This window comes from Microcaecilia unicolor, chromosome 11, assembly GCF_901765095.1.
Source record: "Microcaecilia unicolor chromosome 11, aMicUni1.1, whole genome shotgun sequence".
Taxonomy (NCBI): Eukaryota; Metazoa; Chordata; class Amphibia; order Gymnophiona; family Siphonopidae; genus Microcaecilia; species Microcaecilia unicolor.
The window spans coordinates 161,301,942-161,446,120 of NC_044041.1; the positions used below are offsets into that span (position 1 = coordinate 161,301,942).

The 144,179-nt window shown below is 45.8% G+C and overlaps 1 protein-coding gene across 2 annotated transcripts; it reads right to left on the minus strand.

The window, feature by feature from the left end:
- Positions 1 to 5,202: 5,202 nt before the first annotated feature.
- Positions 5,203 to 104,101, minus strand: PRKD2 (protein kinase D2). Of its 2 annotated transcripts, none has more exons than XM_030217373.1 (18): positions 103,671 to 104,101; positions 76,038 to 76,176; positions 73,785 to 73,916; positions 73,473 to 73,627; positions 69,707 to 69,911; positions 69,042 to 69,119; positions 68,122 to 68,272; positions 67,365 to 67,482; positions 67,048 to 67,125; positions 66,592 to 66,859; positions 59,350 to 59,402; positions 58,679 to 58,751; positions 58,445 to 58,551; positions 57,767 to 57,928; positions 46,938 to 47,036; positions 25,230 to 25,497; positions 9,508 to 9,593; positions 5,203 to 7,724 (listed from the first exon to the last, which is right to left on the minus strand). In XM_030217373.1, the coding sequence occupies exons 1-18, from the start codon at positions 103,845 to 103,847 to the stop codon at positions 7,506 to 7,508; spliced, it is 2,568 nt and encodes an 855-aa protein (XP_030073233.1). In that variant the 5' UTR covers positions 103,848 to 104,101; the 3' UTR covers positions 5,203 to 7,505. The 2 variants fall into 2 exon arrangements, with proteins under 2 accessions (XP_030073233.1, XP_030073235.1); XM_030217375.1 differs by lacking the exon at positions 103,671 to 104,101 and adding an exon at positions 76,946 to 78,755.
- Between the last annotated feature and the right edge of the window lie 40,078 nt (positions 104,102 to 144,179).

The window sequence follows — 144,179 nt, forward strand, 5'->3', positions numbered from 1 at the left end:
ACCTCTACTAGCACCCACTCTGACCACAGCAGATTAAGGAAGGTGGAAGCATTGCCTTAACTGGAGAAGCCTTCCCTTTAGGGACTTAAAGTACTCCAGTGGCATTAGCAAGGGTGTGGTGGTGGGTGCAGGCAGTAAGGGGGTCCATCAAGCAGTCATGGAGGCACAGTCTATACACAAATGACTGCTGGTTCCCTAACCATGTCAACTTCCTGTTCTGAGGCAGGGGATTAGTGTAACAGTTGCACACATGTAGACTGTAGCTCTGCAACTTCTCAATGCACCCCCTTTTTGCTTTGGGAGAGATGCACCTGGAGGAGGGGGAGGCTCTGCCCTGGGTAGCAACCAAGCTAGGTATGCTACTGGAGCACTTCACCAGGTGGACAAGCTTGTGCTCACAGTCTGTGCTCCCAGTGCTTTTTCCAATTTGCAACTCTGCTCCTGTTAACACGTTCAGAATACTGTACCTCTCGTGTCATGTTCCAGCTGCTGCCTGACACCCGGACTATTGGTGGCTCCGCCCCCAGGTGACATCACTCAAAGGTGCGAGCTAAAGGGCAGGCTAGCGCCGGAGGCGTGATGCACCAGAGAACAACTGCCTCCTTGTTATGCTGACAAAGAAGCGCAATTAAGGAGCTCCTTTTCCTTAGAACGGACAGAGTGGGGTACTATTCTGAGCGTCTGGTTTTAACTCGGTTTTGTTTTATAAGATTTGAAAATGTGTTTTAGCAGAATTCCTGTTGTGATTGAACATGGCTGTTGTGGTGATCTTCCTCTGAAAAAACACCATTTTGATTTTAGTTATGTGAAAGAAATACCGCTGTCAATTAATAAGACCAATTTAAAGTGTTCAATATGACTGACTAATGTTAGATCTGTAAAGAAAATTGATTTATGATCTATTGGTTAATGTTTCACCAGATATATTATGTATTACTGAAACTTGGTTAACATGGGAAGATTCAGTTATTCTAAATGGAGAAAAAAACCAAACGCCTGGTACTATCTAGCTCGCACAATCCCACTACTTATCAAAACCTCAAAATAGACCAGCAAATATATCCAACTGAAACACAACTAAAAATACTGGGAATTATCATCAATAAACACCTGTTTCTTGAAAACCAGATTTCTGCAGTCATATCAAAAAACTTCAAAACACTATGGAAACTGAAGAATTAGAGACTATTTCCCCAGACAATCATTCCGTTTTATAGTGCAGACGCTGATATTTTCCCAACTGGACTATTGCAATGCAGCATACTAAGGGTGCAAAGAACACACACTAGAATTGCTGCAGACCATCCAAAACACAGCAGCAAGATTGATATTCAAAAAGTCAAAATATGATAGAGCAACCCCATTACTTATAATGCTACACTGGCTCCAAATCAAGGCGAGATTCTTCTTCAAATCTTGCAAAATTATTTCAAAATACTGTTTGGCATGTCTCCAGATTACATGCTAGATCTGACTGCACTATCACCAAGAAATACAAACCCAGGAACCAGGGGATACTTACTACTTTCAACAACCCAACTGCAAAAACAGTCTACAAAATCCATCTACAAGGCAGAATTTAGCTACCTGGGTTCCAAATGGTGGAACTCAATTCCAATGTAACCAACTAGTAATAGGAGAAATCAACCTTCACTTAGAAGACCCAAACTCAACCAATGCACGAGACTGTAAGGAATTCCTCCAATTATGGGATCTCAAATGGCCACAAATTCAAGCAACCCACATCAAAAGGCACACACTTGATCTCATCTTACACAAACTTTCAACAGACCACAACCTAATAACAGATATTAAATGGACAGAAACACCCTGGACAGATCACTACAAACTAAACTTATCCCTACACTGGCAGAAGGGACTACACCAAATACAAGAACACAACCTACAGAACAAGAGGTCAAGAAGACTCAAAAACATTCTGGCAACAGATATATAACAATGAATGGACAGCACAGACTCCATATACTACCTCATGGAATGGGATAAAAGATGCAAATGCATACTAGATGAAATAGCACCCCTAAGAACAAGATCATCACGTAAGCATAACTCGATACCGTGGTTCAATGATGAACTGAAAAGGCTAAAAACACAATCCAGAAAACTCGAACGAGCATGGAAAAAAAAACAAAAAATGAACACACACTCAACACATGGAAACAATCACTAAAGAAAGTACAAATACGCTATAAGACAGACCAAAAGATCATACTATAAAACTAAAATAGGGACAGATTTCAAAGACATGAAGAAATTATACCAACTTGTGAACAAATTCCTAGACACCAACCTGGTCACTACATCAAATACCCAACCATGGGAGAATACCTGGCTGACCGTACGTGGTTAAATTTTGCCCTCCTCACCGTCGATACAGTTGCATGGGCAATCAGCAGGTTCTCCAACACTCACTGTAGACTAGATACCTGCCCCAACTACTTAATGAAATCCGCCCCTGACCGCTTCATAGTAGACCTCACATCCCACCTAAATTACATGCTACAGCAAGGTCTCTTCCCTAAGGAAAATGGCAATATACTACTCACCCCGATACCAAAAGACACCAAGCAAAAAACCAAATGAAATCACTAACTACAGTCCAGTAGCATCCATCCCGTTGTCAGTCAAACAGATGGAAACCACATTCGACCACCTAAACTTCCGGAAAAAACTAAAAACTAACCTGTTTAAAAAGGCATACCCTACCAATCCATCATAAATGCCTGATCTCTGCAACACAACAAACCTAAAGTACGAAATGGACATAACACAACTCTTCCGTTGAACAATTCCAGAATGTGGCTGTGCCACATGAACTTTATCTTACCACATCATCACTTTGTATTTGTTTACACTGGAGTATGCAAATGCCTCTCCGGTACTACGTATGACACATTGAGCCTGCAAATAGGTGGGAAAATGTGGGATACATTCAAGAAATGGGGACTCTGGAATCTGCTTTGGTTAAAGACAATAATTTTCTGCATAAACGTTTAGAATACCTAGAAAATCAGGCTCGTAGACTTAACCTTTGATTCCTTAATTTCCCCAAGTCTCCTTTAATTTCCCCTATGGAGATGGTGAGAAAATATATGATTGATATTCTAGGAATGGATAAAGACTCATTGCCTCCTATAACTCGGGCCTATTACATCTGGAATATTAGGGGGACAGTAGGAGAACCCCCTATACGAGGAACAGATGCAGAAATGAATCTTACTTCCTTCCTAGAAAGCTCTCTGGAAGTAATTACCCACAGGACGACTATGCTGGTCACTTTCGTGCTGGAACCAGACCAGAATGCAGTACTAAGGCTTTCCCTGAGACATTTAGATAGCATGTTTATGGGTTCCAAGGTTAGGATTTTTCCTGATTTATCTAGGCCAACGCAAATGAGACGCAGGGCCTTATTGGAACTGCGACCTAGAGTCGAGGCCATTAAAGCAAATTTTGTATTACGTTTTCCTTGTATTTGTAATGTGATGTTTGAAGGTAAACAATATCAATTTGTGGACCCTAAACAGCTTAAAGATTTCCTAGATGCTAGAAGTGAAGTAAATGTTATATGCCCTCCTACACAACAGGCTGGAGTCTGAACATAGAGGTAGCAACTGTGTATTAATTTGATATCCTTGTTAAATTTTTCCTATCTTGGAACCAAGTTTTTATTTTCTTTGTGTGGACAGAAAAAATGTTCTCATTGTTTCCTTATATGTTGATTGAAATGTTTTTCTGTTAATGGAACTAAATGTGAATTGCATGGTCACATAATATTGTGCATCACTGAAAACATTAAAATAAAAAAAAAATGTGGGATACAAATGCAACAAATAAATAATAAATAAAAAAAGCAGCAGCATCTGAAACTACCTCCAGTTCATTAAAGATATAAAATCCTACCTCTTCTAGAGAATTTACGGCTAACCTATGCGAATAATAATTTGACAATCATTCTGAAATACCACACTGCTCCACACAGCTTTGTAACTGTTTGGCTAAAAATGTATCATCTTCTCCTTTTTTCTCTTAATAATATATAGTTTGTACCCATGGACAGACCATGCTGTAATTTATTTCCAATTACAGTTAAATCGGCTTCAGTCACAGAGAATTAAATATAAATACTTTGTATAAATACTTTCAACATTGTAAGTCTTAATTAGCAGATCTGAAAACTGTACTTGTAAAGAAATTATTAACTGCAATTAATTCCGAATTAAATTGTGTTCCACTACTGGATAGATGGAATGCTAGTTTGAAGGAGGTGTTAGATGAGATTGCTCCTCTGCAAACCATTAACAGTACTAGATCTAATTTTGTTCCACGGTTTACTGAAGAATTAAAGCTTTTAAAGTGGAAGCTTAGGCAAGCTGAAAGAGCATGGCACTCCTGTCCTTGCAGACCTACTCTGGAATCATATAATTTACAATTACAATTTTATAACACTGCTAGGGTCAGTGCCCAAAAAACTTTAAAAAAATAAAACTAGTAACGAAGGCCCGTTTCAAATCGCCATGAAACGAGCGCTAGCAAGACCCCCCTCCGTCCCTTTGTGTCTCCATGTGTCGCCGGCCCCCCTGCAGCCTCCGTGCGAGAGCTACAGTGCAGTACAACGTTGGAGCTGAGAATGTGCTCCGCCCTCAACGTCATAACGTTTGACGCGAGGGCGGGGCCCACAGACTGTGATTTTGTGTGGCTTCAGAGCTTCGAACTTACGAACCTGGCTTCAGTGACGTCAGTGCAAATAGAACGTTGAGGGTGAGTTTTATATATATAGATAATAGAGGAAGCTTCTTCTTCTTAAAAGAATTGTTTACGATAGTTTCAAACTATACCAGCTGTTGTAATTCTGATTTTCTGGGTAATACTCTTTCATTACAGGACTTTGCAAATGGTTTTTGTTTATAAGTGCAGAAATTGGTGTCTCAGTTTAACAGTGCCCTTTTCCAAAGGATGTTTTTAAATCTCTTTGTGGAACAGACCCCTTGGTCAGAGTTTTCTATGATGACTGCAGATCAATTAGAAATTGTTTTGGGAAAAATTAATAACTTTTTGTCAGCTGGATATAATCCATCTGTCAGTTAAGGCTTTGCAGAGTTCTTTTCTTGAATTATACACACAGTTAACAAATCGCTTAGCCTTTAAGACTGCGGCTGTTGATTGAAAACCCTAAATTGTATCCTTCTACTGCAGAAAATTGTCAACCTATTTCTTCTCCACCTTTCTTCGCTAAATAACTGAATGAGTTGTTTCAGCTCAATTAGAAGATCACCTGCAGAAATATGACATTTTGGATCAGCATCAATTTGGTTTCTGTGAACATCATAATACCGGGACGTTATTAATCTCACTTCTTGATAGTGTTAAAGGCTGACAAAGGCAAAACCTCTTAGTCACTTTGGATATAAGCAGCCTTTGGCAACATCAACCATACATCTTACTTAATCGTTTACAGACAGCTAGGTTGGATAGCACTGTATCGCGTTGGTTTCATTCTCTATCAGAAAGAAGTTTCTATGTGTGTGACAGTATAAGGCGATCTGAAATTAAGCCGTGTTTTACTGGTGTTCCTCAAGGCTCTTCCCTTCCATGGTGCCATTTAATCTTTTCTCCTCCCTCTGTCTTTTGCTACACTGTCTAGGTTTGTAATTCAAAATCTATGCAGATGATATATAGTTTTTAGTTCCTGTTCAGTCCTCTTTTGAAAAAAGGTTTTGATATGCAATATCAAACAATGGATGAAAGGTAATCGTCTATGTTTGAATATTTCTAAAACCCAAATTCTAGTCCCTTTCTAGTGTAGTTTGTGATGATGTTCCTATGTCATTTAAACTGGATACTGTTGAAATCCCAATCTTCAGGGAGATTAGGAATTGAGGAACGCAACTGGATTCAACTCTTTCAACGAAACACAAGTTCTTAATATAATCCGGAAAGATTTTTTTTTTAAATAAATTGATTCTGTAAGTGCACTCTAAATTAGTAGCGTCATTACCGGCACCTCTCAATTTAGTCATTTTTCCCATTTTAAAATCTCTTCATTGGTTACCTATCCAAAATAGAAATCAAATTTAAGATTTTATTGCTTGTTTTCAAAGCCTCCCACTCTGTGTCACACTAAGATTCTACCAGCCAGTATGTTCGATGAGATCTTCCCAGAAACTGCTGCTCGACATGCCATTGTATCATATGGTGTGACTGAAGGATACTATTATTGGTCCCAAACCGTGGAATTTGTTGCTGTTTGAACTTCGGACAGTGCAAAACATGGCACAGTTTAAGGAGTTAAAAACCCATTTTTTTCATCAAGTTTATGAGATGCAAGTATGATTAAAATTACATCTTTTTTATTTTTCTTTTGTGCTTCAGATATGACATTTTTGTGATATATTGTGTTTATTTTATAAGATTGTTTATAGGATTATTGTTTTTTGTCTATTATATATGTAAACTGTTCTCCGCTTAGAATTTGAAGATACACAGACTATAAATACATTTTATCATCATCATCCCTCCATTTTATTTGAAGAAATGTGGGAGTTACCTGTGTTCTCTATTGATGGAGCATTTCCAATCAAAGCAAGTCAACTTTCATGCTTCAACTAAAAAAAAAGGAATAAGTTATGTGCATTGGGGGGGGGGGGGGGGGATAAATAACCTGCAGAGACTAGCAGTTACAACTCGCCTCACTGGGAAGACTACATGGGCCATGCTGGTCTTTATATGCCATCATTCACCATGTTATCAAGAAATATGGGAAAGAAGGACAGACTTTTTCAAACACTGGATTCTGTTTATTTTGGGAATTATTTTTCAATATGTTTACTATTTTACAACTGCTCTCCAGAGGAGCTGGATGGTCCCGGCCACAGCTTTCCCTCAGATTGTGTCATCTGCATTAAAGCTTGTGGTATATGGCTGAAGGGTCCCTTTGTTATACTGTCCTTGCAGCACAAGGGAGGAGGAGGAGGTGGTTTTTCAGTCCAGCTTTATACACTGCATGGAAGGCACAGAGCTGGGGATGGGCACTGTGTTCTCAGATAAGCTCCTCCTTAGGAGATCTCCAAGTTGAACAGTTACTGCTAAAAGAGGAAGCAACTGTTGATCTGCTTGGCCAAAATCCATCTCAATCACTTGGGCTGAGGCCATTAACCAAATCACATACCTTTACCACCCCACACACTGCAAATGAAACTAAACTGAGGGTATTATCTACACATGTACAAATTTTTGATGGTTTACAGTCCGATTGAGTTCCTCACATGAAGAGATGAGAGGGAGGATCAGCCCAATATAGAGCCCTCCCCCTAAATCCAAGGATCCATTTCTGCACGGAGATACCATCAGTGTGCAGAGGATGCAGCACAACAGGACTGTACATGGCTCTGAAAGGAATGTTCCCCCATGCAGGCTGTTTGAGTAGAGCCACCAGAGGAAGTGCACTCCTGTACAGATAAATGCCCTCTCCCCAAAGTGTTCTCATCTCACAGGATACTAACACGTTCTGTCAACCCCTGCATCTCATTATCCTCCAGATCCTGATCCTCAGACCCCCGTGGTGGCAGGGCCCTCAGATGGGGTGGGTATAGTAGGCCATGATCCTCAGCAAACCTTGCCCAGCGCGCATCATCACTCTCATGGGTGATATAACGCTGCCCAAACTTCCCCTCCAACTCCCGCAAATCCAGCCAGGTCTGATAATCCTAGAAAGTGGGAGAGAGAAAGAAAGACCTGTGTACACATGCATGACAACAGGGAGAAATTCAAAAGAGCATTGAATGTGTGCATCAGAGTACATTAGAGTATGACACAGAAATCCAGGACTGTGCATGAGATACCAGAGGTTTAAAAGCCAGGAGCATTCAAGGGTAGGACAGCAAAGGTCATAAATTATCCCCATCAACTTCTAAGCAGCTTGTAGATGCAAGGAAAAATTACACAGTGTCTGTATACAAATGCAAGAAGCCTAAAACATAAGATAGGAGAGTTAAGAGTATATAGCACTAAATGAAAAGGTAGATACAATAGGTATCTGAGACCTGGTAGAAGGAAGACAATCAATGGAACACTGTTACCAGGGTATAAATTATATTGTAATGATAGGATGGATCAAATGGGAGGGGCGGTTGCAATGTATGTTAGAGAGATAATTGAGTCAAGCAAAATAAAAATTCTGCATGAAACAGACAGCAAAGTGGAATCCTTATGAATAGAAATGCCATGTATGAAGGGAAACAATATACGTGTAGGGCTATACTACTGTCCAACAGGGCAGAATGATCAAAGATATGTTAACAGAAATTAGAAAAGCTAGCAAATTTGGCAACAGTATAAATAATGGGTGATTTCAATTATCAGAAAATCAAACAAAACGTTTCTTGTCATAAGGCCAGCCAGCCAAAAAGAAATTATTAAAAAATTAAGTGGAGAAAAAAAAGAAGAGCTCAGAGTGCTGACCACCAGTTTCATTCAACACAGCTTAACAGTTAGCCATAACAAAAAACGCCACCAATCCGCTACGTGGAACCATGTAGACTGTAAGATTAACACAGATTTAGGAGCAAGATCGATGGAGTTGCATTTTGAGAGAGAAGAATGAATGGCAATGTTTTAAAAAGATTTTATCTACTGTGAAGAAAAATTGTTTGCTGAATTACTCATCAACAGATGTTCAACACACTGGAAAATTTATTTGGCTGTATTATTTGATTGGTCACATAATCTAGAAGTCAAACCATTGAATACTAAATTTGTGGTGAACAATAACAAGAGGACTTTTGGGCTAAGAGATTTTTTTGAGGTCTTGAGTAAATATGGTTTTACATGCTTCATATTGAGAGTTTAGTTGAATATATGTTATAAATTTACACACTAGTATGTAAGAGTAGGTATTTGGATAAAAGGTTTTTTGCATATTTTATGATTTAGATGAACAGAGTTTTTAAAGTTTAATTTTATTAATATAATGTAAAATGGTATTTTTTTGTTGGTGAATTTCAAAAAGTACAAAGACACAAGGAGTTACATGGTACTATTTTTAAAACAAAGAGGAGAATATATTTTTTCACTCAATGAATAGTTAAGCTGTGGAACTCGTTGTCAGAGGATGTGGTATAACAGTTAGTGTATCCGGGTTAAAAAAAAAAAGGTTTTCCACCAGGAACTTAAGTAGTCTATTTAGATAGACATGGGGAAAGCCACAGCTTTTACTTGGAGGCAATAGCATGAATCTTGCTGCTATCTGGGATCCTGTCAGGTACTTGTGACCTGAATTGGCCACTGTTGGAAGCAGGATACTGGGCTAGATGGACCACTGGTCTGACTCAGTATGGCTATTCTTATGCTCTTCTATGTGTGTGTGTGGTAGCATTATAAGAGGCCAGGGGGTACATCCACAATATGGTGAACAAAGTGTGAGTAAGAGAGAAAGGAACCCATGTAGAAGTACATCACCCAGGTATCCCTCCTATATGCTGTGGTCCATACCTGCAACCAGGTGTGACTGAGAGACTTGTCCACACTGTAACGCTTCCTCATCTTAACTTGGAGTAGGTTGTTTATCAGATCAATGGCTGTGGAGCAGGACAAGCAACCATGTCAGTCACACGACACAAATCCTGGATATCTCTCTTGCTCTATTAGAGCTTAAAGCCCACCTCTTCAATGCTGCGTTCGGCACCTAGCTCTTTCAGGAAATCCAGACTGCCCCAATTTGACCGCCCCTATCAGACTTACTGTTCACGTGTCCTTTAGATTGTAAGCTCTTTGAGCAGGGACTGTCCTTCTATGTTAAATTGTACAGCGCTGCGTAACCCTAGTAGCGCTTTAGAAATGTTAAGTAGTAGTAGTAGTAGTTTACTAGTCCCCACCTCCACCACATAACCCGCTGCATAGCTTCCTCATTTATATCCAGCTCTTATCTGTGAACCATTACACATGACCTCTTCCTCCTTTCTTCATCCAAGTAGTATCTAAAAAGGGAACTTAACAGTCTCTCCTGTTACTCCTTGCTAGGGGATCATCAGGCACTACTTTTCATCTTACCATCTGATTCTCATAAGCAAGCCAGTAAAGCGAAAGCTACATACCTGTAGAAGGTATTCTCCGAGGACAGCAGGCTGATTGTTCTCACGAATGGGTGACGTCCACGGCAGCCCCTCCAATCGGAGATCTTCACTAGCAACAGCGTTTGCTAGCCCTCGCGTGCGCATGCGCGCCCATCTTCCCACCCGAACGCGCTCGTATTCGTCAGACCAGTACATAGCAAAGACATAGACAAGGGAAGACACAACTCCAAAGGGGAGGCGGGCGGGTTGGTAAGAACAATCGGCCTGCTGTCCTCAGAGAATACCTTCTACAGGTATGTAGCTTTCGTTTTCTCCGAGGACAAGCAGGCTGCTTGTTCTCACGAATGGGGTATCCCTAGCCCCCAGGTTCACTCAAAACAACAAACATTGGTCAATTGGGCTTCGCAACGGCGAGGACATAACTGAGATTGGCCTAAACTTATTCAACTGAGAGTACAGCCTGGAACAGAATAAAAATGGGCCTACGGGGGTGGAGTTGGATTCTAAACCCTGAACAGATTCTGCAGCCCCGACTGCCCAAACCGACTGTCGCGTTGGGTATCTTGCTGTAGGCAGTAATTCGATGTGAATGTGTGGACAGATGACCACGTCGCAGCTTTGCAGATCTCTTCAATAGTGGCTGACTTCAAGTGGGCTACCGACGCTGCCATGGCTCTAACATTATGAGCCGTGACATGACCCTCAAGAGCCTGCCCAGCCTGGGCGTAAGTGAAGGAAATGCAATCTGCTAGCCAATTGGATATGGTGCGTTTCCCCCCAGCGACTGAAATGACAGGGAACTGGGGAAAGGAAGAAGCGATATGGATTACCTTAAAAAGAGAGGATAGACCCTTTTTGAAAGTATGTGCTTGATGGAGGGTATAAGAGTGAAAGAGAGATGAGGGATGAGGGAGGGAGGGATAGGGGGTAAGAGGGAGGTTTCACTTGGGTTAGGGGGATAGATATTCAATAAGAAAATTAAAAATTTTTTGAAGTGTCAATATAATTCAACTATAATGGCTACAGGACCTTATTTTTTGTGTAAAAAGTGAAAAATTTGATATTTGTTTGAATGTGTGTTGAGTTGACTTGCATAATATTCTTGCTTAAGTGTTCTGTAACACCATTATTCAATAAAAACTTCTATAAATCAAAAAAAAAAAGAGAGGATAGAACCTCTGTCCACATGGGTGTTGTCTACAGACCCCCGACACAATTGGAGGAACTAGATAAAGATCTGATCGTTGATATTCAAAAGTTGGGGAAGAAAAGAGAGGTGCTGTTGTTGGGAGATTTTAATCTGCCGGATGTAGATTGGAAGGTTCCGTCTGCCAAATTGGAAAGAAGTAGAGAGATTGTGGATGCTTTCCAAAGTGCTCTGCTCAGACAAATTGTGACAGAACCCACGAGGGAGGGAGCGACGTTGGATCTGGTGCTCACAAATGGGAATAGTGTGTCAAATGTCAGAGTGGGTGCACACCTGGAAAGCAGTGACCATCAAACGGTTTGGTTTGATATGATAGCTGAAATGGAGGGCGGCCACTCTAAACTCAAAGTCCTGGATTTCAAGCGCGCTGGCTTTAGTAAAATGGGGGAATACCTGAGGAAGGAGCTGATGGGCTGGGAGGACATACAAGAAGTGGAAGGACAGTGGTCCAGGCTGAAAGAAGTAATAAATAGGGCCACAGACCTTTATGTAAGGAGAGTAAATAAAAGCAAGAGAAAAAGAAAACCGATATGGTTCTCCAAGCAAGTGGCTGAGAAAATAAAGGCTAAAGAGTTGGCATTCCAGAAATATAGAAAATCTCAAGAGGAGGAACACGGGGAGGAATACCGGATGAAACTGAAAGAAGCCAAGAGAGGTACGTCTGGCGAAGGCGCAAGCGGAAGAACAAATGGCTAGAAATGTAAGAAGGGGAGACAAAAACTTCTTCAGGTATATTAGTGAAAGGAGAAAGACTAAAAACGGAATTGAGAGACTAAAAGATACAGCAAAACGCTATGTAGAAAATGATGAAGAAAAAGCCAATTTGCTTAATAGATACTTTTGTTCTGTTTTCACTGAAGAAAATCCTGGAGAAGGACCGCGAGGGAATGGCAAAAGTACACCTGAGAATGGAGTGGATAGAGCACCATTCACGGAAGAGAGTGTGTATCAGCAACTTGGAAAGCTAAAGGTGGACAAAGCCGTGGGACCGGACGGGATCCACCCTAGGATATTGAGGGAGCTCAGAGAGGTTCTGGCGGGTCCTCTTAAAGATTTGTTTAATAAGTCCTTGGAGACGGGAGAGGTTCCGAGGGACTGGAGAACGGCGGAGGTGGTCCCTCTTCACAAAAGTGGTGATAGGGAAGAAGCTGGAAACTACAGGCCGGTAAGCCTCACTTCGGTTATTGGAAAAGTAATGGAAGCGATGCTGAAGGAAAGGATAGTGAATTTCCTGGAAGCAAATAAGTTGCAAGATCCGAGACAACATGGTTTCACCAAAGGGAAATCGTGCCAAACGAATCTCATTGAATTCTTTCACTGGGTGACAGGAGAATTAAATCAAGGACGTGCTATGGACGTAATCTATTTAGACTTCAGCAAAGCTTCTGACACGGTTCCCCACAGGAGGCTCTTGAATAAACTGGATGGGCTGAAGATAGGACCCGAAGTGGTGAACTGGATTAGGAACTGGTTGACGGGCAGACGCCAGAGGGTGGTGGTGAATGGAGTTCGCTCGGAGGAGGGAAAGGTGAGTAGTGGAGTGCCTCAGGGATCGGTGCTGGGGCCGATTCTGTTCAATATATTTGTGAGTGACATTGCCAAAGGGTTACAAGGTAAAGTTTGCCTTTTTGCGGATGACACCAAGATTTGCAACAGAGTGGACACCCCGGAGGGAGTGGAAAACATGAAAAAAGATCTGAAGAAGCTAGAAGAATGGTCTAATGTTTGGCAATTAAAATTCAATGCGAAGAAATGCAAAGTGATGCACTTAGGGAGTAGAAATCCAAGGGAGACGTATGTGTTAGGTGGGGAGAGTCTGATTGGCACGGACGGGGAGAGGGATCTTGGGGTGATAGTATCTGAGGATCTGAAGGCGACGAAACAGTGCAACAAGGCGGTGGCCGTAGCTATAAGATTGCTAGGCTGTATAGGGAGAGGTGTGACCAGCAGAAGAAAGGAGGTTTTAATGCCCCTGTATAAGACGTTGGTGAGGCTCCACCTGGAGTATTGTGTTCAGTTTTGGAGGCCGTACCTTGCGAAGGATGTCAAAAAAATGGAAGCGGTGCAAAGAAAAGCTACAAGGATGGTATGGGATTTGCGTTCCAAGACGTATGAAGAGAGACTTGCTGACCTGAACATGTATACCCTGGAGGAAAGAAGGAACAGGGGTGATATGATACAGACATTTAAATATTTGAAAGGTATTAATCCGCAAACGAATCTTTTCCGGAGATGGGAAGGTGGTAGAATGAGAGGACATGAAATGAGATTGAAGGGGGGCAGACTCAGGAAAGATGTCAGGAAGTACTTTTTCACGGAGAGGGTGGTGGATGCTTGGAATGCCCTCCTGCGGGAGGTGGTGGAGATGGAAACGGTAACGGAATTCAAACATGCGTGGGATATGCATAAAGGAATCCTGTGCAGAAGGAATGGATCCTCAGAAGCTTAGCTAAAATTGGGTGACGGAGCAGGTGGGGGGGAAGAGGGGTTGGTGGTTCGGAGGCGAGAATAGGGGAGGGCAGACTTATATGGTCTGTGCCAGAGCCGGTGATGGGAGGCAGGACAGGTGGTTGGGAGGCGGGAAAAACTGCTGGGCAGACTTATACGGTCTGTGCCCTGAGAAAGACAGGTACAAATCAAGGTAAGGTATACACTTGAGTTTATCTTGGGCAGACTGGATGGACCATGCAGGTCTTTTTCTGCCGTCATCTACTATGTTACGTGCACGCCCAGTCTACGTAGAGATGCCGCCACTACCGCCAGGCATTTTGTGAACACCCTGGGTGCGGAGGCGAGACCAAAGGGTAGCACACAATACTGAAAGTGCCGTGTTCCCAGACGGAATCGAAGATACTGTCTGTGAGCTGGCAGTATTGGGACATGAGTGTAAGCATCCTTTAAGTCCAGAGAGCATAGCCAATCGTTTTTCTGAATCATGGGAAGAAGGGTGCCCAGGGAAAGCATCCTGAACTTTTCTTGGACCAGATATTTGTTCATGGCCCTTAGGTCTAGGATGGGACGCATCCCCCCTGTTTTCTTTTCCACAAGGAAGTACCTGGAATAGAATCCCAGCCCTTCTTGCCCCGGTGGCACGGGCTCGACCACACTGGCGCTGAGAAGGGCAGAGAGTTCCTCTGCAAGTACCTGCTTGTGCTGAAAGCTGAAGGACTGAGCTCTCGGTGGGCAATTTGGAGGCTTTGTGAACAAATTGAGGGAGTATCCTAGCTGGACTATTTGAAGAACCCACTGGTCGGAGGTTATGAGAGGCCACCTTTGGTGAAAAAATTTTAACCTCCCCCCGACCGGTAGATCGTCCGGCACGGACACTTTGATTGCGGCTATGCTCTGCTGGAGCCAGTCAAAAGCCCGTCCCTTGCTTTTGCTGGGGAGCTGCAGGGGCTTGTGGAGGCGCACGCTGTTGACGAGAACGAGTGCGCTGGGATTTGGCCTGGGCAGCAGGCTGGCGAGAAGGATTGTACCTACGCTTATTAGAAGAATAGGTAAGAGTCTGCCTTCCCCCATAAAAACGTCTACCAGTTGAGGTAGATGCTGAAGGCGTCCGGCGGGAGAATTTGTCAAAAGCGGTGTCCCGCTGGTGGAGCTGTTCTACCACCTGTTCGACCTTTTCGCCAAAAATATTATCCCCCCGGCAAGGAGAGTCCGCTATCCGCTGCTGGAGCCTATTCTCCAGGTCTGAGGCGCGCAGCCATGAGAGTCTGTGCATCACCACACCTTGAGCAGCAGCCCTGGACGCGACATCAAAAGTATCGTAAACACCCATGGCCAGGAATTTACGACACACCTTCAGCTGCCTGACCACCTGCTGAAAAGGCTTGGCTTGGTCAGAGGGGAGCTTGTTCACCAAGACCGCCAACTGCCGCACATTATTCCGCATATGAATGCTCGTGTAGAGCTGGTAGGACTGAATTTTGGAAATGAGCATAGCAGAATGGTAGGCCTTCCTCCCAAAAGAATCCAAGGTTCTAGAGTCTTTGCCTGGGGGCTCCGAAGCATACTCTCTAGAACTCTTGACCTTCTTAAGGGCTAGATCCACCACACCAGAGTCGTGAGGCAGCTGAGTCCACTTCAACTCCAGGTCCCCATGGATCCAATACTGGGATTCGATCTTCTTGGGAATGTGGGGATTAGTTAGCGGCTTCGCCCAGTTCGCCAGCAATGTCTTCTTGAGGACATGATGCATGGGTACTGTGGACGATTCCTTAGGTGGCGAAGGATAGTCCAAAAGCTCAAACATTTCAGCCCTTGGCTCATCCTCCGCAACCACAGGAAAGGGAATGGCTGTAGACATTCCTGGACAAAGGCCGCGAAAGATAGACTCTCAGGAGGAGAAAGCTGTCTTTCAGGTGAGGGAGTGGGATCAGAAGGAAGACTGTCAGACTCCTCATCTGAGAAATATCTGATGTCTTCCTTTGCTTCCCACGAGGCCTCACCATCGGTGTCTGACACCAGTTCATGAACTTCTGTCCGAAGCTGTGCCCGCCTAGACTCCGTAGGAACATGGCCACGGTGGCAGCGTCGAGAAGAAAACTCTCGCACCGGCGGCGATGGAGCTCCCTCCATCGATGTCGTCGGGGAGTCCGCCTGAGAGGCAGCCGAGATCTCACCACGGACGAGGGCCCAGCCGTCGCCTCAGTCGTCGGTACCGGCGGCGCAAGCACCCCCCCGGTACCGGAGGAGAAGGGCACAACAGCTCTTCCAGGATCCCTGGAAGGATGGCCCTGAGGCTCTCGTTCAAAGCAGCTGTCGAGAGAGGCAAGGAGTCCGGTACCAGCGACGAGCTGCGAATCTGCCACGACGCGGAGGCGGTACCGAGCTGTCCACAGGGAAGTGCATCGACACCTCCTGAATGGAGGGTGAGCGGTCCTCCCGATGTTGACGCTTGGGTGCCGGTGGCACCGGCGACCCAGAGCTCTTGGTACCATGTCAGGAAGGTGACTGATGACGACGCTTCCTTGCCTTCGCACGAAGCACATCACCGGTACCTCCCGGTACTGAAGAGGAGGACGTTGAATCCAAACGTCTCCTGTGGGCTGGGTTCGAAAGAGGTCGATCCCGGGGGATCTGTACCGCAGGAGCCCTCGAGGCAGGCGGAGACCTACTTGAGGGCTCACCGCCACCAGCAAGGGAATGGACAGCCCTCACCTGCGCTCCGGAAGACGAAGCACCCTCCGACAACGATACCACCGATAACCTCGGTATCGAAGACGCTGGACCACCGGCAGAAGAGCTGGGTACCGCAGACGTCGACGCACCAGACGATGGCCTCGGTACCGAAGACGTCGAAGCACCGGACGAGGCCCTGAACAACAGATTCCACTGGGCCAATCTCGGTGCCTGAGTCCGCTTCTTCAAAAGAAGGCAGAGTGCAGGCCTGGGGGCGATGCCCGGCCCCCAGACACTGAAGGCACGAAACGTGCTTGTCAGTGAGGGAGATAGTTCAGTTGCACTGGGTGCACTTTTTGAAGCCGCTGGCAGGCTTCGAGGACATGGGCGGAAAAATCACGCCGGCGAAGTCAAAATTCATGATGGCTAATGGCACCAAAAAATTTAGAAAAAACCCGTACGGGCGGCGAAAAAGGCCGCGCCCAACAACGAAAGGAAACTTACGGGAAAAAACTCGACGTAAGGGAAGTTTTTTTTTTTTTTTTTTAAACTAAGAGAGACACGATGGTTCCGAACTGAAGAACGTGGCGAAAAGACATGAGGGGTCTCCTTGGGGCACAGACCGACCGAAAAACAGCTGTCCTGAGCCGTGGAAAAAAGAAGACCGAGCATGTGCACGCGAGGGCTAGCAAACGCTGTTGCTCGTGAAGATCTCCAATCGGAGGGGCTGCCGTGGACGTCACCCATTTGTGATAACAAGCAGCCTGCTTGTCCTCGGAGAAACAAAGTAATATCACCACAGAATAAATGTACATCTTCACAAAAGAATTTACATAAAAAGGGGTTATTTATTTATTGCATTTGTATCTCACATTTTCCCACCTATTTGCAAGCTCAATGTGGCTTACAGCAACCACAATATGGTTGTACTTATCTATTGCTAATTCCCAAAATTTGTGTAGAGGATTATATTTGAGTTCATCACTAATATTGCACCCAGATCTGGAATGGAGGAGAATGGTTTCAAAGCATAGGAAGAAAAGTCCTGCCATGACAAGTACTGAGGGAAAGCATGGAACGGAACAAAACCTTTAGTAATAGCCAAGAAGAGGTGGAACTTTAAAAGGGTTACTTTAAGAAACATCTCTCCCTTGAAAAAGATCTTGAGTGGGATGAAATCTTGTTTGGCCATGGTTGGGAGTACACATAAATGTGGAATACTGGTGAACTCAAATATAATCCTCTACACAAATTTTGGGAATTTACAATAGATAAATGCAACCATATTGTGATCGCTTGTAGTAAACCTTTTTATGTAAATTTGTAAGTGAGTATAATGAAGAATGTAGCCCTTTACCGTGATTAAGCCTGCAGGATGTATATGCAGTAAGGTGTTTTTTGAGGACTCTTTTAAATGAGCACCCACCACAAAATTCTATTAAGGGCTTTTTTGGATGTCTATTGAATTGTGCAGTATTATTTTGTGAATATGTACATTTCTTCTGTGGTGATATTTGTTTTACTAGCTTTTTCACAGATATTTCTCTTATTTTTAGCAATAGATATCAGCAAGTTGTCGTTTTATTTAAAAAGTATGTAGCCTGTGCTATCTATAATTCTAGGTGGGGTACAAAATACACACAATAAATAAAATGCAATGCATAATACAAATAAAAAGAAAAATTCAAAAACAGGAAAATATACTGCCTTCATTAAACAATACATATCAACTTCCAGACTCAAGAATGCAATAGAGGACCAAAGACTTGCGGAAACAAGTACATTTTTAAACATTTTTTAAAAAAAAGACTCTTAATGCTTCTCATAGATAGTGACAAAGAATTCTACAGTTTAGGGCCTGCAATTTAACACACCGAAGATCTTAATCCCCCTCCTCTCACTGTGTGAAAGAAAGGAAGGAATATCAAGAAGATCTCTAGCTGCAGATCTGCAAAGGCAAAAGGGCTGGCACATATTAAGCTTGCTGCCAGAGCTACTGGAGCATTGAAGTTGAGTATTTACTATAAAGTTTTGCTGTTGATTTTTTTTAAATAATCATATCATAGACACCCTTCCATCCTGCTCTCATTAGGAACAGAGGCGGCACAAGGCAAGATGTCACCTCCCCACCGGGCCAAGTTCTGGCATCTCCCCTCTTTCTTCCTCCACCCTCTTCCCCGAGCTTAGCTTTTTTCTATTTTACAAAAAACGGTGGTGGCAGCGATTCCCACACACTGCCCTGCCGCCGGCACCGGCTTCTTCTCTACTGTGGTTGCTTCTGAGGAAAAGCGAATGCTACATACCTGTAGAAGGTATTCTCCGAGGACAGCAGGCTGATTGTTCTCACTGATGGGTTGACGTCCTCGGCAGCCCCCTCCATCGGAAAGTTTACTAGCAAAGGCCTTTGCTAGTCCTCGCGCGCCCATGCGCACCGCGCATGCGCGGCCGTCTTCCCGCCCGAAACCGGCTCGAGCCGGCCAGTCTAGTATGTAGCAAGACAATACACTTCAAGGGAAGACTCAACTCCAAAGGGGAGGCGGGCGGGTTTGTGAGAACAATCAGCCTGCTGTCCTCGGAGAATACCTTCTACAGGTATGTAGCATTCGCTTTCTCCGACGACAAGCAGGCTGCTTGTTCTCACTGATGGGGTATCCCTAGCCCCCAGGCTCACTCAAAACAACAACCATGGTCAATTGGACCTCGCAACGGCGAGGACATAACTGAGATTGACCTAAAAAATTTACCAACTAACTGAGAGTGCAGCCTGGAACAGAACAAACAGGGCCCTCGGGGGGTGGAGTTGGATCCTAAAGCCCAAACAGGTTCTGAAGAACTGACTGCCCAAACCGACTGTCGCGTCGGGTATCCTGCTGCAGGCAGTAATGAGATGTGAATGTGTGGACAGATGACCACGTCGCAGCTTTGCAAATTTCTTCAATAGAGGCTGACTTCAAGTGGGCTACCGACGCAGCCATGGCTCTAACATTATGAGCCGTGACATGACCCTCAAGAGCCAGCCCCGCCTGGGCGTAAGTAAAGGAAATGCAATCTGCTAGCCAATTGGATATGGTGCGTTTCCCTACAGCCACTCCCCTCCTATTGGGATCAAAAGAAACAAACAATTGGGCGGACTGTCTGTGGGGCTGTGTCCGCTCCAGGTAGAAGGCCAATGCTCTCTTGCAGTCCAATGTGTGCAGCTGACGTTCAGCAGGGCAGGAATGAGGACGGGGAAAGAATGTTGGCAAGACAATTGACTGGTTCAGATGGAACTCCGACACAACCTTTGGCAGGAACTTAGGGTGAGTGCGGAGGACTACTCTGTTGTGATGAAATTTGGTGTAAGGGGCCTGGGCTACCAGGGCCTGAAGCTCACTGACTCTACGAGCTGAAGTAACTGCCACCAAGAAAATGACCTTCCAGGTCAAGTACTTCAGATGGCAGGAATTCAGTGGCTCAAAAGGAGGTTTCATCAGCTGGGTGAGAACGACATTGAGATCCCATGACACTGTAGGAGGCTTGACAGGGGGCTTTGACAAAAGCAAACCTCTCATGAAGCGAACAACTAAAGGCTGTCCTGAGATCGGCTTACCTTCCACACGGTAATGGTATGCACTGATTGCACTAAGGTGAACCCTTACAGAGTTGGTCTTGAGACCAGACTCAGACAAGTGCAGAAGGTATTCAAGCAGGGTCTGTGTAGGACAAGAGCGAGGATCTAGGGCCTTGCTGTCACACCAGACGGCAAACCTCCTCCAATGGAAGAAGTAACTTCTCTTAGTGGAGTCTTTCCTGGAAGCAAGCAAGATGCGGGAGACACCCTCTGACAGACCCAAAGAGGCAAAGTCTACGCCCTCAACATCCAGGCCGTGAGAGCCAGAGACTGGAGGTTGGGATGCAGAAGCGCCCCCTCGTCCTGTGTGATGAGGGTCGGAAAACACTCCAATCTCCACGGTTCTTCGGAGAATAACTCCAGAAGAAGGGGGAACCAGATCTGACGCGGCCAAAAAGGAGCAATCAGAATCATGGTGCCTCGGTCTTGCTTGAGTTTCAACAAAGTCTTCCCCACCAGAGGGATGGGAGGATAAGCATACAGCAGGCCCTCCCCCCAATCCAGGAGGAAGGCATCCGATGCTAGTCTGCCGGAGGTCTGAAGCCTGGAACAGAACTGAGGGACTTTGTGGTTGGCTCGAGATGCGAAGAGATCTACCAAGGGGGTGCCCCACACCTGGAAGATCTGCCGCACTACACGGGAATTGAGCGACCACTCGTGAGGTTGCATAATCCTGCTCAGCCTGTCGGCCAGACTGTTGTTTACGCCTGCCAGATATGTGGCTTGGAGCACCATGCCTTGACGGCGAGCCCAGAGCCACATGCTGACGGCTTCCTGACACAGGGGGCGAGATCCGGTGCCCCCCTGCTTGTTGACATAGTACATGGCAACCTGGTTGTCTGTCTGAATTTGGATAATTTGGTGGGACAGCCGATCTCTGAAAGCCTTCAGAGCGTTCCAGATCGCTCGCAACTCCAGAAGATTGATCTGTAGATCGCGTTCTTGGAGGGACCAACTTCCTTGGGTGTGAAGCCCATCGACATGAGCTCCCCATCCCAGGACAGACGCATCCGTGGTCAGCACTTTTTGTGGCTGAGGAATTTGGAAGGGACGTCCCAGAGTCAAATTGGAGCAAATCGTCCACCAATACAGGGATTTGAGAAAACTCGTGGACAGGTGGATCACGTCCTCTAGACCCCCAGCGGCCTGATACCACTGGGAGGCTAGGGTCCATTGAGCAGATCTCATGTGAAGGCGGGCCATGAGAGTCACATGAACTGTGGAGGCCATGTGGCCCAGCAATCTCAACATCTGCCGAGCTGTGATCTGCTGGGACGCACGCACCCGCGAGACGAGGGACAACAAGTTGTTGGCTCTCGCCTCTGGAAGATAGGCGCGAGCCGTCCGAGAATCCAGCAGGGCTCCTATGAATTCGAGTTTCTGCACTGGCAGAAGATGGGACTTTGGGTAATTTATCACAAACCCCAGTAGCTCCAGGAGGCGAATAGTCATCTGCATGGACTGCAGGGCTCCTGCCTCGGATGTGTTCTTCACCAGCCAATCGTCGAGATATGGGAACACGTGCACCCCCAGCCTGCGAAGTGCCGCTGCTACCACAGCTAGGCACTTTGTGAACACCCTGGGCGCAGAGGCGAGCCCAAAGGGTAGCACACAGTACTGGAAGTGGCGTGTGCCCAACTGAAATCGCAGATACTGTCTGTGAGCTGGCAGTATCGGGATGTGTGTGTAGGCATCCTTCAAGTCCAGAGAGCATAGCCAATCGTTTTGCTGAATCATGGGGAGAAGGGTGCCCAGGGAAAGCATCCTGAACTTTTCTTTTACGAGAAACTTGTTCAGGGCCCTTAGGTCTAGGATGGGACGCATCCCCCCTGTTTTCTTTTCCACAAGGAAGTACCTGGAATAGAATCCCAGCCCTTCTTGCCCGGATGGCACGGGCTCGACCGCATTGGCGCTGAGAAGGGCGGAGAGTTCCTCTACAAGTACCTGCTTGTGTTGGAAGCTGTAAGACTGAGCCCCCGGTGGACAATTTGGAGGTTTTGATGCCAAATTGAGGGTGTATCCCTGCCGGACTATTTGGAGAACCCACTGATCGGAGGTTATGAGAGGCCACCTTTGGTGAAAAGCTTTCAACCTCCCCCCGACCGGCAGGTCGCCCGGCACTGACACTTGGATGTCGGCTATGCTCTGCTGGAGCCAGTCAAAAGCTCGCCCCTTGCTTTTGCTGGGGAGCTGCGGGGCCTTGCTGAGGCGCACGCTGCTGACGAGAGCGCGCGCGCTGGGGCTTAGCCTGGGCCGCAGGCTGTCGGGAAGGAGGATTGTACCTACGCTTACCAGAAGCATAGGGGCCAGTCTTCCTTCCCCCGAAAAATCTTCTACCTGTAGAGGTAGAGGCTGCAGGCTGCCGGCGGGAGAACTTGTCGAATGCGGTGTCCCGCTGGTGGAGAGACTCTACCACCTGCTCGACTTTTTCTCCAAAAATGTTGTCCGCACGGCAAGGCGAGTCCGCAATCCGCTGCTGGAGTCTATTCTCCAGGTCGGCGGCACGCAGCCATGAGAGCCTGCGCATCACCACACCTTGAGCAGCGGCCCTGGACGCAACATCAAAAGTGTCATAAACTCCTCTGGCCAGGAATTTTCTGCACGCCTTCAGCTGCCTGACCACCTCCTGAAGCTTGGCTTGCTCAGGGGGAAGAGCATCAACCAAGCCCGCCAACTGCCGCACATTGTTCCGCATGTGTATGCTCGTGTAGAGCTGGTAAGACTGGATCTTGGCCACGAGCATAGAAGAATGGTAGGCCTTCCTCCCAAAGGAGTCTAAGGTTCTAGGGTCTTTGCCCGGGGGCGCCGAAGCATGCTCCCTAGAACTCTTAGCCTTCTTTAGGGCCAGATCCACAACTCCAGAGTCATGAGGCAACTGAGTGCGCATCAGCTCTGGGTCCCCATGGATCCGGTACTGGGACTCAATCTTCTTGGGAATGTGGGGATTACTTAGTGGCTTGGTCCAGTTCGCAAGCAATGTCTTTTTCAGGACATGGTGCAAGGGAACAGTGGACGCTTCCTTAGGTGGAGAAGGATAGTCCAGGAGCTCAAACATTTCAGCCCTGGGCTCGTCCTCCACAACCACCGGGAAGGGGATGGCCGTAGACATCTCCCGGACAAAGGAAGCAAAAGACAGACTCTCGGGAGGAGAAAGCTGTCTCTCAGGAGAGGGAGTGGGATCAGAAGGAAGACCCTCAGACTCCTCGTCAGAGAAATATCTGGGGTCCTCCTCTTCCTCCCACGAGGCCTCACCCTCGGTGTCAGACACAAGTTCCCGAACCTGTGTCTGCAACCTCGCCCTGCTCGACTCGGTGGAACCCCGTCCACGGTGGGGGCGTCGAGAGGTAGACTCCCTCGCCCGCATCGGCGAAGCTCCCTCCGCCGACGTAGTCGGGGAGCCTTCCTGGGAGGTGGCCGCGGTCGGCACTGCACATGGTACCGACGTCGGGGACCTCAACCTGGGCGATGGGCCAGCCGGCGCCACGCTCGACGGTACCGGAGGCGCAAGCACCGCCGGTACCGGAGGGGTAGAGCGCAACAGCTCTCCCAGAATCTCTGGGAGAACGGCCCGGAGGCTCTCGTTTAGAGCGGCTGCAGAGAAAGGCTGAGAGGCCGATGCAGGCGTCGACGTCAGAACCTGTTCCGGGCGAGGAGGCTGTTCCGGGCTGTCCAGAGTGGAGCGCATCGACACCTCCTGAACAGAGGGTGAGCGGTCCTCTCGGTGCCGATGCCTGCTGGGTGCCGAATCCCTCGGCGACCCAGAGCTCTCGGTGCCGACATGGGGAGGAGACCGGTGTCGATGCTTCTTCGACTTCTTCCGAAGCATGTCACCGGAGCTCCCCGGCACCGACGAGGAGGACGTAGAATCCATCCGTCGCTTCCTCGGGGCCGAGACCGAAGAGGGTCGATCCCGGGGGGGCTGTACCGCAGGAGCCCTCAGGGTAGGAGGAGACCCACCCGAAGGCTCGCCGCCACCAGCAGGGGAATGGACAGCCCTCACCTGCACTCCTGACGATGCACCTCCGTCCGACGACATCAGCAGACGAAGTCTCGGTACCACCGACGTCGATACAGTCGCCCGATGCCTCGGCGCCGATGCAGAGGTCCGATGCCTCGATGCAGTCGATGGAGCGGCAGCCAAGGAAGATGGTCCGGACGCTGACGACGTCGATGCACTCGATGCCTCCGGTGCTGATGCCGACGAAGAGCCCGAGAACAAAACGTTCCACTGGGCTAATCTCGCTACCTGAGTCCGCCTTTGTAACAGGGAACACAGACTGCAGTTCTGAGGGCGGTGCTGGGCCCCTAGACACTGAAGACACGCAGAGTGCCTATCAGTGAGCGAGATTACCCGGGCGCACTGGGTGCACTTCTTGAAGCCGCTGGAAGGCTTCGATGTCATGGGCGGAAAAATCACGCCGGCGAAATCAAAAGCCGAAATGGCGAAAATTGAAGCACCAAAATTTAGAGGGAGAAAAATCTCGACCGAGGCCAAAAGAGGCCTACCCCGACAACGAAAGAAAACTTACGGGGCAAAAACTAAGAAATACGGGAAGGGCAGAAAACCCGAAAGGGTCTTCCGGAACACTACCGGAGCGCTTCCCGAACTTTTTCCAAGGAAAAAAGGACAAAAACACGTCGAAAAGGACGCGCGAGGTCGACTCTCTGGGGCACGAATGGCGTAACATGACCGTACCGAGTGCGGACGAAAGAAGACTGGCCGGCTCGAGCCGGTTTCGGGCGGGAAGACGGCCGCGCATGCGCGGTGCGCATGGGCGCGCGAGGACTAGCAAAGGCCTTTGCTAGTAAACTTTCCGATGGAGGGGGCTGCCGAGGACGTCAACCCATCAGTGAGAACAAGCAGCCTGCTTGTCCTCGGAGAACAGAAGTTACCTCATTGAGGCGGGCTGCAGTAAAGAAAAGAGGCGGGTGCCAGCAGCAGGGCAGCGTATGGAAATTGCTGCCATCGCCACCTTTTAAAAAATGTGAAAAGAAGGTAAACTCAGGGAACAGGGTGAAGAAAAGGGGAGATGCCGCTCCCAAAGAATGCCGCCCGAGGCCTCTGCATCAGGTGGCATAATGATCAGGCCACCCCTGATTAGGAACCTATCTCAGACACTCTCTTTACTCCTTTCCACCTACACATCTTGGTGCTTCCTTCTGTGATCCCAACCCCCCACATGCACCCTTATGGTCTCACCTCCAGCAGAGATCTGCTTCCAGGGGTTGGCAGGGTACATGAAGGCTGCATTCTGGATCTGCTCATTAACATCTTCATCCTCGTTGAAGGGAAAGGTCCCGCTTAGGCTGACATACATGATCACACCCACAGACCACATGTCCAATGAGCGATTGTATCCCTGGTTCAGCAGCACCTCAGGAGCAAGATATGCAGGGGTCCCCACCACTGACCGTCGGAATGATTTCTCACCAATGATTCGAGCAAAGCCAAAATCACAAAGCTTCACCTGGATAGAGAAAGGGTGAGTTGAAAGAGAACAGAGTTACAGAAGGAGAAATAACACAGAGCTTCATATTCAGGAAAAACTATTAGCATGACAATTTGTACATGTGATGCAGGCTTTATAGTTTCTCCTGCTCATTGTTATATGGAAAAGGTTTTATTTTCCCTGTTAATTCTGGGAAATAAATTGTGTCTTTCTTGGTACTTTGCATAATGTAGGAGGAGATGCATTTCTGTTTCAACTATCCCCTGTGTAGTACTAGATGCAGAATCTGGCATCTTTGTGCTTCTAGTTCAACTGTGTCTACATTTTTCTATTCCATTCACTTATTCTGTGTTTGGTGAGGATCTGTATCTCTTCTGCATGTGTAGCTGAGGTAATGTTTCTGCTAGCGTGTAGTATCAATCTATGCAAGACTCTGAAGAAGTTCATCTAGTTTCCAACATTCACCTCCAAGTAGGTGGTGTATTGGTGTTCTAGGGTCTGGCGTAATATTTGCACTGTTGCATTTTAGAAGAATTGTTGCTGTTTTGGTATGGCATGTTTGCTAGCATTTTGTACTGCATCACACTGTGCCCAGTACTGGAGCGTGTGTGTTACTTTTACTGAGCTTTACCTGAACAGAAGAGACATAAGAACCACAGACAGTTTTAAAAAAAAGAACCTAAATCTGTTAGAGACTTGGACTGTGTGTACCTTGGCCTGACACTCAGTGCATCAGGGAGCTTTAAAACTGGCTTTAACAGCAGGACAAGAAAATAAAGAAGTCCCAGGTCAGTTTCAATCCTCCAGAAAAGTATTATTGTATAGCACCACTAAACCAAATTTCTTATTACAGCATGTCATCAGAAGGCTATCATTATACCAAAACCACAATGGATCATTCAATATAATGTATATGCAACATTAGGCGATATAATAAAGGGGACAAAACCTTTTTCACATCACCATATGTTTGAGTTCACAAAACCTGGAGTGTTGTTCAGTGAGCCTTGATTAAAGTTGAATCTTCTCCCTAAAGATATTTTCACCTATGCAAGGAACATCTGTGATTCATTCACGTGTGGCTTCCTTCAGAGAAGAGGTCTGAGCAAAGCAGTACAGCATGCTGCTATGGCTACAGCTGCTGCCCTTGAGAAGATGTCAAAAGCATTATAGGTGGATCTGATCAGCTGTTTGACGCATTCCTCAATCTTTCACCAATAGGGCTGAGGTGGCTGTTGCAACTTGCCCTTACTTTTCTGCGACCACTTAATAAGAATAAAGATATTTATTTTATTTGTTACATTTGTACCCCGCGCTTTCCCACTCATGGCAGGCTCAATGCGGCTTACATGGGGCAATGGAGGGTTAAGTGACTTGCCCAGAGTCACAAGGAGCTGCCTATGCCTGAAGTGGGAATCGAACTCAGTTCCTCAGTTCCCCAGGACCAAAGTCCACCACTCTAACCACTAGGCCACTCCTCCTTGCACCCACAGTGACTTGAATACCTTTCTCCTGAACTGGTCCAGAGTGTAGCTATCATTTTTTGATGGCTATGACTGACTAGTACAGTAGATGAGGTTCATCGAATCCAAGGACTAAGAACACCCTATACTTGAGCATCAGGCACCTGCAGGTAGGAGTTATGGAAAGCAACATCTGCCAATTCTTGGCCTGTGTTTCAAATAGGATTTTGTGTACCAGTGTGGCCGGCATCTACTTCAGCTGATCAAGATATGATAAAAAAACATCCAACTCTTCTACCTGATTGAATGGTGATGCAATCAATGTCAAAATGTGTTAACTAATTTCTTGAGGAATTTGGGGTAAGACGAGTGCTCTGGAGAGCCATGCAGTTGCAGAAGTGAGGATACAGGGATCCAGACCCTGTACTGTCATGTTCAATGTAGAGGGGAATGCTCAGATATCTATGAACTCTATTGGAAACCTGAACCTGCAAGCAAAGGCCTTGGTGAGAACATGGGTTACTGGGACCTCAACTATGGCATCCCAAGTGGGGACAGCATCTGAAGAGATGTTGACGGTTGTGAGATGGCTGCTGAGCAGTTGTTTATAGCCTTGTATAAATTTATAACAGACGTCTAACATTGCCAAAGGAGTCTGCCCTTTCTGTCATGGGCATGTCTGAGATATTATGTGGAAACAGTTTGGTAGACGAGAGATGTCCACTTGCATTTGAGCTCCAGGGGGGGAGAATGAAGTCTAAGAGGAGTATTACTTATATTTGTGGATTTATGGTATTTCCTGTAGAGGTTGTTGACATTATTCAATGTGGATCCAGTAAGTCTCTGTGCACCAGAAGATATGGAGCAGCAATTGATGCAGTTGTTCCCTGCATGATCTGCACAGAGAGTGGCATTACTAGGCAGTGGCATAGCCACAGGTGGGTCTGGGCCCACCAAAAATTGCAGTACCTTTTTAAAGACTGATTGGGGATCCCCAAGCCCAGCCAGCTGAAGAGGGCCTCTTCTGGCAGCTGGAACAATCCTGTATTCTGAACTCAGTGGCCAGTACACTTCCATACTATATTCTATGTGCCACTGTAGCGTTGGCCCCCTCCTTCTGTGCATGCTCAGTTTTTGCTACACTTAGAAAGTTTCTCACCATTTTTTCCAACATTAAACATACCCATATTAATGAACATTACACATTTTTGCCACAACAATGGTCCAAATTCACCCAGAAACCCCTAACTTCTTTCTAAAAAAAAATAGAACACACAGTCCCCGCTATGTCCACCACTGATCGGAGCCACAAATGACTGCCTGGAAGCCCAATTTTCAGCCAAACCCCTAAATGCAGAATTTAATAAAATACATTTTTTTTAGGGACCTAGGCCACTATGACCCGCAACCTAAGGACCCTTGAAGGCCCACACCACCAAAAATATATTATTTTTAAAATAAGTTCACAGGACCCCAACTCCTATGAACCAGGAACATTTTAAAATAAAAATAAATAAACCAGAGGTTCACAGGACTTCTTATCTAGCTCTCCAGATGATTTGCAGGCTTCCCCTGTCCTTGAATCTGGTTCGGGAGGACCTCCCTCACTGCCATGGTCTAGCCACTACTTGCAACAGCAGAACATTGGATACAAACTAATTTAGGTCCTGGCTTCAGAAGCCTAGTCGGAGCTCCAGACGCCATAGCACATATGCAGAATACTAGTCCACACGGCGAAGCTCTGACATACAGGCCTCAAGTAGGCCATTTTCCTGCCTGCCTCCACCCACCGGCCTTCATTTTAGGTGCATTCTGCATTGCCCCAACAACCCCTGGAAATGCGCCCAGATCAAGGGAAGGACTCCCCACTGCAGCTGCTTTGGAGGCTCCCGGACCCAGAAAAAGGTTCCTCCACTGGCCACCAATGGCCTGGAAACAAGCTCTAAGATCCCGGAGCTCCCCAGGTCAAATTTTAAAATATTTAACCCTGGGTTACAGTTGCCCAGGCTAAAAATAAATGTCACCCTTGACATTTAGGGGAAGAGGTGAGAAAAGAACTACCCTTCCCTCAGATCAAAACACTCATGATTAACTTACTCTATTCTATTCAGGGGTACAGATGTAGGTAGAGCCAAATGGAAGGAAACCCAATGCCTTTCCACAAGATACCTACAGTTGATAACAGTCCTTCATCCAGCACATCCTGAAGGCACAAAAGTTGGTACCCTAACTTCCTAGCTATCAGTCCAGTCCGAGCACTACTTTTATAACTTGGTGTGCTCCCCAGGCTCACAGGCTTAGGAGTATTCCATCATCATTCTTTACAGCCAACTTTGAAGCCAAATTAAACAAATGCAGCATCCCTAAATTACTTCCCAGGACATCTTTCTTTTCCCAAATTGAAAATGTCCAAAAATGAACAAACCATCATTATTTACTAACCTATCAACATTCTCCTCATTTGAAATTCAAGTGCTTAACCATCATTTAAACAACTATAAATCATCTGCCCTAAACACCAGTTCAGTTCCCTCCGAAGGGAGGTATAAAAGTAGTCAACTCTGGGATATTTAACAGAAAATTTGATAAACACCATTTTTTCCATAAATGAATTCATTTTAAGATGAAATTTTCCAGAAGGAAAAATGGGCTTGCGGTCCGTTACTGGTGTGGGAAACAAGGATACATAAGTTAGTACTGTGACACCAATCTAAGCGCGGGAAAAGAATCGGTCAGAAGGGCTTAGAGTGCGCTATCAAGCTGAATCTAGACTCCCATCCTGAGGGCTGAATAACTCCTGTTCAGTGTATGATGGTGCAGCAAATTAGACTGTGGACAGAGGAAGGGGGTCAAGGTGACTGGAGTTTGATATGCACGAAGCACTTGGAGAAGGAATGTGAAGAATCTGTAAAAGTCATAGGGAAAAGTAAAAACTGGGTTCCGAACTCTCCAAAAAGAGAGAAGAGAATGATAATGTCCAGGAACTGGAGGTGCAGTCTGGTAGTTTAAAGTTGGAGGGGTCTCAAGGAAAAAATAATGTTTTTGAGCCAAGTAATCTGGCTGAGATGATATACCTAAGTGGGAAAAGACTGACTGGGACACCCTTACTGAGCTGGATTCCAATGGCCCGGAGCTGGTAGAAGATCAAGTTGGCAGTCACAGGTGACCAAATTTGTCCAATGGAGCGAGTATATGACAGAAGTGGAAGGTCCGATGCCAGCCGAGAAGTGAGCACTAGAGAATAACCTGTCTGTGCTGGGTTTAAAAGGGAAGGTCTCTGGTGTAGAAAAAAAAAAAAAAAGAGTGGTGTTTGAGAAGGATGAGACTGGAGATGAAAAAAAAGGAGAGTTTAATGAAAGGTACATCCCAAAAGAAGGAAAATTGCTTTATGACAGCAGAAATAGTGGGAAAGGAGGCAAACTGATAGCATTGTTCAGACTGAATAACTGAAGGAAAAAGAAAATGTACACCATGAGGTGGTGGTTATAATTGATACTGATTCCCCAAGAACTGAAGAAAATTGGTCTCCTGAAGTAGACAGGACAGAAATCAGACTGGTTGCAGCCAAAAGGAAGGTGTGGGCTAAAGAAGCGGAAGAGAAAGCAGTTATACCACAAGAGATGAATCTTAGAGGAAGAATTTCATTTTGGAGAATAATGTGTTTAAGAGGTCAAGAAAGGAAGTGAAAATGAGAAAATAAAAGTTGGAAAAGTTTGAGAAGGTGCAGAGAGCAAGAGAGAATTCTTTGGTCTGAAAGGAAGAAACAAAATGTTAATGACAATGGACCGGAAGTGAGCAGTGAAAAGAAGAGAAGTGGGAACATAAAGGTTGTGTGAATACTCAAATAGCTTTTGTGAATACTCAAATGGGCAGTTTTTTTTATTTTGTTTTTTTTTAAATTGATGAAGTTGCTTTGAAGAAAGTTGTTATGCCACTGTTTTAGTTTTAAGAAGAGAAAAGAGGAGATAACAGATTAAATAGCAGCCAGTTGGGCAACATAAATTTTTGTAGTGAGGAGAGAAGGGGGGCAGTGCACAGACAGCAGCAGTACAGAGAGTAGTATAGGCCATGAGCTGCAGAGTACAGGATTGCTCCAGAAGCAGGATGAGGCCCTCTTCGCTGGCAGGGCATGGGGATACCTGCCAGCTCAGGTATTTGAGTTGGGGGGTGCGGTTTCATTGGTTACCCATAGAAGCAAGAATTATTTTTAAACATCGCTGTTTTGTTTTTAAAATTGCTCAGGGCCTTGCTCCATTTTACATGTTCCCTCATCTCAATTCTGGATTCAGGTCATGGCACAAAACACTTTTTCAAATTATCTTTTCCATCTTATAAGGAAGGGGCGGACTGACCATTCAGGCAACTGGGCAGTACCCGAGGGCCCAGAGACTCTGCCTGGATGCCCACCGAACACTACAGCCCTCCCCGGTCCTACCTTTAAAGGTGTACTGCTGGTGATCTAGTGGCCTATGTGGGGGGGGGGGGGGGGGGGCACACACACGACATGTTCATTGCTGCCTGTTGTGCTGCTGCTATTCCCCCCTGCCCGGCACCGCTGTAATTTAAAAATGACGACCAAGAATCCCTGTGGAAGTCTTGCAAGACTGTCAAGACCTGTGAGAAGTCTCAGCCACCATTTTGAAAACACGGTGGTGCCGGCAGACAGGGGAATAATGGCATTGCAGCAGGCAGAAAAGAAAATGTTCCACCCCACAGAGACCACCAGGGGCCTTCAGTTAGGACCAGGGCAGCGAGGGCACGGCTGCAGCAGTAGGATCCAGCAGCGGTAGGATCCAGCAGCAGCACGCAGAGGGGAGCATCCCTGTGCCCGTCTTTTGCTTGCTGCTGCTACAGCCACGGTGAAGAGAGAAGCAGGGGATCGGTGCACGAGCTCCAGACCATCTATAATTTCCTGTTTCTGGGTCCAGCAGAGCCAGCATCAGCACACAGAGGGGAACATCCCTGCACCTTTTTGCTTGCTGCCGCTACAGCCACAGTGAGAAAGAAGCAGAGGATCGGCGCACGAGCTCCAGACTATCTAAAATGAGTAAATCAGTGGGAGGGGGCAGGGAGCCAAGACGGGGCAAAGCTGGATTTGGGGGATGGGGAGACAGAGGAATGCGTTCTGTGTTAAAATTTTTAACACTAGTTAAGCATTTAGCACATTAACCACAATATTAACGCGTTAAATGTACAGCCCTAGTTTACATATTATGTTGACCATGTATTATAGTTTAGATTACTATGTTAGTTTTTCTCTACTTTGTATATTATCCCAGTTTATTATTACTGGCTTCTTATACTGTAATCTGCTTCAAGCCTTTTTAGGTGTGAGCAGAATATAAGTCCTAGCTAAAGTAAAATAAAAATTTCATAGTCCTGGCACTGGAAGGGTGCAGTATGCACAGAAGTGGTACCATAGTATCTGAAGAGGAAGAACAGCCAATGGAAGATTTATCCAAGAAAATGAAGATACATACCTGTAGAAGGTATTCTCCGAGGACAGAAGGCTGGATATCATCACTGATGGATCGTCGTCTGCGACGGCCCAAGAGACCAGAACTAGTCCAAAAAGAAAGACTTTTCTAGAATGCGACGTCACCTGGGGCCCAACGCACTGCGCATGCGCGAGCAGCTTCCCGCCCGCGATGCGAGCATGTCCCCTCAGTTTCTAAAAAGTAAAAACTATAACAGGAACAATTCCAAAGGGGAGGAGGGTGGGTTGTGATGATATCCAGCCTGCTGTCCTCGGAGAATACCTGCTACAGGTATGTATCATCATTTTCTCCGAGGACAAGCAGGCTGGATATCATCACTGATGGGGTATCCTTAGCCCTCCAGGCTCACTCAAAACAATGAACATTGGTCAATTGGGCCTCGCCACGGAATAAAGATAGGACATATTGATAATGGCTGGAGAAGTGATTCAGAACAGTATATGTACTAGCATTGAGAACAGATAAGAAATATTAACCAATTGAGTGAATATAATCCGTTAAAGGAGACCATGTCAATGTTTTTTTTGTTGTAGGATCCAGTAAAACTTGCAGAGGCTGTTTCCAATTTGTGATATGATAAAACTGACTGCCACCAGAAATATTCATTGAGTATTGATGCGTTTTTCCAGTTGGTTAAAATCATAAATTGTCCGATAGATATCAAAATATCAAATAAAACTTGTTCTGTTAGATATATTTCAGGGGAACAAGATTTAAATATGATTAATGAAGCATTAAGCTTGACATTGATGTGAAATATAGAACATATGGTTTCCCAATTTTTTTGCCAAACATCTTAATTTGTTTACAATCATAAATCATATGAACAAGCGTGCCTACTTGTGTTTGACAATGCCAACAAAGGTTGGAAGTTGCAAGCTTAGCAATGTGAAGTTTATGTGGAGTCCATGTAACCCTATGATAGAGAAAAAAAACACTGATTGCATAATATTGGCAGAAGGAAGAGGTCTAATCAAGGATTTCCACATGCGTGGATGTGTAGATTGTGATAGAACTTGGTCAGCATCTATGTTTGTAGTAATAAGTGAGTAAAATTTTGTAAATAGATGAAGCAACATGTCGTTATTATTCAAGGATGTAGCAGTCTGTCGTTTCTTTCTCTATCAGCAAAATTCACCCTTTCCTTTCTGAGCACATTACCAAAACCCTCATCCACGCTCTTATCACCTCTCGCTTAGACTATTGCAACTTGCTTCTCACAGGTCTCCCACTTAGCCATCTCTCTCCTCTTCAATCTGTTCAAAATTCTGCTGCACGACTAATATTCCGCCAGGGTCATTATGTTCATATTAGCCCTCTCCTGAAGTCACTTCACTGGCTTCGTATCCATTTTTTTTTTGGTTACATTTGTACCCCGCACTTTCCCACTCATGGCAGGCTCAATGTGGCTTACATGGGGCAATGGAGGGTTAAGTGACTTGCCTAGAGTCACAAGGAGCTGCCTGTGCCTTAAGTGGGAATTGAACTCAGTTCCTCAGTTCCCCAGGACCAAAGTCCACCACCCTAACCACTAGGCCATTCCGCATACAGTTCAAACTCCTCTTATTGACCTATAAGTGTATTCACTCTGCAGCTCCTCAGTACCTCTCCACTCTCATCTCTCCCTACATTCCTCCCCAGGAACTCTGTTCACTGGGTAAATCTCTCTTATCTGCACCCTTCTCCTCCACCGCTAACTCCAGACTCCGTTCCTTTTATCTTGCTGCACCATATGCCTGGAATACACTTCCTGAGCCAGTACTCAAGCTCCATCTCTGGCCGTCTTCAAATCTCAGCTAAAAGCCCACCTTTTTGATGCTGCTTTTAACTCCTAACCCTTATTCACTTGTTCAGAACCCTTATCATCCTCACCTTAATATTCCCTTATCTCTTGTCTTGTTTGTCTGTCCTAATTAGATTGTAAGCTCTGTCGAGCAGGGACTGTCTCTTCACGTTCAAGTGTACAGCGCTGCATACATCTAGTAGCGCTATAGAAATGATAAATAGTAGTAGTAGCAGCAGTCTGATAAATAGAGGGTTCATGGATATCAGTGGTTCTAAGTGTGCTTGTAGACTTAATACAGTGTATAAGTTGCATCCATTGAAAGAAGTGTGCTTTGGGGATATGCTTATTTGTATGAAGTTCTTGAAATGTTAATAAAGCGTTCTTCCCTTTTGCACAATGGTCCAAATTCCGCAGTTAATCCAGGACTTCCATAAGAATGTTTTATGGTTGATGCGGAATCTGGGGTTGTTCCAGATAGGTAGATATAGGGTGGAAGGGATTGGATAATCTATGTTTTGTCTAAATTAGGCAAGTTTTAGTATTATGAAAAACAGAGTTATCAATTTCAGGTAAGGTAGGCATCATGTAGATAGTTAAATATAATGGTATTGTTGAAGATATGAGTTGTTCCAATTGGAGTCAGACTGGTAAATCTTCTTCAGTAATAAACCAGTAGCAAACTTGCTGTGCAATGAATGATTTGTGATACAGTAAAAAGTCAGGGAACATTAGTCCAAATTTTTCTTTGAAGCCTTGAGTTTTTTTAATATTCTGGTCATCTTAGATTTCCAAAGAAAAGAGACCAGCAGCTTTTCTACCTGTTTATAAAACAAAGTTTGAAATAACATTGGAATCATGCTCAAAATGAAGTTCATTTTAGGAGAGATTATCATTTTGATGGTCTCAATTCTGCCCCACCAGGACATATGAAGAGGATGCCACTTTAATATAAGTTCTTTAATAAATTTAAGTATGTTTTCACTATTGTGCTTAGTGGTATCTTGTGTTGTGTAATGTAGGTCGATACCAAGATACCTGATTTTTTCTGAGGACCAAATAAGATTGAAGGGCTGGACTAAACTAGGAACTGCATGAATAAGTGGTAGTACTTCAGTTTTGGTTTGATTCATTTTATAGCCCGAGATTTCGGAGGAGTGGATCAAAGAGAATAAAGAGGGTAGCGAGGTCTGAGGATTGGAAATATATAATAGTATATCATCAGCATATGCAGATATTTTAAATTAAGTGTTTTTATATGTTATTCCTGCTATGTTGATCTGAGAATTTATAGCAATTATGAGTGGTTCTAGTGCTAAGTTGAACAAGTAAGGTGACAAAGGACAACCCTGTCGAGTTCCTCTGTAAAGATGAACCTCATCTGATAAATGATTATTGGCAATGATTTTGGCTGTGGGCTTTGAGTATAATACTTTTAGTTTTGAAATAAAGTCTGGTGCTGCACCGAATCATTCTAGGACGTTAAAAAGATATTGCCATTCTACCCTATCGAAGGCTTTTTCTGCATCTAGGGACATAGCGATGATGGGGCAATTTTGAGATTTGGCAATATGTGATAATTGAAAGAATAATCTAGAATTATCTGATACTAATCTGTTTGGCATAAAGCCAATTTCATTTGGGGAGATGACTTTGTAGATAATTTTCTTCAATCTATTGGCTAATAATTTTGCTTAGATTTTATAATCAGAATTAAGAAGAGATATAGGCCTGTCATTCTGTACTAGTTGGGGGTCTTTATTAGGTTTTGGAATTACTGTGATAAGAGCTTCTGTGAATCTACTAGATGTAGCATCTAAGGTGTCTAAAGAACTGAAGAGTTGCATAAGAGTCGTATGGAGTAAGTGTGAGAACATTTTGTAGAAAACAGGAATGCCATCTGGACCAGGCGTTTTGTGGGAAGGTCTTTAAGAGCTTGCGTAATTTCCTGCAAACTGTATGGTGCCGTAAGAAGTTTATTATCTGAGAAGGACCATTGCGGTTGGGTCAACTGAGATAAAAATTTTTTAATTTTATCAGGATCACCGTCTGTTTCTGATGTGTACAGTTCATTATAAAATTGATGGAATGCACTTAAAATTTCAGTGGCCGAGGAGACATTTTTGTTTTTGTTATTCTTAACTGAAGGAATTTGTACTTTGGTTTTTTTATGCTTAAGATAGTTAGCTAGAATCTTGCCACTCTTATTTCCTCCTATGTAGTACTGGGTTTTGGAATGAAAAATCTCTTGTAAGGCCGTTTCACTTACAATTTTATTATATTCATATTTAAGCTGACAAAGCTTGTTTAAAAATTGTTTGTCTTGTGTGATGATAAATTTGTTTTCGTAATTTTTAATTTGTTTTTCTAGATTGTCAAGCCTAGTATTTTGTTCTTTCTTTTTAAAGGCTGCTATAGAAATTAGCTCTCCTCTTAATGTTGCTTTGAAAGCCTCCCAGATAGTAATCTGTGTTAAACTTTCTGATGCATTATTGAGAAAGAATTCAGAGATAAAGGCTGTGATTCGAGATTTAATATTAGTAAGAGATTAATATTAATAGGCCAAATAGGAGACCTAGGTGAACATGGCATCTGGGAGAGCATATCCAGAGAAATGGGTTCATTATCAGAGATGACAATAGGATATATTATAGTTTCTGTGACTGAGGGAAGTAAAGTGGCAGAGAGGAGAAAATAATCGATTCTGGAGAATGTACAATGAGGAGGGGAGTAATAAGTATAATCTCTTTTATCAGGAAATTTTGTTCTCCTAGGATCTATTAAATTGAATTGAGCCATTAATGAGTGCAATGTAATGATGACATTTGAGGAGGATTTTGTAGAGGGAGCGCTTTTATCTAACCACTTACCTAAAGGGAGATTAAAGTCTCCAGATATGAGTATCAGGGCTGGATCAAAGGAGGATACTGTACTAAATAGCGTGTGGAAAAAGTCAGGAGAGTTGTTATTAGGTGTATATATGTTAACTAAAAGGAATGGTTGTGAAAATATAGTGCTGGGGAGGAGACGGCTGTCTTGGTACATGTGGGTACTAATGACATAGGAAAATGTGGGAGAGAGGTTCTGGAAGCAAAATTTAGGCTCTTAGGTAGAAAGCTGAAATCCAGATCCTCCAGGGTAGCATTTTCTGAAATGCTACCTGTGCCACGCGCAGGGCCCAAGAGACAGGCAGAGCTCCAGAGTCTCAATGCGTGGATGAGACGATGGTGCAGGGAGGAGGGCTTTAGATTTGTTAGGAACTGGGCAACATTCTGGGGAAGGGGGAGCCTATTCCGAAAGGATGGGCTCCATCTTAACCAGAGTGGGACCAGGCTGCTGGCATCGGCGTTTAAGAAGGAGATAGAGCAGCTTTTAAACTAGAAATGGGGGGAAGGCCGACAGTCGCTCAAAAGAGCATGGTTCGGGATAAGGTATCTTTCAAAGATATCACCATAACAGGGAAGATAGAGTATCCTGATAGTGAGGTTGCAAAAGAGATTGTAGTAGATCGGGTATCTTTAAATAACAATAAAAATCAGACAAAAGATTGCCAATTAATACTGTCAAGTACTAAGCATGATGTACTTAGGAACAACAAACATAGTTTGAAATGTCTATATGCCAATGCCAGGAGCCTAAGAAATAAGATGGGGGAGTTGGAATATATTGCACTAAATGAAAAATTAGATATAATAGGCATCTCTGAGACCTGGTGGAAGGAGGATAACCAGTGGGACACTGTCATACCGGGGTACAAATTATATCGTAGTGATAGGGTGAATCGGATTGGTGGAGGGGTAGCATTGTATATTAACGAGAGCCTTGAATCAAATAGATTGAAAATTCTGCAGGAAACAAAACACTCCTTGGAATCACTGTGGATTGAAATTCCATGTGCAAAGGGGAAAAGGATAGTGATAGGAGTGTACTACCGTCCGCCTGGCCAGGACGAACAGACGGATGCGGAAATGTTAAAGGAAATCAGGGACGCAAACAAACTGGGCAACACAATAATAATGGGGGATTTCAATTACCCGCATATAGACTGGGTTAATGTAACATCTGTACACGCAAGGGACATAAGATTTCTTGATGAAATCAAGGACAGCTTCATGGAACAGCTAGTTCAGGAGCCGACAAGAGAAGGAAAAATACTAGACTTAGTCCTTAGTGGTGCTCATGATCTAGTGCAGGGGGTAACGATACGAGGGCCGCTTGATAACAGTGATCATAATATGATCGGTTTTGATATTGGCATTGAAGGAAGTGAAACTAGGAAATCAAGTACGCTAGCGTTTAACTATAGAAAAGGTGATTACGACAAAATGAGAAAAATGGTGAAAAAAAGACTGAAAGGAGCAGCTCGCAGAGTAAAAAACTTGCATCAGGCGTGGATGCTGTTTAAAAACACCATCCTGGAGGTTCAGGACAAATATATTCCACGTATTAGAAAAAAGGGAAAAAAGACTAAACGTCAGCCGGCGTGGCTAAACAGTAAGATAAAGGAAATCATTAGAGCCAAAAAACAATCCTTCAGAAAGTGGAGAAGAGAACCAACTGAAAGTAACAGGATAGATCATAAGGAATGCCAAGCCAAATGCAAAGCGGAGATAAGGAGGGCAAAAAAGGACTTTGAGAAGAAATTAGCGTTGGAAGCAAAAATACATAGTAAAAATTTTTTTAGATACATTAAAAGCAGGAAACCGGCCAAAGAGTCGGTTGGGCCGCTGGACGAAAATGGTGTTAAAGGGGCGATCAAGGAGGACAAAGCCGTAGCGGAGAAATTAAATGAATTCTTTGCTTCGGTCTTCACCGAGGAGGATTTGGGGGGGACACCGGTGCCGGAAAGAATATTTGAAGCGGGGGAGTCGGAGAAACTAAACAAATTCTCTGTAACCTTGGAGGATGTAATGGGTCAGTTCAGCAAGCTGAAGAGTAGTAAATCACCGGGACCTGATGGTATTCATCCCAGAGTATTAATAGAACTAAAAAATGAACTTGCAGAGCTACTGTTAGAAATATGCAATCTGTCCCTAAAATCGAGTGTAGTACCGGAAGACTGGAGGGTAGCCAATGTTACTCCGATTTTTAAGAAGGGTTCCAGAGGAGATCCGGGAAATTATAGACCGGTGAGTCTGACGTCGGTGCCGGGCAAGATGGTGGAGGCTATTATTAAGAATAAAATTGCAGAGCATATACAAAAACATGGACTGATGAGACAAAGTCAGCACGGATTTAGTGAAGGGAAGTCTTGCCTCACCAATCTAATGCATTTTTTTGAGGGGGTAAGCAAACATGTGGACAATGGGGAGCCGGTTGATATTGTATATCTGGATTTTCAGAAGGCGTTTGACAAAGTGCCGCACGAAAGACTCCTGAAGAAATTGCAGAGTCATGGAATCGGAGGTAGGGTATTATTATGGATTAAGAACTGGTTGAAAGATAGGAAGCAGAGAGTAGGATTGCGTGGCCAGTATTCTCAGTGGAGGAGGGTAGTTAGTGGGGTCCCGCAGGGGTCTGTGCTGGGTCCGTTGCTTTAGAAATAAGTGTTGCAGACATTTAAATCTTAAGAGAGGAAAAACCTTTCACTATATAACTTGTAGTGGGCATCTAAAGCACACTTGAAATGAGAATGTATAGATTAGGTTGCATAGCAGAACATTTAAATCAAAATAAGCTATGAAGTGTCAATATGGCTTTAGAAATAAGTGCTGAGATATGTAAAGCTTAAGAAAGGAAAAAACCTTTCATTGTATAGCTTATGATGTAAATAAATGGGCATTTAAAGCACATTTGAAATGAAAGTGCATAGATTCATTTGCACAACAGAACAAATAAATCAAACCAAGCTATGAAATATCAATATGGCTATAGAAATAAGTGCTGTAGATATTTAAAGCTTAAGAGAGGAAGAACCTTTCACTATAAAGCTTACAATGTCTGAAATTGAACATCCAAGAAAGCACAAAGGCAGACGGTCTGCAAGCTCCAAGGTGGAAAAAGTACAGAGCAGATCGTAAAGAACGTAATTTATTAAACAATTAAAAATATAATAAAAAATAATAATAATATAAATACATATGAAAAGTAAGCCCGACACAGGCCGTGTTTCGCCCAGCAAGGGCTGCTTCAGGGGCTACACAAAAATCCTTTCAAGTTGGAAAAATGATAAGCAATTTGCAATAATGCAATATGCTAGCAATCCCAGTATGAAAAAACAGCTCTTCGAGAGGGCCAAATCAACATAACATCCAATCTATCTGGCGTCTCTTGCCTCTGAAGAAAGCTCTACAAATTTTAACCTCAGCTCATAACCATCCTACCATATATATTGATGGTAAATCAATTCTCATTGTTCCAGACCTCGCCAAAACAACAGCAAGGAAGAGGAAAGCTTTTCTAGACACGAGACCAAAGCTCAAATCGCTTGGAGCCAGATTCGGAACAGAACAAAAATGGGCCTAGGGGGGTGGAGTTGGATTCTAAACCCCAAACAGATTCTGCAGCACCAACTGCCCAAACCGACTGTCGCGTCGGGTATCCTGCTGAAGGCAGTAGTGAGATATGAATGTGTGAACTGATGACCACGTTGCAGCCTTGCAAATTTCTTCAATGGAGGCTGACTTTAAGTGAGCCACTGACGCAGCCATGGCTCTAACATTGTGAGCCGTGACATGGCCCTCTAGAGTCAGCCCAGCTTGGGCATAAGTGAAGGAAATGCAATCTGCTAGCCAATTAGAGACGGTGCGTTTTCCGATGGCAACTCCCTTCCTGTTGGGGTTGAAAGAAACAATTGGGCGTGTCTGTAGGGCTTAGTCCGCTCCACGTAAAAGGCCAATGCTCTCTTACAGTCCAAGGTGTGCAACTTGTCCTCACCAGGGCGGGTATGTGGCCGGGGAAAAAATGTTGGCAAGACAATTGACTGGTTCAGATGGAACTCAGACACCACCTTCAGCAAGAACTTAGGGTGAGTGTGGAGGACTACTCTGTTATGGTGAAACTTGATATAAGGTGCATGAACTACTAGGGTTTGGAGCTCACTAACTCTACGAGCTAAAGTAACAGCCACCAAGAAAATGACCTTCCAGGTCAAGTACTTCAGATGGCAGGAATTCAGTGGCTCAAAAGGAGCTTTCATCAGCTGGGTGAGAACGACGTTGAGATCCCATGACACTGGTGGAGGTTTGACAGGGGGCTTTGACAAAAGCAAACCTCTCATAAAATGAACTACTAAAGGCTGTCCTGAGATAGACTGACCTTCTACACGTTGATGATAAGCACTAATTGCACGAAGATGAACCCTTACTGAGTTGGTCTTGAGACCAAACTCTGATAAGTGTAGAAGGTATTCAAGCAGGGTCCGTGTAGAGCAAGAAAAAGGATCTAGGACCTTGCTGTCACACCAGACAGCAAACCTCCTCCATTTGAAAGAATAACTCTTTTCATGGAATCTTTCCTGGAAGCAAGCAAGACTCGGGAGACACCCTCTGAAAGGCCTAAAGAGGCAACTTCTAAGTTCTCAACATCCAGGCCATGAGAGCCAGAGACTGGGATGTAGAAGCGACCCCTCGTTCTGAGAGATGAGGGTCGGAAAACAGTCCAATCTCCAGAGGGAACCAGATCTGACGGGGGCCAAAAAGGTGCAATCAGAATCATGGCTCCGCAGTCTTGTTTGAGTTTCAGCAGAGGTTTCCCTTCTAGAGGTATGGGAGGATACGCATACAGAAGACCTGTCCCCCAATGCACGAGAAAAGCATCTGACACTAGTCTGTCGTGGGCCTGAAGCCTGGAACAGAACTGAGGGACCTTGTGATTGATCTGAATGGCAAAAAGATCTATCAAGGGGGTGCCCCACGCTCGGAAGATCTTGCAGACAACGTCCATGTGCAGAGACTACTCGTGAAGTTGCATTATCCTGCTCAGTCTGTTGGCCAGACTGTTATTTAGGCCTGCCAGGTATGTGGCCTGAAGAAACATGCCGTAACGGCGAGCCCAAAGCCACATCCGGACGGCTTTCTGACACAGAGGGCGAGATCCGGTGACCCCCTGCTTGTTGGTGTAATACACTGCAACCTGATTGTCTGTCTGAATTAGAATGATTTGGTTGGACAACCGATCTCTGAAAGCCTTTAGAGCATTCCAGATCGCGTGTAATTCCAGGAGGTTTATCTAAAGATCCCTTTCCTGAAAGGACCAAGCTCCTTGAGTGTGAAGCCCATCTACATGAGCTCCCCACCCCAGAAGGGATGCATCCGTTGTCAGCACGTTTTGTGTATGAGGAATTTGGAAATGACGTCCCAAGGTCAGACTGGTTCGAATGGTCCACCATTGAAGGAAACTGCAAAAATTGGTGGAAAGATGGATTACATCCTCTAGATCCCCTGTGGCCTGACACCACTGGGAAGCTAGGGTCCATTGAGCTGACCTCATATGTAGGTGTGCCATGGGAATCACATGAACAGTGGAAGCCATGTGCCCTAAGAGCCTCAACATCTGCCGAGCGGTGATCTGTAGAGAAGCTTGAGCCGAGGACACCAGGGCCAGTTGTCTGCCCTTGCCTGGGGAAGATAAGCTCGAGATGTCTGTGTGTCCAACAGAGCCCCAATAAACTCCAATATCCGAACCGGGACAAGGTGGGACTTGGGATAATTGATTACGAAGCCCAGTAGCTCTAGCACTTGAATAGTCATCTGTATGGACCGCAGAGCACCCGCTTCCGAGGTGCTCTTCACCAGCCAATCGTCGAGATAAGAGAAGACATGCACTCCCAGTCTGCATAGCGATGCTGCGACAACTGCCAGGCACTTTGTAAAGACCCTGGGTGCAGATGCCAGACCAGACTGAAAGTGCTGCAATCCAAGCCGAAACTGAAGATACTTCCTGTGAGCTGGGAGTATCGAGATGTGGGTATAGGCATCCTTTCCAGAGAGCATAGCCAATCGTTTTCCTGAATCATGGGAAGAAGGGGTGCCCAGGGAAACCATCCTGAACTTTTCTTGGACCAGCTTCCCGCATGCGCAGTGCGTCGGGCCCTGCGCAATGTCGCGTTCTGGAAAAGTCTTTCTTTTTGGACTAGTTCCAGTCTCCTGGGCCGTCGCAGACGACGACCCATCAGTGATGATATCCAGCCTGCTTGTCCTCGGAGAATGCTTAGTCAACAACAGCACCTTGTACTTAATAGCTGCAAGGAATCTAAGAACATAGCTAAAACTTCTTCAAGCCCTGGGAGACATCTGGACAATGAACACACCCCTGATGGCTTCATGAGCTTTGCCAAAGCAATAGACACAGGTCATAGGCAACCAACTGGGCCATGGTGTGTCTGTACTGGGGGTATTTCTTGAATCCTAGCTCTTTGGATATCAATCAACAGAGAGAGGTAGGTGGATTTTGGAGAGGAGCAAGGTTTGACCCTTCTACCACATGGAGAAAAGACAAAGAATATAAGGAACACTACTTGAGGAGGGAAAGCTGGCACATGACCAGAATAAACTCTAGATCTTTGTGGGCCCTAGAGAGGGGTCTTCCATTCAGGGACCATCAGGGATGATATCTTCAAATGTGCAGATCATTTATGCTGCTGTCCAAAGAAAACATATTTACCCAACTAGCTAGTCTTGTGCTCAAATTTTAAAAGGTAATACATCTAAAACCCAAATCCATTATTTTAGGAAAGTCTTCCATGTGAAGTCAAATCCAGATTTTATTGATATCACAATGCAAGGAAAAATAAAATATGGAAAGGAGAAAGAACACAAACACATTACTCTTTTAATTGCAGTAAGTTTTCTCATCATGCAAACATACCACAAATCTCTGTAATGGAGACCTTCCAGAAAGTTTTTGCTGCCACCAGAAATTGCCTGACTAGTGTACAGAACCGGTGGCCAGTTCAAACCCCACTGCTGCTCCTTGTGATCTTGGGCAAGTCACCTAACCCTCCACTGCCTCAGGTACAAACTTAGATTGTGAGCCCTCCTGTGACAGAGAAATATCCAGTGTAATGTAACTCACCTTGAGCTACTACTGAAAAAGGTGTGAGCAAAATTTAAATAATCAATAAAAAATAAATAAATCTCTCTCCCTGACCAACATTCAGTGGTGTACTGGTAAATGTTTAACAACAGGCCCTGGTCCAACTCTGCGTCCCCCCCCCCCCCCCCCTCAAATTGCAGAGCTGGCTATAGTCGGGGAGAGAGCCTTGGGAGGTGGGGGGCAATGCATTACTCTCTCCAGGAAAAAAAAAATTAAATGCTCTCAGGTTCCAATCTAATTCATGTTTAATGTGGGATAAAATGCCATAAAAAAGTAAATACATATAAACTTTTAATGTTGAGCACCTGATTCTCAAAGTGGACATATTCCAAACACTAAAATGAAAATAAAATGATTTTTTCTACCTTTGTTGTCTGGTGACTGTTTTTCTGATCATGCTGGCCCAGTATCTGATTCTGCTGCTATCTTGTCCTCTTAACTCTGTTTCCAGGGCTTCCTTTCCATTTATTTCTTTACTTTCCTCCTTTCTTCTTCATTTCTCGCTCTATACACATAAGTAAAAGCTGGGTCCTACGCAGACTTGACTGTCCAGTGGATCCAGCTTCTGCCTATTTTCTCCATCCATGTGCAGTTTTTCTCCTCTCTTCCTTTTCCCTCATCTCATCTCCTTCCTCCCCTCCATCCATGTCCAGCACTTCTCCTCTCTCTCCTCCATTCATGTTCATCTCACTTCCTCTCTCTTCCCTCCCCCTCCATCCATGTCCAGCATTTCTTCTCTCTCCCTTCCACTCCATCCATGTGCACCTCCTTCCTCTGTCTTCCCTCCCCTCCATGTCCAGAATTTCTTCTCTCCCCTCCATCCATGCGCACCTCCTTCCTCTGTCTTCCCTCCCCTCCATGTCCAGAATTTCTTCTCTCCCCTCCATCCATGTGCATCTCCTTCCTGTCTTCCCTCCCCTCCATGTCCAGAATTTCTCCTGCCCTCCCCTCCATCCATGTCCTGAAACTCTCCTCTCTCCCCCGCCCTCCATCCAAGTGCAGCAATCCTCCTCTCTCCCCTGCTCTCCCCTCCATCCACCCATGTCCAGAAACTCTCCTCTCCCCTGCCCTCCATCCATCTATCTATCCATCCATATCCAGCAATTCTCCTCTCCCCTGCCCCCCTCCATCCATCCATATCCAGTAATTCTCCTCTCTCCCCTGCCCCCCTCCATCCCCAGCAATTATCCTCTCTCCCCTGCCCTCCCCTCCATATCCAGCAATTTCTCCGCTCTCCCCTGCCCTCCCATCCATGTCCAGCAATTTCTCCGCTCTCTCCTGCCCTCCCCTCCATGTCCAGCGATTCTCCTTTGCCCCCATCTTCCCCTCTCAGTCATGTCCACCTGCCCACCCTCTTATCCCCCCAACATCCCCCTTTTTGTTCCTGCCACCCTGCATCATTTAAATCTTTTATTTACCTTCGTTGAAGCAGCCGCATCAGTGAAAGCCAGGCCTGTCTATAGCCTTCCCTTTGTGTTTGTTCCCTCTCAGTGTCCCGCCCTCGCGGAAAGAGGAAATGTCAGAAGAAGGCGGGACATAGAGGGAACGAAGGGAAGGCTAGAGATGGGCAGGGCTTTCACTGACGCGGCCGCTGCGACGGAGGTAAACAATTTAAACCCCCCCCCCCCCCCAGGGGTGCAGGTGCAGGCAAACAAGGGCTGAGGGAGATGAGGTAAGTGGCGGTAAGCATGCATGGCTTGTGGCGCCCTCCAGCCATGCTTACCGCCCTGGAGAGCTGGCTTGCCGTGCCAGAACAACCAGCTTGCAAGATGTTAAAAAATTTAACAACCAGCTCTTGTGAGCCGGCTCCAGCACACCATGCCAACATTCCTAATAAGATCATCATGAGATTCCAATCCAGTGCAACCCCTAGTCATTTTCTAGATTATTCCTTAACTTTTGTTTCTAATAAAACTCAGCCTTAAAAGACTCCCACCATATGTGAATTATATATCCCCAGATCCATACTTATGCCAACAATCACCTGATAGTTGGAAATATGTTGTTAAAATAGATATCTTAAATATTTCTTCACAACACACGTATTCATAAATTTTGAATTTAACTCTGAGAAAGAAAGGAGACACGCATTAAAAGCTTCACCTGTATTCACAAATATCAAAATTGGGTAGTGACAGCTGCAGGGAGGGTGCAACTTTTGTATCTGTAAACCTCACCACCCAAAGCTTTCTCACCAACACTGGAAATAGGGCGTCTTCTTCCCTCCTACTCTGAGTTCTCCTTTCTGTCCCAAAGAGGGACCTGCCTCCCTTCCCTCTGTCCCACCCTGGGAAAGGACTCCCTCCCTCTCACCTCTTTCCTCCCTTGTTTCACACAGAAGGAGGAAACAGGTGAGCTCTGGCTTGTCTCCCTCTCAGGCCAAAGATTCCTCTTTGCAGGGGCAGATTTCCAAATAAGCTGCCTAAGAAACTGCCTAAGGGCTGCTCCACCACTGGATGTTCACTCCACTGACCACATCACTGCATAGAGCCAACTGTCTCATGTGACACTCTTGTATAAGTCCCTAAACCAAGAGCAACTTCAGAAGGAGACCACTCCACAATAGTAGCTGAAGAATGCCTTTGGACAACCCACAGAGGGGTTGAGGGTGTCACGCATACGGAGTGCAGACATGATCTGTACGGGAGCACTGCAATACACATAGGGGGTTTCTCTTACCTGTGGGAAGGGATCTGCAGATGCCAGCAGAACGTTCTCCGGTTTCAGGTCACAGTGGACAATGTTCTTGAAGTGCAAGTGTCGAAGGGCGGCCAATATCTGCCCAAAGAAGAAAAGGAGAAATTAACAACAGAAGGGCCTGCAGAATCGGGTTCTCCATGTTCACAGCACCCGCCAGGCTCAATTCCCCAGGGGAAAAAAAGATACCTAATATCCTCACTGCCCTGCATGACAACTTGTCTTATATCATTGTTACAAATCTAAGATAATTTAACCATCAATACAATGGCTGTGCACCAATTGGGGAAGCATCTCTACCAGCACCTTTGTGAAAAGCACTCCCAGATCCAGGGAGGAAAACCCAAGCTATTAACAAGGAGTGGACAAGTAGCAGGCTGAGAACAAGGGAAATCCAGCTGATGTTCTGTTACTTTGGGTATGTCAGTTAACCCTTCTCTGCCTCAAATGCAAACTGTAAGCTCTCTAGGGACAGGGAAATACTTACTATACTTGAATGTAACTCACCTTGAACTACTATTGGAAAAGTGTAAGCTAAATCCAAAATCCAGAAAATAAAGACGATACTCACTGACCACATTCAGATCCCTGTTACTGCACTTTTCAGTTTCTGGACCCCAAGCAAGGACTGGGTTAAGCATGTTGTGGGAAAAATAGAAAATAGGAAGAAAAGCCTTCAAGCAAGGGCAATTGAAGGTTGAGAGCTATACACACTCAAAGGAGGCATCATTTAAGGGAAAAAAGTTCAAAGGAAGAGGAAGCATCATGAAAAAAAAGGGGAAAGTAAAGAAAACATGAGCAGCAAATAATCTTCCAAAGTAGAGAAGCGCACAGCACTAACGTTTTCAATTCCTTTTAAGTTCATTTCAGCTTTCTCTTGATTTTCACATTTTTTTCCTGTTTCATATATTTGTTTTAATAAAAATTTTTTTTAACACATTAAAATTTTAGCATGCACTAATCATGTTAATACATGTTAAACTTGTAGGTTAACACATTTTTTTTTAAATGTAGTTTGCACTAAACTTATTTAATTACAGAAGGAAGAGATGTCACAAGATGAAATGGCTACCTAAGCCATTTGCTCCACTGTCACTTGAGGTAAATTGGTGATCTCTCCCCCGCCCATCCCAAAAACCTTGCCTGCTAGCCCAAGAGGTCTATCTGCTTAACCAGTGCTTAGTGAGGGTATGAGTTGCGATGGGTTCCAGTATAGCAAATACAAATAAAGCAGTCTAGTAAGTACAAGTAAATGAAAAAAAGACAAAATGAAATGACAGTGGATCCGGGACATTAAGAATGACATTAAAGCTGTATAGGAGGAGCTCAGAGCACCAAGCGTGGGCTAACATATGTACTCTGTTCATAAATAGGACAGACCCCACTGTTTGTTCAACTGCATTGGTTAGCTGTTGAAGCTAATGTTTAAACTATGTATGATGGTATTCAAAATATTGTATGGTAAAACTTCACCTTATATATATCAGATATTTTGAGGCGAAATAGTGGTGTTAAACTTACACTCCACAAGCAAATGCTTTTATAATTTTCAACTACCAAAATGGTTAGATTTAAAAAGATATTGATATCATTCCCGCATCAGGCGGCTAAAATCTGGAACTTGATGCCACTAGAGATCAGAATGTTAAACTATAATTTAGGCAGGGAGTGAAGACTTTCTTATTTCAGAAACATGCACTCTCTTCTTTCTGAATTGTTCTATCTATAGGGATTGCTATTCCTTGGGTTTACCAAGTCTTCTTGGGTTGTAATCCACATAAAACTGAGTAGGTGTTTGCAGAATATAAGAAATGTAACGTAATAGCTGACATGGGATGCAGGCTCGAGAAAACTAAGGGGACCAACAAGGAGAGGCCCTGGTAGGGATGGAAAAGCAACTGGAGAAAAATCAGAGCCGGAGATGCAACCTCTGGTTCCATGATGTGCCTGAGACTCCTGATTATACTACGTCCAGGTCGTACAGAACACTGAGAAGGCCCTCCTGTCAGGTCTAACCTAAGCCCCATAAAAACTGAGGGATCACTGGGCTTTGAATGAATATACAAACCTACCAAAAGACATTACCATTTGCTTCCACAGCTATCAAGAGAAAGAAACAGAGGCTACCAAGGCAAGAGCAGTGGGCACTTTGAAATGGGATACCTATGACACAGAGATTTTCTAAGATCTATCAACTGCAGAGGAGGCATGAACTAGGGCCATAATTGCTAAGCTGAGAGGGCAATGGTGACAGCATTCTTTTGGTTTGGCCTTTATTTTTGAAAGGATAACCTAGACATCCAAGAAAAGCACTGGAGGAAGCTGGGATCACTCATCTGGAGACACTGGAAGAGACCAAAAGACCCCAGTCCACCCATGATGCAGAGAGTATGGAGTGGCAGAAGCATAAACATAAAGCAGGTAGGTCTAGCCCAGCGCTAAGAGTAATAATTTGACTTCACAAAACTGTATCATGTGACTATAAGTGGGACACCGAACATACAATGCATATTGACTGGTACTCTTGGATCAGATACTTTAGAGAGTTGTGGGGTGAGAATGGGGGAGGGAGTGGTAGGCTGCAGTGATATGGGTAGGGTGAGGCACAGCTAGCTTCCTCATGGGCTGGCCCTGCCTGCATGGTTTGTGTCTTACCAGGCTTTTGAAGGTGGGTGATATTTTGGAATAAGGTGGGGATGGGTAGGAGCTGGGATAGACAAACAAGGATGAGGACAGAAGGTACAAGGGGAAGGGGCCTAAAGAAGGAGCTAGAGACTGTGGCCTGTGGGTGGTTTGCTCGTAATTTATATTTTGGATTATTTCAAGGGGGTTCAAAGTGATTTTCATTAATACTAAGGGCTTAAATTCTCCCTGCAAATGGCCGTCACTATTGAAGGAGACACAGTATATGGCAGCCCCATTCTGCTAGTGCAAGAGACTAATCTTTTGAGAAAGGATGAGAAACTGCTCTACATTCAGTGGTACCCAATAATTTTCTGTGCTTCAAATACTTAAGAAAGGAAGGGGGAAGGGTAACTATCCCTCCCCGCATGAGATTTCAAGGTCCTGGATAAGTTAAAGGCCTTGGGAGCAGTTTGTAGGTATTACAATCTACTTTCTGTATATGCCCTCAATGCTAATCAGAGGGGCTTCTATGCAGATTTGGAGATAAAACTTCTGCAGCTGGGAGAGGGGCAATGGATTACAGAGGTGAATTTTAACATTACTTTAGTGCGATTACACACTTCTGGCCCAGGGTATCATCATAACTAACAGCCACAACTCGAAATTAATCCCTACGCGTCAATATGAAACTCTGATGTATTTCCAGTGAAAAATGAAGGAAAAGCCTCAAAGTAGCTCAAATCCAACAAGGTTTATACAGCTATGTCAATCTAACAAGATCCTTACTTCATCATAGGCAAAAACCTTCCAGGATAATAAAATAGCATCGTTTGTAATCACAGTGCTCAAAAAAATTATTTGAGAGACGCACTTATTTTTTTAAATAAATGAAACACAGAGACAGCATCTGGTGGATGTCTCAAAATGCTGCCTTGCCCCCGGGCCAGCGATAGCCAGAGTTTCATTAAAACTGCTTCAGGGTCCAGATGGCAAGAACAATTTCAATCTTTATTATCCTGGAAGGTTTTTGCCTATGATGAAGTAAGGTTCTTTTTAGATCGACGTAACTCTATAAACCTTGTTGGGTTTGAGCTACTTTGAGGCTTTTCCTTCCTTTTTCACTGGAAATACATCAGAGTTTCATAGTGACACGTAGGGATTAATTTTGAGTTGTGGCTGTGTGCTTTGGTAATCCCACACCCATTTGTGTTATTGTAGTTGATTCTAATTGTTGTATCATCATAGCTAAGACAGGACCAGACAAAGTTTTTATAAAATACCTTGGGGTTTTAAGAATCCATTTAGTAAAGAATTCATATTTTACTCTAATGTGCATATTTCATTCTCATACACTGATTATATTCTAATTGGTTCTACAATGATTTATGCAGTAAGGACATGGTGTCTGGGGATTGGGTATGTGAGATCATAATCTGGTGTCGGTAGTTTGGGAGACTAGGCCCAATCAGCCAAGGTTAAAGTTCTGTAAACTAATTTATTGGATGATGAGGGGGTACCTTGAGTAGGTGATTCAAGAGTTATTTTGCACACAACGGTCGGAAGTCTCTCTCTCACAGACTCCTTTGGGATGCATTTAAGGCAGGGGCGTATCTGAGGTTCGGCGGTAGGGGGGGCAGGGGCTAGAGTGAGGGGGCACATTATAGCCCTCCCCCACCGTCAACCCCCCCTACCGCCGTTAACACTCCCTCCCTCCCCCGCCTACCGCCGTCACCTACCCCGAGGTCCGCTTCCTCCGGCTTTTTAAAATATTGCTTCAGCTGGCGGGGGACGCCAACCCCCCGCCAGCCCAGCCGCGATCTTTAACTTTTTCATCCTCGTCGTGCAGCGCGCTGTGAAAGCTGCATGCATCTTTAAATCCAGTTGGATGGAGTCTGTCTGACGAGGGAGGGAGGGTTAACAGCGGTAGGGGGGTCCGGGGCAAAATCTGCGGGGGCCCAGGCCCCTGTGGCCCCACGCAGATACGCCCCTGATTTAAGGTGGTAGCACAGGGACACTTAATTCAGCTTGCTAGTCACCAAAAGAAACTTCAAGACATTGGGAGCTGACCCATGCTATTAAGCTTATGAAATGACAGCTTAGAGAGCAACCAAAGAATCAGAAACAGGGCATGTTGGCACCCCAAAGGGGCAACTACAGACCTTATGGGGGGGGGGGGGGGATCAATTCCAACAAAGCCAAGCAGGTTTATTTTGAGGAGGGGAATCAGGTGGGGAGACTTCTGCCCATCAGCTAAGGAAATAGAGGGTGTATAGTATATTTTACAGTTGAGAGATGAAGGTACTGTTGGATTTTTAGGGCATTCTGGAGGCCTTTGCTGAATTCTACTATGTTCTGTACACCTCAGAATGTGAAAGGAGAGGGAAGCCTTTAGGCATGCTTGTCAAACTTTGCATTGTCTGAGCTAACACCAGCCAAGCAGGAACTAGAGGAGTTTGAAAAAGCAGAGGGAGAAGTCCTGGTTGCCATTAACGAACATAGGAAGGCCCCAGTGTCGGATGGACTGACTTCCAATTCTACCAGACGTTTTCACCACTATAGACTTCATTTTATTGATGCTGCTTAAATTGGTGGTAGGTGACAGCACATTAGTGGTGATCATGTCTGAGGCAGGCATCACAGTTATACAAAACAGAAAAGACCCCCTTTCTCTGTGTTTTTATCACCTAATCTCACTCAAACTTAGATGTTTTATTTTATTTTATTTTTTTGTTACATTTGTACCCCGTACTTTTTCCCACTCATGGCAGGCTCAATGCGGCAGGCAATGGAGGGTTAAGTGACTTGCCCAGAGTCACAAAGAACTGCCTGTGCCGGGAATCAAACTCAGTTCCTCAGGACCAAAGTCCACCACCCTAACCACTAGGCCACTCCTCCTAAGATTCCTAAGATTCTAACCCAGTGTCGTACCAAGGGCAGGGTGGTGGGGGGGGGGGATCCGCCCTGAGTGCATGCTGCAAGGGGGTGCAGGGAGCAGCTGAGCAGCTCTTGGCTCCGCCGGGTCCCTGCTTCCTCTGACGTTACTTCCCATTCCGAGGCAGGGAACCGGTGGAGCAGTCAGCTGTACAGCTGCTCTCTGAACCCCTAGGAAGTAAGGGCGATGCGCTTGGGGGGGGGGGGTGCACAGCAGTGATCCGCCCCAGGTGGCAGCCGATCTAGGAACACCACTGTTCTAACCAAAATCCTACTGCAGCTTACATTTTATTGCAGGGATTATTCACAAGGACCAGTCAGTATTTATCTCTCAGTGGGGTCTGGTGATAATGTAGAGACTGGTTAACCTTATCAAGTGGGCCCATACTCAAGCAGTACCATTGGTTTTACTACTGATCAATGCTGAAAAGACCTTCAATCAAGAGAAATGGCTCAAGTTTGGGTTTGGTCCCAATTTTAGGTGCTTGATAGATGCCCTATACCAGAGCCTCAGAAAGGGTGAATGGAGAGTACTCTAAAGCTTTTACTTTGTATGGATAATAAATAGAAATAAAACAAAAACACAGAAAAGAAAATAAGATTATACCTTTTTTATTGGACTAACTTAATACATTTTTGATTAACTTTCAAAGTTAACCCTTCTTCTTCAGATCACAAATAAGCATATTGATAAACCCGGAAACCCTGGCAGACCAATCATATCTGGTATTGGCACACTTACCAAGGAAATATCTGGACTTATAGAGGGGATTCTTAAACTCTTTATGACAAGATAAGACACCACAGACTTTCTGAACAAATTAAAAAACATCAAGCAGTTACTATCACTTGATGGGCGCCCTTCTGGTCACAATGGATGTAGAATCGCTACACATCAACATTCCCCATGCAGATGGCATAGCTGCATGTGATAAACTCCTAAGAATATCCACCCTGGACCACCAATACTAACTGGAAACTATTATAAAAATCAATCATTCTCACAATTATTTCACCTTTAACAATGATATCTATCTGCAAATCATGGGCACTGCAATGGGCACTAGGATGGTACCCCAATATGTGACCCTCTTTATGGCAGAACTGGAAGAGATATTTTTGAATACATATCAGACTAAACCTCTAAAATGCTACCAATATATTAAGGAAATATTAATGATTTGGACAGAGGGGGAAGAAACAAACAAATTTCACAGTTATTTCAATACATTCTACAATCCAATTCAAAATGGACTACACCCCAGAAAATTTTTTAGACACCACAATTTCAATCAGCAATGGCTATAAACAAACATTTATATACAAGAAACCTACACACAGATGAAGTTACCTACACAACTCCAGCTTCCACCCTTCACACACAAAAAAAATCCATTATACACAGCCATAAGTACATAAGCACTGCCACGCTGGGAAAAGACCAAAGGTCCATCAAGCCCAGCACTCTGTCTCCGACAGTGGCCAATCCAGGCCCCAAGAACCTGGCAAAAACCCAAAATTTAATAACGATCAATGGACTTTTCCTTCAGGTATCTGTCCAGACCCCCTTTAAACTCAGCAAGGCCAGCTGCCGTCACTACCTTCTCCGGCAATGAGTTCCAGAGTCTAACCACACGCTGAGTAAAGAAAAACTTTCTCCAATTTGTTTTAAACCTACCACATTCTAATTTCATCTTGTGTCCCCTAGTTCTATGATTGATAGAAAGCGTAAACAAACGCTTCATATCTGTCCGCTCTACCCCACTCATTATTTTGTAGACCTCTATCATATCACCCCTCAGCCGCCTTTTCTCCAGGCTAAAGAGTCCTAGCCGTCTTAACCTCTCCTCATAAGGTAGTCGTCCCATCCCTTTTATCATTTTCGTCGCCCTTCTCTGCACCTTCTCCAATTCCTTTATATCTTTTTTGAGATGAGGCGACCAGAACTGAACACAATACTCCAGGTGCGGTCGCACCATGGAGCAATATAAAGGCATTATAACATCCTCATGCTTGTTTTCCATCCCTTTTCTAAGCCAAGCCACAAGATACTATTGTATCTGCTCTGACCCAAGAGACAGAGATAAACACCTCAAAATCCTGACTGAATCCTTCAAACAAAAAGGCTACAGCCCCAAAATAATCTTCAATAAGGCTGCCTCCTCCCTTAAAATACCCAGGGAAAACCTATTGCAGTACAAGAAAAAGAAAGCAACAGAGAGAATCCCCCTTTACAGCCACTATACTAGAAAAGATATTCCCATCCACACCAGTGCTGGCCTTCCGACAGCCACCCAACTTAACACAAACTAGTGAAAAGCAAGCTCCTGATAGAAACTCAGAAAGAAGAGAGTAGCACACATCCTTGCAATATATCCAGCTCCAAACTGTGCCAATACATTTCACAGGATCCCACACACATTTAGGAAAAATATTCAACATAAAGGAATCCTTCACATGCTCATCTTCAAATGTGGTATATACTATTCAATGTAAGAAGTGTGAAGAAGGGTGCTATATTGGAGAAACAAGCCAGATGCTAAAAAGACAAGATTTAATCTACATTGACATCATATGAAAAATGACAATGCCAACCAGGATGTCACCTCTGTGGGACAGCACTTTACAAAACCAGAACACTGCATCAATGATTTTATGGTAAGAATACTAAAAAGAAACTTTAAGAAAATCTAGGAATGGAAGACCTTTGAAGTCAAAATGATTAAATATTTTGACACCCATCAGACAGGACTTAAAGATCTGGGTTTTCTAGCCCATTATAAAACATAAAATTGTACTGCTTTGCTACCTTATCTACAATCCATCTCTCCCTGTCTCTCATCCACCCAGTTCCCCCCCGTTTCTCACCTAACCCACCCCACCCTCTTCCTGTGAGACTGTTATTGGAATGCTTGTGTGTTTCACTTACGTATATTGATATTTATCAACAATTGCTTATTTCCAATCTGAAGAATAAGTGTTACCTTCGAAAGCTAATCAAAAAATGTATTTAGTCCAATAAAATAGATATCATTTGTTACCTTTAAAAGTGGACTAGCACAGCTACTTTACTTTTTATGGAGTAATCCATCAGAACTGTCCACTTTCCCTTCTGCTTTTCATGCTGGTGACTGAACATCTAGTAGCCAAGATTAAAATGAACATGAGGATAAAAGGTCGGGTGGTAGGGATAGAAGAGTATCTTCCTCTTCACAGACGATATGCTGACTGACACAACCAGACATGTCCCTGCCAGGTATTCTGGCTGAGATTGAGGTTTATGGTTATCTAATCTTCACTTTTGAGTAAACCGGAAATATTGAGCGTTAGTATGCAACCTGAATATCTCGGCAAGTAGATTTCCATTTTGGGTGTCCAAAGATTTTATTCGATATTTAGGAATCCAAATTACCACCTTACCCCCAAAGATGCATGTACTGGATTATCTCCCCACTTGTTGGGAGACTGGGGAGGGACTTGGAAAAGAGGAGTCAATTGCAGTTGTCTTGGATGGGGAGGATAGTTTGGATTAAAATGTTCTTCCATGATCTTCATACATGCCAAACTCTTTGCCTATTCCTCAGAGTGACCTGGGTCATAAGTATAAAGATTTTCTTTTATATATGTAAAAGCAGACCTCCCCCCCTCACCCCAAGTACCCCAGATGGAGGAATGGGAATACCAGAACTGCCTACTATGATGTGGCTCAGTTATGGACGGTGGCAAAGTAAACTAGGCACCCCCCCCCCCCCACCCCACTCCCCGTCTGAAGCAGTGGATCGGTATAAAACATGCAATGGCAGAGACCTGACTTTTGGAATACTTATATGGTCCCATAGAGAGGTCTAGGGAAAATAGGGAGGGCAACACATAGGGAGCACCTCGCTATCAGGTAAGAAGCTTAGGAAAACACTGATTGGGATGAATAGCATGTTAAATTGGCTTCTCTTGAAACCTTGCTCTTACAAGCTCTATGAATATTGAAAGAAAGGGTCTAATGGTGGGCAGGCATAAGTTTCAACACCTGGATCAACTCTAAGGATGAGGAGTATGTTTTATGTTTGTTAAGAATTGTTACTTCAGTTTTGTATTGAAACTTCACAGTACACATTCAGTTTGTTACTGTGCCTAATGAATGCACATCCCTAGTCCAAAGGCAGACATATCTACAGAAGTATTTGTTTAAAACAAATTTTTAAAAAAGTAAGGGGGGTGTCTCAGGGAGCCAAAATGTCACTTTTCCAAAACATCTGCCTAAGGCAGAATACAAAAACATATAAAAAAAATGTACAAGATGATAAATAAAATTCAGTACTCAAGTACAGTGTTCTTCAATGAAAGGCTCGGGGATAATGGCAGCCCACATCATCATTTCAGCTGTTTTCTACTACTGCCTCTCTAAACAAGTTCATGATAGAAAGGGGGGACATGGATGGGAGGAAGAGCCACATGCCTAATGGACAAGGCATGTCTTAATAGGTGAAAAGAGAATGTATTTGAAAATGCCCACCTCCTTGAGGAAATGCCCAATTAAACAGTTTGAAGGTGGGCTGGACGTCACTGACACACACTAGTCAGCAGTATAATGACCTTGCATGGGAAGACATTTGGCGCCTCTCCTTCCACTCACTGGATCCAAAGTGGCTCAGAATTACAAATTAGTGAACACTGGCTTAGGTAGTATCAGTTCTGTTCTTTGAGCTGTCTGCTGCGCCATCTAGTGGAATAAAAAGTGCCGCAGCAAACAACACACTAAGGTTCCCATCCCTGAATACTGTCATCTTGTCATCTTTATGTACTAATCAGCATCCATTGGATATACGACCATGATTGCTGGGAATCAAAGGCAACCACTTTTTCCAGCTGCACAATGTGGCTAAACACTGTGTGACCACTATATAGTGTTCACGCAGCGTTTAGCCACAAGTGTATTGCAATTACAAAGGTCTTTCTCAAGACCAGTCCAATATTCACTAAAGCGGATCTTTGGTGCTTGATAAATACATTGTTTTGGATACCACAGCACTTAGGACTCCTGAGGCAGGAAACATGGTGCTGTGTTGAGCTTTGCATGTTTGCAAGTACCAACATTTAAATGTTATCATTGACGACCCTCATGTCCCTGGTCTTTCTCAAGCCTTCTCAAACTTCCCACTATCATCTGCCGAACTGATATAGCTCAACATATGGAACTTTGTGAGCCTCTGGGTCTGGAGACTAGTGAAGGGGATTATCCGGGACAACTAGAAGAATACCTGGGTGATAAGGAACTTGGTGAGCCTCTCAGGCAGCCTCCCTTTCTCACTGGAAAGAATCATCTCCAGCATATCCCCATGCAGCTTCTCCATCACCACAAAGACTTTCTCTGGCGTCTCAAACATGCATTCCAGATTCACAATGCCTGGATGCCTCAGGCTCTGCAGAGAAAGGACAGAAAAATGAACTGGATATCAATACCATGGTCTCAGTCACCAAAAGACAGAAACAGATAACGAGGGCAAATACAGTCCCTCCAGTCCCTGCCCATTCTTCTTTCCTGTTCCAACACAGTAGACTCAAATTATGCTCCAGTTTTACCCCTTGGTCCCTCACTAACAAGGATCTGCAGTAGGTTTTCCCTTTCCCTCACCTTAACTATCAAGGATCTGTTGTACCTGTCGAAGGCTCTCACTCTTACTGCCGAAGATCCACCATGCCCTGCTGCAGGCTTTAGCCCTTGCTCCTTAACTACCCCAGACCACCCTGAATGGATACCTTTGCTGTCCTCATCTCATCTGCTAAGGAGGTACTGCAAATATATACACCGATTTCTATCCTGAAATACTTTCTTGCTTTACACCTGAGGAAGTGACAGCCCAGGCCAAGGCTATAGCTTGTGAGAATTGATGTTCAGTGTTTTCAGCCTCCCCAATGCTCCTTTCATTTCCTCTCACCTGCAAGATGGCCACCTCGTTGCGAAGCTGACTCTCCTGCTTGGTGGGGAACCGCAGTTTGTCTATCACCTTCACTGCGACGTCCCTGCCTGTTTTCCGATGCTTCCCTAAAAAATATTCCACCACAAAGTAATTAAGCATGGAATAATTCACACCCTCTCATAGTATGCGGGGTCCAGATCTAGGCATCTATTCTTAAAAAGTAAATAGGATGGTTGACAACCACAATCTTACCTCCATAAACCACTCCAAACTGGCCAGAGCCAAGCACCTCATCTGGGAAGATCTGATAGACCATAGCAATATCCTATAATGAAAGAGAAAAATATTCTGCTTTGTTGTAGAGGGTGACCAAACCTGGTTTCTTTGGTTTCAGCTGAAACCAAATCTGTATCCAAACCAACTGCTAAGGCCCAGCCCCATCCTTGCACAGCACAATCCCCTACACTCCTTCTCTCCCCCCCCCCCCCCCCCTTGGTACACCGCTCCTTCCCGCTCTTCTCAGAACACAGAACGATCCCCCCATCACAAACCTGTGCACAGGCTCTCCCCAGGCCTACTGTATATCCCCTGGTGGTCTAGTGGCTAGTTGGGGCAGGAGTGATCCCCAGTCACTCCTTGTTGTGTCAGCAAAATCTCAAAATAGTTGCTGTAAGACTGCTGCTAGAGATCACAGCAGCCATTCTGGCTGCAGAGAGGACCATAAGCAAGAGCAACTGGGGATCGCTCCTGCCCTGAACAGCCTTTAGACCACTTAGGGATACACTATGGGCCAGGGGAGGAGGAGAGCTAGGGAAGCCAGCATAACAAATTTCAGGCCAGTTTTGGCGCCAAAGCCAAAACTCAGTCAGCCTCTACCTTCATTGGTGGTGGTGGAGAACGAGACCAGGGAATGCCATACTTACCACATTCTCCTGGATCTGGCTGTTGGAGACAGAGATGCTGAGAGATGCCTGTCCTAAAACCAAGAGAGCCAGAAAGCACATGAGATGTCAGTATGACTGACATACCAAACTCATCCATAAAGTCATGTTATAGCAGCAACTGTTGAAAATCCTTATGTAAACCATTCAACTGCCAACACAGCCCAGCTGGATCTGGATGGAGGTGAAGAGTACATTTGTGACTAATGCTGTCAAACACAGGGCTTGCAGAGGGCAGAAGCTAAAGGAGGGCATGAAATTTTAGCACTCAAAATACAAAAACAAAAAACAAAAAGCCATAGTAAAAACTCTGAAATTTGCTATCAAGGGGATATGGTAAAAAAAAAATTTAAGTTAATATAGGTGGATTTAAAAGCGAATGCTACATACCTGTAGAAGGTATTCTCCGAGGACAGCAGGCTGATTGTTCTCACTGATGGGTGACGTCGGCGGCAGCCCCTCCAATCGGAATCTTCACTAGCAAAAGCCTTTGCTAGCCCTCGCGCGCCGATGCGCACCGCGCATGCGCGGCCGTCTTCCCGCCCGAAACCGGCTTGAGCCGGCCAGTCTCATGTGTAGCAAGACAAAGACAAGAGAAGACTCAACTCCAAAGGGGAGGCGGGCGGGTTTGTGAGAACAATCAGCCTGCTGTCCTCGGAGAATACCTTCTACAGGTATGTAGCATTCGCTTTCTCCGAGGACAAGCAGGCTGCTTGTTCTCACTGATGGGGTATCCCTAGCCCCCAGGCTCACTCCAAACAACAAACATGGTCAATTGGGCCTCGCAACGGCGAGGACATAACTGAGATTGACCTAAAAAAATTTACCAACTAACTAAGAGTGGAGCCTGGAACAGAACAAACAGGGCCCTCGGGGGGTGGAGTTGGATCCTAAAGCCCAAACAGGTTCTGAAGAACTGACTGCCCGAACCGACTGTCGCGTCGGGCATCCTGCTGCAGGCAGTAATGAGATGTGAATGTGTGGACAGATGACCACGTCGCAGCTTTGCAAATTTCTTCAATAGAGGCTGACTTCAAGTGGGCTACCGACGCAGCCATGGCTCTAACATTATGAGCCGTGACATGACCCTCAAGAGCCAGCCCCGCCTGGGCGTAAGTGAAGGAAATGCAATCTGCTAGCCAATTGGATATGGTGCGTTTCCCCACAGCCACTCCCCTCCTATTGGGATCAAAAGAAACAAACAATTGGGCGGACTGTCTGTTGGGCTGTGTCCGCTCCAGATAGAAGGCCAATGCTCTCTTGCAGTCCAATGTGTGCAGCTGACGTTCAGCAGGGCAGGAATGAGGACGGGGAAAGAATGTTGGCAAGACAATTGACTGGTTCAGATGGAACTCCGACACAACCTTTGGCAGGAACTTAGGGTGAGTGCGGAGGACTACTCTGTTATGATGAAATTTGGTGTAAGGGGCCTGGGCTACCAGGGCCTGAAGCTCACTGACTCTATGAGCTGAAGTAACTGCCACCAAGAAAATGACCTTCCAGGTCAAGTACTTCAGATGGCAGGAGTTCAGTGGCTCAAAAGGAGGTTTCATCAGCTGGGTGAGAACGACATTGAGATCCCATGACACTGTAGGAGGCTTGACAGGGGGCTTTGACAAAAGCAAACCTCTCATGAAGCGAACAACTAAAGGCTGTCCCGAGATCGGCTTACCTTCCACATGGTAATGGTATGCACTGATTGCACTAAGGTGAACTCTTAAAGAGTTGGTCTTGAGACCAGACTCGGACAAGTGCAGAAGGTATTCAAGCAGGGTCTGTGTAGGACAAGAGTGAGGATCTAGGGCCTTGCTGTCACACCAGAAGGCAAACCTCCTCCATAGAAAGAAGTAACTCCTCTTAGTGGAATCTTTCCTGGAAGCAAGCAAGATGCGGGAGACACCCTCTGACAGACCCAAAGAGGCAAAGTCTACGCTCTCAACATCCAGGCCATGAGAGCCAGGGACCGGAGGTTGGGATGCAGAAGCGCCCCTTCGTCCTGCGTGATGAGGGTCGGAAAACACTCCAATCTCCAGGGTTCTTCGAAGGACAACTCCAGAAGAAGAGGGAACCAGATCTGACGCGGCCAAAAAGGAGCAATCAGAATCATGGTGCCTCGGTCTTGCTTGAGTTTCAACAAAGTCTTCCCCACCAGAGGAATGGGAGGATAAGCATACAGCAGACCCTCCCCCCAATCCAGGAGGAAGGCATCCGATGCCAGTCTGCCGTGGGCCTGAAGCCTGGAACAGAACTGAGGGACTTTGTGGTTGGCTCGAGATGCGAAAAGATCCACCAAGGGGGTGCCCCACGCTTGGAAGATCTGGCGCACCACTCGGGAGTTGAGCGACCACTCGTGAGGTTGCATAATCCTGCTCAGTCTGTCGGCCAGACTGTTGTTTACGCCTGCCAGATATGTGGCTTGGAGCACCATACCGTGCCGGCGAGCCCAGAGCCACATGCTGACGGCTTCCTGACACAGGGGGCGAGATCCGGTGCCCCCCTGCTTGTTGACGTAGTACATGGCAACCTGGTTGTCTGTCTGAATTTGGATAATTTGTTGGGACAGCCGATCTCTGAAAGCCTTCAGAGCGTTCCAGATCGCTCGTAACTCCAGAAGATTGATCTGTAGATCGCGTTCCTGGAGGGACCAGCTTCCTTGGGTGTGAAGCCCATCGACATGAGCTCCCCACCCCAGGAGAGACGCATCCGTGGTCAGCACTTTTTGTGGCTGAGGAATTTGGAAAGGACGTCCCAGAGTCAAATTGGACCAAATCGTCCACCAATACAGGGATTCGAGAAAACTCGTGGACAGGTGGATCACGTCTTCTAGATCCCCAGCAGCCTGAAACCACTGGGAAGCTAGGCTCCATTGAGCAGATCTCATGTGAAGGCGGGCCATGGGAGTCACATGAACTGTGGAGGCCATGTGGCCCAGCAATCTCAACATCTGCCGAGCTGTGATCTGCTGGGACGCTCGCACCCGCGAGACGAGGGACAACAAGTTGTTGACTCTCGCCTCTGGGAGATAGGCGCGAGCCGTCCGAGAATCCAGCAGAGCTCCTATGAATTCGAGTCTCTGCGTCGGGAGAAGATGGGACTTTGGGTAATTTATCACAAACCCCAGTAGCTCCAGGAGGCGAATAGTCATCTGCATGGACTGCAGGGCTCCTGCCTCGGACGTGTTCTTCACCAGCCAATCGTCGAGATATGGGAACATGTGCACCCCCAGCCTGCGAAGTGCTGCTGCTACTACAGCCAAGCACTTTGTGAACACCCTGGGCGCAGAGGCGAGCCCAAAGGGTAGCACACAGTACTGGAAGTGACGTGTGCCCAGCTGAAATCGCAGATACTGTCTGTGAGCTGGCAGTATCGGGATGTGTGTGTAGGCATCCTTCAAGTCCAGAGAGCATAGCCAATCGTTTTCCTGAATCATGGGAAGTAGGGTGCCCAGGGAAAGCATCCTGAACTTTTCTTTGACCAGATATTTGTTCAGGGCCCTTAGGTCTAGGATGGGACGCATCCCCCCTGTTTTCTTTTCCACAAGGAAGTACCTGGAATAGAATCCCAGCCCTTCTTGCCCGGATGGCACGGGCTCGACCGCATTGGCGCTGAGAAGGGCGGAGAGTTCCTCTGCAAGTACCTGCTTGTGCTGGAAGCTGTAAGACTGAGCTCCCGGTGGACAATTTGGAGGTTTTGAGGCCAAATTGAGGGTGTATCCTTGCCGGACTATTTGAAGAACCCACTGATCGGAGGTTATGAGAGGCCACCTTTGGTGAAAAGCTTTCAATCTCCCTCCGACTGGCAGGTCGCCCGGCACTGACACTTGGATGTCGGCTATGCTCTGCTGGAGCCAGTCAAAAGCTCGTCCCTTGCTTTTGCTGGGGAGCCGAGGGGCCTTGCTGAGGCGCACGCTGCTAACGAGAGCGAGCGCGCTGGGGCTTAGCCTGGGCCGCAGGCTGTCGAGAAGGAGGATTGTACCTACGCTTGCCAGAAGAGTAGGGAACAGTCTTCCATCCCCCAAAAAATCTTCTACCTGTAGAGGTAGAGGCTGAAGGCTGCCGGCGGGAGAACTTGTCGAATGCGGTGTCCCGCTGGTGGAGCTGCTCTACCACCTGTTCGACTTTCTCTCCAAAAATGTTATCCGCACGGCAAGGCGAGTCCACAATCCGCTGCTGGATTCTATTCTCCAGGTCGGAGGCACGCAGCCATGAGAGCCTGCGCATCACCACACCTTGAGCAGCGGCCCTGGACGCAACATCAAAGGTGTCATACACCCCTCTGGCCAGGAATTTTCTGCACGCCTTCAGCTGCCTGACCACCTCCTGAAATGGCTTGGCTTGCTCAGGGGGGAGCGCATCAACCAAGCCCGCCAACTGCCGCACATTGTTCCGCATGTGTATGCTCGTGTAGAGCTGGTAAGACTGAATTTTGGCCACGAGCATAGAAGAATGGTAGGCCTTCCTCCCAAAGGAGTCTAAGGTTCTAGAGTCCTTGCCCGGGGGCGCCGAAGCATGCTCCCTAGAACTCTTAGCCTTCTTTAGGGCCAGATCCACAACTCCAGAATCATGAGGCAACTGAGTGCGCATCAGATCTGGGTCCCCATGGATCCGGTACTGGGACTCGATCTTCTTGGGGATGTGGGGATTAGTTAAAGGCTTGGTCCAGTTCGCAAGCAATGTCTTTTTTAGGACATGGTGCAAGGGAACAGTGAACGCTTCCTTAGGTGGAGAAGGATAGTCCAGGAGCTCAAACATTTCAGCCCTGGGCTCGTCCTCCACAACCACCGGGAAGGGGATGGCCGTAGACATCTCCCGGACAAAGGAAGCGAAAGACAGACTCTCGGGAGGAGAAAGCTGTCTTTCAGGAGAGGGAGTGGGATCGGAAGGAAGACCCTCAGACTCCTCGTCAGAGAAATATCTGGGGTCCTCTTCCTCTTCCCACGAGGCCTCACCCTCGGTGTCAGACACAAGTTCACGGACCTGTGTCTGCAACCGTGCCCGACTCGACTCCGTGGAGCCACGTCCACGATGGGGGCGTCGAGAGGTAGACTCCCTCGCCCGCATCGGCGAAGCTCCCTCCACCGACGTAGTCGGGGAGCCCTCCTGGGAGGCGACGGCAGCCGGCACCGCACGCGGCACCGACGCCGGAGACCTCACCTCGGGCGATGGGCCAGCCGGCGCAAGCACCGCCGGTACCGGAGGGGTAGGGCGCAACAGCTCTCCCAGAATCTCTGGGAGGACGGCCCGGAGGCTCTCGTTCAGAGCGGCTGCAGAGAAAGGCATGGAGGTCGATGCAGGCGTCGACGTCAGAACCTGTTCCGGGCGTGGAGGCTGTTCCGGGCTGTCCAGAGTGGAGCGCATCGACACCTCCTGAACAGAGGGTGAGCGGTCCTCTCGGCGCCGATGCCTGCTGGGTGCCGACTCCTTCGGCGACCCAGAGCTCTCGGTACCGACATGGGAAGTGGACCGGTGACGATGCTTCTTCGACTTCTTGGGACGAAGCATGTCACTGGAGCTTCCCGGTACCGACGAGGAGGACGTAGAATCCAGCCGTTGCTTCCTCGGGGCCGAGACCGAAGAGGGTCGGTCTCGGGGGGGCTGTACCGCAGGAGCCCAGGGTAGGGGGAGACCCACCCGAAGGCTCACCGCCACCAGCAGGGGAATGGACAGCCCTCACCTGCACTCCAGACGAAGCACCACCGTCCGACGACATCAGCAGACGAGGTCCCAGTACCACCGACGTCGATGCAGCTGTCCGATGTCTCGGCGCCGATGCAGAGGGCCGATGCCTCGATGCACTCGATGCACTAGCCGCCGAGGATGAAGGTCTGGACGCTGAAGACGTCGATGCACTCGATACCCCCGGTGCCGATGAAGAGCCCGAGAACAAAATGTTCCACTGGGCTAACCTCGCTACCTGAGTCCGCCTTTGCAAAAGGGAACACAGACTACAGGCCTGAGGGCGGTGCCCAGCCCCCAGACACTGAAGACACGACGCGTGCCTGTCAGTGAGCGAGATTACCCGGGCGCACTGGGTGCACTTCTTGAAGCCGCTGGAAGGCTTCGATGTCATGGGCGGAAAAATCACGCCGGCGAAATCGAAAGACGAAATGGCGAAATTTGGCACAGAAAAAAAAGGGAAATTTCGACCGGGGCCTAAGTAAGGCCTACCCCGACGACGAAAGAAAACTTAACGGGGCGAAAAAACTCGAAGTAGAGGAAGGAAAAACCGAAAGTGGCTAGTCCAAATGATTTCTGGATTTCTCACAGAAAAATGTCGAAAAACGACGCGCGAGGTCGACTTTCCGGGGCACGAACAGTAAAACACAACCGTACCGAGCGCGGAGAAAAGAAGACTGGCCGGCTCAAGCCGGTTTCGGGCGGGAAGACGGCCGCGCATGCGCGGTGCGCATCGGCGCGCGAGGGCTAGCAAAGGCTTTTGCTAGTGAAGATTCCGATTGGAGGGGCTGCCGCGGACGTCACCCATCAGTGAGAACAAGCAGCCTGCTTGTCCTCGGAGAAAAAAAGTTTAAGTTCATGGAGGAAAGTCAACAGACTGTCAAAGTTGATTTGGAGAAACCACTGCTTATCCCTGAGGGTAAGCCACAGGGTATAACCTTTAGATTTTTGCGAGCTGCCAGATACTTGCAACCTGAATTGGCCACTGCTGACCAACAGGATACTGGACTTGCCTAATTTGGCAGTTCTTACAGAAAGCACCTGCACCAGCACAGTTATGGGTTAATTTCTGATGGTTCCTTACAAAAATGTGCATGAAAACTGAGCAGCTGCATTTAAAAAAAAATCCAACTATCAACACCTGACAACTGTTTAAACATGAACCAGACATTTTGACATCCATTCTGGTTATTTTAATAAATGCAGCAAAGAACGAACAGATGTGGTACCCTGCTTTAATATTCTGCTCTGGTGGACAATGAAGCCTCAGAACTGCTGGGTGCCAGTTCCCACAACCCCCTCCCCCCTCACAAATCTCCCCATCTTCCCATTCTCCTCCAATTCATCTGTCTAATGGAAGCATTATATATCTCTAAGGTGAAATGGAGGAGGCAACAGCAGCAGCTGAGGCTGGATTCCCATCAGGAAGTTTGTTTTGTCCAAATCACATATCCCTTCTGCCTTGGCTTTAACCCTGTTCTACTTCTGCCTTGGCTTTAACCCTGTTCTATTGCAAACAAAGTTCTCACCCCCAACATGTGGCACTTACTGTGAGGGATGTGCCCCATGGCACTGGGGGCATCCTGCAGTATGACTGGCATTAGTGCTTGGCGGATGGCGTTCTCCCAGGACTTGGCCACCTCCAGTCCAATGCCACTGTTGTGGGCGCCGGTGTGAATGGGTTGTGGGGGGTTCTCCCCCAGGAAATAAGTCGTATTAGCAGTGAATATCTCAAAGCAATGAGGGTTGGTCCCAGGCGGCACCAGTGTGAAGTTCTGCGCCGGCTCCACTGTCAGAATCTCGGAGAGGGGAATCTCCTGCCCCAAAGAAAGGTGGTGAGGGCAGATTAGATAAGACTATGCTGAACACCTTGCTGTAAGAGGTGAAATGAGACAGATGGATACCTGCAACCTGCACTTTGTAGTAACATGGAATGAGACAGAGAGATGGAACACTTGCACCAGCACGGAAAGAGAGAAATGGATGGACCCCAGGCACCCGATACCTTGTAGTAGCGGTTTGTGGTGTTGCTCTGGAAGAGGGTAATGCATTTACAGTCCAGCCTCCAATAATGACGTTTTCTCTGGGCACAAAAGAAGAAAATCATTTTTGAGCCATTTTATTTACATGAAAACAGTAATATTAATGATTTGGAATTTTACATCACTCATCTTTCCAAATTGAAGCTCAATGTGAATTTACAAATTCAAGTACAGGTGGCATGTCCTCTAAGCTACTCCTCCCTCTAGCTGTATGTGACCTGCACCCTCCTCCCCCAACTCCACTCAAGGTCTCCCACCCACCAGACCTCACTCTGCTCACCAATGTGTCTTTGTTGCTGTAGTGTACCAGCCAGCCTTCCTTCAGCGTCGTGCTGGACTTGCGTGCAGTGTGCCGGACAGACTGGACAACCCGCATCAGTGGAATGTAGCCCACGGTGCTGAGGGACATGCATCACATAAAATCAGGTACAGTTTAACCCAGAGCCAGATTCCCCTTATCCCACCCAGGAAAGATGACAGAAACCTGGGGATACAACCCCCCAAAACTTTTGTTTTATCATCAATTTATGTTCTTATATTATTATAAGGGGAGAAGTGGTTTGGGTTTGTGTGTTCCTCTCCACCCCCATTTTGTTTTCAATTTGATGTAGGATAGAAATTACATGAAATGAAATTTTTTAAAAATTATACTACTTTTATTTTCAAATAGTTTGAGGTTTTTTTGTTGTTGTTGTTGTTTTCATGTTATTTGAAAACAAAAGCACATTAACTGCCAGTAGGAGGCTCAGCAGAACCAAGATAGTTTGTCTTGTGAACTCAACTTTCTGACTGCCCGGCAGCTGAGCTGGGAGGTGGGTGGAGGGGGTGGGGGGGTGGGGAGGGGAAATCAAGGTGAAGTACAGTTTTGTGTGAAAACAAAAGATCATCAGAACCCCCCCCCCCCCCCCAAAAAAAAAAAAATAATAATCAATTTTCTTCTCCAGGTCCCACATCACCACAAAACCCCCAAGACGTTTTATGGAGGATTAAGACCTTCCCTGGAAGCTCCAAAGTGTTACAAGATACCCCCCCACTACCTCTGAGATTTGCTGCTGCCATCATCTGCCTCGTCGCCACAGATCTCATTCTCAGCATGGGACCCAGGGATTATTCCGGTATCGTCTGAGTCATCCATTAAAGAATTCTTGTCCGTGTCCCCATAGTCACTGCAGTCCTCCATTGGGACATCTGACAGAAGTTGTTTTTTTTTTTTTTTTTTTGGGGGGGGGGGGGGGGGAAGCAAAGAACTAGTTACAAGTAAGACACAATATGTGCTGCTGCTGCTGCTTGCTCGCTTCTATGGACAGTGACCTTCAGTGACAGGTTGCCTACAGAGCTGATCACAGAAAAATATTCTGATCAGGGCATGATCAAAGCACAGGTAAACTAGAAATATGCCCATGGCCCAAATGTTTATATGAGGGGCCTCTTCTCATATGTGTAACTTGATGGCTCCCGAGGCAGATTTTTCCCCTGGAAGGTCAGCTGCTGACAGAAAGAATAGTGTTGAGGGGAGTCCCAGAGCCATCACTGCCCACAGAGATCCACATCATCTGTGCACTGTGTTCCAGTCAACAGGAGAAGCTGGCATGAAGTATTTCCTCCCCTGCACTCAGAATCACATGAGGCCCTGTTTGTGGGAGTTTTAAAATGTATTTATATAATGCTTAGGAGCCCAATATGTTTACTTCCCTAGGGCCCAGGCAAGGGTTAATACTTCCAGGATTCAAACTCCTGAACATGACATATACACTCCCTAGGCACATTAGTGCCATGATTCACCCTCCCAACACAGGAAGGTACACACTCACTAGGCAATTCTCTCATTAGTACCAGAATTCACTTTCCTAGCACATAAGGACACATTAGTGCAAGAATTTGGCCTCCAAGTATAGAGGAATCCTCCCTAAAAACCCCAGCAGACTGTCATTAACCTCCTCGCTCTCCTTACACTTACCACCATTGAAAACAGTCTCCCCCAAGCAGTCATTAGGGACTCGGGTGGCACAGCGCTTGTGACAGTTGAATTTGCAATCTGTAATTAGAAGGAAAAGTGAATGCAAAACCTCAGCTTTAGCCAGATTCTTCCAGCAAATCTTCTCTTTGCATTCTTTGAACGTCTCAGGCACAGCACAGCCCAGATTTTCTGTATACTAAACCAGATTGTCAGATGCACCTCAACTTGGTGTCACCATTTATCCGTTCACTTCTCTCCTACTTGACCCATCCCTTGTCCTCTGACCATTGTCCCCACATACCCACTTGTCCCATGACCCCTGCCAAATCGTACGACTTTTGCATATTCAGAATCATCATGAACCTCACCCTTGCCTCCAGGCCTTACCCTGCCCTTGCCATGAAGACTCATCTGCTCCTGTAAAATCATTTTGGCCCCTACCTTCTAACCCAGGGGTGGGCAACCACAGTTTGAGCACCACAACCAGTCAGGTTTTCAAGATTTCCACAATGAATATGCATGAAATCTATTTACATACAACAGAGACAGTATACATGCAAATTCATTGTGAAATCTTGAAAACTCAACTGGGTTGTGGCCCTCAAGGACTGTGGTTGTTCACCCCTATTCTAACCTATCACTTGTCCCTCACCCTGCCCTCTGACCTTTGCACTGGAGACCCTGGCGGAAAAGACCCTTCAGCAGTTTCTTGCAGTACTGGCAGACGGTGGGTCGGGTATATGAATGAATGACGAAGGTGTGAGGCACTTTGACCTTTGACATCAGCAACTTGTCCAGTTCAATGGGGCGCCCAATGTAGGTAGAATTTGCACGACGCTCTCGGGAGAAGCTTTCCATCAGGCTGCGGCTCTGCAGGAAGCAATAGTGGGTGATCGCATGAGACAGGGTCATAGCAAGCAGGAGGCACTAATCTGAAGAATCTTCACTTTCCCTTTAATCTGATTTTCACTCTAATTTTATCACATACAGAGGTTGTCTTTTAAAGCTTGAGATGGTGGCCACTGCCTGTGTCCAAGCAGACTCTTGCTGCTATGACAGAGGATGCACAGCATTCGGGGGGGGGGGGGGGGGGGGGGGGGAGAGAAGAGGACAGACTGCCAATACCAACTCCACACATCTCTTAAGACACTTGGAGCTGTACAGTACCCATAATCCATAGCACGTGGCTCCAACTGACTAAGGGACAAGAGTGAGCAATGGGGGCTGTGGACACAAGGCAAAGTAAAATAAGTAGATGCTTGAAAAAAGGGTAAGAGCTAGCAATGGATCTGGATTCCAGATTTCATTACTCGCTTTTTCCCCAAGTCGAGCTAAAAGTGAGTTAATCATATGTACAAATTATTTTGCTGCCCAAGAAGGCTCACAAGTGCTACCTGAGGCAATGGAAGGAGAATTAATTTGCCTAAGGTCACAAAGAGCTGCAGAGGAATTTGTACCTGGGCTTCTCTCTGATTCTCAAACCACCAAGCTATCCTATATTTTGTGGATAATAGGGAAAGGGGGAGGAGGTGTTCACTAAAGGGAGGGGTGTGAGTGAACAATGGTGGTGGCTGTAGATGACAGGAGTACCAGTGGTGCTATGTGCAAGTATCAGAAAGACATACCATCCTTAACGGCTGTAAGAGCCTGAGTCTACTTCTTCCACCCCTCGCCCCCCCCCCCCCCCAAAAAAAAATAAATAAATAAAAAGATGCAGCCATTCAGTGCCAGTATCATTTGTTCATAGTTTTTGTAAACTGTACACTAAAGTAAACAGTTGTTTTAAAAAGAAAATCTCTGTCCACCAAAATAAACGCTGATATTTACCTAGAAAAAAATGGTGAGTCATGTTTTTCCACTGATCTTTTCCTGTTTCTTTTTTTTGTTCTTGAAACAAAATAAGTTCCTGGCAAAAATAAAACCACTATAAAAACTAAAGATGAAGCTCCCTACTAATCTCTGACAGCAGCTAGCAAGGGGCAGTACTGGGGGAGAAAGCTGTGATGTCAAGACCAGCAGCAGCATCACATCCACAAAATAGCCCATGTTGTCTCTGTCCTATTCACTTGAGGCACTTTAGTGACCCCTGCCCAGAAGACTGATACCCATGGGCACCTCAGACATACCTATTTTTAAGACTCCAGAAAGACTGGCAATTCCAGGCCGGCTGCCATCACCTAAGCCCTTCCAATATCTTGCCAAAAATCCCCCTTCCCATGTTCCCCCCAAAATCAAAATCTGCCTTTTCTCTATCCTATTCCAAGGTAACAGAAAATATATTTAACATCCCTGAATTCGAATTATGTAAAATGATTAATGAACTTTAAAAAAAAAAACCATCCCTGAAATCATCATCAAGTGGGGCAGCATTTACAGATCAAAACGTACAAAGACTAGGGGACCCTCAATAAAGTTACATGGAAATACTTTTAAAACAAATAGGAGGAAATATTTTTTCACTCAACGGATCGTTGAGCTCTGGAACTGGTTGCCGGAGGATGTGGTAACAGCAGTTAGTGTATCTGGGTTTAAACAAGGTTTGGACAAGTTCCTGGAGGAAAAGTCCATAGTCTGCTACTGAGATAGACATGGGGAACCCACTGCTTGCCATGGGATTGGTAGCATGGAATGTTGCTACCATTTGGGTTTCTGACAGGTACTTGTGACCTGGATTAGCCACTGTTGGAAACAGTATACTGGGCTAGATGGACCATTGGTCTGACCCAGTATAGCTACTCGTATGTTCTTGTTCCCTTTATTTAAAACATCACACACACAGTGCACAAATTAAAAATATACACAGCAACATCCTAAGTACCCCCAAATTTCATGAAGTACTCTATGTAAAGAATGACACTTCTTGCAGGGCTGACCCTCTCCATGCATCTTATTGTGATTTCAAGATATCTCTCTTCTCATAAGTATGCTCTTTTCTCCCATCCAAAAATTGTCATTATAAGCAGCTTCACTGCCCAAGGTGCCGGTTAGGACAAGAAGTAGTAAAACAGCAAAAGTAGAGGCTGACAAATGCTCAAACCAACAGGGAGATAATATCAAAAAACAGTTTATTCAGAATATTCATATCAAGGACCCGACACGGTCCGTGTTTCGGCACCAAAGCGCCTGCCTCAGGGGTCACAACCAACTTTATCTGAGAAGAAGCTGATTGGCTTGAATAATTCCTTTATGTATGCATGTGGTTACAAAAACAAGTTAATCCACAGAGAGAACAAAAGACCAGCCAACCGATCAGCAAACACCATGTGACAGATCACATGGTGTTTGCTGATTGGTGCATACATAAAGGAATTATTCAAGCCAATCAGCTTCTTCTCAGAGAAAGTTGTTTGTGACCCGAGGCAGGTGCTTTGGCGCCGAAACACGGACCGTGTCGGGTCCTTGATATGAATATTCTGAATAAACCGTTTTTTGATATCTCCCTACTGGTTTGCGCATTTGTCAGCCTCTACTTTTGCTGTTTTGCTTTGACTCTCCGTGGAGGCTCCTCCTGTCTTCTAGGACAAGAAGTAGAGCATGAGCTGGTTGCCTTCAGAGAAGAATACTTCATCATCACTGGGCTCATCTACTTTACAATTATCACACAGAACAATCCTGGCTGTCCCCTTACAGCAATGCACATACAAGGGGATTAGCTCCTGGTCTGCTTGGGAAAGTCAAACTCATGCCTCAAGGTACAAAAGAGATCCAAAATCAAGCCTGGCTCTGCCTGGCTTATATGCCATAAACCCAAGAGGCATCTAAGGCAGGCTAGCAGAACTGTCTCCAATGGCTGGTTTCATGATTTTATTCAAATAATTCCACATTTGTAACACATCTGGGAAAAAGTGACTAAAGTCACCAAAAACAAAAAATGAGGTTTTAATGAATTCTGTTAGAGCAAATAATTTATAATACAATAGTCCAAACTTCAGACTGCTTATGGACCCATGCCATAAAAAAATTGGCAAGTTTCAACATTTTGTATTTGAGACTTTAGTTGCCTTCTCCCAGAGACTGTCACATTTGACTATGGAATGGAGTGGACATATGGACTCCAGGGTTGGTCTCAGCATGCAAGGGATATAAATGCACAAAACATTGTTTGGGTCAGTAGCCCCCGCCCCTGATTGATTAATTTTAATGTTAAAAATTTTTACATAAATAAATCAAGTAATGTGTTCATTTGTAGGTTTGCCATCCTGTGCACAAAAATATATATAAAGGTACCCAAACCAACTGAATGTGCACTAACAAATGCACATTCTTAAGCCTGGTACAGTGCTCTCTCAGTGTGTAAAGCCAGAGATTGCTTGTTCAGATTCCCCCATGCATTGTTTTCTGGTGCTGTCCTTACTCTTAAGTACTCCTGAAACTGAGACGATAAAACAGGGGATGGTTGGTGGGGGGGGGGGGACGGGACTCCTGGCTTACCGTATCATCAGAAGAGCCAGGCAGGGACTCACTGGTGGAGAGGCGCAAGGACTGCGTGTTCACCAGCGATGTAGAGGACAGTCTCCTCTTTCTTGCCCCACTGCAGTTGTTTGGGATACTGAAGGCACAGCGCTTGTGGTAATTCAACCCACAACCTGCAAAAGGGAATAAAGTGGGGAGAGAAATAAGAAGAGTGCATCAAGGTAGGCCAAACTGACTCTTACAAAACTGACCCCATACCATTCTTGGAATAATAAAGCTTGCAGGCCAATAATCAGAACCCCACCCTTATTCAATCCCTCTTCTCCTTACCGTCACATTTTAACCCTTGTCGCACCAGGCCAAAAAGCATCTCTCCACAGTGGTCGCAAAAGGCGGGGGCACGGTAAGAGTGGACATTGAGTGCATGCGGGCGGATCTGGAAATCTTCAAATGTTGCAGAGGCTAGAGGGAAGATGGAGGAGGGAAGACAACAAGGAATAAAGGAAAGAACAAGAGGGGGGGGAAGAGTAGGAAGTGAAGCAGAAGATATGTAAAAAAAAGTCTGTTTTTATTCCTATCTGACAAATAAACAATACTCTTTGTATAGAGGCCTCTGAGCACGATAAGGGCAACTCCACACAGCAACCCTCTAACAAATGAAACTAGGACAAATGTTTCAGTACTTAAAAATAGAAACTATAGGGAAATCAGCCACTATAACGATGGATTTGGCCTCCTATTTACATCAGTAAGTGGTCCACTAAGCTGGAGGCTTTGAAGGGAAGTTGCTGCTTAGGATCCCTGTCAGGTCTTCCACAAAAATACTTGTATTTCCTCCCCCCATAACTTTCTCCTTTTACCTTACCTACACTCATTGACTTTCCCCATATGTACCTACCCATATCCTCCACAATTCATTAAACAATCACAGATTGGTTCTACCTAGACCAGCACTTGCTCAATTCAGCTTTTCTCTTTCATAGCCCCTCGCATTTGGAAACTGCCCTTAGCTTTTTTTTTTGGGGGGGGGGGTGGAGAGGGGAGAGGAAGGAGAGCATTGTCACACCAGAAATTTAAAGATGCTATTATAATCTATTTGAGCAGGCTTTAGGAATGACTTGTGGATGATGCATTTGCAGATAACACTATACATTTATAGATAATGCTATTTCAGTGTTATTGTCATATTGTAATTTTTACTAAGATTTGTACAGAGCCAATAAAGGAATTTCTTTATGTCCTGTTACTGTGTTGTCTATCTTGATTGTCTACTGTTCAACAAAATGGATGTTTTAGAACTTTTCTATCCTCAATTGTATTTCCTTTCATTATTTTTATGTCTTAGTTTGTACACCATTTTAACCTGCTAGTCAGTGAAGGTGGTATAGCAAATCTATACTCAGTTGTATAATGAATTGTTTTGATTCATGGCTGATGCTTCTGTGTTGAGTCCCTTCGGTTGTTTCTTGTTTGTGCCCGTTTTGCTGTGTGTTTAATAAAAACTAATTCAAATAAAATTAAAGATGAAAGAGGGACCCTGGAAGAGTTAAAAATGTAATTTGTGAACAGGGCTTTTGAGTTCCTTAGGACTCAAAGATATGAACAGCAGGATGGTCCACTGTTGGCAAACTAATGTCCCCCTAACAATCTAGGGGAGGTCTCTAATGCAAGGCAGGTCCCCCTCCCCCTTCACACAGACCTTGTCTTTCCCTGCTGACAGCATACAGCAGGAAGATGACCAGAGCCCACACAGTCAATGGGAAGAGGAGCTCCAGTCATCAGCCGACGCCAGTCTTGGCAGAAAACATCCCAGGCTGTAGCCAAGAATGCCAACAACAAGCGTCTGATTGGCTGCCAGGAAGGAAGGAAATGCCACAAAGCAGCAGCTTCACTGCCTTGAAGCATCAATCACAGGAAGCACCGAAGGCAGAATCTGACAGTGAAAACATTACAAATCACGCCCAGAATCCAGCAGAGAAGCAGGAGTCACAACCCCACCCTAGCAGACCCTGTTGTCTGTCCATGCAATTCCTCATCCCACTGCCTCTCACACTCCCCTCTCCCTTGCTGAATCCTGCTGCTTCTTCATGCATATCTCTTATCAACCCCTCCTTATGGAGGAATGACACTGCTGCCTCCCCTCCCATCTCCTTCATGTCATCTTTCTCCATGTATAAAAGTGAAAATGATTCCAGTGCCGAGATGAGAACTTTAGCTGCTCTCTCCCCACATGAGATCAACTCATCAGCTTGGAAACCACAAACCCTGCAGTCAGCTGCAAGCAACTAGCATGCACTTGATGAGTAACCCAGGCCCTTTCTACAGGTGTCAGCAGACAGCAGGTCTGTGTACACAATACCCAACCTGTTTTGCAGCACAGACTCTGCTGTTTTATCCCTGCTGTACCCAGAATCAAACTTCAGCATAAGGGACATACCTGCATTACCTGTACTAAGCCACCTTGAACCAGGCATTAAGGTGGCGTTTCTCTTCACTATCATACTCCAAGAGTTACATGAAGGGAGCATAGTCTTCTCCCCGCCCCCTCCTTATACATGGTGTCCTTCTCTGATCAGTCCTTACCTGAGAGTACAACCTCCACCAGGTCCCCTTCCTGAATATCTCCTGCTGATCGCACCAGCTGCAGAATATTGCTGGATGAAGGGTCATGTTTAAAAAGTAGTATCTTTTCATAGAGACCATAAAAACCACACTCTGGAAACTAGAGGGGGGCAGAGAAAGACATTTTTAGAGAAAAGGAACACAAAAGGAACAGGCAAAGACAAACACCCCCAAGCAGAATAAAAAAAGAATTACAGATGGGAGAAACAGACCCAAAATAGGCAAAAGTAACACAAAGGGCTAAATGCACTAAAGAGAGTTCCCCCATTTTATTTCTATGGTCAAAATGCTCTGCTCATCTGGCCCAGACACATTTAAGAAAGACAGAACACTGGAGTGGAGGAGTAGCCTAATAGTTAGTGCAGTGACCTGAGAACCTGGGGGACTGGGTTTGATTCCCACTGCAGCCCCTTGCGACACTGGGCAAGTCACTAAGGGGATCCTTTTACTAAGGCGCACTAATGGATAAAGAGCACACTAAATGCTGACGCCCACTATATTCCTACAGGCAACTTATTTAGCACACGTTAATCATTAGCATGCGCTAAATCCATTAGTGTGCCTTAGTAAAAGGACCCCGGCCGTAACCCTGCATTGCTCCAGGTACAAAATAAGTACCTGTATATAAGATATAAACTGCTTATCCCATCCTATTTTCTTTTCTGGGTACATCTTGTCCCACTGAGCTTCAGATCTTACCAGTTTGGGGATACAAAGTTGCGGTATAGGAGGAGAGAAGCTCTCCATCATACTCAAATATACATAAACGTTACATGTTATTTTCAGATCACTCAGGCTCCAAGGAGTCAAAAACAAATGCCAATATGATGCCAGCAAGATTCACAATAAATGGGATGGGATAAACAGACCTGCTGATACATGGGCTGCACTGTATGCCGTTTCAGTTTGAAGTTCCTCCTTTCATATACTCCAAGATACAAGTCTCTCCAGGTAGAGGGTATGGTTCATTTTTAGTAGAAAGAATACACGCTCACCAATTGCAGAGGAAAAACAAAACATGAAGCTCAGGATGTGTTCTCTGTCATCAAGCTGTGTGTCACATGGCATTAGACAACTGCTACTCCACTGAACATGATCGGACTAGATTCTGGGAAACAAGTCACTGTACAGGATGAACCAAAGCACACTCATGACAAAAGTTGTTTTTTTTTAAAAAAAGGGGGGGGGGGGGAAATAGTACTAAAAATACCAGTCTAGAGCTTTAAGAAATCCAGTTACTTTGCAACATTCTAAGCATTGTGCTTACACCCCACAGACATGGCTATTTTCTATTGCTAGAGCTGCAGTGCACAGCCTCATCTTCCTTTCTGGATTTCATCAGGGAGCCATATATGCACGCTCTATCAGGGACTACTCATGCAAGGCCTCTCTCTTGCACCAGCCCCTTGTCTAAGTAACACAGCTCTCTCTCAGATTCTATTTCAAGACACTATGCAAATTATTGTCATTAGTTCTGCATGTGAAACATCTTTTTGATGTCATTCTTTCTTGTTAGAAGCTAGCTAATCACTTCTACCTACCTTACCCACTCTCAATACTCAAGAGTTTGGGGGTGAAGGAAGATATTGGTGACAAAATGGGGGATATGGGAGGAGGCGGCGAAGCATGCAAAAAAACTACTCTACAGTATTGGAACGATTTTCAAAATTGTGCAGGCAGATGCAGAGCCCAGATGTCCCTTTACCCATTCTCAAAGGGAAAGCATAAGTATACTGCCCAACGAAAGAGTAACCAGAGAGATTCTGCAGCCAAGATTCCACAGGTTGTTTTGAAAACTGTATTTATCTCCCTTCCATCCAAAGTGTTCAGACTGAGTTACATTTTTAAAATATACATGGGTGGATACAAGTGAATTACCAGGACATAGGTTAAAACATCCCCTATCCCACATGGAGGCACAATAAGATGGCATGTCTCTTCCACTGCAACTTTATAAACATTGCAACATTGTTGTACCAGAAAAGCACTAGGATCATGACCCAAAGAGAATTATAGAGAATTAAGATGATATGATCACCTGGGAAATTCTCACCAATAAAAACCTGGATGCAAGGAAGCCAGACAGTGCTAAGGGGAGGGGGGACCCCACAAGAACAGCATACCCAAACAACTGCTCTGTGAATCATGTGGAGACAGAGAGAGAAAAAAAACAAAACAGAAGATCTTCAAGTACCAAGAAATGTGGAGACTAAGAAAATGTGGCAGAAAGGACAATTTCCCATCTTTTTGGGTGCCATGGGCTTGACAGACAGGAATTTTCTAGCATACACGGACAGGTGCCTACACATGCCACAGCTCTCTTTGGCACGATGCAAGTACTACACTGAGCGTTAGCCATAAATTTGAGAAACCAAGATCATACTCCACATAACCTGTCTTAGGAGCGAGGTTCATTACTGTTACGATATGTGCGAAAGTAAGTAATTTGTAGATACTGCCCCCCGGACAGAACATAAAAACAAAACTGCCAAATTTATAGCACAAACAATCCACCATGATAAATGCAGAATGAAATCCAAAACAAACATTACAGCCTTCCCGGGTCTTGCACTATCCTGGGAAAGCTGCTGCAAGTAAAGAGATGTATGCTGTCCTATGCCACACACAGGATGGGCAATTTTCAATAAAATCCGCTACAAAATCAAAAATGGGTATGGTGACACAATCTATATAAATAATTCCCACCTCCAACGTTCTGAAGCTCACTCCGTGGCAGTGAAGCCCTGAAGTGTTCGTACTCAGTCATAGACCCCCCCCAGCCCCACCCCACCCACACATAATTCGCAACTCCAATGTTCTGAAGCTGCCTCCGTCCAAGTGAAGCCCTGTAGTGTCCGTAACCTCACAGCCGCACTCAGCCCCACCTCCTAACAATACGTCACTCAGCCACTCACAACACCCCTCTCTCACTCCCGCTCCAGCCAACCCACCAGCACTCAACAAAAGCTGCCGACCCCCTCCTCCGCCGCCGCCAACACCACCAACAACCCCCCCCCCCCAACCCTCCCGCCACCAACCCGCCGTCGCCCCCCTCGGTGCATCAACCCCACCCCCCGGCGCATCACCCAAGGCCCCCCCCCGGGCACATCAACCCCCTCGCCACCTGCAGCTGCCACTGGTAATGCTGTCCGGCCGCTGCTGCTTCGTTCTCCTGTTGAGCAGCAGCGACTGCTACAAAAAGAAAAAAAGCAATAAATGTTTTTAAACATTGAACGTGGCACCGTAGACAGCCATCAGGCATTGGCTGTTGGCTCTGCAGCCGCTCCTCCTCTCGCCTCCACATCACTACCCCTGGAGTAAGACCCCAGAGGAGCAGCTGCAGAGCCGACAGCCAATGCCTGATGGTTGTCTAGCGACCGGACATTACCAGTGGCAGCTGCGGGTGGCGAGGGGGTTTGATACGCCAGGGAAGGCGGAGGGGAGGGTCGCTGGACATGGGTGGCTGCAGGGGGAGAGGAGGGTCGCTGGACATGGAAGGCTGGAGGGGGGGGCAGGGGAGAGTGAGGTGGGGAGGGGGGCATACACTCACTGTCTCTCACATACACTCTCTGACACACTATAACTCTGTCACACAAACACAGTCACTCTCTCTCTCTCTCTCTCATTTTCTCTCTGACACACACACTCCGAGGAAAACCTCACTAGCTCCCGTTTCATTTGTGTCAGAAACGGGCCTTTTTTACTAATATAATCAAACAAGAAATGCTCCACTATTCAAAATACAAAAACCAGAATAGCTTCTAATTCGTGTTGCAAGGAAGGAAAAGCCTCAAAGAGCTTTAAGTTATACAACTTCTAAACGATCAATTCATCATCAGCTAAAAACCCTTCCTTATAATTTTTAACAAAACAGACTTTCTGTTCTTTAATAAATACATACTTTTCTTAGACACACAACTTTAAAATGTATCACAGCCAGCTTCGCAGTTCCCCTGGACCAACGGGAGCAGCTACATGTGGTAGCGCTCCTGAAACATCCAGTTTTGTGGACCATGATCCAGCTAAAGAAATATGCTTATGCGACGCGCTGGCCATCGCTGGTCCTGGGGAACTGAGAAGCTGGCTGAGACACATTTTGAAGTTAAGTGTGTCTACGAAAAGTATGTATTATTTATTAAAGAAAAGAAAGAATGTTTTGTTAAAAATTATAAAGAAGTGTGTTTAGCCGATGATGAGTTAATCAAGAATTGATCATTTAGAAGTTACATAACTTGCGAGCTCTTTGAGGCTTTTCTTTCCTTGCAACCCAAATTAGTAGGTACACTGTTTTTTTGTATAGTGGGACATTTCCAATATTCAATAAAAACAGGTAAAAGGCTTTTGGAAATTAGATCTCAGGGGATAACTATATATAAGTGACAAGCAAGCTGTAGAACAATGTTTTATGCACTCAAGTAGATGCTTATAAAATTGCCCTGAAGTATATTTGCTTAAAATGTAGGTGCTCAGAAAACATAGTGCCTATTTTATATAATCACAGATTAATAGTGCCATCTTTACAGAAGGCTAGATTGAATGGAGGAAAATATTTTAAAAATTTAAAATTCTACTAAAGGTTCTTTTAAAGAGGCCTTCAATGTGGACTTAGGCGTTCACAACACAATGCGCTAGCGACTCAGTGGAATGTTAACTTCTTTGCAAGATGAATGAGAGGCCAACTCAGGAATAATGTCAGGAAGTATTTTTTCACCAAGAGGGTGGTGGATACTTGGAATGCCCTCCTGTGACAGGTGGTGGAGATGAAAACCTTAATGGAATTCAAAAATGTGTGGGATAAATCCTGATTTGAAGGAATTGATCTAAAAAAGCTTAGCTGAGACTAGGTGGCAACACTGATAATTGGGAAGCAAAGTCAGTACTTGGCAAACTTCTACGGTCTGTGCTCTGATCGTGGCTGGATAGATTTGGATGGGCTGGAATAGAGCTTTTCAAGGACTCCGATAACTTCAAAAATTTTAGAACAAGGACAGTGTTGGGCAAACTTATACGGTCTATGCCCTGAAAATAGCATGGACAAATCAAGATCAGGTATACATATGATGTATCACCTCATACCTTATGTAATGAGTTTATCTTCTGCACCATACTGGTCTTTATCTGCCGTCATCTACTATGTTACTATGTTCTATGTATGTGTGACTAGGTCTTTCCTATCAATAGGACGGGAGTTCCTAAAAAAATTTTTTCTTTTATCTTATTTTGTATTTATTGTGTATGTTTATTTACTGCATTTGTATCCCACATTTTCCCACCTATTTGCAGGCTCAATGTGGCTTACACTGTTCCGTCATCGCGATCGCCATTCCAGAGTGAGAAATATTCCATTTTGGTCTTTTAAGTTGAGCAGTATTAGTTTTAACAAACATGGAATTCCATGTGTTCCTGGAACCAGAATAATGTGGGATCAGCATTTGTCCATGTAATGTATAAACACAAGCATATGCGCCAATTCCTACCAGCACGTGAAATCACTCTACTCAGAGCAGGTGTAGATCTTCATGGAAACGTTCAGGCAGGCTATTTTATAAAGACACAGCCAGGTGTGTTACCTTAATAAAACTGTTACAACACATGTCCCTATGCACCTTGTTATAAAATTACAGTCAGTGCAAAGCCTAGAGCAGGACTTCCCAAAATGTTGGGTTACAAACTCTGTCTGGGGTCATGACCTAGGTGGGCTCAAAACAAAACCTCATCAGCCCCATGCTTTCCTATAATTAAGCTTGCATAGTCTCCATGGTAAGACGGGGGTGGGGGGGGGGGGCGCGGATGATGGCACTGTCAACCCTGAAACTGTAGGAAGGCCAGGAGCAGCAGCAGAATAGATGAAAAGTAGGCCTCTGGGTGTCACAGTCACAGAAAAACAGTCTTACAGTTTATTACCAAACCAGTTACTATTGAACTCTTTTTTTTTTCCATTGTCATTTGGAATTTTTTTTTTTTTTTTTTTGGTTAGCAAAAATCTGCATTGAATTTTACCAATTAATGAGTGAATAACCTAGTTGTCAAAACATCTTTTGGAATTTTATTACATCAAGACATGCGTGCTATGATTTGCATCTCAGTCCCAGACCTGTTTTCTTTCATCACCATAGAAAGCTCTGTTCAAATTCACCCACAGGAGTCGTGCAAATTAAAAGACAACTATTGCTCTTTACAAGAAAGGGGGGGGGGGTGTTTGATGTTATTTATAAGGAGCCTTTCAGCATTGCTGCCACATCAAACTCAAGCCTAATTTTTAATCTGAAAATCTCCATAGGGTAACGGAACAAAAGGAAAGCCACGCTAAGTCAGACCAAGGTCCACAGAGCCCAGCATCCTGTCTCCAATAGTAACATAACATAATAGATGACGGCAGAAAAAGACCTGCACGGTCCATCCAGTCTGCCCAACAAGACAAACTCATATGTGCTAGTTTTGTGTATATCTTACCTTGATTTGGAACTGTCATTTTCAGGGCACAGACCGTACAAGTCTGCCCAGCACTATCCCCGCCTCCCAACCACCAGCCCCACCTCCCACCACCGGCTCTGGCACAGACCGTATAAGTCTGCCCAGCACTATCCCCGCCTCCCCACCAAAAGCTCTGCCACCAAATCTCGGCTAAGCTCCCGAAGATCCATTTCTTCTGAACAGGATTCCTTTATGTTTATCCCACGCATGTTTGAATTCCGTTACCGTTTTCCTCTCCACCACCTCCCACGGGAGGGCATTCCAAGCATTCACCACTCTCTCCGTGAAAAAATACTTCCTGACATTTTTTTTTTGAGTCTGCCCCCCTTCACTCTCATTTCATGCCCTCTAGTTTTTCCGCCTTCCCCTCTACGGAAAAGGTTAGTTTGCAGATTAATACCTTTCAAATATTTGAACGTCTGTATCATATCACCCCTGTTTCTCCTTTCCTCCAGGGTATACATGTTCAGGTCCGCAAGTCTCTCCTCATACGTCTTGTAACACAAATCCCATACCATCCTTGTAGCTTTTCTTTGCACCGCTTCAATTCTTTTTACATCCTTAGCAAGATAAGGCCTCCAAAACTGAACACAATACTCCAGGTGGGGCCTCACCAACGATTTGTACAGGGGCATTAACACCTCTTTTCTTCTGCTGGTCACTCCCCTCTCTATACAGCCTAGCAACCTTCTACTTACGGCCACCGCCTTGTCACACTGTTTCGTCGCCTTCAGATCCTCAGATACTTTCACCCCAAGATCCCTCTCCCCGTCGGTACCTATCAGACTCTCACCACCTAACACATATGTCTCCCATGGATTTCTACTCCCTAAGTGCATCACTTTGCATTTCTTTGCATTGAATTTTAATTGCCAAGACCAATCTTCTAGCTTTCACAGATCCTTTTTCATGTTTTCTACTCCCTCCCGGGTGTCCACTCTGTTACAAATCTTAGTATCATCCGCAAAATGGCAAACTTTACCTTCTAACTCTTCTGCAATGTCACTCACAAATAAAATGAACAGAATCGGCCCCAGCACCAATCCCTGAGGCACTCCACTAGTCACCTTTCCCTACTCCGAGCGAATTCTATTCACCACCACCCTCTGGTGTCTGTCCCTGGATCCATTCGCCAGGCCCCCTTCCCTGCCCATCTTCAAATCCTTGCTCAAAGCCCACCTCTTCAATGTCGCCTTCAGCACTTACCTCTATTCAGGAAATCTAGACTGCCCCAACTTGACATTTCGTCCTTTAGATTGTAAGCTCCTTTGAGCAGGGACTGTCCTTCTTTGCTAAACCGCACAGCGCTGCGTAACCCCAGCAACGCTCTAGAAATTTCAAGTAGTAGCAGTAGTTTATCGTTTTCTCTTGGCACATGTTTACAGACGTTTTTTTGATAAGTTTCAGGATGGAAGGCTGTCAGTGTCTGGTTTATATAAAGAATTGCAATCTATCTTACCACCTCAGAAATTTGGGGATCTGAGTGGTAAACGAGATCTGGGGGTGTCAGACACATCCATACATCCTTATAAGCTTATTAAGCGTATCCCAAGTGGCTAGTCCATGTAACAAATACCTAGAATATCCCAAAAAGTAGATCCATTTCCGGGGATAAACAATGGCTCTCCCAAGTCTATCTGCCTATCTACTGTGACTATGTAATATGTAAACAAACTAATAATTTTCTTATGGACACTTCCTCCAGGAAATCTATCCTAATCTCTTCTGAGCCCCACTCTATTAGCTGCTTTGACTTTGCCTTCTGGCAATAGATTCCAGAGCTTAATTATGCTATACATGACAATTCTTTCTCCAGTTTGTTTTCAATCTGCTGGACATTGGTTTCAAGGGCAGCCCTTGTGTTTTGGTGGTGTTTGGAAGGTTAAACAACCACCCCACCTCCAAATAGCTACAGCAGGTATGTCAAACTCATGACTAACCAACAGAAGCCACACATGCATTGATAGACCTCACTAAAATATTTGTCCTCCCTATTCACCTTATTACAGTTACTTAGGAGCCAAATTTACATTATGTAATTAACCAAATGTTAAATTTAGAATGTGCATTAGATGAGGACACGGGCAGCACAGAACCTTCCTGCATGCCGCATATTTAACACACCTGGGTTAGAGGAACTTTGAAGAGCAAACTAAAGTTATTTTCTGCTTAGAAACCCCTCTGATTGTCCTAGCAGGAGTGGTGGTGGTGAGTTCCCAGAAGCAAAAGGTTCCATGGGCCATTAGGACACCACCGGGGAAAGATGGAATACATCCAGCCACTAATCTTATGTGTGTAGGCAGGTCCAAAATGTGCTTTAACCATTTAAATATAAAAAAAATATGTTGATCTGTACCAGTTACACATTTGCCTTTTGCTCTCTTCCTGCTACAGTTTTTAGCATTTTCTTTTAGCTAACTAGTTTTATTCTGAAGGCATCAGGCACCTACAAACCTGGCCACTGTTAACACTTACGACATCAGATCACACTCTTTAGAGGCTGATCTCAAACCATTTATTTTTATTTTGTTACATTTGTACCCTGCGCTTTCCCACTCATGGCAGGCTCAATGTGGCTTACATGGGGCAATGGAGGGTTAAGTGACTTGCCCAGAGTCACAAGGAGCTGCCTGTGCCTGAAGTGGGAATCAAACTCAGTTCCTCAGGACCAAAGTCCACCACCCTAACCACTAGGCCACTCCTCCACATGCAAAGATAGATTCAAAGGGGGTGGGAGACACAACCAATAAGACAGTTGCATGGGTCCCGAACCCAAGTTCACTGGGGTTCAATCAAAGTGCAAACATTGTGTTTTGCCGGGGGGGGGGGGGGGGTGGAGGAGAAGACATGAAATTAATTTCACCCTCTTCTCACATTTCCTAATAAATGGCCTGGGTATGTCAGTGGGTCACTGGACTGTGACAGGTAAGAAAGCAAGAGAAACCAGGGTCAGAGAGAGGGTTCGCACCTCCCCCCCTCACATAAGAGTACAGATGCACTCCCATACACGGTTGGACATGCAAGAAAAACCTCTCACATACACACAAGCAAAGGAATAGCAGAAACATCTATCCTGCTGCCATAGGCAATAAGATGTGCATGTAATACACCCAGGATAGGTCAAAAGAGACTTGGAGCTCTGAGACCTCATTTAGGGAAGTTGCCCCTTTAGCTCTGATGGCATAGTAAATTGCTTTGAAGTGCAAATTAAGGTGTTATATTAAGATTAAATAATTGATAAATGATAAAACCCTGAGGTCCCTTGTATGGGAAGTATTTGGTCACACCAAGATACATCTCAGCAAATGAGAATCTTCACATACAGGTACATGTCCAGACTACAGTTAACCATTACAGTCTACTGCATCACACACACTCTCAAAGGGTCATAAAACTTCAGAGACATAATACAACTACACCCACAGTATTAGTATACAACTCCTCTGAGTTTCCTGTCCCCGATGATCTTCATACTCGACCACTGGACGGTCAAGCTACCCTTTTACATACCTCCTTATCTCGGGCATTTGATTCTCTTAGCCCTCCTAAACTAGTCTCTTCATGTCACAAGTCCAGAAAGCATTGGTACCACTCTGGCCTTTGTCTTTTGAAACATCAGATACAGCAGGCCGACTGCTTATGACGAAAAACTCAGTCCAACTCAGATTTGCTTCTATGCCAAATCCGTCACAGTGAAAATAACCACCACCTCAAGAGAGCTAAAAGTGTCCTATTTCACCCTCAGGTTAAAGAAAGGAGTGGAGGAGTGGCCTAGTGGTTAGAGCAGTAATCAAAAACAGCGAAGATGACGCAAAAAACGGAAAAAAGGAAACAAAGAAAAAAAGAAAAAAATCAAAAGTAAAAAAAGAAGAACAGTGGCAAATAAAAAATAATAAAAAGTGAAAAGTGCAAAATACACAAATGGAAGAAAAAACTATAAAAAAACAAAACTATACATGAAATACAAAAATCAAAAAAAAGGGGACGACACAAGCAAAATGGAAAAAACTAAATGAATTTATTGAGGTGATATGACTCGACACAGCTGTGTTTCGGCCCAACTGGCCTGCATCAGGAGTCTGTTACACCATGTATGTATTTTCTGGTAATATCGGTCCTTGAAGAGTATTCAATTAAACGCACCTTTATTCAAAATCACTCTACATTTAAAAAGGCTGTGTGCATGATCTGACAAAAATCGTTATGGAAGATTCTGGCTCAGAAAGCCTAGTGGTTAGAGCACCAGTCTTGCAATACAGAGATGGCTGGTTCAAATCCTGCTGCTGCTCCTTGTGATCTTGGGCAAGTCACTTAACCCTCCATTGCCTCAGGTACAAACTTAGATTGTGAGCCCTCCTGGGACAGATAAATATCCAGTGTACCTGAATGTAACTCACCTTGAGCTACTACTGAAAAAGGTGTGATCAAAAGCTAAATAAATAAATAAAATGCTCCGAACATCTCTAAAGAAGAGTTTGCCTTTATCAATCCCTTACCTCTTCGCCCAGTTTACAAAATTCAGTTCAACCTTCTGCGGAAAACTTGGCTACCTACTTTACCACCAAAATACATTTCCATCTCAAGTATCTCACCCTCACCCTCTAACGCTTTCTCCTGTCTTGCACTGTGTTCCTCTTGGTCCTCCCTTCAACCCCCGACTATTTCATCCCTTCCAATCATCATTTGTATCATGAAGCCTTGTTTCTGTTCCCTTGAGCCTATTCCTTACTCTTAGTGGAGTAATCCTCAGTTTGACTTACTCCCTTCAGTCCTCTCTAAAGGTCAGTTTCCATCACCCCGGAAATCTATAGTGCGGCCCATTCTAAGAAAATCTCCCTAGATCCCTCAGTCCCCGCTCATTGTAGGCCAGTTTCCAAACTGTGTGCTTTACTTCAAAACTTTTAGAAAAGGTTTTCGACCAGTTGCTCTCCTTTACCAAAAAAAACTCGGTCTTCCACCCCCATCAATCTGGATACAGGACCCACTTCAGTACAGAGACCATGCTTACTGTTATCAGTGAAATTCTTTCCAACTTTGATAAAGGCACGAGTGCCCTTGCCGTCTCCTTAGACCACTCCGCTGCCTTTGATTTAATTGACCATAACCGTTTGCTTTCCTTTCTTTCTTCTTTGGGCTTATCAGGGAATGTTCTGGCACAGTTCTCTTTTTTGACCAACCGCTCCTTTACCGTTTTGTCCATGTCCCCTACACTGCTTTCTTCTAAGCCTAAACCCCTAACATGTGGTGGTCCCCAAAGGTCCATTGTATCGCCCCACCCCTCTTTAATTTGTTCATCAGTCCACTTGCTAGAATTGTATAGGAATATGCGGTTTCAGTTTACATTTATGACAAGGACATCTTACTCATCTACTATACTGATACAGATAAACCATCTTTGGGTAATCTTCAGTCTTGCTTGACTTCTGTGGGAGCTTTCTGATCATTGTCCTCCCTTACAATACCGTATTCTCCTGCTTGAATATTGCGCTCATTGAACGATCATCTTTTAGCATTGCCTGGCCCTAAATTTGCCCAGCAAGAACAAACCAGACATTGAGCTTTCTTTTTCATGGCCCCAGTCACTTGGACGAGGACCCTGCTATTCTTTCGACCAAATTCAAATCTCTTCTCAAAACTTGATTATTTTCAGAAGCCTATGGAATCCCACCTGACAACAGCCTGATTCTGGTGTTTCTGTCTAATTGTTTTGAAGAACTGTTTGACTGCTAATCTTGAATGACTGTTTGCTTCTATCCTGTTGAATTAATGGAGTTCCTTTTCACCTTTTGTTTATATTTTTGAACTGTAAACCGCCGCCTCGGTCTGTCCATCAGTTATGTGTGGTATAGCAAATAGCGAAGATACTTACCTGTAGCAGGTATTCTCCGAGGACAGCAGGCTGATTATTCTCACACACGAGTCGGCGATCCGCGCCGGCCCAGGAATCAGCATAAAAACATAGCAAAAAACAAAAGATTTGCCAGAGCCTTCTGGCTTGTGTGCAGTGGCACACTGTGAATGCGAAGACTGACTTCCAGCCCGTTGCGCAAGCGCGTACCTCAGTTAAGTCCAAAGGCATAAACAAATAATTCCAAGGGGAGGTGGGCGGGATTGTGAAAATAATCAGCCTGCTGTCCTCAGAGAATACCTGCTACAGGTAATTATCTTTGCTTTCTCCAAGGACAAGCAGGCTGATATATTCCCACACATGGGGTATCCCTAGCATCCAGGCTCACCCAAAACAATAAACATTGGTCAATTGGGACTCGCAACAGCGAGGACATAACGTAGATTAACCTGAAACTATATACAACTAGTTGAGAGTGTAGCCTGGAACAGAATAAAGACAGGCCTAGGTGAGTGGAGTTGGATTCTAAAGCCCAAACAGATTCTGCAGCACCGACTGCCCAAACCGACTGTCGTGTTGGGTAGCCTGCTCAAGGCAGTAGTGTGATGTGAATGTGTGGACTGAAGACCACGTTGCAGCTGTGCAAATTTCTTCAGTGGAGGCTGACTTCAAGTGAGCCACTAACACAGCCATGGCTCTAACATTATGAACGGTGACATGACCCTCTAGTCAGCCCAGCTTCGGCATAAGTGAAGGAAATGCAATCTGCTAGCCAACTGGACAACTCCCCTCCTGTTGGGATCAAAAGCAAAACTGGGTGGACTGTCTGAAGAGCTTCGTCCACTCCATGTAAAAGGCCAATGCTCTCTTGCAGTCTAAGGTGTGCAAACTGCTTTCGCCAGGTTAGGCAAGAGGACGGGGAAAGAATGTTGGCAAGACAACTGACTGGTTCAGATGGAACTGCGACACCACCTTTGGCAGGAACTTAGGGTGCGTATGGAGGATTACTTTTCTGTGATGGAACTTAGTATAAGGTGAATCCACTACTAGAGCCTGAAGCTCACTCACCCTACGAGCTGAAGTAACAGCCACCAAGAAAATGACCTTCCAGGTCAAGTACTTCAGATGGCAGGAATTCAGTGGTTCAAAAGAGAAATTAGGTCTTACCTGATAATTTTCTTTCCATTAGTTCTTCATACTATTCCAGGACAAGTGGGTAGTTATGTCCATCGACCAGCAGGCGGAGATAGAGAATACAGAACTGAGCACCACTACATAGCTCCCTGCTAGCAGCACAGCTCCTCAGTATCCATCCTCAAGCAAGGAAGAAAACACATCCAATCAGCAGCATGGTAAGCAATCAACATATCTAGCCCCAAGAACCATTCAAAGATAAGACCCCTGGAAAACAGGATACAAAGACAGAACATAGAGCCACCAACAAAGGCGTCGCACCACGGGAGAGCTCCTGAAATAGTGTGAAGAACTAATTTCTCCTTCCATTACATTCATTCCCACTATTCTAGGACAAGTGGGATGTTCAAAAGCTATCCCTACAAGGATGGGAAGCCGAATCTGCCATACGCAGAACCAACACCCCAAATGTAGCCACTGCCTGAGTGGCACCAGCCATTCTACCATACTTACTGAAGGTATGCAGCGAAGCTTACACCGCTGACCTACAGATAGCCATCAGAGAAGACAAAGAAGCCTCCGCCCAAGACATAGCCACACGTCCAGGTGAGAGAGCCTTCAACCTGAGAAGCGCCTCCCAGGATACAGGCTGAGACCACAGCAACCCTCACCCACTGGGCAAGAAAGCCTTGGGCAACATGAGACCCCCCTGCTGTTTACCAAAAAGCCCAATAGGACCAAACGAATGGCGAAAAACATCGGGAACCGTGAAATGCAAGAACGCCCTGCTAAGACCAGAAGCTTCCAAAAAACAGACCGCTGACTACGGAAAAAGAACACCGTGGACAAAGAGAGAACTAGACAGGTGCTTTAGTCTAAGCCATGGTGCCATAGAACAAGGGCCACCTGTCAACAGGCTCAAACGGGGAGTGCTGAAGCACCCGAAGGACCAGAAAAAGAACTCAGTCCAGAAGAAGCAGCTAAAGAAGACTCCTGCAAGCAGTCCTGAAAGCAAGCCAGGACCCCCACTGGACCTACAGCACTAGCCCCATGAATTTCCCTCCTGCCAAAAAGCCAGAAAGTGGCCCAGAGAGGACACAACGGCGACCCAAAACCTCACAGCACGCCAGACTTAGAAACACACTCTGGCAGATGCCGATGAGGGAGAGCGCTTCCCCACCCGAGGCAGGGAAGCCACCACCTTTCTTCTCAGCCGTGCCCTCGCCAGGGCCAGGCCGCAGGACCAAAGGAAAGGGGGAGAGGGAACCTCCATGGCCACTAGACCCCGGCAGAAAGACCTCGACACTGAGGGAATCACAATGACTCCCTAACCAGGAGCCTCAAGAGACCTGTATACCATGGAAGCCACGGCCAGGCTGGAGACCAAGATCACCCTGCCCCAAAGGTCTGCCACTCTTCCCCACAGCTGGCCTAAAATCGGCATGGGGGAAGGCATATGGAGGTCTCTCACTCAGACACAACTGTCGCAGGGCGAATAGATCCCTAGAGTCCTATGCCAGGCAGTGGCTGAAGCACTGAGGAACCTAGACATAGGACTAGGCCACCATCTGAAAACAGCTCGACTAACCGCTCCCTCTGCTGGAAACCAGAGCGTACCGACTGAGGAAGTCTGTCTCCATATTGAGGGACCCTGCAAACCAGCCGAAGGCACAACCAAAGTCTCACTGCCCCGTCCATTAACAAGCTGGACTCTTCCGCCAGCTAGGAGTCCCCCCCCCCTGCGAGGTGAAAAAAAGCAACCACCGCAGGCAAGACCGAAAGGCCCAAACGGTGGCATTCCCAACAATGGGGCAAAGGCCTCCAGAGCTCGGCTCACTGCATGCAGCTCCAGAGGATAGAGGGCCAATGCCCTCCTTGGAGACCAAGAGCCCTGCACCAAGGAACCCCAGCAAAGGGCACTCCCCAGCCCGAGAAGCTGGTATCCACAGACACCACCTCCCAAAGCAGGCTTAAGGAGGTCCTTCCCAGGGTCAACGACTGGGGAAGCAGCAACCCCCTCATGCACTGACAGCCAGAGAGCAAAATAGCCAGATGCCGCCGCCCTCTGAAACCTGAGACCAGCGGCTAAGCAGGGCCCCCTAAAGCGGCCGCATGAGAAGAAGGAACCCCTTCCATGGCTGCTGCCATGACCTGCACGAAATACCAGGCCTGTGGCTGGTGACAAAGCAGGAGTGAGAAACTTGGAAGCTAACTTAAAGCGTTGTCCCTCTGAAGAAACACTCAAGCTCATCAGGAATAAAAGTTGGCGCGCTGGCGCCAGCCTGCTCCTGTTGAAATTAAACACCCAAACCAGACAAAAAACTGGGAGTGAACCAGCGTTGAAGGGGTCTCTACTCAGGCTAGGCAAGAAGAGACCTGGAGTAATCCAGGTACAGGAGAACTCAAAAACCTGTCTCCCCGCAGAAAGACCACCACTATGAGCATGACCTCAAAAAGGGTCCTCGGGTCCGACGGAACCAACTGGCAGGGTCCAGAACAGAAATGAACTGCCAAGACAGCCCATAGCGGGGAAAAGAAGTATGCCTCCCTGAAATCAAGAGCGGAGAGAAACTTTCCCAAACGGAGGCGATCAGAGACCTCAGGGCCACCATCCGAAAACGGATACCTGTGGATTCCTTGAGATCCAGAATGGGTTGCCCTGTTCCCGTCTTCCTGGGAACCCCAAAAAGGATGGAGTACTGACCCAAATAGTGCTCGGCATGAAGGACAGGAACAATGGCCCAAAAGGATAGCAGAGGGGCTACCAGAGGGGAGAACACCAGCCAGAAGCCAGCACCCCAAAAATCCAGCACCTAAGCTGAGAAGGTAGTCCACACATCCCAAAATGCCCGAAAGCGGCTCCATGTCGGCCCAGACGGGCGGGCCAGCCAGCCAGGTCACCCAAGGATGGCCGGGAGACAGCAGCCACTCACCCTGTGCCCTGCTGGTTCCTGGTTCCCCGTTAAGGAGAATGCCAGGCTCGAAACAGAGCCCTCTGGCCAAAATTCAGAGGACCTGTGCTGACATGAAACCAAGCACTTGCCGAGCCCACAGGGCGGTCCAAGAACGAGCAACATCCCCTGGCAAACGCTGGAGCCCGACTCACAGAGCTCCTGAACCAAATCGCTGAGGGTGTACCCAAAGAGAAAGGTGCCCCAAAGTGGAAACCTGACCATGCAAGCCTTGGAGGTGGCAACCACCACCTACGGCTGCACGCAGAACTGACAGCCTGTGGTGAATGCCAAAGACATACCCTATGGCCTAAGTCGAAGCCCAAAGAATGTCATACACAGCGTCCACCAGATAGGCAAAACGTGCCTCCAACCAGGCAGCCCAGGGACTGCCCCGGGAAACAGACTGCTGCTGCTACTACAAACAGGCCCATGCCGCAGCCCTCGACCCAAGACAGCCCGCAGCGGGAAAGACAAAGGGCTACCAATAGAAGCCTGCAGCTCCTAATGTAAACACCTCCAAGATGGGCAACAAGGTCTGATTCAGCTTCCCATCTAGCAGATTCCGCGAGGCAATGCCACCAGCAACCACGAAGGGAAAATTCAAGGTGACTGCAGACACTGAGTCCAACGTAGGGAACGGAGCTTGTTCTTCTCCCTGCACTAGAGAAAAGAAGTGGGCCATGGTTCTCCCAACCTGCAGGCCTGAGTCAAGTGCACTGTACATTGAGGTAAACAGGCCCCAAATGACCATTACATGGGGAACACCTCGGACAAGCCCTAGAGGCCCTACGCAAGGCTAGCCTCCCAACTCTCCTCCAGAGAACCCCAAGGGTTTCGCTATGGGAAGCGCTGCTAGCGCCACTGAAAACAGGGAGCCAAACTCCCCCCACTGAAACAGACCGCGCACCCGAGGGTCATCCCCCTCCCCCAGAGGGAGCTCACCCTCCACCAAGGGCTCTGATAGAGACCCCATAGAGAAGCCCAACTGCAGCAAAACAAAACGAAGACTCCACGTGTTATCCTCTGCAAACTCCTGGGAGCTGGCGGGGAAAACCCTGTCCCCTGTCCCCCTGGAGATGCTAGGGCCGCTGAAGAAGGGACTACTTGCACTAACCCAAAGTCTGGCAGAACAAGCCCAGAAGGGCAGGCTCTGACTCGGGGGGGGGGGGGGGGCCCGAAGAGATCCCCACTGCTACAGCTGTCTGCACAGGCCCTCGCGCTGGCAGAGAACAAAATGGCTGCCACTCCCGCTGAGGGCACTCTGTGTGCATCAGCCCCGATTCAACCCCTCCACTCGGGAACCGGACCACACCGTGCAGCAGCCTGAGGAGGAACTCCGCCCGCTACGAGACAGGCAGCTCCTCGCACTCCCAGCGAGGGCTGCCATGAACGAAGATTGTCTCAGTGCAGGAAAGCATGTTGCGCACTGCGCTACACACTCGCTTGTCTTTCGTGCGTTTTTTTTTTAAACCAGAGCACAACACAACTTAACTAGAAAGCTTTTTTTTTTCTTTGTGAGCACAGACACAAATCGCTCCCAAGGACATCCTGAAGCCCAAAGCACAGCAGAGAATTCACTACCCCGGGTCCATGCTCCCAGGGGACACAACCACCCCCATCATGGCAGGGCACAGCACCACCGGCCCGCCAAACTCACTGTGCTGCCTGCACTGTTCCTTATCTTTTGAAGCAGACTGGTTGCTGAGCAGGCTCCCATAAGAACGCAGAACACTCCAGGGGGGAAAGCATGACAGGGACCCAGCACCACCAGGTATGTCTACCCACTATGCTCAACCGGGAACCAGTTGTCCAGCTGGACCAAGAGCAAGGCCTCAGAACCAGAGACAGAGGAAGTCTGTCCATCCACCTGCTGGAGATAGAAGATACTGAGGAGCTGAGCTGCTAGCAGGGAGCTATGTAGTGGTGCTCAGTTCTGTATTCTCTATCTCCACCTGCTGGTCGATGGACATAACTACCCACTTGTCCTGGAATAGTGGGAATGAACGTAATGGAAAGGAGCTTTCATCAGCTGGGTAAGAATGACATTGAGATCCCATGACACTGGCAGAGGTTTGACAGGGAGCTTTGACGAAAGCAAACCTCTCATGAAGCGAACAACTAAAGGCTGTCCAGAGATAGGCTTACCCTCTACATGCTGATGATGAGCACTGACTGCACTAAGGTGAACTCTTACCGAGTTGGTCTTGAGACCACACTCTGACAAGTGTAGAAAGTATTCAAGCAGGGTCTGTATAGGACAAGAGAGAGGATCTATGGCCTTGCTGTCACACCAGACGGCAAACCTCCTCCATTTGAAAGAGTAACACGTCTTAGTGGAATCTTTCCTGGAAGCAATACCTGGGAGACACCCTTCGAAAGACCCAAGGAAGCGAATTCGAGGCTCTCAACATCCAGGCTGTGAGAGCCAAAGACTGGAGGTTGGGTGTAGAAGCGATCCCTCATTCTGGGTGATGAGGGATCCATGGTTCTTCGAAGAACAATTCCAGAAGAAGAGGGAATCAAATCTGACGAGGCCAGTAGGGTGCAATCAAGATCATGGTTCCACGGTCTTGCTTTTCAGCAAAGTCTTTCCTACTAGAGGTATATATGGGAGGATACGCATACAGAAGGCCTGTTCCCCAATATAGGAGAAAGGAATCTGATGCTAGTCTGTCATGGGCCTGAAGCCTGGAACAGAACTGAAGGACCTTGTGATTGATTTGAGTGGGGAAAAAAAAACGAGGGGGTGCCCCACACTCAGAAGATTTTTCGGACAACGCCCAAATTCAGCGACCACTCGTGAGGTTGCTTTACCCTGCTCAGCCTGTCAACCAGACTGTTTATGCCTGCCAGATAAGTGGCTTGGAGAAACATGCCGTGACGGCATGCCCAAAGCCACATCTGGACAGCTTCCTGACACAGAGGGCGAAATCCAGTGCCGCCCTGCTTGTTGGTGTAGTACATCGCAACCTGATTGTCTACTTGAATCAAGATAATTTGGTTGGACAGCCAATCTCTGAAAGCCTTCAGAGCGTTCCAGATCACTCGGAGCTCCAGGAGGTTGATCTGAAGACTTGTTTCCTGGAAGGACCAGGCTCCCTGAGTGTGATGCCCATCTACATGAGCTCCCCACCCCAGGAGGAATGCATGCGTCGTCAGCATTTTTTGCGTATGAGGAATTTGGAATGGGCATCCCATGGTCAAATTGAACCAGATTATCCACCACTGAAGAGTTCTGAAAGTCGGTGGACAGTTGGATTACATCCTCTAGATTCCCAGCAGCTTGATACCACTGAGAAGCTAGGGTCCATTGAGCACATCTCATGTGTAGAGTTGCCATGGGTGTAACATGAACTGTGGAGGCCATGTGCCCCAAGAGTCTCAACATCTGTCGAATTGTGATATGCTGAGACGTTCGAACCTTGGACACTAGTGACAGAAGGTTGTCTGCCCATGCATCAGGGATATAGGCTTGAGCCGTCCGTGTCCAGCAGTGCTCCAATGAACTCCAATTTCTGAACAGGAGTGAGATGGGACTTGGAGTAATTTATTACGAACCCCAGTAGTTCCAGCACCTAAATAGTCATCCGCATGAACTTCCGAGCACCATCTTCACTAACCAATCATCAAGGTAAGGGAACACATGCACTCCCAGTATGCATAGCGACGTTGGGACTACTTCTAGACATTTTGTGAACATTCTTGGAGCTGACGCTAGGCCAAATGGCAGTACACAGTACTGAAAGCGCTGCATTCCCAGCCAAAACCGTAGATACTTCCTGTGAGCTGGAAGTATCGGGATGTGAGTGTAAGCCTCCTTCAAGTCCAGAGAGCAAAGAATCATTTTCCTGAATCATTGGGAGAACGATGCCCAGGGAAACCATCCTGAACTTTTCTCAGACCAGGAATTTGTTCAGGGCCCTTACGTCTAGGATGGGACGCATTCCCCGTTTTCTTCTGCACAAGGGAAGTACCTGGATTAGAATCCTAGCCCTCCTTCCCCTGGTGGAATGGGTTTGACCTGATGTGCCTTTAGAAGGGCGGAGAGTTCCGCTGCAAGTACCTGCCTGTGCTGGGAGCTGTAAGAATGAGCTCCCGGTGGGCAATTTGGAGATTTCGATTCCAGATTGAGTGCGTAGAACCCACCAGTCAGAGGTTATGAGAGGCCACCTTTTGTGAAAACACATTAACCTCCCCCCAACCGGTAAGTCGTCCGGCACAGATACTGTTATTGTGGCTATGCTGTTCTGGAGCCAGTCAGAAGCTCGACCCCTGCTTTTGCTGGGGAGCAAGGGCCTTAGGCGCACACTGACGGGAGCGCACTGGAGCTGAGCCTGAGTAGGCAGGTGGGATACCGGAGTGTACCTATGCCTAACATAGGAACAGGGAGCACTCCGTGACCCCCCCAAAAACCTCCTAGATTAGGAGGATGTAGCAGAAGGCGCCTGGCGGGAGAGAGAAGCCATAGCATCTGTATGCTTCTTGATCTGGTCAACCGGGTCTTCTACCTTCTCTCTGAAAAGGTTATCCCCCCTGGCAAGGTACATCTGCCATCCTCTGCTGGACTGAATGGTCTAGGTCAGAGACACACAGTCATGAGAGTCTGTGCATCGCTATACCTTTATAGCAGAGATTCTGGATGTCACATCAAAAGTGTTGTAAGTGCCCCTGGCCAGGAATTTACGACACGCTTCTGCTGCCTGACCACCTGGCGAAAAGGTTCGGCCTGCTCCGCAGGGAGGGAATCAACCAAACTAGACAGCTGCCTCACCGAGTTCCGCAAGTGAATGCTAGTGGAAGAGCTGGTAAGATTGGATACGGTCAGCAACCATTGCGGCCTATGTCTTCCTCCCAAAAGAATCCAAGGTTCTAGCTTCTCTGCCTGGGGGTGCCGAGGCATAGTTTCCAGTACTCTTGGCCCTTTTGAGGACGGAGTCCACCACCATGGAGTTGTGGGGTAACAGACCTCATCAACCCAGGTTCACTGTGGATACGATACTGGGAGTCTTCTTGGGAATCACGGGGCCAGACAGAGGGATCAACCAGTTTCGCATAAAGACTTCCATGAGTACTTTATGCAAAAGAGCCGTTACTGCCTCCTTATGTGAGCCCTGGGCTCATCCTCCACTTCTGCAGGGAATGGAATGGCCTCAGTCATTTCCCACACAAACGATGAAAAAGAGAAGTTCTCAGGAAGAGACAGTCTCCTTTCAGGTGGAGGGGAAGGTTCAAAGGGAATCCCAAAGGACTCATCGGAGGAAAAGTACCTGGGATCTTCCTCTGACTGCCACAAGTGCGCCTCCTCAGTATCGGAAAGCACTTCCCTCAAGGACCTCCAAGCCTGTCTTGATGCTGAGGACATACGGTCCCCTATGGCGATGTCAAGGGGCCGACACCTACATGGACTGCGGTGAAGCTTCCTCACCGACGTCAATGGGGAGACGACCTGGGTGGCAGCTAGTACCAGAGCTGCAAGCGGCACCAAACTCAGGGACCTCACCACAGGCAGAGGGCCAGATGCCACTGCAGCAGATGGCACGGCAGGTGCAAGCAGCCCAGATGCTGAAGCAGATTAACACAGCAGTCCTTCCAGAAGATCTGGAAGCAGGGACTGGATGCGCTCGTCGAGAGCCACCATCGGTGAAGGCTGCGGAGCCAGTGGAGCAGTTGGTGGCAGAGTCCGCTGAGGTTTGGGAGTAGGAACCGGGCTGCTGAGAGGCCGACGCATCGGCACCTCCTGTATGGAGGGGGAGCAGTCCTCCTGGAGCCGAAGCATCTCGGGTGCCGAATCCCTCAACGACCCAGAGCTCCCACCACCATGTGTCGAGGGGGAACAGTGTTGGTGCTTCTTAGCCTTCACTCGATGCACCTCACCAAGGCTCCTCGGTGCCGAGTATGACATCGAATCCCCATGTGTCCTCGGGGTCGGGTCTGACAATGGCCGGTCCCGGGGGGGCCTGTACAGCAGGAGGCCTCAAAGTAGGTGGAAACCCACTTTATGCCTCACTGCTCCCAGCATGCCATGGCCTCTCAGCAGCCATGCCTACCTCCACTCCCGACATCGATGTGTCCATTAATGTCGACGCCGTCGACCTCGGTTCCAATGCCGATTTTGAAGGACTGGACCGAGACCCAAAAGGTTTTTCTCTCTGGGCTTCTCAAGCCAGTTCAGTCCTTTTCTTCATACGAACACACAACGAGCTGGGCTATGATCGGGCCCAAGGCACTGGATACGCCAGGAATGTGTATCTGTACCTGAGATGGTCCGGTTGCACAGAGTACAGCGTTTGAAGCCGCTGGGCGTCTTCAATGACATGGAAGTGAAAAATCACAATGGCAAAATCAAACAGCTCGATTGTGCCAAGAAAAAAAGGCACAAAAAGGGAGAGACCCGGCCGCTGTCAAAAAAGAAAGGACACTTTAAAAACAAAGAAAACTAAGAAACAAATAAAGGGAAAACACTTTTTTTAAAAAACAGAATTAAATGAAAATAAAAATTAAAAAAAAACTGAGCAAAAACACGCTTTAAAATGATGAAGGGTGAGAGGAGCCACAGAAAAAGCTGTCGCTCACGCGACAGGCAGGAAGTCAGTCCACGGTGCACTGCTGCATGCGCGTCAGATGGCTCTGTCAAATCTTTTGTTTTTTGCTATGTTTTTATGCTGACCTATGTGTGAGAATATATCAGCCTGTTCATCCTTAGAGAATAAATAAACCATAAACCCTTAAATTTGGGTATATGTTGTGTAATAGAAGAGTGAGAGAGGGAGGGGTACAGACTAAGTTTATTGTTTTATAACTTGGGCATTTTTGTAGGGGCATATAATTAAATTTAAAAAAAAAACATTAACACTTGCAAATGATCATAATAGCCACATACACAGACAAGTTTATATTAACATAACCACCGACAAGCCACACACACATCTAAGGAGTTAATGATATACTGAGCAATTCCTCTAGGAATCCAAATTAGTTACAAGTTACCAACTTACAGGGAGGCATACATAAGTGAATACCTGACATAGCAGCAAGTTGCTGCTTCTTTGCCCCAACAGCCACTACTGATTGCCAGCCAGGCAATTTGCACCCTCCCCCCACCCACAGGTGCACTCCCATTCGCATCAGCATGCAAGGCATACATTTAGTATATACTGTTTAGCTGTCAGTGAAATAAACATAAAAAGAAATATGGCAAATCAAATGATTTTTTCCTATGTGTGTTATAAGAAAACAGTGGGCTAAAAATTTGCAGTCCACATGCTTTGTGTGTTTCATTTTAAAAAGCACAAAGAAAATATGCAAGTTGCTGGCTCCTGAGCCATCTCTCCCCAAATGTCATTCGTGTGGGAGCTCATTTGTCCATATCGGTTGTGATATCACAAACAAGGTCACCTGAAGTTGTTTTAAACATGGCCGTTTCTCAGGGGCACATCATCAAAGTAGGCATCAACTCTGCATGATACAGAATGACTGGCCGAGCTGAAGAACTTTCTCTCAGCAGAAAATGACCTGCTGCTGAAAATGAGGGCCAATTCTAGCAAGTCATTTTATCTTCCCTGCTTCAGTTCTAATCCCCAATTCTGTCACGGACACTGTGTGTTACCTCAGGCCAAGTCACTCTCTTATATTTCACATACCCACTTATAATGCAGGTTATTGGGGGAAGGGAACTGCTGTACAAGTACAAGCTCAATGGAGACCTGAAACCAGTCAGAGGTGGCATTTGAGTCTGACAGGGCCGGCTGGCTTAAGCATTAGACAGATTAGGGGTTGCCTAGGAGACAAGTTTCTGGAGGGGGAAACAATGAAAAGCTGTACATGTCCTGCAATTTTCATAGAGCCCCTTTACCCGGCTAATACTATTGGAAACTGGCCTCATTGAGGATAATTTTCTAAAAGGCTAGCTACGTGAAATGTCAGGCACCTATTTTACCAGGGGTAATTGTGTGCCTGTGTCACAGTACTCTCTGCCCGATATTCAGAACTTTTTAACTAGGAATGGCTCCTGGCCAGTTAAATAGTACTTAACTGGCTATCCGTAAATATTCAACAAGAGACAGCCTGTTATCTATCTCCCGCTGAATATTCACAGTCAGCAGATAACCAGCTATACTGCATGACATAGCCAGCTACCTGCTAATATTCAGTGCATCATTGGCTACGTTTGGTGGCCAAATTTGGCTGCCAAAATACCAGGCCCACCTTTGGCTGGTTTCACCTTAAACTAGCCAGCGCTGAATATTGATTTGGCTGGTTAAGTTATCAATAGAAATCAAACAAAATAAAACATGGAAAAGAAAATAAGATGATACCTTTTTTATTGGACATAACTTAATACATTTCTTGATTAGCTTTTGAAAAGTTGAAACCGGTCAAAAATAAACCGGATATAAAATGCTGGCCACTGGAAATTTACTAGCATTGAATATCTGGGCTCAGCACCAACCGATGCAGGCAGCCCGGCTAACTCCCACAGACTATCACAGCCCCTCTGCGTTTAAATGCTATTCTGCCCACCTTCACCCCAAATTACACATCCAGCTACTCTTACATGCAGATTGTGTAAAAAGTAGGCACAATCTTGTGATGAATCTGTACCCACACCCAATGTTGCATTTTCTGTACGTAAAACAAGTAACACAGAAAATAATTTCTAAAATTATCCCCATTATGTTTTTTTTTAATCAGGATTGTTTTGGACAGAATAGCGCTGGTTACCACGATTGCTGAGTTTAATTATCAAAATTTGGCAGGGACACTAGAGGCTGAAAGTTAATTGAGAAGGCTGAATGGTGTGCAATATCCTTGTATTGGTTCTGGGACTGGGGAAGCAGAGTCCTGAACAAGGAGGAAACTAAGTTAATTGCTAAGGTGGGCAATTCTGTTAACTGATACCCCAATGGAGCGCCAATTCTCTCACAGCATCAGGCGTCCTGATGCCATTACAGAATACTAGTGCAAACTCGCACTGGTGCACCTGCTTATGCCAAGTCAATGGCAAGTACAGGAGAGCACACTTACATCTATCAACATGCACATCTGATAGTATCTTATAGGATGTGCACTGCCTCCCACATGTGCACTACCTTTTTCAACTGCACACTATGCCACTTAAATAAAGTTTACAGAACAGCAGCTTGGGTACGCATGTGGGTAAGTGAAACCTATTCTGCATTTACACACATCAAACACACCTAAATGCAGTTGCACCTTACATAGAACTGTTCTCTTAAAAAGAAAAAAATCAGATTTCAACCTGGTCCTCAGGGACCGCCTAGCCAGTCAGGTTTTCAGGATATCCACAATGAATACGCATGAGATGTATTAGCACGCACTTCCTCCATTGCCTCTCATGCATATTTATTGCGGGTATCCTGAAAACCCAACTGACCAGGGGGTCCCCGGTTGAAAACCACTGCTCTAAATGCCCCTCTTACAGAAAACTAAAGTATTATTTTAAAATAATTCATTCACAAGAGCCCTGGATACAGGCCTAGAATATAAATGGTACAGGGTAAAGGAACTGCTCCTTGATGTATCCACATCATAATATTGTGGATGCACTTTCCACACTATTAGTGCTGTCCCATACCAATTCTATTATGGTTTGTCTCATCCAAATTTACAACCAAAGAGCAAACAAGGACATTATTAGGGGACACCCTCTTCCTTTTTGAGGCCAATGTAGGGTGGTGCAAAAATTATTCTTAATCCTTAAACATTATAAGGGATTGGTATCCTCTGAGGTGTGCAGAAATGAAAATGTACACCTTTAGGGGAACTAGGGCAGAAAGAGTTTTCAATCTACTTTCATTCAATATTAAGGCAAAAAGATTCCATGCATTTTCCTTTTAAGGATGTGACCAGAGGATGGAAACCTCGGATCAGATGCCAACCCTCAGAAAGCATCCCAATTCTCCTACTGCTGCACATCTCTTGTGGCCCCCAGATGACAGTGGGAGGAGTCTTTGGAGGTTCCCAGATTATAAAACCTCCAAGGGATGAAACTTGAAGGGAAAGAAGTCCAAGAAACTGACAATTTGCTTCCAAATTCTGAAGAATTAGTAACCACATGGCTACATAATGGTTACAAAAAAAGTCAACTTTTAACTTTTTTTTTTTTCATATAACCAAAGAGAAAGGGTAGAACTTCTGCTAACAGCAAGCATCGCAGGTAGGATCTTCTGACCCTGTCTTAAGCTTAAAGGGTTGCCTCAGTTCAGCCCCTCTTCCCCATTAAGAGACAGCTCTCTTCCTTCTTTTCAATTAGATTCAGATTACTTTATTGGCAGGACTATTTTACATGTGTTTGCCATAGACGTGGCTAAAACAAAAGGAAAGAAATTACTTACAAAATAGTAACATAATTCAAAGGCAGTGGCACAGGATGGGCCACGGCCCAACCAAATTTTTGCCCTCCACGGTAGCAACTAGAGAGTTTGGGGAACAAGAGTGGAGATAGGTGGTTTGTTTGGTTCCCCCTAACACAGAAAACTAAACTGACAGAGAGAAGAATAGGATGATGAATTCAGACCCTAATGTGCTTCCCTTTCACTCCACTTTCGCTTTCCTGAGACCAATTGGTTTCTCCAGGAACCTTCTGGCCCTTACCCAGTGCGCTCGCTAAAGCATCCCGAGCCGGCCCGATAGGATCAGAGGAAACCCCGGACTGTACATACCCTCCCGGGGACCCTGGTGGAAAAGGGGAGGGTCCCTTCCTGAGCTAAAAGAGCCAATTTAGGCTGTTTTCCCTCAGCCAAGTCGCGAACTACTTTTCAGTCCATGCCCCCCTCCCTCTTTCACTGAGTGCCCCCATCTGGAATCGGGGGAGGGAGTCCCTCTCCAAGAAGAGCAGCAGACTTCTAGAAGGACTATGTCCTCCCCCCCACCCACCCCCACCCAACAACTCGGTTCAGATTCAGAAGATCAACGCAGGGCCAAACTCATCCACTACACAAACAGAACCACCCCCGACTCCTGAAAGAAATATTTTAAGCGTTCATGCTACCCCTCTTCTTAGGGCCAACAACAGATGCAAGTGCCACAACTTAAAAAAAAACAAAAGTTTCAATACAGTACAGCCAATATGGGAGGTGACGGGAGAGGAAAGCAGCAGAGCACTTCAGGGGAAACAGAGAAGAGAGATGCGAGATAGCGAGCTTGTGCTCCGGGGGTCGGTACCTTCTGGTCCACAATGGAACAGGCCAGCTGCTTGACATGGGCCAGCTCAGAGCTCTGCGGCAGTAACACGAACTCCCGGCTCAACCCGATCTGGATGGTGAAGGAAACGCCCTGGCAGGGCCCGGGTCCAGGCTCCAAGGGGCCCCCGGGGGCCGCCACCGCCGCAGCGGGGTTCATGGCGCCGAGGCCCCGCCGGCCTCACATAGAGCTCCGGCTACCAGAACCAAACTTTGTAAAAGGCTGCGGTAAAGTGCGCAAAAGTGAGCCGGCACTGTGCGAACTTTACGGGGCTCGTTCCTGTCGCTCCCCAGCTTATGCTATCGCCTTCCTTTAGTCCCGGTCCAGCGCGTTCTCCCCGTCTTGACTCTTTTCTCTACCCGGTCCCAGCGGAGGCTAGACGCGAGAGCAGCAGCAGGAGGAAGTGCGGCGCGCGCCGCCCCATGACGTCACTGCAACTCCGCCCGAGTTCTCACTGCTGCAACCCAACCACCAGGGAGCGCTGACTGCTGCACCCCGAAACCGAGGGGGAGGGGGAGCCTACAACTACTACAACCCAATGAGCAAGGAGAGAGCTGCTAACTACTGCAACCCCAACCACAGAGAGCACTGCGAACTACTGCACCATGCCACTAGGGACCCAAAACTACTGGACCCTGATGCTAGGAGGGGGGGGGGGGGGGGTGGTATGCTACACCGTCCTCCATCATCGAAGGCTAATAACTACTACAACCCGCACACAGCACAGCTAACTACTGCACCCCAGACCTAGAACCCAACATATTTTTTTACTTCGCTATGCTATGAGGAAACAAGCTATAAATGTGAAAGAAAAAAAAATAAACACTACTCCACTCACAATCTTCAAGAAGCACTGCTGCCTGCTGCATCTCAGCACTGGGGGAGTGAACCAACATTATGGCTATGAGGAAACAAGCTATAAATGTGAAAGAAAAAAAAAATAAACACTACTCCACTCACAATCTTCAAGAAGCACTGCTGCATCTCAGCACTGGGGGAGTGAACCAACATTATGCCTCCCCACCCACTGGGGAGCACTGGTAACTACATCACCTCAACTCTAAGACAAAGCAGCCCTACTACACCCCCAAACTAATCTAAACTTACGTTTTATATATTGCCTTTAAGGGATCACCCAGTGGAGTTTACAGCAGTGTAAAACATATAAAATCAGCTACAAAGATTTTCAAAACAATAAAAACAAATATCGGGCAACATTAGGCTTCATTGGCTGCATTGAGGAATTTTTCCAACTTTCTCTCTTCCCCTCCCCAAAATATACTCGCGTTTGGTCATCAAAATTTATAGCACTGTGCTTAGTACATAACTATCACCTAGCACAGCTAACTACTGCCAATCCTAAGGAGTTAATACTGCTGCACAGAAGGATATTCTATTGCACCCTGACTACGGCTGCAGCACAACTACACCCAAATCACAAAGGGGCATTGCTCATCATACCTCAGCAGTTAGGGGAAGCGTACAACATTATTACACTTTAACCACCAGAACATGCTGAAAATTACTGCATCACAATACTATTTTACTCCCATTAACGAACAGACACCACTTGCTACTTAACCTCAACACTAAGGTCCCAGCCACCACAAGGTATCCAAAACTACTGGAACACTAAGAGGGTTCACATTATTGCTCCCCTATTATCATGGAGTATTGCTAACTACTGTAGCCCAGATTTAGTGGAGGTGAGCACTACTGCACACCATCAACCATGAGGCACCAATTACAACAGCACCCCAACATCATTGAGTTCAATACTACTGTATCCTCAACCAGTGAAAGGCTACTGATTCTCTCTCCCTCACGTTCACTTAACTTGTCAACTGGGAGCCACACTGGTCCTCACTATACGACAATGAGACTCCATCTTATATCATCCCCAGACCTGGTGTTCCACAAAGCAGAAATTTGGCCTGAGACTTGAACTCAGACCCTCTGGATGGCAGTAAGCAGGCACCAAGGCAGTTCTAGTTTCTATAGATTTGTGTTTCACATGTGGAATGTTTCAGGTTGTGATGCCTTTCAAACCATCATCTGGTAAGAATTGTCCATGAGCTTCCAAGACCACATGAGCCTCTTCTTCAGATAGGACCTATGCTCTCTGAAGACAGAATTTGTAAGGTTTAGAAAGTTCATGGCTTCCATGTTTTTTCCAGGACTTGTACAGACATTAAATTGTATATGTTATGCACTAAGGATTCTGGATGTTGTGTGTCCATGTGAGTATTCATGGCTGTTTTTCTAATTTGTTTCCTCCATCACGTTAGTTCACATTGCTCCTGCTGTTCATCACTCCCTTCAAAGGCATTTTGGGTAATGGTCTTACAGTGATGAGGTCACCACATTGGCCACAAAGTTTTGCACAATCACCAGTCTATTATTATAAGGCTGTTTAGCTTTTCAACACACCATCTGATGTGAATCTGCAGACTGGATAGGTTGTATGGTCTTTATCTGCCATCATATTACCGTTGCTCTGTTTCATTCCCTAGTGGCATGTTGTGGAAACAAAAAGCACCGCACCAGGCATAACTTTAAAAAGCCAAGACAGTTTCTTACGATAATCTGGAGTTTGGTAAGTATCATTAAACCCTACACTGTCACAGTATTATTATTTGTAAGAGGAAGGGGATCAGTGTCACTATATGAGATTGGCTGGTACAAACCATGGCATGAATGTCAGCCAGAGTATGATCACAAAGAAGCCATATTTACTGCTGGTGCTTTTCTTAAAGTCTGTAAAACGCCAGAGATCATCCTTTACAGCACACTTGGAAGTTATGTTAAATCAGGCTACAGCCACCAAAGATAATTGACAGTATCTGCATATCTTTCTACCAGATTTTTATGGTCGCTGATTGCATCTCTTAAGACTTCCCATCTTTTATGTATTTATATTAGATAAAAGACTTGCTTCTAGGTCCTAATCCCAGAAGTATAAGCAAAACCTTGTGTGGATTTGCTAGTGGGGGAGAAGGGAAGCAAACTATCTATCAACAGAGGCTCTTTAGACATGTTTGCGTTGTTCCAAAATAAAAGTATTTAATGAGTAACATTTCTTCAAATCAAGCTTTCAATTCCCAGAGTCTTATCATACAAGTAAAGGATGTTCCAGACACTCCTTTCAGTCTTTTGGCTAATGGACTCCTCACTTAGCTTTTTGGTATATGATACCCCATCTGCTTGAATCTCTCTCCTGTTCCTTATCTCCTCTCCATCTGTGCACTCTTGGATTAAGTACTTATTGGTCTCTCTCTTCTCCATTTCTCCTTTCTGCTCTCCTCAGATGGCAGTCCTTAGAAACAGCTTCAACCAGTAAAACGTCAGAAGTACCCTCACAGGGACCCTACATGGTCTTCTTCTTCCACTGGACTCAGGACCATAGCTAGGCTTCTGTCCTGTATACTAGAAGCAGGCCAGCAAGTTGTTGCCTCATCCTCCTTCCACCAACTGCTCTGAGACAGGAGAATAACCTCCTTTTCTCTCTCCTCCAAGAAATGCTCCACGGGGAATTTTGTACAGATGTGCAGAATTCTTTGTCTGATCTTGCACACAAATTGGCTGCACATAGGTGGATAGATGAAAATACTTGTACTCATCAGTAGTATCACCATGGGAATGCATGGCAAGAAAAGAGGAAGTCTACATCTTTGTTGGTGCACTGGTGAGAGGAAGCATGCAGAGTTACTAAGGTTGCATAGGCAGAACATGTCACAAATTGGGCTGAAAGGAGACAGGCTGAATATGGGAAAAGGGAATGCAACTAATGCATGCATGCATGGCCAGAAATGAAGTGAGGTAGATTTCTAGGGTGAGAAAATAAGTAGCATCCGTATATGATGTGTATAAGGGATGCAGGATATCATGGCAACTCCATGGCACTGAAGGAGGTAGTCAATGTCAGGTGGGAGAAAGACAGAAAAATAGACCACCTCAGTGGTGCCCAGAAGAAGGTAGGCAATGATAGGGAGGTTGGTTTAGAATCAAAGGGTCAGGTCTTGGGTGGTTGGGGAAGGGGAAGGGGCAGGAGGGGAGAGGAATGGATCAGGTCTTGAGGGAGGGAGAGCATGGAAGAAATTGTGCTTGGAAGGAGTCAGGCCCCAGGGAAGAGAGTACAGAAATTGTCAAGTCCATGGGTTGGGGGGGACGAGAGAGAGAGAGAGCAGTGTGGGATTCAGGATGGAGAGCCCTATAGTTATGGTTTTGGGTAGTTAGAGATGACTCAGGATAAATGTAAAAGCAATTTTCTGTTATAGTTGATATTCAGATTCAACAAGAACTAATTTATATTTGAGGTTTCCTGGTAAACTTATTATTAATTATAGGGGGCCTAATTTTTCCTATTTTGATCCTGTAAAATCACTGGTACCCTCTCTTAGGACCTGAAATCACTGGTGATGGATAATGATCTTAATGTATTTTAATTTAATTCTCTTTGTGTAAGCACTAAGTTTCATTACTGTGATTATTTCTTGATCCTTCCTCCCTACATGAACACAGTCTTATCTGCACCTTTTTGCCAGGCTTGATTTTTATTTGTTAAATATAAATACATCTTGATAGTTAAAATATATAAAATAAAGTAAAATAATAACCTTAAAGCAAAGATTTAATAGTAGCCTAGGGGGTAGTGCAGTAGATTTTGATCCTGGGGAAGTGGGTTTGATTCCCACTGCAGCTCCTTGTGACTCTGGGTAAGTCACTTAACCCTCCATTGCCCCAGGTACAAATAAATACCTGTATATACTAAGTAAACCACTTTGAACGTAGTTGCAAAAAAACACAGAAAGGTGATATATCAAGTCCCTTTCCCCTTTATGCTGTACAAGTCATGTTACTTCCATTCTCACTGTACTTGTGGCACCTGCTTAGGTGATGGTGATCACTGCACAGCAATGCCTGATAAAAGTTCAGCTAACAGAAATTAAAATGGTTATAGCAGGATCACTCAATAGCTTATAAACCTGGACAGCGCATAGGGAATGAAACAAATCTAAACCATGAATGAGGGATCTTTGAGGTTTTGTTTGCATTAAATAACTTGGAGGTTCCTTTTACAAAGCAGTGCTACCGATTAGCAGCGCACGAAGGGGTCCTTTTAACAAGGTGCGCTAGTGTTTTTAGCACATGCTCAATGTTAGAGTTGCCCATATATTTCTATGGGCATCGCTAGCTTTTAGTTCATGCTATTGATTAGCATGCCCTAAAACTGCTAGCACGCCTTTATAAAAGGACCCCTAAATACGAAGAAGCCCACTCCATTCCCATGGGTTTCTTCCCATTCAGTGCTGCCTTGTAAAAGGAGCAATTAATGTGTAGCAGCTTGTCTCACAAAAGTGAGATCATACAAGGTAGAATTTAGGACCCAGAAGCCACCACGAAGCACACCACCCATCACTGACACTTAGCCTTCCTTTATGCACCTGTACCTACTGCCTGCACAGACATTAACCCTTCACCTCACTGCCAAGCTGCAAGAAGAATGTGGAAAAAGAACATTAAGAGAGAGAAAGGGGACAAAAAGAGGGCAGTGAGCTCAAAGCAAGGAAAACAAAATAAAAGCAGTAGACAGAGGGATGCTGGACTGCATAGCAACATGAATAGCTAATATTAACATAAAAAGAGAGGCAACAAAAAGCTAAAATATGGGCAGATGATCGAAAGCCCCGCACTGTTCCAAACAGCACTCTAAAAATAGCACTGGAACAGCGTGGGGCTTTACCACCCCTATGATCAGAGATAATAGCATGCAAATTTAAGTATGCTATTCACTCTGATCATAGGTTAAAAGTGCGGGAGGATTGTGCCTCAGCATGCTGGGGCACAATCCTCCCGCACCTGTTTGACAGGTCTATATCCTCCCCGCACCTGTTTGACAGGTCTATATCCTCCCACACCTGTTTGACAGGTCTAGGCTGTCAAAAGCCCAGACCTGTCAAACACAGGGACTGGAGGTCCATGGGACTATCAGACCCCCATCACGAGTCAAGCGACATGGGGGGCTGGAGGTCCGGTGGACCTCCAATCCCCCTGACACAAGTTCGGGGGGGGGGGGGGGGCGGCTGGAGATCTGGTGGGTCTCCAGCCCCCCTAACCCCCCCCCCCCCCTGGTATCCCCTGCCATGAATGGAGCCCTTGTGGGCCGCGAGTCAATCCCCTCCCCACTCCACCCCTGGTGGTCTTAGCAGCCCTTCCCCACCCCCTTACCTTTGGTGGAGGAAGGAGGTAACCTCCCTCCTCTTCCATTGGCACCACCTCGAAAATGGTGGTGCCCGGCCCTGGGCGGGGCTTCACACCATATAAGGGAAGGCATTGACTTGCAGCCCACTAGGCCACAAGGGCTCCATCCGTGGGAGGGTATGCCAGGAAGGCTGGAGACCCACCGGATCTCCAGCCCCCCCGAACCTGTGTCGCTTGGGGGGGGGGGGGGTGCGGGCTGCTGCACTGGGGGGGGGGGGCTGCTAGCATGCAAATGCATGCTGGACAGGGCTCACCATTCCCCAATGGTCTGTAAACCCTAACGCCAGCTCTGAGCTGGTGTAGGGTTTGCCATGGCCAGCGGGCCAATGTTTGGTGCGCTGGTTGCTGATCATTGGGGAGGAATAGGTTTTGCATGCTTCTTGCGCTAAGAGCCCTGTTTTGGATTCATTTGCATTCTAGTTGTGTTCAGAGCCTGCGAGTGCGTTGTTTCACATACTCGGGGGGCTCTGATCATGGGGCAGTAGCAAATGCAGGAGCTAGTATGGTGCTAATAGCCTCTAGCACCTGCGTTTGCTTCTGATCATCGGCCCAATAGTGTTCTAGATGCTGAACTTCCAAAGACTACAAACAGGCTAGAGGTGATCCTAAAAAGGCAACAAAAAAAACAAACAAACTGTGGGGTCCGAACCAAAATGAGACTTAGGGTGTAGTTATAAAAATGGGCTCTATTGTTATTTTACTATTAACTCGTGCTGTTTTTGCATAGGTCCCATTTTATGCAATAAGAGACCTAGGGGCCCTTTTACTAAGCCATGCAAAAAAGTGGCTGGTGCTGTTAGCACATGGGTTTCCTGCGCACTGCAGCCACTTTTAGCGTGGCGGTAAAATGGCCACATTTGTATATTTTTCTTTAATGGTCTCACGATAATTTCTCAGCGTGTTGCCATTACTGCAGGAACCCTTACCGCCACCTGTGCTAACCATGCAGTAATTAGACAGCATGTGGCAATGTATGTGCATTACCTGATTAGCACAGGGAACACCTTCTCCACCCATAGTCACGCCTCCTGCGCTGAAAATTTAAAAATATATAGTTTTCAGTGCAGGATTAGCACACATTGATCAGCACACTACTATGGGACTCCTCAGTGTGTCCCGCGGCAGTGCTAGTGCCTACAATGCTTAGTAAAATGGCCCCCCTAGTTACTAATAACTGTGGTTAACAGTAAAATAACAGATCTTGATAGTAGCCCACTTTAATAACACCCCCACCTAATGATCTAAATATTAAGGATGTGCATTTATCAGTGCCCATTTGGGCATCTTAAAAATCTTTAGTGTGTACAATCATTGTTTTATTGCATACATTTAAAGTTATTAAACAAATGTATTTATTTTAAAAATATCTATTCCACAGCATCTAAAATTCTAGGTGGATTACAAATTGTATGAAACAAACAAAAAACACACCCAGAAATAGGGAAAATCCATAAAAGAACTAAAAATGTTTCACTCTATGTGGAAACTCAAAAGAATAAAACCGTTCTTCCCAAGAGAAAAATTCTGCAGACTGGTACAATCATTGGTATTAAGTCAACTAGACTATTGCAATGCAATTTACGCAGGTTGAAAAGAACAAATTATTTAAAAACTCCAAACTGCACAAAACACAGCAGCCAGACTCATATTTGGCAAAATGAAATATGAAAACACTGGACCTTTAAGAGAAAAACTACATTGGCTTCCACTAAGAGAACGCATTGCGTTCAAGGTTTGCACCCTGGTTCATAAGATCATACACGGTGAAGCTCCGGGATATATGTCAGACCTCATAGACCTACCAACCAGGAACTCTACTAGTTTATCACATACGTTCCTGAATCTCCATTATCCCAACTGTAGGGGACTAAAATATAAATGAACATATGCATCCAGTTTCTCATATATAAGTACGCAAATATGGAATGAATTACCAAAATACATAAAAACAACCCACAATATAATTAATTTCCATAAATTATTGAAAACTAATCTATTCAAGAAAGCATACCACAATAATCCATCCTAAATGCCAGTGAGGCAAGAAGGGTTTTGGGACCGTTAACTAATTAATGCTGAAATGTGAAGGATGTGGGGTGATAACTTTGTACGGTCTGTGTGAGTGACATGCTGTAGAAGGCAGGTGACGGTTGTGTATGAGCAGGGGTTATAGAACGACTTGATAAGCCGAAGGGGGAGGGACTGGGTTGAGCAAGAGGGCTACAAAAAGAAGATTTGTACTGGGCGGTGGGGTGGGGGGGGATGAGTAGTTGGGGTGCCGTGGTTTTGGTGAGTAACTTCCTCGTAGCCCACCTAGGGGTATTATACCCCTGGTTGGTGTAGTAGTGGGGGATGTTGGGGAGGGTTTACAGGAATAAGAGGGGGAGGGACATGGGAAGGGAGAGGGTAGGGGTAAAGTCTTGGTCATAACGAAGTGTGACAATCATGACAGGGTTGTGCTATGCCCTCACCCTATGCGGATTTTAGCTTTTTCTTTTAACATAAAGATGTGCCCGGAGCTGAAGATAGTCTCATATAACGTCAAAGGACTGAACATGCCCCAAAAACGACAGAAGCTCTACGGGGAACTCCACCAGTTAAAGCCGCACATGGTTCTCCTGCAAGAAACGCACGTGCGTCACAAATATGAAAAATTTCTCTCCTGCCCTGGTTACTCGGGGGTTTACTGCGCAGCTGGTGCCGACTCAAGGAGGGGAGGAGTGGCGATATTGCTGCATTCCTCACTTGGGGCACAGGTGACGTAGATTAAAAGGGACCCAGGGGGGGCGCTACATATTCTTACAACTTATGCTAGACCAGGTAGCTTTCACTGTTGCATCAATATATGCCCCCAACACTGGTCAGGTAGAATTTTTCACTAAGATTAAAAATTCCTTGGCGACTTTTGCCACAGGCGCATTAATACTAGGGGGAGATTTTAATGCAGTTATAAATCCCGGACAAGACCGTTCAGGGGTAGCTAGAAAAGAGGGACACAAGGAGGCGCAATCACTGGCTTCTTTGGCTTACTCCCTGGGACTCCTAGACCCTTGGAGAGTGATACATCATACAGAGAGGGACTATCCTTACTACTCCCCGGTACACGAAACATATTCCCGTATTGATTATATCTTTTTAGACACTACTTTGGTAGAGCTAGGGCCTGATACTGGTATTGGTAGTATGACAATTTCGGACCATGCCCCCGTGTGGGTTACTCTCCATGAAGTAAAAGACAAACGCTGGTCATTAAACACGAGTATGCTACAGGAGGAACAAGTGGTGGAGGGCTATAGACAAGTGCTTAAAGAATATTTGGAGCATAATGTAGAGTCTGGCCCTGAACTGCATGTAGTGTGGGATGCCTTGAAGGCGGTCTCCAGAGGGTATTTTCTGCAGTTGGCCAGTAGACATGCTAGGGTCCTTAGATCTCGCATAGTGGCTTGAACAGGGCGGATACACCTACTAGAGCAACAACACAAGGCATGCCCGACGCCACAAATTTGGGATGCTCTGTGTAAGGAGAGAATGGCACTGGACTCAGTGTATTCGGAACACCTTGATCTAATTAGGGCAAGACAGGGAGTGCAAGCTTACGAGTTAACTAACAAGGCCGTTCGGCTCTTAGCAATGCGGCTGCGAAGACGGAAAGTGGATAGAATGATTAAGCAGGTGAAAGATGCTGGGGGAGATATGTTGCGTCACTCAACACTTATTTGCCAGCGCTTTAGAGAATATTACCAGAGGCTCTACGAGCAGGAGATTGACCCTTCCCGGGAAAATGTAGACCAGTATTTGCAAGACAGCGACCTTACCCCGCTGGCTAGGCAACACCAGGAGCTGTTGGAGAAACCGGTTACCCCTAAAGAAATTCAAGACGCATTTGGCGGTATGCCCTCTTGTATTTCCCCATGACCCGATGGCTTTCCCAATGAATTTTACAGGACCTTTGCTCCTGAGCTGGCTCCGTTGCTTGCAGACCTGTTTAATCAAATGGGGGTGGGGGGAACTCTGCCGCCCACAATGTTAGAGGCCTTTATAGCAGTGATCCCCTAATCCGGTAAAGATCCCACCGAGTGTGGCTCCTATAGGCCTATCTCTGTATTAAACGCAGACGTTAAAATACTGGCGAAGGTCCTCGCCAACAGGTTGGCGCCCTTACTTCCGACCCTGGTGCATCCTGACCAAGTGGGCTTTGTCTCTCACAGAAAGGCTATGGACAATGTCCGACGCACTCTAGATCTTATGTATTTGGCTAAGCGAAACCAGAGACCTTTGTGCCTCTTAAGCCTAGATGCAGAGTTCACTGGTCCTTCATGTACAGGGTCTTGGAGGCTTTGGAACACGGTTTAGGGGCTGGATACAGGCATTCTACTCCTCCCCCAGAGCATGTGTTAAAATTAATGGAAGTCATTCAGGACTATTTTCTTTACATAGGGGTACGCGACAGGGATGTCCCCTATCCCCCCTTTTGTTTGCTATTGTTATGGAGCCGTTCGCCTCAAGGGTTCGGCAAGATCCAATGATTGCGGGACCCACTGTAGGAGGGAGAATGCATAAAATGGCACTTTTTGCAGACGATGTTTTGCTGTACGTGACTCGTCCCCGGGTTGCGTTCCCTAGGCTCACCCAGCTTATCGAGGAATACTCTGTAGTGTCTGGCTTTAAATTCAACATGACAAAATCTGAGGCCTTAAATGTTACCCTACCAGAAGATACAGTAGCAGAACTCAAATCTGCCTATGCTTTCAGATGGGCTGGTAGATATATCAGATATCTGGGGGTGAATCTCACCACCAACTTATCAGAACTTTTTTCAACCAACTATAGAGGTCTGACACGAGTCATTGTGACAGATGTGGAGTGTTGGGGTGAGCTAGAGGCTTCCTGGTTTGGTCGCATAGCCATTATCAAGATGAATATATTACCACGACTCTTATACTTATTTCAGGTGCTGCCTGTAACGGTGCCCAGGCGATTTATTGCATCCTTACAGGATCGAATAGTGCGCTTCGTCTGGGCAGGAAAGCACCCTAGGTTGTCTCGTACTCTACTATATCAAGAGAAAAGGCGTGCAGGCCTGGCGGTCCCAAATATCTTTTGGTACTATCGGGCGGCCCAAGGGAAGGTAGCTTTAGAGTGGTACCAAGGATATCCATATAGACAGTGGGTACACCTGGAGCAACATTCGACGGGAGCGACACCACTGGGGTCACTTATGTGGCTACCGAAGCCATTTCGCAAGCTGGGGGAGAGTGTGTGTCCCTCGGTAGAAGTTACTCTTCACTACTGGGATAAGTTGTTCCCGGGGGGGTCGGTGCGTTCTAACGCGCATGACTCCCATAGCTTACAATCCTTTATTTTTACCAGGGACGACGGAGGGGGTTTTCACAAAGTGGTACGGGGAAGGATTGCGAATATGGGACCAGCTATTTGATGGAGACACTTTGCTTGAATTTGGAGCGCTGCAGTCGCAATTCCCCAGGCTGGCCAGAGACGATTTTGCATACTACCAATTAGCACACTTCCTCCGTACTGAGGCAGTTAGGTTGGTCATCAAAAGGACCAAAGGCCCCCTGGAGGAGATATGTGAAAAATTAACCACTTCCCGGGACTTGATTGGTACATTATACAGACACATTGCTGCACAGAGCCCTGGTTATGTTTCCCACAGGAAGGGATGGGAGAGGGAGCTGGGGATGTCCCTAGATGTGCCGGGGTGGGAGAGAATAGAACGGGCAGTGACAAAGGTGTCCACGCACGTTCCGCTTAAGGAAAACGCAATGAAGGTGCTATATAGGTGGCCTCTCACCCCTGACCATCTTCAGCGCATTTACCCAAACATGTCAGGTCTATGCTGGACCTCTGGTGGAGTTGTCTCAAAGTATGAGCTTTCTGGAAGGCGGTTCAAAGCAGGGTGCAGAGCTGGTTACAAGTTCCTATTCCATGGGCACAGGAGGTGTTTCTTTTTGCTGCAAAAGTAAAGGACATGACCGCCGCACAGCACAAGCTGTTGAGGCAGGTGGTATGTGTTGCCCGAGTGATAATCGCACAGCATTGGAAGCAACAGGGAGTCCCTTCAGTTAAGAGATGGCACAATAAGCTGAAATACGTATGTGAGATGGAAAGGCTCTTGGCAGCTAGAAAACATCAAACAAATAAATAGCATGATGTATGGCAGTTTTTTGTCAATGCTACAAATATTGCCTAGAGAATAAACACTGTAGACGTGTGAGTGGTATGTACTAAGACATTTACATGGGATGGGGAGGTAGGGGGGAGGGAGGAGAGGGGCAGGGTTTAACTGAAGAGGGGGGGATCGGAAAAGAGGGGGTAAAGGGGAAAAATTTAAATAAAGTGTTGAAGTTCATATAGCTTACCATTGATTGCAGTATTGTGGTAGTAAGTTGTATTGTCTGGTACTAACATTGTTTTGATTTTACTGTTAATGTGCACGGGCGGTATGACAAAACTTGTATGTTGTTTTATGAGATTTCTGACTAAAGACTTCTTACAAATAAAAAAACAAAAAAGAAAATTTACACTTGGATCTACATAAAACGTAACTCTTTATCTCCTAACTGTTCATACTGGTTTTATTACGATTTGAAGTTTAATATTCCTGATTGTTCAAACAAATTTATCGCGAATTAAGTTCAATCCAATACCTCTTATTTGTTGTTATACAATGAACTTTCCTTACCTGAATACTTAACCCACTCTGTCTCCTATACCTTAACTATGTATTTCTCTTTTCTGGAATTGGTAATCACCATTACGGAGCAATGTAAGCCACATTGAGCCTGCAAATGTGGGAAAATGTGGGATACAAATGCTAAAATAAATAATTGTCTTCGCTATGGCACATCCCTTCTAAATATGTATATTTTAGATAAGAGTATAGACAGGGGAGGGGGACATGATAGAGATATTTAGGGGTCCTATTACTAAGCTGCGGTAAAAAGTGGTCTTAACACACCCTTACGCGGGTTTTTCCCCACACAGTACAGCCATTTTTACTGCTGCAAGAAAATGGCCGATTTTCCATTTTTTTGTATTAATGGCCATGCACTAATGTTGCCACTAGCGCATGGCCATTAATAAAAATTACCACATGAGCTCTTACCAATGCCTATTTTGTAGGTTAAGGGCTCATGTGGTAATCCTATGCTAACCAGTTAGTGCACGGTAAAGTGGACGTGCTGATTAACGCATGAATGTCCACTCTCCATCCCCTCACGTGCCCCTCCAACAAAAATTTTAAATATATATATATATATATTTTTTTTTTAACTGCAGCTTAGTAAAAGACCCTTTAAAACCTGAAATGTATTTATAAATTCACAAGAAACAAACCTTTTTCAATGGAAAAGTTGTATAACTAAGGATCTGGCTAGGCAGGGGCGCTTCTGAGGGGGGAGGGGGTCTGGAGGTCTACCAGACCTCCAGTCTCTTGGAATGTTTGACAGGTCTTTTTTTTTTTTTGACAGCCTGGACCTGTCAAACAACTTCTGCGGGAGGATTGTGCCTTGGGTATTCTTATGATCAGAACTAATAGCGCACATGAGTTTGCATGCTATTAGCTTTGATCATATGGTGGTTATTGCCCATGCTGTTCCAGTGCTAATTTTAGAGCGCTGTTTGGAACAGCACAGGGTTTTTGATCTGCACCTCAGAGACTCTCCATAAAGTAACCAAGATCATGGTCATCACCACAAAAGATGGTATGATATACCACCAAAGCTCAGATACTGAGGGACACTTCCAAACACTTCAAAGGTGAAAACTTTCCACAAGAATAGAAGACACTTTCCCTTAAAAGCATAGGTATCCCCCCCCTAAACAGAAGATAAAGGCACTCGCAGACAAAGTTAGAAAATAATAATGTACCCTAATAACAAAAGGTGGGGAAAGGGATGAGTAGATAGTGCAATTCAATCCTACAAAAAAAAAAAAAAAATGTACCCTGTAAACTTAGATGAGTGGAAAAGATGAAAAACTTTTCAGACTGGAAGGAAATCCTTCCTCTTTCTTTCACACTTCTGCCCACAACACCCTCCCCTCTTTGCTCTACCATAGGGAAGACAGACTGGTCCATTCACATTCCAAACAAGCCATGCACCTGTCTGTCAGCATGACAGTGCGGACCACGCCTAGCACCCAGCAGGGCAGGGAAGAGCCCATGCACCTCCCTCAGCTGATGGCAGACAACCTCATACTCCTGTGCTGTTGGTCTACACATATTCCATCAGTCCTATCTGCCCACTATAGTGGCAGGAAAGAATGGTTTACAATAGTAGCATAGTAAATGATAGAAGATAAAGACCTGAACGGTCCATCCAGTCTGCCCAAGTCACACTCATCAATTCATGATTAAACCAACAATGAATGTGATATAAAATACCTGGGGAAGATAAGCATGGAAGAATGTTTTAAGTGTGCATCACCCAGAACAGGGTTAGAAATAAAAATATAAGCCTCACATCCATTTAAACGTGTGACTTTTGGGACTTAGAGGACTCCTTTGGGCAGGATAGAAATCAATGTGTGTGAATAATTCATCAGCCTTTACCTTGTACACTGACGCTTTAAAAGTGTGGTCTTAACAAGGGAGAAATACACTTCTGCATGCATTTTGGAATTGTATCAAAGTGAAAATATTCTGGAAAAGGATCCATAATTACCTTGAGACTCTCATAGGCCACAGACTAATTCCCTCATGGAGAGGGGTGTTATTAAACAAAAGGGGGGCCTATGAGCTATCAGACAAGAACATGGATCTATTACTGGGTAAGGCATACACAGTGGGGAAAAATGTATACTGAGGCATTGGGTTGCAAAAGGAACCACCCACCATCTGGTTTTGGAGGAATAAATTTAATGAGTTGATGTTATGGGAGGCTAGAGCGGCATGCGGCATCCCAAAGAAAAGAAAAGCCTTTATTTCAATTTGGAACAGATATTTACACAGTATCTCACATAAAGCGAGAAGCGCAGTGCTCAATAATCTGCCCCTATTATAAGAGGAGCATAGTGCCAAAAGAAGCAAGACCAATATTTTACACTCTGGTAGGAATAGCATGTGCAGAGGTAGAGGTAATTAACCATGATGTTTAGAGAGCATTTTAAGTGAGTAGAGGAGGAGGGAGGTTGGGGGGGGGTATAGGAGTGGGAAGGGAAATGTTCAATGTCTAAGAGGGACATGTGTATTATTAGATAGGAGAACAATCCTTTGAAGGAGCACATTAAGAGGACCCACCAGTAAATATTGTTGGGATAATACACTGAGTAAAACACGAGTTATAAATATTGGAGTTTCATATAAAAGTTTATTGTTTATAGTTATGCAACTGCACAGTAATTATACATGTACACATTATAGATATAGGAGTAGACAAGAAGGAAGGGATAGGGGAGAAAAGTTTGGAAAACATTGATGATGGACATTTCAGGTTTAGTAATATGTACTAGACTTTGCTGTTATATTATTTATATTGACTGAGATGGAATTGTATACCATGTGACCTCATCAATAAAAAAATTGTTGAAACATAAAAGTGTGGTCTTAATCACAGTTTCCTGAGTTAGCCATGTCCTTGGACAGGACTGGCCCTACCAATGAGCAACTACTTTTCACATGTGGCCCCACTTTTCAGCACCCTTTGACTTATGTAAATAACGTTCCACAATGAGTCTCTGTACAAGTCTCCATGACCCTCTATATCCCCCATAGGTCACCCCTGTCCCTGGAGTTTATAAAGACAGATCAACGGTCAGGTAGAAAAAGGTCAGGTCTATCAGTCACCTGTGCTTACCTCTATGGGGCAATCCTGAGGAATGAGTTCATAAGATGCACACCTTTAATTAAATCAAAGTACACCAATTAAAAAAAATATATGGGTGGGAGGAGAGATGAGAAGCATAAGAAAAGAGATTGGTTAAGTCTTTAGCACTGAGCTATCAATGTTGCTCTCCATTTATGTGTAGAACCTCTTCTACAACAAGAGGTACTGAAAGCATCTGTCTGTTGCCCCTCTTCAGCAAACAGAGAGACAGAGATACAGAACACTGAATGCTATGCAAGAGGTGGTTATTGTTAAAGCACACGGGTGACCTCAATGAGTCATGTACAGAAACGATGGATGACTTCACCTTGGTGACTTTTCAGCTCAAGTCTCTGCCACTTGTTTGTCTTCTCCTCAAAAATGTTTTCAGTGAATAATCTGTGGGATTTGCTAAGGCCAAGGAGGGGAGAGAAGGCGGGGAGAGAAGGCGGAGAGAGTGAGCGTTGGAAAAGCAGAAATAGCTGGGAGAAGGGACATAACAGACATGGACAGTTGAGCAAAGTGAAAAGTTTGTTTCAAATAAAAAAAACAGAAGAAATCTATCCTGTCTCTGGGTTACTGTGTGCATGACATTCATTCTCACCAGAACCTTTGATGTAAAGACCTTGCTTCTATACAGCTGGAGTCTGGTCCCCTCCAGTGACCTTTATTTGTCAGAGCTGAAGGGGTGCCCCTGCAGGTACACTTATCCTCCACCACCACCACCCATCAATCTTCACCAAATCATTCATTAAAATGATCTAGCCCACATCTCCTGTGCACTAGCTATAGCAGGGCCTAGGAACACATTGTAGAAATGACCCTATGAAGCTGTCTGACAAAGTGAGAGCAGCAAGCTGGCCTATCTCTAATTAAGGGGAGCTAAACCATGTGCCAGTCTGTAAATAAAATGAAAGTGGTGCATGCAAAGATCAACATCCCAACCATTCTTATGACCTTGTAAAGGGATATCACTCACAAAGATGATTTATTTGAGAATGTATCCAAAGACAGCATGATGGGTCATTAGGTCAGTGCTGGTTCAGTGTAGAAGAAATATAACTAGGTGGGGTGCAAGGGGAGCAGCTGCACCCCCAAAACGGATTTTGAATGAAATGGCGCCAATGCAAATTGGGCCTGCAGCCTCACACCGGCACTTACTTAACAAAAGGTCTGCTCCCCCAGACGTCCAAACTTGATTACACTTCTGCTCTAACACCATGCTGAGATACTGGGTCAGTGCTGGCTCACTGGGGAAGGGTGCCCTAACACTGTGCTGGGATAATGGGTAAGTGCTGGCTCAATGAGAGGATGCCCTAAAACCATGATGAGAAACTAGGTCAGTGCTGGCTCAGTGAGCACAGCACATCCTAATACCATGCTAAGATTCCAGATTAGTGCTGGCTCGCTGGGAGGGGGGAGGATACCCTAAAATACTCCTAGTGGAACTCTGCGCATAATTTTTGAAAATTCTGCACACAATATTTTAAAATTCTGTATTGTTTATTTGTAGTGTTTTTGCACAGAATTTCCTCATCATAAGGCCTGAGATCCCCTGCCTTTTCCCTCCTATGCTCCAGTAGTTCCTCTCACCCCACCTGCAGTTCTCTCCCCCTCTAACTCCCAGCAAGACCCCTAATTCTATCTGCCCGAAAATCTTCTCCTGCATGCAATACCCTCACCTCTCATGCTCACTTCCTCCCCCCTAGGCACACACCCCTATCTCTTACTCTTCCTCCTCTACATCAAGCATACACCCCCCACTAAAGAATGACATGGGGACAGGGACTCACAGTAACTGCAGGGATAGAGACGGGGACAGGGCTTGCAGGGACGGGGCAGGGACAGATCCCACGGGAACAGGGAAGGATGGGGACAGAGCCCATTGGGGACGGGGACAAATTCTGTCCCCACGTCATTTTCTACTTTGAAGCCTGTTAATGAACTGGACTGTTATTTACGTCTGAGTGATACAGACAACGATATTTTGATTTTTTGGAAAAGCAAGCAAACGTGCTGGCCACAACTAGCAAAATTTTTATGGGGGATCCTGTACATCCTACTACCAGCACATCTTCTAAGATGATATCTTCTAAGAAGATAGCTTCTATTTCAGGAAGGACTGTGGAAGACAGGAGAGCTAGACTGAATCCTGAGATTGTTGATGACATTATTCATCTACAGATTTAAAAATCATACGTAACAGTGCTTCATAGGGCATATTTCTCCCCTCTAGGGCATACAGAATGGGTTGTATTTTGTACCCCTGGACATTTTAACAGGGTGGATTAGGATTCCTTGGGGTGGTAGAAATCAGTTATTGTTGGGGTTGGAAGGGTAGAGGGTGGTGGTGAGGAGGGTTATAGCGGCTAGCTGTTATTATTGTTTTCTATTTGTAATTTATACACAATAGTTGCACAGCATATTGTTCCTTTTTATACTTTAATAAAAAGATTTAAATATAAAATCATAATTGTTCAAGCCTTTTGCAGATGAGGACAGAGCCCATGGGGACGGAGATAGAACCTGAGGGGATGGGGTAGGGACTGAGACAGAACCCACGGGGATGGGGCAGGGATGGGGACAAATTTTGTCCCCATGTCACTCTCTAACCCCCACATCTCATTCTCTCGCCTCTCCATGGCACTACCTCAAGCTTGATCTTCCCCCACACCAGTGGCACACTTCTCAGCTTTGCCTCACACCACAGCACAAATAGCATTCTCTGCCCTCTCCCATCCCTATGGTCCACCATGGGCGTAGTTTGGTCATTTCATTTTTTTTGGGGGGGGGGGCTTGTCTTATTAGCATATTACTTTGCATACATACATATTCGTTATGGTTCTTCAAAAAAACACACACCCCAGACTAAAACACTGAATATGAAGCCAGTATATCAAAGCAATTATTATTATTATTATTTTTTTTTACTGAAATGAGCCAGCACCAAGGGAAATTTCTCTCATTATGCCCCTTACATTCATACAAATTAGCAAGGGGAGAGTGCACTTTCCCTAGGCCTGACATAGCACCATCTTAATTTGCTTTCTCCTTCCTTATCAGCAACTTTTCATACCATGCCACATAGATAGAACCCCCCTCCCCCCCCACCCCAAACACCAATATACCTGCTAATGGGAAACTGGAACAATCTGGACTGTTACACATTCCTACACAGACACTATATGCTAGCAGAATCCTTCACCTAAGTTGCACATGCAGAACATGGACAGACCCTCACATTATACAAAATAGGGAAAAGAGGGAGAATAGTTGAAGGATCTTCCAACATAGGACATTATCATGAAGGTAACTCCAACTCCAGGCTCCGCTCATTCTGCCTTGCCTCACCCTATGCTTGGAATAAACTTCCTGAGCCCTTACGCCAAGACCCCCTCCCTACCCATCTTCAAATCCTTGCTCAAAGCCCACCTCTTCAATGTTGCTTTCGGCACCTAACCTTTATACCTTTCAGGAAATCTAGACTGCCCCTATTTGACTGACTGTACATTTGTCCTTTAGATTGTAAGCTCCTTTGAGCAGGGACTGTCCTTCTATGTTAAATTGTACAGTGCTGCGTAACCCTAGTAGCGCTTTAGAAATGTCAAGTAGTAGTAGTAGTAGTAAGGTAATTGCCAATAAAGCCTCTTGAACAATTACCTGCATGTTAGTGTCCTATGTTGGAAGACCCTTCCACTACTCTCCCTCTTTTCCCTTCTAGACTATTCATAGTTGTCATCTGTTCCTCCACCTCAGTGGTTTTTATCACTATACAAAACAGAGAACCACAGAAAAACTGAAATAGAGATCTCCCTCAAGAAAGCCAGACTCTGTAAGCAGTGTAAACACTGGTAAAAGAGAAACAAATGTATTTTCTCCTGCACTCTGCAAATACAAAAATAGAAAAGGTGTACATGTCACAAAGCAGGCACATTTCAGTCCTTAAAAAGTATTAAATAAAAATATGCCTTTTCTACCTTTGTTGTCTGAGCACTTTATTTTTCTAATTGGGCTAGTCCCAGTCTCTTTTCCACTTCTCTAAATTGTTTTCCACATTGGCCTTTCTATTTCTTCTCTCTCCTCTTGGCTTCTTCCTTTCCTTCTCTACATCTGTCTGGCAGTGACCTTTAATTTCATGTCCCCCACTCCCTTATTTATGTTTAACCCTCTTTCTCTCAACTTAGTCTGTTTCACTTCTCACCTACCTACTAGCTTTTACCATTGCTCCCTCTGTCTCTCACTTATCCAGTCTCGTACACCCCTATCTTTCCCCATCTTTCACCCACTTCCTTAGCCCCCATTCCCATCCTTTAGCCCTCATCTACCCTCCACTGAATCTCATCACCCAGCTCTCGATCCCTGTCTCCCTTTCATTCCCTTGCTTCCAAGGCCATTCTTATCTCTTACCCTATACCCCATGCCCTTCCTTCCTCTCCCCCCCTTGCAAGGTCCAATGTCGTGCCCCCTCCCTCCCAGGTATGGGCTCACTCACTTGCTCCCCCTCCCTCCCCACAAGGCCCTGTGTCGCTTTTCCTCCCTCCTCCCTCCCAAGTTCAGTGTCATTCTCTCAATCTTTCTCCCTCCCCCCCACAGGGTCAGTGTCACTCTCCCTCCATCCCTCCTTTCCCACAAGGGCTGGTGTCACCCACACTTCCTCCTTCCCTACAAGTCGGTGTCGCTCGATCTCCCTCCCCCACCCCGCCAGGTCCTATGTCGCACACTCCCTCCCCCCTGCAAGCTCTGGTGTCACTCCTTCACCTATCCTTTCTGCTCCCACTGCAGCCTTTCCATCTTCCGGGCTGCAGGCAGCGTTAGCAATGTAAGCATGCTGCTTTTGCATGGCCCAGAAACCTTCTCTCTAAAGCGAGCGACCTGCCTACGCAGAAACAGGAAGTCGCAATAGAGAGAAGGATTCCGGGCCATGCAAAGGCAGCGTGCTTACATTGCTAACGCTGTAGCAGAGTAAAGATTCAACGAGATAACTGTCAGAAAAAGCAGCAACATTTGATTTATAGTTTTACCAATAGAACGTTTAATGGAGAAGAATTGCCCAGTCAGATAATTAGTGGAGGAGTGGCCTAGTGGTTAGAGCACTGGTCTTGACATCAAGAGGTGGCTGGTTCTCCCTCTGCTGCTCCTTGTGATCTTGGGCAAGTCACAAGCCCTTCATTGCTTCAGGTCCAAACTTAGATTGTGAGCCCTCCTGGGACAGTGAACTACCTAATATATAGTAAGTGACAGCAGATAAAGACCTGTACGGTCCATTCAGTCTGCCCAACAAGATAAAATCATTTCACTTGATATGCGATACTTTATATGTATACCCAAGTTTGATTTGTCCTTGCCATTCTCAGGGCACAGACCGTATAAGTCTGCCTAGTACTCTTCTTGTACTAAAAGTTCTGAAGATAACGTCCCTATCTATTCAGTCATGATCAGGGCATAGACTGTAGTTCGCTTCCCAATTACCAGCGTCGCCACCCAATCTCCGCTAAGATTCCGTAGATTCATTCCTTCTAAACAGGTTTCCTTTGTGTTTATCCCACGCATGTTTGAATTCCATTATCGTTTTCATTACCACCTCCTGTGGGTGGTGCACATGAATGTAACTCACCTTGAGCTACACTGAAAAAGGTGTGAGCAAAATCTAAATAAACACAATAAATAAGTAAGAGGGGGCTGAACCAGTCAAGATCTTAAAAATGATGGTACATAGCTTCAATTAGGACCTTGTTTAGAGGCTGAGAAGATCAACCAAGCTGCCACATTCAAATCAGTTGAACTTCCTTTAACATCCTACATAAATAACATTCCAATAGTCTAATCTAGATAGGACTAAACTTGGACCAGCAATCTGAAACCTGCATGATCTATAATTTTACGAATAGTTCTCAATTTTTTTTTAATAAACACATTTACAAACCAAAATTTGAATATGATGAGAAAAAGATACACTATCTACTCCAACCTCTAATATTTTAGAACAGGATATAAACAAAAATGAATCAGAGGATATGTTAAAGCCCTGAGGAAAACCAACAGAAAAAGGGCCTAACCATAAAAATGTAGTTTTATCAAGATTAAGTTTGAGTTAATTGCATAGAGTCCATTGTTCAATTAACTGTACACACAGTAATAGTTCTCAAAGTATCATGCCAAACCTTGAGATACTAGCAGTAATAGAGTAATATCGTCAACATATATGAAATAAGAAATATTAAGTTGTTCCAGGAGTCTACCTAATGTTCTGAAGCTGACTCCTTGGCTTCAGTGAAGGGTTCGTAACGTTCATAAGTCTATCACATCTCTCTCTGCCCCGCCCTCGCGTCAAAACGTGATGACGTCGAGGGCGGGTAATCAGAAGGCAGGACTGAGGGAACGAACTCACCTCCAACGTTCTGAAGCTGACTCCGTGGATGGTCAGGGCTTTCAATAACGCCGCCGCTTCGACAGAGCTAATCTGGGGACACAGTACAATCGCTGGGTGGCTGGAGGGGGGGCAGGGGAGAGAGCATAATCGCTGGGTGGCTGGAGGGGGACAGGGGAGAATCGCAGGGTGGCTGGAGGAGGGGCAGGGGACAGAGCATAATCGCTGGGTGGCTGGAGGGGGGGCAGGGGATACAGGACAATCGCTGGGTGGCTGGAGGGGGGGCAAGGGAGACAGCAGAATAGCTGGGTGGCTGGAGGGGGACAGGGGAGACAAGAATAGCTGGGTGGCTGGAGGGGGGCAGGGGAGACGAGAATCACTGGGTGGCTGGAGGGGGGCAGGGGAGAGAGGACAATCACACACACTCTCTCTCTCACAGACTACTACTACTACTACTATTTAACATTTCTAAAGCACTACCAGGGTTATGCAGCACTGTACAAATTAACAAAGAAGGACAGTCCCTGCTCAAGGAGCTTACAATCTAAAGGACAAAAGTGCAGTCAATCAAATTGGAGCAGTCTAGATTTCCTGGATAGAGGTACAATGGTTAGGTGCCGAAGGCGACATAGAAGAGGTGGGCTTTGAGCACACACACACTCGCACGCTGCTGCCAACCACTCAGAGGGGGGGGGGGGGGGGGGAGAGGCAGGGGGTCCTGAGACAACAGGGAGGGGAATGCAGAGGGGGGGAGGGGTTCCTGAGACCACAGAGGGAGAGGAGAGGTATCTCTGTCACACAGTGTTGTCAGGTGGGCGGTTTTACCGGCCAATTGGGCGGTTTTCCGCGACCCGCCGCGGGAAATTTTTGCCCGCGGCGGGTTGCGGTTTTTTGGGCTGCTTTTGGGTCGTTTGGGCGGTTTTTTGGGCGGCTTTTTGCCTTTTTTTCGGCCGCGGGGGGCGGGGTTAGTGACGTTTTTGGGCGGGGTTAGGGACGTTTTGGGCGGGCCGATGACATCGGAGGCGGGGCCGATGACGGGGAGGCGGGGCCGATGACGTGGGAGGCGGGGCCGATGACGGGGGAGGCGGGGCCGGTGACGGCGGGGTTGATGACGGCGGGGGCGGGGGTGATGACGCGGGGGGTGGGAGTGTCAGGGGCGGGGTTTGTGTTTGGGCGGGTTTTGGGCTGTTTTTTGGGCTGGATTGGGCGAGAAAAAAATTTTCCACCTGGCAACCCTGCTGTCACATACACACACTCTCTCACAGTCAGTGTCTTTCTCTCTCTCACTCTCACACACTCTCTCACACTGCATCACATTCACTCTCTATGTGTCACACTGTCACTCTCACACACTCTCGGTCTCACACATTCTCTCGGTCTCACAGACAGTCTGTGTATCGCACACATACTCTCTCACACTCTGTCACACACACTCTCTCTCACACACAGTGTGTGTCTCACATACACACTCGCACACACTCTCATTCAAACACACACACTCACATTCTCACACACACACACACTCGCACATACACTCTCTCTCACACACACTCTCTCTCAAACATACACACTCCCAGGAAAACCTTGCTAGCGCCCGTTTCATTTGTGTCAGAAACGGGCCTTATTTACTAGTACATTAAATAATGAATGAGACAGAGCGGAGCCCTGGGAACTCCACACCCAGGATTCCAATTAGATGACAATTCTTCATCTTTCTGAACTGTGTAATTATGAGAAGTTAAAAAAAAAACCTTAAACCAAGATAAGGTGATCCCCATGATCCCCAATTCACTCAATCTAGTAAGTAGAAGATTGTTGTCTACTAGCTGAAAAGTGCATGATAGATCAAACTGGATAACCACAGAATTATGGCCCTGAGACAATACAGCTTTATCACATGCCACCAAATCCCCGATCACAGTCTCCGTACTATACAATTTACAAAATCCAGACTGAAATGAATATAAAATATTATAATCAGAGAGGTATTCATTAAGAAGTTGTCTTTCCATTATTTTTGCAAATAGTGGGATTGAAGCAACTGGACGATCATTTGCAGTATTCAACAGCTCTCATTTTGGATTTTTTAAAAAATTGGAGTCAGAACTGTCTCACTACAGTAAGAAAAAAACACACCACTTGATAAACAATCATTAATCCAAACAGTAAGCCTTTGAAGTACGTTAGAATACCTTTCATTAGGTAAGATGGACATGAATCTAACTACAGCCTGATTTAGTAAATCTGGTCAACAGTGATTTTATATCATGCTCTGTCATAGGCATGAAAATCTCAGATATGATCACCTGGAATCTCAACAGAATTACAAGGCATGACCTGTTCTTTATCATTTCCCATGGGAAATTGATTCCTAATTTTAGCCACTTTATTTTTCAAGTGTGAAGCTAATGCTTCTGCTGATGGTGTAACATTAAGAGGTAGCATGGAGGGGCATAATCGAACGAAAACGTCTATCTCCATGGGCGTTTATCTCCGAGAACGGGTCAGTGAAGGGGTGGACTGAACCGTATTTTCGCAAAAAATAGACGTCCATGTTTTATTCGACAATTTGTGAGCTGGGCGTTTTTGTTTTTCAGCAATAATGGAAAATGAAAGCGCCCGGCTCAAAAATGAATAAATCCAAGGCATTTGTTTGTGGGAGGGGTCAGGATTCGTAGTGCACTGGTCCCCCTCACATGCCAGGACACCAACCGGGCACCCTAGGGGGCACTTAACAAAAACAAAAAAAAAGGTAAAAGAGCTCCCAGGTGCATAGCACCCTTCCCTTGTGTGTTGAGCCCCCCAAATCCCCCTCAAACCCCACTGCTCACAAGTCTACACCATTACTATAGCCCTAAGGGGTGAAGGGGGGCACCTACATGTGGGTACAGTGGGTTTGGGGGGGTTGGGCGACTAAGCATTAAGCAGCACAATTGTAACAGGTAGGGGGGATGGGCCTGGGTCCACCTGCCTGAAGTCCACTGCACCCCCTAACAACTGCTCCAGGGACCTGCATACTGCTGCCAAGGAGGTGGGTATGACATTTGAGGGTGAAAATAAAACGTTGTGAAACATCATTTTTTGTGTGGTGGGAGGGCGTTAGTGACCACTGTGGGAGTCAGGGGAGGTCATTCCTGATTCCCTCTGGGGGTAATCTGGTCATTTAGGGCACTGTTTGGGGCCTTATTCGTGAAAAAACAGGGTCCAGGAAAAGTGCCCTAAATTCTAGCTACAAACGCATACTTTTTTTCCATTATCGGCGAAAGGCGCCCATCTCTGTTTAGGTGATAACCATGCCCCAGTCCCGCCTTCACCATGTCTCCGACACGCCCCCGTCAACTTTGTACGCTTCCGCGATGGAGTGCAGTTGAAAACGTCCAAGTTCGGCTTTTGATTATACCGCGTTATTCGTTTTTGTGAGATAAACGTCCATCTCCCGATTTAGGTCAGAACTTGGGCGTTTTTCTCATTCGATTATAAGCAGGATAGTGTCTTCTATATTAGTCAGACTATTCACTAAATTGAACAGCTTATGGGTATTGGTGAAAGGGGAATTAATCAGCTTGGAATAGAATTCTTTCCTTTTTAATAGCAATAGTATTCTTTTATAGTTATGGAGGCTCTCTAAACCTGTTTACATTCTGGAGTCAGACACTTCCTCTATACATGCGCCTTCTTTCTGCAATCTTGTTTAATATTTATTTATTTTCAGTACTTGATATACCACAAGTGATCCTTGAGGTGACTACACAGTTTACAGTTTCTATTGCAAGTACTTTGCACTGTCCCTAATAGGTTCACAATCTAAGTTATATATTGTACCTGGGACAATGGAGGGCTAAGTGACTTGTCCAGGGTAACACGGAGCTGCAGAAGGAATTGAACCTGGTTCCCCAGGATCTCAACCCACTGCCGACTGTCAGGCAGCAGCAGCAGGAATCGAACCCAGTTCCCCAGGTCTGCAACCTATTGCACTAACCAGAGGCCACTCCTCCATTCCACATGCAAGTTCCAATTTTCAAATAAATCTGGAGGTAAACAATTATCACCTAAATTATTAGTTTCTTTCCCCAAAATACTGAAGAACCTATTTTTCCCCTAGTTTGCACCACTGTTTTTTGGTTAGTTCTGTTAGGGTCAGTAGCATCTCACCACCTCACTATAAAATCCATAGAAAAATGATCAGTCCAAGGGAGCCTAGAACATCTGTTAAAATTTAGGCTACAAGAACCATCAGACTAAATCATGGCTAAGATATCTAACAGATGGCCTTTCTCATGAGAGCACTGTATAGTTGGATAAGTAAATCTCAACAAATTTTAAAAAGTCAAATCATCATTAGTATTTCTATCTTGCCTATTTTCTAAATGCAACTTTATGTCTCCCACTAATAACGTATTCTGATAATGTAAAGAACATTTAGTTACAAAGTCTAGAAATGTAGTTCTACAGCTGGGCTATTTGTTGGGGGGGGGGGGGGGGGGGGCAGTAGACTACTATACATCCTAAATTCCCTACAAACATATAATCACTAATAGAGAAATGAATAATTTCTAATGAAAAATTACAACGTTTTATCCAACAAATAGAAAAACAGCTTCTTCATAGAATTATGATGCTGCCCCCATTTACCCTGTCTAAGGACATGCGGCAGTTTGTGCCCTGCAGGACACATCTTTCAGACTAGGATCATCTAAAATTGAAAATCATGTTTCACTTAAGAATATCAAGCCAGGTTGTGTATCATCAATTAACTCTCTAATAATAATTGACTTATTGACTGCAGATCTAGCATTAACATACAGGCAGGGAACTGGAGTTAAAGACCTATCTTTTACTTCTGAAAATTTAAGATGTACCAGATTTCTTCTGTTCTTAATTCTAGAAGGGGAATAATGTTTCCTAAACAACTTATCATATCTTCTTCCTCTAATATTAGTAGAAACTAGTATTAAAGGCCCGTTTCGGTAGGCAATGAAACGGGCGCTAGCAAGGTAATCCCCCCCCCGCAGCATCCTTCCTGTCTCCCCTGCCCCCCCTGCAGCCACCCATCTGGTCTCAGGACCCCCACCCCACCAACCCTCCTCTGCCCCTGCAGCCACGCATGTGCAGCGGCCCTCCTCTCTCCCCTGCTCCCCCTGCAGCCACCCATGTCCAGCGACTCTCCTCTCCCCCTGCCCCCCCATGCAGCCACCCATGTCCAGCAACCTTCCTCTCCCCCTGCAGCTACCCATGTCCAGCGACCCTCCTCTCCCCTGCCCCCCTGCAGCCACCCATGTCCAGCAACCCTCCTCTCCTTTCCTCTTGCCCCCCGTCCAGCAACACACCTCTCTCCCCTGCCCCCCTGCAGCCACCCATGTCCAGTGACCCTCCTCTCCCCCTGCAGCGTCCCTTCTGTCTCCCCTGCCCTCCCCTGCAGCCACCCATCTGGTCTCAGGACCCCCTCCCCACCTCCCTCTTCCCTGCTCCCCCTGCAGCCATCCATGTCCAGCGACCCTCCTCTCCCCCTGCAGCCACCCATGTCCAGCGACCCTCCCCTCCCCCCTCAGCGCATCACCCAAACCCCTACCCCCCCCCCCAGCGCATCACCCAAGCCTCTACCCCCCCCCCCCTTGGGCACATCAACCCCTTCGCCATCCGCAGCCACCAATACTAACGCAGTCCGGCCGCTGCTGCATCTCCTGTTGAGCAGCAGCGGCCGGTACAAAAAGAAAAAAGCCAAAAAAAAAATTTTAAACCTGAAACACGGCTCCATAGACAGCCATCTGGCATTGGCTGTCATCTCTGCAGCCGCTCCTCCTATCCCCTCTGACGTCGCTGCGCTCCTCCGGGGTCTTCCTGCAGGGGCAGTGACGTGGAGGGGAGAGGAGGAGCGGCTGCAGTGACGACAGCCAATGCCAGATGGCTGTCTACGGAGCCGCGTTTCAGGTTAAAAATCTTTTTTTGGCTTTTTTCTTTTTGTACCGGCCGCTGCTGCTCCACAGGAGAAGCAGCAGTGGCCGGACAGCGTTAGTATTGGCAGCTGTGGGTGGCGAGGGAGTTGATGTGCCCGAGAGTGGGGGGGGGGGGGGGGGTAGGGGCTTTGGTGATGTGCCAGGGGGAGGGTCTTGGGTGATGTGTCGAGGGGGGGTAGGGGCTTGGGTGCTGCACCGAGGGGGGGAGCACTGAGAGCTGATTGGTAGGCAGGGGGAGGAGTAGGGAAACACACTCGCGGTTTTGCAGGGCAGGGGCTTGGGTATTGCGCTGAGGGGGGGGGGCACTGACAGCTGTTTCACAGGCAGGGGGAGGAGTAGGGAAACTCCTCCTCCTCTTGCCTTGGAATCAGCTGTTAGTGACATCACTGACGTCAGTACATTCTAAACTGCCTAGCAGACCACCTCCGAGGGAGCCACGGTACCAGGCACATTAGAACGTTGGAGGTGAGAATTATTTTATAGGATCTGTTGAGTCATAACATGTGAATAATCAAATTAAAATAATCAGAGCTACTATTAAAAATGACCTGGGGCTATCTCTATTTGTAACCAATACAGGTATTCCTTGGCCTGTGCCAACAGATTCTGCCATTTGAGAACCCCTCCTCCAATAAAATAAATCCCCAAAGGAGCATTTTAAAAGAAAACATTGCACCCAATTAAAAAATAATTATAAAAGGCTTCAAACAAAATATTCTGAAATTGCGCCAAAGATGCCCACAAAGGGGCACACTAAGGGGTGTTCCACACCCCATAAGCATGCCCCTTCAGCAGTATGCCCCAAGAACTGGTGCGCTTTTTTCCCTGAGCAGGTGTTGGGTACTGATGTTGTAATCCAAAGTGGGTGGGGCTTAGCGCCGCACTGCCAAACTTCCCTGAGCACCACCCAAAACAGCGAGATGAAACTACAAACAGTTCTAGTAGCAAAGCAGGAAACTTGTTACAGAAGGCGAAACAAACACAGGAACTTGCATGCTTTTAGCCCCTGAGTGGGTGTCAGGTAATGATGTCATAAGTCCAAATTGGGCAGGGCTTAGCGCTGCACCAACAAACTCCTCTGAGCACCACCTGAAGCAGAGAGATGAAATCGCAAACAGTTCTGGTAGCAAAGCAGGAAACCTGTTAACAGTACAGATGGTGAGACATGTGGCAAGAGGAGGAAGTTAAGGTCTGCATATCGAACCACTTCCTCCTCATCTGCTGGCATAGACCCGACTGTGGGGTTGTATAGAGGCTTGTGCAGTTCACATAAAACTATGTTACTTACCTATAGCAGGTGTTCTCCAAGGACAACAGGCATATATTCTCACATATGGCAATGTCATTCACAAAGCCTGGTGTGGACACTTTCATGTGCACTGTCACTTTAAATCTTTGAGACAGTACCCCCACCACCCATGAGTGAGTGTCTTCCCACCCGACCCTTGAGAGTGAGACCAGCAGTACAGTACTAAAGCTAAGAAGACAACTCAAAGGGGAGACAGGAAGGAAGGACGCAAGAACATCTGCTACAGGGTAAATAACTTAGCTTTCTCCAAGGCCAAGCAAGCATAATATCCTCACATATGGGACTCAATAGCTACCAGGCTCACAACATAAATGAATTTTACAACTTAGTTAATCAGTGAGCCTGGTTGAAAAAAGGGGTCGGAGGGTGGAGTTGACTTAAGTAGTAAAAAGATTTTGCAAGACTGATTGTCCAAACTGGCTATTTCACCTAGAATGCTGCTCCAGACAGTAGTGAGCAGTGAAGGTATGGATAGAACAGTGGTTCCCAAACCTGGTCCTGGAGGCACCCCAGCCAGTCAGGTTTTCAGGATATCCACAATAAATATTTATGAGAGAGATTTGCACGAGGTGCAGACAGTGCATGCAAATCTCTCTCATGAATATTTATTGTGGATATCCTGAAAACCTGACTGGATGGGGTGCCTCCAGGACCAGGTTTCGGAACCACTGGGATAGAAGACCACATTGTCGCCTTGCAAATGTCTTCAATGGCAGCAGAGTGTAAATGGGCTACTGACATAGCCATGGCTGTTACATTGTGAGCTATGACTTGGCCATGAAGGGTCTAGCCTGAGTATAAGAGATACAGTCAGCCAGCCAAGTAGAGATACTATGTTTGGTAATGAGTAGCCCTAATCTGTTAGAATCGAAGGATACAAAAAGCTGGGAGGACTTCCTGTGAGATTTGTACGCTCCAGATAATACACTAGAGAACGTTTGCAGTCTAAGGTATGCAATGCTGCTTCTCCAGGATAAGAGACAGGCAGTATAATGGACTGAGGTGGAACTCCAATACCACTTTAGGGAGAAATCTGGGGTGGATTCGGAGTACAACCCTGTCCTGTGTAAGGTGGGTCTACCACAAGGGCTTGAAGTTCACTTACTCTTCTGGCAGAAGTAAAAACTATTAAGAATATTATCTTCTATGTGAGGAACTTCAGAGAACAGGAAGTAAGTGGTTCAAAAGGAGATATCATGAGAGATGAGAGGATAAGATCCCAAACCACAGACAGTGGTTTGATAGGAGGTTTGGTATGAAACAACCTTTCATGAATCTTACTATGAGGGGATGAACAGAAACTGGTTATCAACTTGAAGTGAAACACACTAATGGCACTCAAATGTACTCTGACATTTTGAGGCTAGAATGCTAAAGATGAAGGAGAAACACCATAAGGGTATGAAGAAAACATGTAAGAGGGTCGAATGCTCTGGCTGCACACCAGAGGGAAAATCTCTTCCACTTGAAATGGTAATACTTTTGTGTAGGTGGTTTCCTTGAGGCTAGGAGTATCCTAGAGACTCCTTCGTTTAAGGAATGTAAATCTACGTTGTCAAGAAACATGCTGTCAGGGCCAGGAAGCGAGGGTCTGGATGGAGGAGGGATCCTTCATTCTGCATTATTAGGGTTGGAAAAGGATTTAACATCAATGGTTCTCTGGCCAATAACTGAAGGAGGAAAGGGGACCAGATTTGACTAGGCCAGTAGGGAGCAATTAAAATCATGGTCCCTTGGTCTCAAGTTTTCCATTTGAGAGGTAGTGTGGGAAAGGCGTATAAAAGGTCAAATAAGTCTATCGCTGGTGTCCCCCCACTGCAGAAATATTCGATGAACAACAGAGATGCTGGAGAGACCATTCGTGAAGTTGAACTCTGATCAGTTTGTATGCCACAGCATTCAGTTTGCTGGCTAGGTAAATTAATCTAAAGAGAGAGGTTTTGTGAAACTGTCCCTTATCTGTATGGTGCTAAGAGCCTGTTCTTCCTTGTTTGTTCAGGTAATACATCACAACCTGGTTGTCGGTCAGAACGAGTATTATCTGATTGCAAATGCTGTCTTGAAAAGTCTTGAGCAAGTTCCAGACTGCCCGCAATCTGAGGAGATTGATATGATGTCATTTCTCCCATGGGAACCAAGAACTTTGTGTGTGGAGACCGTCAAGATGAACGCCTCAACCTACCATGGAAGCAACCTTGTGATGTGGAGGAGACTGACATGGAAGACCCCGGGTGAGATTCTGGGACATCATCCACTGTAGAGAGTGGCTTAGCTGTGGAGTGACCCAAATTTGAGCTGAGAGCAATCCCGTGGCTTGGGACCACTGAGAGGAGAGCATCCACTGATGCATTTGGAAGTGGGGTTGAGCCAACTGTGTTAGATGAACTGTTGAAGCTGTGTGACCAAATACGCAGAGCATCTGATGAGAAGAACTTTGGAGGATTTGAACACCTGAGTGGCGAGAATCAGTATGTTTGCTCCCAGTTAAGGAAGTAAGGCTTGGCCTTGAGTAATGTCGAGACAGCCCCTATGAACTCAAAAAGGTCTGAAGCGTTTGAAGATCTGATTTGGAGTAATTAATTACTACTACTACTACAAATCATTTCTATAGCGCTAACAGTCGTACGCAGCGCTTCACAATTGAACATGAAGAAAAGACAGTCCCTGCTCAAAAGAGCTTACAATCTAAATACAAACCCGAGCTCTAGGAGCCTTATGGCGGACAGAATGGAGGTGTGTGCTGACTCCCGGGAGTCTGCCTTGATTAACCAGTCATCCAGGTAGGGGATGACATGGATGCTTCAGGTACAAAGTGTTGCAGCTACCACTATCAGACACTTCACGAAGACTCAAGGAGCCAAAGCCAAGCCAAATGGTAAGACCTTGTGTATTAATAGTGCAGAGTCCCACAGGGGAAGCAGAGGAACTTTCTGTGTGCAGGGAGAATAGGTATGTGCATATATGCTTCCTTCAGATCTAGAAAGCAAAGCCAGTCGTTGAGTTGTATCATGGGAAGTGGTGATCCCAGGGAGAACATGCAAAATTTTTGAGTAGAAACTTAAGTCTTGCATAATGAGAATTGGCGTACTTCCCCCGTCTTTTTTAATATATATAATTTTTATTGAGTTTTTAATACTTATACAGATATTATCAATACTGCAAAGTATAATACAGCCATTAAACAATAAGCTTTTAAATCAGGAAATCAAGAAAATATTTTCTTTATATAACATGACTTCCTTAGACCTCAATATGGAAGATAAGGGGGGTAGGAATATAGTGAAGTTTAAACATAATATATACATAAATCATTATAATTTTAATTATGGTTCCGTATTCCTTTCTTCTTTATTACTCTACAGATTTCTTGCTGTCTAGGAAGGTCTGAAGTTGGTTAGGCAAATAATAGACATATTTTATCTGATTTAGTCTAATAATACATTTACAAGGGTAAGCCAGGAGAAATGAAGCCCCCAATTCCAAAACTTTTGGTCTCATAGAAAGAAATATTTTTCGTCTTTCTTGAGTAGACTTAGTCACGTCCGGGTAAAGCCAAATTTTTTGACCAGCAAACAAATGGTCAATAGATTTAAAATATAAACGCATTATTGCATTTAAATCCTGCTGAAATACAAATGAAACAATTAATGTCCCTCTTTCTGTTACATCTTCAATTGATTGTTCCAAAATATCTGTGACGTTTTGCAGGTCTATTGACTTCTCTGAATCTATTTTTTTCATTGTAGATGGTATATAATAAATTTTATTTAACGGTGGAAACACTTGGGGAAATTTCAAATTTTCTTTTAAAAACCTGCAAAACATGTCATTCGGGGACACTCCCATCAATCTAGGAAAATTCAGTATTCGAAGATTTAATCTCCTATTATAGTTCTCCACTTGCTCTATCTTCCTTCTTAAATCCATATTATCCTTTATCACTGCAATTTTAAATTCTTCAGTTTGTTTTGATTCTCCCTGCAAGGCCTCAATTTTCAAAGACAGATCTTGTTTCACCAACTCATGGGAGTTCTTCACCTCCTGTATATTAACATTCAATATCTTTACCTCTTCAGAAGATTGTTTCAATATTTTGTCCATTTCTACCAGCTTTAGCCAAATCTTCCCCAGGCTCACCTCCATCTCTCCGGCAACTGCAATGTTTTCTCCAGATTCGAGCTCCCCTCTGGGCTCCTCGGGATCGCCCCTTCTGGGTTCCACAGGGAGCCCCGTTCGAATCGCAGCAGCTGCAGGGCAAGGAGGCGTCATAGAGCTTGGCGGGGAGAGAGATGTTTCAATTTCCAGCGGGGGAACCGCTTCACCGGTTTCTCCCGCTATGGACTCCGCGTCACCACGTCGGGGAAGAAGCGCTCCAGGCCCACAGTTACTGGCGTGGACGTTCCAGAAGGTAGGGGATTCTTCCGAATCGTTCCCTTTCGTTTTGTATGCGGCATATTGTAATGAGGCAACTAGAAAAAACAAGTTTTAGCAACTGTAGAGCGGAGAACACCTCAAACGTTACCGCTCACGGCGCCATCTTGACACGCCCCCCCCCCGTCTTTTTTAGTAAAAGAAAATATCTGGAATAGAAACCTCAACTTCTGTCCGGCGGAGGAACTGGTTCTATTGCATTATGCCAGAGTAGGGCTGAGAACTCCTCTTGAAGTAGTTTCATTTGGAAGAGGCTTTCTTTCCTAATGCAGAGTGTAGCTGTGATGAATGGTGTGTAGCATCCAATGGTCAGAAGTTATGAGAGGCCACCTCTGTTGAAAAAGGATGAGTCTCCCTTCGACTGGTAGGCCACCTGGCACAGACAACTGTATGGTGGCCATACTTTCTAGGAACGAGTCAAAAATTGGGCTGTTTAGACTGAGAAGGTGTCTGGGATTTCTGACCCTGCTGTTGCGTTGGATGTGAACGTTGGGGTGTAGAAGTCCCTTGAGGTGAAGGAGGAGTGTAATGACACATGGAGGGGCATAATCGAAAGGGATGCCCAAGTTTTGCTGAGGATGTCCTCGCAAAACGTCCCGGTGGAGGGGCGGCGAAACCCGTATTATCGAAACAAGATCGACGTCCATTTTTCGTTTCGATAATACGGTCGGGAAAGCCCAAATCCTGAAATTTAGGTCATCCTTTGAGATGGTCGTCCCTAGACTTGGTCGTTTCTGATTTTCAGCGATAATAAAAACCAAGGACGCCCATCTCAGAAACGACCAAATGCAAGCCCTTTGGTCATGGGAGGAGCCGCCAGCATTCGTAGTGCACTGGTCCCCCTAAATATGCCAGGACACCAACTGGGCACCCTAGGGGGTACTGCAGTGGACTTCATAAATTGTGTGCTGAGCCCCCCAAATCCCTCCCAAAACCCACTACCCACAACTGTACACCACTACCATAGCCCTTACGGGTGAATGGGGCACCTAGATGTGGGTACAGTGGGTTTCTGGTGGGTTTTGGAGGGCTCACATTTACCACCACAAGTGTAACAGGTGGTGGGGGGGGGGGGGGGAGATGAGCCTGGGTCCGCCTGCATGAAGTGCACTGCACCTACTAAAACTGCTCCAGGGACCTGCACACTGCTGTGATGGACCTGAGTATGACATTTGAGGCTGGCAAAAAATATTTTTAAAGATGCTTTTTGAGGGTGGGAGGGGGTTAGTAACCACTGGGGGAGTAAGGGGAGGTCATCCCCAATTCTTTCTGGTGGTCATCTGGTCAGTTTGGGCACCTTTCTGTGGCTTGCTCGTAAAAAAAACAGGACCAGGTAAAGCCGTCCAAGTGCTCATCAGGGACGTCCTTTTTTTTTTTTATGGGTCGAGGACGTCCATGTGTTAGGCACGCCCAAGCCCGCCTTCGCTACGCCTCCGACACGCCCCTGTGAACTTTGGTTGTCCCTGCGACGGAAAGCAGTTGGGGACTCCCAAAATCGGCTTTCGATTATACTGATTTGGGCGACCCTGTGAGGACACCTATCTTGTGTCGAAATTTATTTACCTCACTCATCATTCTGATTTCTAGATCATTTATAAATAGCACCGGTCCCAGTACAGATCACTGCAGCATGCCACTATTCACCCTCTTCTATTGAGAAAAATGGCCATCTAACTCTACCCACTTGTTTTCTGTCCAATAATTCCTAATCCACAGAAGGACATTGCCTCCTATCCCATGACCTTTTCATTTTCTCAGGAGTCTCTCATAAGGAACTTTGTCAAAAGCTTTCTGAAAATCTAGATACACTACATCAACTGGCTCACCTTTTTCCACACATTTATTCACACCTTCAAAAAAATGAAGTAAACTGGTGAGGCAAGACTTCCCTTGGCTGAACCCATGCTGACTCATTAAACCATGTTTGTTTACGTGTTTCATAATTTTATTCTTTATAATAGTTTCCAGTCTTTAGATCACTAGCAACAGATCAGCAATTTTATGTTTGAGTTCTTTCAGTACCCTGAGATGTATACCATCCGGTTCATGTGATATATTACTCTTTAGCTTGTCGATTTGGCTCAATATGTCTTCCAGGTTCACTAAGATTTCCTTCAGTTCCTCTGCATTTTCACGCTTGAGAACCATTTCCGGTACAGGTAGATATTACATTTTCTTCCGTAAAGACTGAAGCAAAGAATTCATTCAACCTCTCTAGCCAACTTTTCAAAATTATTGGGGGTACTAAGCCCAATGGAATTAACCCCTCCCTGGACACATACAAGGAATTTTCTCAATATTGGGGGTGCTCAAGCACCCACAGCACCCACAGAGTTGGCTCCAATGTCCTCCTCGAGTGCCCCTTTTGCTCCTTCATGATCAAATGGTCCCACAGATTCCCTCACAAGCTTTCTGCTTTCAATATACCTAAAAAAAAAGGTATTATTAAGAGTTTGTCTCTGCGGCAAGTTTTTCTTTATATTCGTTTACCCTTCTTCATCAATGCTTTCTATCTAGCTTGACAGTGCTTATGTTGCTTCTTATTTTTCTTCATTCAGGTCTTTTTTTTCCATTCTTTGAAGGATGTTCTTTTGGCTCTAATATCCTCTATCACTTCACCTTTTAACAATGCTGGCTGTCGTTTTGATCTTCTTTTCACCTTTGTTAATATGTTGAATACATCTGGTCTGGGCTTCCATGATGTTATTTTTAAACAAAGTCCATACCCAATTTAAAGTCCTAACCTTTGTGGACTATCCTTTTACCTTCTTTTTAACCATTTTCCTCATTTTGTCATAGCTGCCCTTTTGAAAATTAAATGTTGCTACAGTAAATTTCCTTAGTGAGTTCACTCCAGGTATCAACTCAAATTTGATCATGTTATGATCACTGTTTCCAAGCAGATCCGTTACCTCTCATACCATAGATTCCACTAAGAACTAGATCTAAAATAGCTCCTCCTCTTGTCAGTTCTTGGATCAGTTGCTTCAAGAAGCAATCATTTATTACATTTATTACCTCCCTAGCACTCCCCGATGTAACATTTATCCAGTTAATATTGGGGTAATTGAAATCACCCATTATTATAATACTAGTAAAAAAAAGGCTTGTTTCTGACACAAATGAAACAGGCGCTAGCAAGGTTTTCCTCGGAGTGTGTATGTTTGAGAGTGTGTGTGAGTGACTGTGTGAGAGAGTGAATGTGCGTGTGTTTGTGACAGAGAGTGAGACTGGGTGCGAGTGTGTCTGTGAGTGTGTGTGTGAGCATGAGTGTGTGCCAGGGCCCCCCTTCCTGCCCTCTGAGTTCCAGGGTTGTTGTCCCCCTCCCTCCCTCCGAGTTCCAGGGTCGTCCCCTTCCTGCCTCCCTCTGAGTTTCAGGGTCCCCTCCCTCCCCTGCATTATGCTATCTCCCCTGCATTCATCCATATGCAGGCAACGTCCTCTGTGCCCTGCCCCCTTCATCCATCCATGTGCAGCATCTCTCCCCTGCCCCCTCCACCTCCCTCCGAGTTCCAGGCCCCCCTCCCTCCTTCTAGTTCCAGTGTCCCCCTCCCTCCCTCCCAGGTCCAGGGTCCCATGGAACTGGGAGGGAGGGGGGACGGAGAACATTGGAGGAGTGACGTCAGCAGGTGGTTACAATCCCAGTGAGACACATTGGAACGTTGGAGGAGTGATGTCAGCAGGTGGTTATGATCCCAGTGAGACACATTGGAACGCTGGAGAACGTTGGAGGAGTGATGTCAGCAGGTGGTTACGATCCCAGTGAGACACATTGGAACATTGGAGGAGTGATGTCAGCAGGTGGTTACGATCCCAGTGAGACACATTGGAACGTTGGAGGAGTGATGTCAGCAGGAGGTTACGATCCCAGTGAGACACATTGGAACGTTGGAAGAGCAAATTATTATATTAGATTGCCCAATTTGCCAGCTTTCATAATTTCTGCAAACATTTATTCATCTCTGTTAATTCTGTCCTGGCGGACAGTAGTATGGCCCTACCAGTATACACCTTCCCTTCACGCATGGGATTTCTATCCATAAAGATTACACACTGCTATCTGGTTCATGTAGAATGTTTATTTTGCTTGACTCAATTCCTTCTAACATATAGCACAACCTCCCCTCCAATTTGATCCACTCATTGTGCTATAATTTGTACCCTGATAACACAGTGTCCCATTGTTTGTCCTTCCACCAGGTCTCTGTGATGCTTATTATATCTACCTCTTCATTTACTGCTATATACTCCAACTCTCCCCTCTTATTTTTTAGGCTTGTAGCATTTCTATATAGACACTTCAAATTCTGTTTTTTTTTCCTTATATCTACAAGCTACTTTGAAGTTGACAACGATAATTTGCATTCTTTACTCTGTTCTCCCATTAAACAATGCTGGCTTTCTTTCACCATTACTGAAACCTCTCAATTGGGATTCCCTAAAGATGCTGTCAAGGATACTCCACACCGAACCATGTGCTCCTGGGTAGGGTTAACATATGGCTCCAGAAAAAGGAGGCACAGTGAAAGCAATGGAAGTAAAACCCAGACTGGCTCAATCTGTCCTCCTTTTTCTGGAGCCATATGGTAACCCTACTCCTGGGCGACTGTCGACTTCCCCCCACCCACAAACACACTTTTTATTTTAAAAGTGGCTCTATCTCCTTCTTAAATGTTAGAACCAGCAGTCTGGTTCCATCCCAGTTTAGGTGGAGTCCATCCTTTCGGAACAAGCTTCCCCTTTCCCAGAATGTTGCCCAGTTCCTAACAAATCTAAATCCCTCATGTCTGAACTACTTCAGAGCTCTGCCTGCCTCTTGGGTCCTGCTCGTGGAATGGGATCTGGATTTCAGTTTTCTACTTAAGAGCCTAAATTTGGCTACCAGAAGCCCCCTCCCATGTTTTCCTATGTCATTGGTACCCACATGTACCAAGACAGCCAGCTCCTCCCTAGCACTATCCAAAATCCTATCTAGGTGACACTTAAGGTCCGCCACCTTCACACCAGGCAGTCCTCACATCCACCTAGCTATCTACATGCCTAATGATCAAATCACCAACAGCTGTCCTAGCCCTTCGCTCCTGGGCAGAAGTTCCTGGAGACAAATCCTCAGTGTGAGAGGATACTGCATCCCCTGGTGGGCAGGTCCTGGCTACAGGATTACTTCCTACTTTACCAGGGTGATGCTCTCCTTTTAGGAGACCGCCCTCCTCCAAGACAACACAGGGGCTGCAAAACTGGACGGACGTCTCTACAATGTCCCTTTAGGCTTCCTCTATGTACCTCTCTGTCTCCCTCGGCTCCTCCAAGTCTGCTACTCTAGCCTCAAGAGAATGAACTCGTTCTCTGAGACCTAGCAGCTCTTTGTAGACCTATGACCTCTTTGCATCAAGCACACACATGTAACCTCTCACCAACTGGGACATAGTCACACATGTGTCACTCAATGCAAAAGCCTGGATAGCACCCCTCTTGCTGCTAGACTGCTATCTGCATCTTAGTATTATTCAGTTGTTTGATTAAAACTTAAGGTACTAGGAGTATTAGTACTGCACCTTGAATATTGTGTGCAATTCTGGTCACCACATCTAAAAAAGATATAGCAGAATTAGAAAAGGTACAGAGAAGCGCATCAAAAATGATCAAGGGGATTGGTCGATTTCCCTATGAGGAAAGGTTAAAGCGGCAAGGGCTCTTCAGCATGGAGAAAAGACGGCTGAGGGGAGATATCATAGAGGTCTATAAAATAAAGAGTGGAGTGGAACAGGTAGACGTGAATCGCTTGTTTACTCTTTCCAAAAATACTAGGACTAGGGGGCATGCAACAAAGCTGTCACGACTGTGGTCATGACACCACTTTCAGACTCACCTTGTCTTCCGGTGGTCAGCTTCAGAGGTGGCTCCAGTCTGTTTTTTCCTTGCATTGTTGCCTCTGCTACCACTTCTGTGTTTCAAGCCTCACACTGGTGTGTCCAGTGGGTTTCAAGCCCCAGTCTGGTACTCAGTGCGTTTCAAGCCTCTTTCCTGTAGACATGACATCATCAGTGAAGGCCTCCATAAGGAAGGTGAGGACATTCATTCAAGGCCTTTGCAACGCCAAAGGTCTCCAAGGTTTTCCTGTGTGCTTGTGTAGCACTTCTGCCTTGTTTCCTAGCCTGTGTGAGCACTTCTGCCTTGTTTCTTTGTTTGCTATTGTGCCTGTGTGGCACTTCTACCTTGGTTCTTATTTGTTTGCCTGTGTGCTAGGGTTAGCACTTCTGTCTTGATTTTTAATTGTTGTCTGTGTGCCTGGTTGACACTTCTGCTTGTTTGCTGGTGTGCTGATTTAGCTCTTCTGCCTTGCCT

Excerpts from the sequence above, each read along its gene's own strand:
- PRKD2 (XM_030217373.1), bottom strand. The coding sequence starts at position 103,847 with ATGAACCCCGCTGCGGCGGTGGCGGCCCCCGGGGGCCCCTTGGAGCCT. Across the intron at positions 66,860-67,047 it reads CCACAAACCGCTACTACAAG|GAGATTCCCCTCTCCGAGAT; the intron begins GTATCGGGTGCC and ends TCTTTGGGGCAG. Across the intron at positions 25,498-46,937 it reads CTGCAGATCCCTTCCCACAG|GTGAAGCTTTGTGATTTTGG; the intron begins GTAAGAGAAACC and ends TTCTCTATCCAG.